This window comes from Sardina pilchardus, chromosome 19 (assembly GCF_963854185.1).
Source record: "Sardina pilchardus chromosome 19, fSarPil1.1, whole genome shotgun sequence".
Lineage (NCBI taxonomy): Eukaryota > Metazoa > Chordata > Actinopteri > Clupeiformes > Clupeidae > Sardina > Sardina pilchardus.
The window spans coordinates 31,343,832-31,488,010 of NC_085012.1; the positions used below are offsets into that span (position 1 = coordinate 31,343,832).

A 144,179-nucleotide genomic window follows, 5' to 3' on the forward strand; every position below is an offset into this window, starting at 1 on the left:
CCTAATCAGAATTATGGTGGAGGGGCTGTGCTATTGTGGGGCTGTTTTAATTCCCAAAGGTCTTGGGAACCTAATTAAGGTGCATGGCATCATGAACACCAAGAAAAACCTGAACATTTTCAAAGGAAATCAAACAATCTCTGCCAAGGCCCTAAAAGTTGGTCATGATTGGATCATTCATCAGGTCAATGAACCAAAACAAATGCACAGATCAAAACAAATATGGTTTACTGAACACAAAATCAAGCTTCAGACATTACCATAGCAGTCCCCTGATCTAAACTCCATAGAAAAACAGTGGGATGAGTCAACGAGAAGAATGCACAAGTGTGGACCTAGCAATCTGGACGATCTGGGGAGGTTTTGTAAAGATGAATGGTCTTAAATCCCTTACTTTGTATTCTCAATCTTTATAGGGTGTCAGAGAAGAATATTACATGCTGTTTTATTGACAAAGGGAGGTTTAAGAAGGTATTACAAGTAGGGGTGCCAATAATTGTGAGTGACGTGTTTTTATTAAAAACATTTATTTCTTTATGAAATTTTCCTTTTTCTCAGAATAAATTTGCTTCCCTTGCAGGGTATATTTTCCCTCATTGTTTTCATTGTGGGAGTACAATAAATCACCTAAAGATTATTTTTATACCTATTTTTAGTCAACTTTTACCAAGGGTGCCAATAATTCTGGAGGGTACTGTATGAGGACAACAGGTTTTTATTCAGAAAAATTAAGCACAAGGTAAAACAGAGCCTAAATGTAATGTGCTCATTGCACATACATAGTGTGGGAGAACCTGATGTTGACTCGGTTTGGTTGCTAAATTCACTTACATTAAAAAGTGTCTATCTACACAATTAATGATTCATGTAGGGTGAACGATAGATACAACAAGACTACAACAATACTCCTCTGTATTTTTATTCTTAAGTCTATTTCAGCGCCATCTGGGCCAGTTACATTAAGAAAACAAGAGTTCATAACACTAGCTTGATAAAGAAAAAATAACAAAGGAGTTTAACAGATGTTTTGAATTTTAATTTTAATTTTTCACTTACATAATTACACAAGTAAGCTATAAGCAAAATTAAAGGTGTGCAATGTGTGCTTCGTCTCATCTTTTTAAAGATTGGCGATTACAATTAATTTGGGCCACTTCTACTTAAAGCATATTATTATTACAAAACAAACCCACATTAATACCATGCCAATTATTGTGTCAGATGTAAGGAGTTGCAAAAGATTGAAGAGTTAAGTTTGTAAGGAATTTCCACTGCTAAGATGTGTGGCTTTTCGGTCCATGTGAAATGAGCTTTCTTTTTTCAGATCTTCTTCATCTGAGCCATAAGTTCCTCAAGACTGCAGTCTGTATCTCCCACCGTTGTAGCTGAAGAAGAAGCATTTCCACCCTGAAACAGCAACAGTAACTTGAATCTTAAGAACTCTGTATTGGCTGTTGAAACAAATGTACTTTGACCTGACTTTTTCTTGACCTACTATATTCTATACATGTTAAAGATTTTTTTTAAATGGATATTAATTTCAGGCTGTAAGACAAAAAAAGTAACTACTGTATTTCAAAGGGGTATGATGATTTTCTATAGGCACTGTATGTCAGACTCAAACCAGCCTTTCAAAATGGCCCTTTTGAGGTAGTCAAGGCTGCCATTAAGCTCCTTTTCTTTTCAAAATAATGAAAAAAATAAAAAATAAATGAAAATTAATAATAAATATATATAAAAAATGAAAAACTAAAATAACAGGGTTGGAAAAGTCTTCTTTGTAGATTGTCCTTTTGGTTTAATTACAGCCATCAATCTGTTTGGGTATGTCTCTATTAGCTTTGCACACCTAGATTGGGGAATATTTGCCCAATCTTCAAGTTCAAGTTTATTATAGCCATTTCAACAGTATGAAATACAATTGATAGGAATGTGTTTAGGTATGCTCACATATAAGACACATAATGACAACACAATAGCACAGGGGTAGCAACACTTAATACTGCCCAATCTTCCTTGCCGAATTGTTCAAATTCAGTCAAATTCTGTGGGGAATGGCGATGGACTGCTCTGGTCAAGTCAATCCACAGATTTTCTATAGGATTTAAGTCAGGGCTTTGACTTGGGCCACTCAAGGACATTCACCTTGGACTTAAATGTACTTCATACATTAACACTTGGAGGTCCGGGGCCTTTTCAGGCACTTTGAGGCAGTCAGCTATACCTTGAGATTTTTAAGTTTTTCCTCTAACTAAAAACATCTATGCACAAGTGGTTATATTCTAGAGGTCCTCCACAATAATCATATGGGAGTAAAGTGGATGTAATGAAATTACTTTTTTATTATAATTCAGTGTGAACACAACTATTTAAAAGATGATTTTCAAAGGTCAAAGTTCAAAGGTTATATCTCCCCTTTAGTAATACCAACCAGTAAAGTGTTTCATATAATTTTTATCGTTGATTTGCCTTTACAATGGGTATAGCTTGTAAGCATAGGGCAATCATGGAATGAGCAATACGGCCAAATGTCTGAGTAGTGCCAACCAAAAATGTGCCAAAATGGCCAGTAATAGGGTTCTGCTGCCAGACATCTCGTTTTGGGCTTCAAGTGCTACCAGGTGAGTTTAGATACCGGGATGAGATTCTGAGTCAGTGGCAATTCCATATCTCCAGAATATGGGACCAAATGCCATCCTCCAGGATGACAACGCTCGCCCCCATAGAGCTGGGATCATCAGAGAGTACCTCCAGAATTTGGGAGTGGAGAGGATGGAATGGCCTACCGTGACATGAGTCCAGACTCCAACCCAATTGAACACTTGTGGGATCAGCTTGGGCGTGCTGTACGTGCCAGAGTCACCAACAGAACCAGGTTGGCTGACTTAACAGATCCTTATCGACAGTGGCGGTTCTAGACTGAATTACTCCCCAGGCGAGATCCTCCACGAGCGCCCCCCGTGAGTGTTTTTTGACGCACTTTGCGTCAGTCGGGCTCATAGGGTTAAGCGCTCGTGCCGCCCCATACAAGATGTCGCCCCGGGCGACCGCCCGGTTCGCCCGTACCTAAAACCGCCACTGCTTATCGAGGAATGGAATGCCATCCCACAGCAGTATGTAGCCAGGTTGGTGACCAGCATGAAATGAAGGTGCCAAGCTGTTGTGGCTGCATATGGATCCTCTACACGCTACTGAGGACCCTGACACTGAGTATAAAATGAACGAATGTATGCCTAACATGTTTTGTTTTCCTCATTTCTGTGGGCGAGTGCAATCGTCAATGCTTGAAGTAACACAGGTGAATTCCAACAGCATAACAGGCCATTTTGGCACATTTTTCGTTGGCACTACTTACACGTTTGCTTGTGTTGCTCATTCCATGGGAGCCCAATGCTTACAAGCTGTACCTCATTGTAAAGGTGACTAATAAACGATGAAAATGACATAAAACTGTTTAGTGATTGGTATTATTAAAGTGGATATATAATGGGCCAAAGTCAAGTTTCCTTACTTTTTGTGAGCGGTTTATATCGAGCTAAGACTTTTGAAGTTTGAACTTTGAAAACGGTGTTGGCTCCATATAAGTAAAAAGAACATTCAAAAATGTTATGTAGTTTTACTACAAATTGGAAAAAGGTTAGACTAAATGCGTCACTTAGTGTGTGTCTCTTTCAAATGCAAATTAAGTTGAATGGGCCTTTTGAATGGGCCTGCTGCAGGTGAGAGGACTGAAATCCTAGGATTTTCTTTTATTGTTCTTACAAAGTACCATTGATACATTCTCTTTTGAAACATATACAGTGCCTATAGAAAGTCATCATACCCTTTTGAAATAGTTACTTTTTTTGTCTTACAGCCTGTAATCAAAACCCATTTTAAAAACAATCTTTTCCAGTTTATTTACAAATTTAGCTGCACAACATCAAAATAATGAAAAAAAAGTCAACCGTTCTGAAAATTAATAAAAAATTAAAAACTAGAATAACAGGGTTGGAAAAGTCATCATACCCCTGACTTAATACTTTGTAGAGCTTCCTTTTGCTTTCATTACATTCATCAATCTGTTTGGATATGTCTATTATAGCTTTGCACACCTAGATTGGGGAATATTTGCCCAATCTTCCGTGCAGAATTGTTAAAATCCAGTCAAATTCTGTAAGGAACGGCGATGGACTGCTCTCTTCAAGCCAATCCACAGATTTTCTATAGGATTTAAGTCAGGGCTCTGACTTTGCCACTCAAGGCTAGTCACCATCCTATACTTAAGCCACTGATTTGTTCTTTTGGCAGTATGTTTAGGATCATTGCCGTGTTGGAAGGCGAATGACCTGCCCATCTTTAGCTGTCTAGCAGAGGGACACAGGTTTTCCTCAAGAATTTGGGTGTACTTGGCAGCATCCATATCCCCTTCTATCCTGACCAATTGCCCAGTCCCTGCTGAAGAGAAACATCCCCACAACATAATGTTGCCCCAACCATGCTTCACACTAGGTATGGTGTGCACCATACAAAACACACCATACCTAGTGTGAAGTATGGTGGTGATAGTCCATAGACTATCATTAATTTTTTTTTACGATCTTAGGTCCAGTGGGCCGACCGGAAGGGGCGGTCACTTAGGTTCCCTTTGGTGGAATTGTTTTTAAATCAGGATGTGACGAAATATTACAGACATCTTTACAGAGGGTCGCGTTCGCACGGGATTAATATCACCTACGGTAATTTCTCCGGACCGTTTTACGGAAGGTAAATGTGGCTGTAAATTTCACCGACATACTCCGTTATGTTGACTGACATGGTGCGTCCGGACGGGACTTATTAAGAAACAGGAAGTTGGTGTTATAGGCAGAAAAAAGGTTATAAATTGGATGTAATTTGGCAGCTACAGGTGGAATTGCTTTTGCTAGCCAGAGACAGAGCTCTGGCCTAAGGTGTGGCTTCGGGACTCTATAGCGCCACCTAGCAGCACGTTATCTGTTGTGGTTGACACAAACATTCTCAAAAATGAATCAAATTTGGTGGACTTGTGTGTTATTCCTATGGCTAGTCAGAGACAGAGCTTTGGCTTAGGGCAGGGGTCGGCAACCCAAATGTTCAAAGAGCCATTTTGGACCAAAAAAACAAAAAACAAATCTGTCTGGAGCCGCAAAAAATGAATGCTGTATAGGGTGCTTTAAGTTCAACTTTGTGTAATCACCATCCGTGAACCATTGTTTTCCACGTTTTAATATCTCTCAGGTTGCAACAAAATTTCTCCAGAAGTAGGCTACTGCAATCGCACTTTTTCTCTCAGTCCCAACTGGGTAGTCGGCTGCAAATGTAGCATGCCTTCCCTGAAAATTTCTTTCTAAATGTATTTCTCTTTTTGTTGTTCGCCAACTTCTCATTACAAAGCAAACATGCAGGCAATCCTTCCGCAATGGCAATGAAAGCAAATGATTCGGTCCTGCCTTAAATTCTCTGATCTCATCGGCTATCTTAGCTCTTTTTCCCTTTGGGATCCATGGCATGGCCCATGCTGACACACCCGCCGGTTTGTTCGTTTGTTTGTGTGTGTGTGTGTGTGTGTGTGTGTGTGTGTGTGTGTGTGTGTGTGTGTGAGAGAGAGAGTGTGTGTGTGTGAGAGAGTGTGTGAGTGAGCTGGAGCAGTGTGTATGGGGATATTTTCTGTATGTTGAATGAATTTACTCTGGATACCCATTCATTTCCCATGGCAGTCACTTTTGATCGGGAACACCACAGGTGTAACAAGGTTGATTAAAACACTCAAAATTGAATGAAATAGGTGATGCCATGTTAAAGCCATACAGAGCTCCATTCTAAATCTGCTAAATTCCACAAACGGGCTCAATCGTCGAGATTTCGGTCTCAAACACTCGTTTTCATGCTAGGCAATACAGAAAACGGACTTAAAATGTAAAATACCGAAATATTCCTTTAAGCACTTTTCCAGCTACGCACTCTGGAGGGCTGGAATAAGGTCGAGCGCCACCACAAGGTGAAACGGCAGTTTGCTCATGTCGGCAGAAGGCCTAGTTCTAAATGCATGTAGGCAACACAGAATTTACAAATTTACATTACAGTATCAAATGTGATACTTATAAGCTGATACAGCTTACAGTGTCACACGGTGGCATATTTCACGCCATTAGCTTCACTGGCTTCATAGGCTACATTGTTAAATAGTGAAAATCCCGTTATAATCACCCACTTTCAGTATTGGAGCTTACCGATTATGCATCTTCAGTTTTAACTTGATGAGAAGTCATAATCCCATAGCATACTTCGTTCGAATCTGTCCGTTTCTTTCCAACTTCACCAAAGTCATCCATACATTTGCACTGTCTGCACTACAGTGGAACAGCATAGTTTATCCTCTCGTCTTTTAATTCGTTTGTAATGGAGATTGAACTCTTTATGCCAGTCTCTCTACTTTGTTCGAAGCTGCAGATGTCAGTCTACGTATGTCTTAGCATAGATAAATTGATATTATGCGAGGCAGCTGCCAGCGAAACCTTTTTGTCAACAGTGAGCTTTTGAATTATAAATCTACACACCTCTAGCACGTCTTGACTCTTTATAAACAAACGTCAAAGCAAAAGTGAAATTTCGTGAAGTAATTTCTTTGTTAAGCTATGTGATGACACACCATTTTACTGTAGGCAGTTCTTTATTCATTTCACCTTGCATACGTTTTCAAAATCAAAGACTGGTTGGTGTTCTTTCTGGATTTAAATGGCATTCAGAAGGTCAATGAGAAAGTCCACGTTCCACGTTTTCATATCAACCTAAATTAAGGAGGCGGTAGATAAGTCTGGTTCTTTTTTAAAATAAATTACGCCTCTTTCATAAGGCCGCCTTGATTTGGAATTTGCGCTATGTGGATGTGTCAGAAGCCGGGACGGCAGAATGCGCGTAAAACATAGGTGCGCAACAGACACGCGTAAAAAAAAGCTTACACGCTATTTACGCACGAAGGGGAGAATTCCCCCCTTAGTAAATCAATGGTCATATATTGTATACTTGAAGCAAAACATAAAATTGCTCTGACATGGAGATCTGTGTATAGGCCAAGTAAGCAAATGTGGGCTGAAGGTCTTTTGGAGGGAGGTGGTTTGTCTGGGTAGGTGTAGCTTATTGTCCTTTTTTGCTCATGTAATTCTTTTTTACTTTTCTCACTAATGTTAATTTCCAGATTTTATATTTACTTACTGCTGTCTTTGATGGTTGTCTGTTAATGTGCCTCTTTGTTCTTGTTGCTTTGTTTTGTATTTATGTGTTTGTTTGTTAATTAAGGAGAAAAAATCAATAAAGATATTTGACAAAAAAAAAAAGAAGAATAACATTCGTGAACCATTTTGTTTTGTTGTCAGCATAAAAACAAGCGCACCATCGGCCTATCCGCAAATTTCAAATAAAAGGTATGAATTGACCCAAAAACTACAATACAAGTGGCGCTTCGGACATAGGCCTAATTGTGCTTTTAAATGGAAGTTTGACACTGGCCTCATGACCTTATAAAACCATTAGTGACAACAAAACAAACCTAAACAAAACAGCCAGATGCCTCTTCATAAAATAACAGACTAGGTAGGCTACATAGGCTAATAAGACACCTTCATACACAATAACAAGTTTTATCGTGAGACTGTGTATTGTTTGGAGCAGCGTATCAGTATATATATTGCTATATTGAAAGCAGACAAGATGTTCAGCTTGCTTCGGGATTTAATTAACTTTTGGATTGTTTGATTATAGGCCATTGGTAAATGCAGACATTCCTACAACCTACTCACAAGTGCCACCTGATGGTTGTTTGGGTCAAAGTAGCTTCAACTTGGGAAAAATCTCACGTGAAACCGGCCAATTGAATGCAACGCCCACTGTACACATACATGCTTATCCAAAATTTTTTCAAATTTCATTTTCTTCACATATCTTTTTTTAAAATATATATTTTTTTGTCATATTTCTCTACAGTAAATGACATGTTCAGCAAGTAGTGAGCTATAAAACAGAAAAATTAAAGTGGAATATCCAGAACCTTTCAAAAGATGACACATTTAGTGATCAGTGTAAAAAAATGCAGGAATGTTTATAGAATTCACATTCTTTTTTTCACCAACAACATGAAAGTATGCATAAAAACAAATAATGAAGTCAGGAAAAATGGTTTAGATTTATTTGGTCTATAAGAATCCATGTATTTGTATATGAGCAAATGATACAGTCAATGATACAGAAGCTGGATCTACTACTTGCAGAGCAGCCAACAAAGCTTTAAAACAATTACACAACATAAACAATTTGGCCCAAGATCCCTGCAGAGACTTGATTTTCCAATAGCAATGGATACTAGGGAGGAAAGTGAACTCCATGTATGATCAATCCCAGAAACCTGTCAAACTCTTCTGGGGTCTTTACGTAACGTCCCATGCCCCTGCACTTTTTGCATATGATGGCCTTTAAGCACAAGCTCCCACCCCTTCCGGATGGTAAAAAATACATTATGTCTGAGTCAATAGCGTAAAAAACAAGTAAGAGTAAAAAACTACATAAAAAGTCTACTTCACGCAGTCTTCTAGTAGCAGTCTGTACCGCCCTACACACACGACCTAAATCTATACCTTCTTTCTCCACCCCCTCATGGTCTTTAGCATTGTGAATGCAAGCTCATCAGCAGTCAGCTGCCTCTTCCTCTTCAGCCTTGCAAGAAGGTCTGTGTAGGTCTGGTCATCCTCCATCTGAAACAACAGCAAAACCATACAAATGTAATACTTATTTAAGAAATAATAAATAAAATCACAAAACTACAGTCACACACAGGAAGAGGTAGCCTAAACTATTGAAGCATGAAGTCATTATATTACAAAAGGGCTTAGCTATTGTACTGTAAACACGTTGGGCTTTCTCCCATTAGATGTGTGAGGAACAATGGATCAATATGCATGTGAAGTTAAATGGTTATGTTATTAGGAAAAAAACACGATTATCTGACTCCATAAGAGGAATATTGTACCTCTAATAAATTACCAAATAACTAGTTTGTTAACTATGGCACACTAGACTTTAGAGAAATATGCAAACTGGCCAGGGAAATTAATCATTTGTTAGGCATTGAGCTTTTGAATGTAAGAGTAAAGTAATATCAGTAAACAAAGGAACAAAAGGAGAAAGTAAACTTAACCTCATAATAAACAGTAAACTTGAACTTAGACAAGTTACCAAGCTATAATGTTAATTACACCAGATAAAACAATGCATCAAATAAAGTAAGTAACAAACCATAAAGAAACAAAGAGATAAAGAGGAAAGGAAAGGAAAGAAAGAAAGAGAGAGAGAGAGAGAGAGAGAGAGAGAGAGAGGGAGGCCGAGAGGTCAGCATGACCTCTTGCCAGAGCAGAGAAAGAATAGAGCATGAATCGAAGAGTCAATAGAAGAGAATAGAAGAAGAGCAAGGTGAGAAACATCTCAACCTTTATCCTTCAAGCAGGTCACCCCGACTCTGTGGGTGTGGTGTGGGTGTGTCAATCACCTAAAGTTCTCCAGTATAGTTCTTATTCTACAACTATGTACAAATACATTATATCACAAGACCAAACATGAATGTATTACATTCACAACATACACTTTATAAGTATTTCAGAAGTTGTCAATTTGGCTTTCACTGTATGGATGGAGGAGGTGGCAACGGTTGCTTGATGGGGTGCCGGCCACAGCCAGCTAAAACAATAGCGAGCTTTCAAAAGCTCACAGACGTAAATTAACACCAAAAGGCATACCGGCATTGTCTGCTTCAAAGGAATTTAAAAAGCTGGTCTTACACTACCCTTAATCTGATTGTCTACTTTGCGAATTGTGATCTGTACTTTTCTTGATGCATTGTAATTAATTGCCAAAAGGCAATAATGACATTTCTGACAGAATGTCATTTTCCATCTTGTTTTCTATATCTACATATTGAAAGGAGTAGAATAGCTATCATATTTTCCAAGTCATGCCATCTCAGAAAATGTTAGGACAAGCATGTGTGATGTTTATGTAATTTACACAGAGGTTATCAAGCTAAATTAGTTCACTACAAGCTGCCTAGCGAGGTAACAACCTGAAGAAAGGCAGTAAGTTCATGACATTTCTGACAGAATTGGTGATTTCACATCATGTTTTCTATAACTACATATTGAGAGAAGTAAAAATATTCATTTTATTTTACGCCAGAGACAGTAGAAACGGAGCCCATGGATTTATTCAGCTTTGGTATGCTATACTTGCCATAACTTGCCAACATAATGCTTAGCCTACCTAATATGCAAATTTGTACTAGAAAAAGACTTACTTACATGTTATACTACCTGTAACAGGTTTTTAAATGAAATTGTGCAATGAAAGTAACTGACATCAAAAGCAGACAAGATTATTGCAAGCACTTTAGAGTAATGCAGCTAGCTAAAATTCACATACGATACACTAGTCCCGCTATGCCATAATGTTGACGCAGATGAGAAAGCATATTACTGTCAAATAACATGATTTTAGGACAACAAATTAAGATAACTAACATTATGTAAAAACACATCTTACCTCAGTTTAAACAGTTTCCAATTGAGGTAAACTCCAATGAAGTGCAGGTGATGCCCGGCTGTTCACGTCAAATGTACCAACTGAAGTGGCATTTCTTCATGATTCATCTTCAAGTATCCAAAACAAATTGTGCCACTAACCTCTGAACTAATCATATTACATTGAAGCATATGCTGTCAGCACTACGGGGAATCTTCAGAAGTCATTGGACAGCTGAGATATAAGGTCATTGTTTTAACAAAATTGGAATGGTTGGGCACAATAAAAACAATAAAAGACAACAATAAAAATAACAATTAAGATAGATAGACACTTTTCCTCTGAAGGGAAATTTTAGAGTTTTTGCAGTGTACACCTCTTGTTTACGGCTGATTACTCACCTCCACTGGAATAGTATAAGCTAAAGTAATGCCATCTGGCAAGGCAAGCTCAGGTCCAGATGCCACTTTTAGCTCGTCTTCAGTGATCTCAGACACTAACTCGATACCTGTCAGTGAGAAGACAGGGAAATCATCAAAAATAAAAGTGTGTAGTGATGTTAATAATTTTAACATCAAAAACGTCATTATCTCTGAAAAGATAATTCTGACTTAATTTAACACTTTTAATGCTGTGCTGCTTTTGGAAGCTTTGGCCCAGAGTGTCAGCAATCTAGATAATTGTTGAGGATTTTTGTAGAGCCACAGCGTATTCTATGTTGTAGCTATGGACACATATTATGGCTTGTTTGAAAGGTGAGACTTCAAGCTCTCAGAGGGTATAACCGTTTACTGGGCAGCCGTGGCCTACTGGTCAGGGCTTCGAGCTTGTAACCAGAGGGTTACCGGTTCGATTCCCGACTAGTCCACGGCTGAAGTGCCCTTAACTAGCCTACAGAAAATTGCAGATGATCAAGAGGGGCGTCTGAAGGAGCTAGAAGCTTCAGCAACGGCAACGTGTGACTCTGTGTCGGCTATTGAAGTCACCGTGTCTGAACTCCAAAGCCAAGTTCTTGAGAATAGATCCCGGAGAAATAACATCAGATTAGTGGGTGTCCCTGAAGACCAGGAGGGTGCTATGGTGACTGAATTCGTCTCCACTCTGTTACAAGAGGTGCTTAGGCTGGATGAGAAACCTTTGCTCGATCTTTGCAAGCTAAATCGAAGCCTAACCAACCTCCGAGACCTTTCATCGTCAGAGTACACTATTTCCATGTCCGCGAACTCATCCTCCGTCAGGCGCATCAATTACAATCTCTCTTCCTCAACGGACGAGCCATACACATCTTTCCGGATCTGACCGCCATGGAGGCGAAGAGGAGAGCAGCCTTTGGAGACGTGAGAAAGCGGCTAAGCGAGATAGAAGGCACTCGCTTTGGATTTTGTTTGCCTGCAAAGTTTCGGATCACTCTGCCTGGAGCAAAGGAGCGTGTGTTCACCGACCTGCAGCTGGCGTTGGACTATGTCATCTCCACAGTTCCCGACAAAGATGCTCATGAAAATGTTACAGCAGATTGACTATCTCTCTGGACTTTGACGGTAACATCTCATGTAGCCTACCATGGTTTTATTCTACGTTATGCTAGAGTAGCTGCTTTGTCTCATAGCTTGGTTTCACTCTCAGTGGTTAATATTTTCTGAAATATATCTTTTTCTCTTTAAGTGATGTTGAATGAATGTCTTATTCCACGTTCTTGCCTATGTGCTCTATCTGTTCATATTGTCAGATATCCGTCTCAGTTAATGCCCTTTGGCTTCTAGCTCTGTACTACCTGTTAGGCTAACCTATGGATCGGTCTCGGGACTTCAGTGGCTAACAATGCTCATAGTGTTGCTGGTAGACCTATAACTTTCGCTAGCTGGAATGTAAGAGGCCTTGGTAAGCCCACTAAACTTAACAAGGTTCTCTCTCATTTGGACAACTTGGGTGTTCAAATTGCTTTCATACAGGAAACTCATTTGAACGTTTCTGACCATGTTAAAATTCAGAGACGTTGGGTCTCTCAGTCATTCCATTCTACATTTAACAGTAAAGCCAGAGGGGTTGCTATTCTATTTCATCGTTCAGTCCCCTTCATTTCATCCTCTGTTATTGTTAAAGGGACTCTCTATGATACACCATTGATTTTGGCAAATATTTATGCCCCAAACCATGATGACGAGCAATTTTTTGTCAAGTTTTTCTCCTCACTGCCTAATATTGATTCACATCTAGTTATTATTGCTGGAGATTTGAATTGCTGCCTTCAAAATTTGGATACATCAGCCTCTAGGAAATTTGTGACTTCAAAATCTACTAAGACTATCACTGCATATTTAAATAATTATGGTCTAGTAGATGTATGGAGGCGTCTAAATCCCAATACACAAGGTTATTCTTTTTATTCCCCAGTTCATCACACACATTCGCGTATAGATTATTTCTTTATTGACTGTAAATTATTTCCTGTTGTTCAAAGCTGTAGTTACCATGCTAGAGTCACCTCTGATCATTCCCCTCTCTTAATGGTCATTAAGATGCCTCATAAATGTATCTCCCGCCCCCCATGGAGACTTAACACACTTTTCCTATCTGACTCTAACTTTGTTGAATTTATTTCACAACAGATTGACATCTTTATTGACACCGATGTAACTGATGATATTAATCACAGTTTACTGTGGGAGACTTTTAAAGCCTTTATGAGGGGCCAACTTGTATCTCGTGCGTCCTATGACAAACAGCTGCGATCATTCACTTTATCTAACCTTATGGACTGCATCCAACATCTAGAAACCCAGTATACTGACTCACCTTCACCTGATTTGTACAAAGAGATGCTCCTCCTTAAGTCAGAGTTTGAAAACCTTACCACAGTCAATGCAGAAGAAATTATTTTGAAGTCCAGACACACTTATTATGAATTTGGTGATAAGCCTAGCCGCTTTCTGGCACACCAACTTCGTAAATCTGCAGCTTCACGTAACATCTTAGAGATAAATACAAGTTCTGGGCTCATTCATGATCCTCAGGAAATTAATAATGCCTTTCAGAATTTTTATACATCTCTTTACACTTCTGAACACCAGCTCACTTCTGATGATTTAGCAAAGTTCTTTGATGCCCTTCCCCTACCAAACATTTTCTGAAGATGGAGTTAGAGATCTTGATAAACCCATTTCGTCCTCAGAGGTAGGGGAAGCCATTATGGCCATGCAGAGTGGAAAAAGTCCAGGACCTGATGGATTCCCTGTAGAGTTTTTCAAAAGATTTTCAGGCAAGCTTATTCCTCTTCTGCTTAATATGTTACACACTCTCTTGAATCTGGTATCCTCCCTAAAACATTACGTTCAGCCCAAATCTCCCTGTTACTAAAAAAGAACAAAGATCCTCACTGCTGTAGTTCCTATTGTCCTATTTCACTATTAAATGTGGATGACAAAATTCTAGCTAAAATTCTTGCCCGCCGCCTTGAAAAAATTCTACCTGACATAATTTCTGCTGACCAGACAGGCTTCATCAGGAATAGGTTTTCGTTTTTTTAATGTTAGACGTTTGTTAAACATCATCTATCATCCATCTGATTCTCCGATTCCAGAAATATTACTATCCTTAGACGCCGAGAAGGCCTTTGATAGGGTTGAATGGAGCTATCTTTTTTACACCCTTGAGATGTTTGGCTTTGGACAAAAGTTTATTTCTTGGATTAAGTTACTGCATTCTGCTCCACTTTCTTCAGTTCGCAATAATAACCTTTTTTGAGATTATTTTCAGGTAGGTCTAGTGTTGCTATGTTGCTAGTTATGACTAAATATCGTCGTCAACGAACTTTTTTCACGTGACGATAACGAGACGAGACGCAAGGTAAATGCTGGCCATGTGACGATGACTATAATTAAATGTAAAAGGCAATATCGTTGACGAATAAAAACGAGACTAAATGTGGTTTACAATAAACAATAAAAACCATGCTAACATGTCTCTTCATTTTCGAAGACCAGAAGGACAGGAATGTTATAACATTATTTTGTGTCGTTTAGTCGTGTTATTATTTTGCAGTATTTCTGTTTCCTGCGTCTCACTTCAGGGGCGCATCAGGTTGCATGGTCTGATTATCATACCAGAGGACCAGCGTTTCTCGCGTGGGCCTGTTGGTCATATCCGGTGCTTCTGTCACTCATCTGATAATATTTGATCATGTAGCAAAGGAGCGTATATGTATAGCCTATCGTTATCGCTAATAGAAGCTAAGAAATATAGGCTACGTTCAGTCCGTTCGATTGGCAACTCTCTCAGTTCAACTTTGCACTATGCTACTTATCTCACCTCCGCATGTAGATCTAATTCAGATGAAAATGTTAACAGGCAACTGCTGATTTGATTAGTGTGTAAGCTTCTGTCCAGCTGATGCTGGCGCTGTCATATAGCCTACAATAATAACATTATTCCACCGATCAGCAACGAAGTTCTAATCATAGACACATTTTTAATGGAACCTTGGCTTAGGCTATCTATTAGGTGCTATTAGCTATTAGCTATTAGGTGGTCTCTCCTCGGCTCTTTAAGGAGGTTTTCCCAACTATTGGACCTTCTTTTACTGCAGTTATAAATAGCAGCCTGTCATCGGGAGTGGTTCCTGTTAACTTTAAACATGCCGTTGTCCAACCCTTGTTAAAGAAACCTGGACTGGACTCCACTGTTTTGGCTAACTTAAGGCCTATTTCCAAATTGTCCTTCACTTCTAAAATCTTGGAAAAAATTGTCTATTCCCAGCTCATGGATTTCATAAATGAACAAAATATTAGTGAGACTTTCCAATCCGGTTTTAAAACATTACACAGCACCGAATCAGCACTTTTAAGAGTTTTTAATGACATCTTTTTAGCTACTGACTCTGGTCACTGTGTTGTACTTTTACTTTTGGATTTGACTGCAGCTTTTGATACAGTGGATCATGACATCCTGATTGCTCGTTTGGAGCAGTGGGTGGGCATAAGTGGTACACCACTAGAATGGTTCAGGTCCTACTTGTCCCAGCGAACTTTCTGTGTTGGCCTTGCTGACTCTGTGTCATCCACCGCTCCCCTGTCACAGGGGGTGCCACAGGGCTCTGTGCTTGGCCCTCTCTTATTTTCCCTCTATCTACTCCCACTTGGTTCAATTCTCAGGAAGCATGGTATCTCTTTTCATTGTTATGCAGATGACAGTCAGATCTATGTCCCCCTTAAAAAGGCAGACTCCTACAGTGTAAAGCCATTGCTAGAGTGTTTACATGACAACAGGATGACAGGATGACACGTCCAAAGACATGAAGCATTCTGGACTTTTGCTCTGGGGGCGCTGCTTCCGGGGGGCCTGGGCGGCGGGGCGGATCAGACTGTGTGTCCTGGTCGGGCCGTGGTGTGTGTTCGCGTGGTGTTGTGGTTGGGGTGGGGCTGGCGCGGGCCCCGTTCTCTCTGCTCGCGGATGGTGGTGGGGGGTGTCTGCGGATGGGTGGCGCCGCCTGTGGGCGGACTCTGGCTGGCCATGCTCAGCCGTGCTGCTCCGACGCGCGGTTCAGGGGTGGTGTGTGGGTTCGCCTGGGGGGGGGGCATTGGGGGGGGCATTGTGGGTGGGTGGATGTTGCGTGCGTGGTGGGTGGGTGGATGTTTTCATGCGTGGTGGACGATGTGCGGGATGCCTCTTCGGGTTTAACTGGGTAACCTATTCCTACGCACCTGTCCCCACAAAAGAGGTGTGTAAAAGCGTTTTGTAAACCCTCTATGGTATAACCATTTATATCACCATTGATATACTTATTAATACTTAATATGACTTACAGTAATACTAACACACTCTATTTCTCTTCCCTTTCCCCTATACCTCACCTGTGAGGTAAACCATTACCAGCCATCAACCATCTCTGTGCCTGTCCCTCATCACACCTGAAGTCACATCCCTCTGACTGCCCTACCATCGCCATTGCCTTCGCCATCCCTATGACTGCCCTAACATCGCCTGCTGTGGTTCCCTGCCCGAATCTTTGGCCCTCGGATCCCAGCGACCCATCACCTTCAGAAATAACTAATGGATTACTAATGGACAATTTATTCCCTACACTGGACTATTTGAACTTTCATTGTCATTGTAACTTTCAAACTACAAATGACTGTACTGTAACTGACCCAAGGCAGATGGGTTGGGCCCTTGAGTCGTGGGTCTGTCTGAGGTTTCTTCCTATATGTATCTCCAATTCTAGGGAGTTTTTCCTTGCCCCTGTTACTCATGGGCTCTCTTTGAATGTCTAACACTCTGTAAAGCGCCTTGAGACATGTGTAATGTATTGGCGCTCTATAAGCGACATTAAATTGAAATTAAGACCTGGATGTCCCTTAACTTTTTAAATTTTAATGAAAAGAAGACAGAAGTGATGGTCTTTAGTGGCACTTCTGTGACCCCCCTGGTTGATCTGGGCTACCTAGCACAGTATCGCAGGCCAATCGTTAAAAATCTGGGGGTAAAGGTGGACACTGACCTTAAATTTGACACCCAGATTAAAGCTGTGGTTAAGTCCAGCTTTTTTCAATTAAGGCAGCTGGCAAAAATTAAACCAGTCCTTCAGAGACAGGGACTTTGAAACAGTAATCCACGCCTTTGTGACCACCCGGCTGGATTACTGCAATGCACTTTATATGGGGGTTAGTGGGTCCTCCATTGCCCGTCTACAACTTGTCCAAAATGCTGCTGCTCGTCTCCTAACAAACACTAAAAAGTATGAGCATATAACACCCATTTTAGCCTCACTTCATTGGCTGCCTATTCATTTTAGGATTCATTTTAAAATTCTTTTGTTTGCATTTAAAGCCTTGAATGGCCTTGCCCCACTGTATCTCTCTGAGCTGCTACACCCTTACACTCCCAGCCGCTCTCTCAGGTCAGCTGACCAGCTGCTTTTGACTGTGCCTAAAACTAGGCTAAAACTCAGAGGAGAACGAGCTTTTGCTGTTGCAGCTCCAAAACTGTGGAATGTATTGCCACTCCACATCAGACAAGCCCCTTCACTACCTCTTTTTAAATCACTACTAAAAACCCACCTTTTTTCATTAGCTTTTAACACCAGGTAGCGTGTTTATTGTTGTGATGTATGTGTTGTGTGGGCAGTGGTCCTTATTTAATTACTTTTTTTATCTGATTTGTTTTTACTTGTTTTATCTCTTTTTTATTATTTGTGTTATTTTATTTTATTTTATAAAATTATACTTTTATCCTGTTTATTTTTTTCTACTGTTCTACTGTTGTCATTATTGTTGTGTTGTACAGCACTTTGGAAACCCTGTGTTTGTTTAAATTGTGCTATATAAATAAAGTGGATTGGATTGGATTGGATATCTAATGTTGTGTGAGAATTGCAAGAAAACTATTGAAAACAATTCCTTACCAACCACACAAGTGCGCGTGTGTCGTGTACGTCAGAGGGCACAATTTACACAGCAAAACATGTTTCTCTAACCAAATCTTATATGAAGATTAAAAAAAAAAAAACCTAGTTGGTATTGCTTTTAGCATAAAGACACCTAGCACTTTGCCATAAAATCATTTGACTTTTCATTTTTTTTTAATCTTTATTTTTTTGTTTTGGATTAAGAACACTTGGTTTTTGCAGTGTATCAAGGTAATAAGGTACCACACTCACCCCATTCATTGTCTTCATGCACCACTTCGTCTTTGACTTCTGCCACATCTTCCCTGGGTCTCTGTGCCTCATTTTTCTAATTGGAAATGCCTTTGTTAATTATTAATAAAATATATCAAGTCTTGTGTATCCTCAGATAATTACATAATCATCTGAAAAGTGAAATTAGGTGTGGCAAAAAACAATGAGAAATTTATTTATTATATTAAAAGTGCAGTCAGGGATTCTACACGATTTCAAGTCCATTGCATTTTTGTCGCATTCAGCAATCATCTCCTCACAACCATTAACAATTACATGATTAAGCTGTAAAACAAAACCTGGTCTCTGTAGGCAGACCAGGGTCCTGTACTACGAAGTGGGATTACTGGCTTAGCTGGGTAACTTCGAGAGTAAGTTGATCACGTGTATAAAGTTCCCTAAAAAGAGAAATATAAAATCATCATTTGAGAATAAATCTTCATGTCTTAATTAAAAAAAAAACGAGTAAAAATAAAACAGTTAAGTACACCAATTTTCTCTGGGATTGAAGAATGTATTGTAAATAAATAAATGTTTTCCTTATGCTAGGGGGAAGGAAGTATTTGACCCCCTATGTAACCCTATGGGAATTTAACACACAGGGTTAACATAGGGGCAGGCAGAATTTTATTTTTCAAGGCCAGCTATTTCATGGATCCAGGATATTATGCATCCTGATAAAGTTCCCTTGGTCGTTGGAATTAAAATAGTCCCACATCATCACATACCCTTCACCATAGCTGGAGATTGGCATGGTGCTTTTCCCAGTAGGCCTATTAGCCTGTTCACGATACATTCTTCAATCACAAAGAAAATTGGTGTCCTTGGCGGTTTGATTTTTACTAATTTTTTTAATTAAGGCATTAATTAATTAATTAATTAATTTGATATCTGTGAAAACATTAGGCTACAACAGCAATCTGACATTGAAATACAGTCCACCACTGCCGTAAAACCTGAACATCTGGGTGGCATTGCAACCATATAGGGAAACTTAACACACACAGGCTACTTTCACGATGGACTGCACTACAGTCCACCACTGCCGTCTATTTTGCGGTTCGGAATATATATCCTGTTGGGGTGGGGTAGGATAGGCTATACTGCCGCCTCCATTGCAGTGTAAATCCAACAAATTATGTCAATCTTTAAATCCACAAAGCTTGCAGGCAGTTAACGTTGATTGTACAGAATGCAATCTTGCCAATTCTCCAGCGATACCAACAGACCATGTAGCCTCACGGGTGTCTGTCAAGCTTTTACATGATCACAGCCAAACGTAGCTAAACGTATGGACAATGAACTCTTACCTTTATGGTCTACAAGTTATCCACAGTAGTCCAGTTATTTCCATCATCCATTCTTCTGGATATGACCTAGAGTAAGCTTGCCATATTCTTCTATCTATCACACAGGTCTGACTAAATTCAAAGGTTCACTCCAGAAACACTTTGTAGCCTAGGCTATAGCCGATGGACCTTGCCTAAAACTTGTGTGGCGATCAAACCTGACCCCCCTATAATAAAAGTGTTTACCATAAAAAAACATGGTGGAAACGGCCGTCGTCTATTTAAAGGGATAATCCGGAGTGAAATGCACTTAAGATCAATTTTTCGGACTATTGGGAGTACATACGTTGAGTTGACACCAAAATCATGTCATTCGGATGTATTTTGAGAAAGTTCGAGCTCACCGTTTTTAGCCAAAACTCGTTAGCCTGGAGGTGACTCGGGCATGTCATTTCGCCGCTACAAAACGCTATTTTTATACCTCTTCTACTGTTCCAAACAACACTACACTTACGTGGTAGTGAGTAGAGGGTCCCTAAAGACAAACCGAAGTATCCCCACGTCTTTATGTGGTCGGATAGAGAGTCCAGAATGAATTTAATCGAGTCAGTACCTTTCCGGAAATGTCGCTGTTGCAGCTAGCAACGTTTTCACAACACTTTACTAACATTTCCGGAAAGGTACGGACTCGATTAAATTCATTCTGGACTCTCTATCCGACCACATAAAGACGTGCTGATACTTCGGTTTGGCTTTAGGGAACCTCTACTCACTACCACGTAAGTGTAGTGTTGTTTGGAACAGTAGAAGAGGTATAAAAATAGCGTTTTGTAGCGGCGAAAGGACACGCCCCGGTCAATTCCAGGCTAACGAGTTTTGGCTAAAAACGGTGAGCGCGAACTTTCTCAAAATACATCCGAATGACATGATTTTGGTGTCAACTCAACGTATGTACTCCCAATAGTCCGAAAAATTGATCTAAAGTGCATTTCACTCCGGATTATCCCTTTAAGGCAGTCCAGGTAAAGGTGTCCCGCCCTCTCTCATCTCACGTTTCCTCTACCGGTGTCGGCTGTATGTTTGGTTCGCTGGCGTTTCCCTGCGAGTGCTGAACGTGCAGGCTTTGTCTGTGCGCTCGTGTGGGCCCATTGTGATCACCTAGCCTTAATAGGACTGTTTTATCATTGTTCGGCCACCAATAGCGGTAGCAGAGTTGTTGTTCTTAACTTGACTGGTTGTTTAGTCGTGCACTCCGTTTGGTGATCTCCTTGCATTTTGAACTGTTTTATCATTGTTCGCAGGAGACACGCAACGGAGTTGCAATAGGGCTCGGGATCATGACGTGAAAACTTCGCGGGCGCAGCCATATTGGCAGCTTCACTCCTAAGTTTACTATGGATTACTATGGATTTACTCCCGCCTATATTAGTGTGTTCCTGTTACTTAGTTTTTGCCTTCTTGGTCGTATGTTGCTGTGTAGTGGGGTGTAACAGCACCACCCATGATCGCAAGAGGAAAAGAATCGCTAATATTACATTTCTGCTTCTTGTCTTCTGCATCTGAATGAATGGATATTACGCTCGGTGCGCTACCAATATGGCGGCTATTCCTAGAATGCAAAGCTTGTTCCCGAGCCCTATTGCTGTTTGCACACCGAGCTCCGTGATTGCTGGCGATAAAGGACTGTTTTATCATTGTTCGGCCACCAATAGCGGTAGCAGAGTTGTTGATCTTAACTTGACTGGTTGTTTAGTCGTGCACTCCGTTCAGTGATCTCCTTGCATTATGAACTGTTTTATCATTGTTAGCAGGAGACACGCGACGGAGTTGCAATTGCTGTTTGCACATCGAGCTTCGTGATCGCTTTGCTTTTACGAACTGTCTTACCATTGTTCTGCAAGCGATCACGTTAGCAAAGGGCCGGTGTTTAGGGCTGCGCTTACGTCTTTTTCCTGTGCTTTGAAGCGCTGTTTGGTCGTGGACGGCGAGACTGTAATTTAGTTTAATATAGGCTATACCGGGGAGGGCTATTACTTTCATACTTTTCCTTTCTACATTTTTCTTTTCCTCTGGCGCCCGGGTTGCCTTTCAATTGTTAAACTGTACCTGAGAGCAAGTCACGTTTGTTGCGCCCTGGTTTTAGGGAGGGCTTTTCTTTTGCCCGGGACTTTGCTATTATTTGTTGTTTACTTTGTTTATTTAACCACACTGGAAAGCAGTTAGCTTGTTATTAGTAGCCTGTGTATTTGACCTGTTGCTGCATAGCTGAAGTATAACTAGCCTGTGTGCAGGGACGCTGTTTTGTGCTATTGTGGCCTTGAAGAAGTCGTTTTTTGGACTGAAGAACCTTTTTTGCGCTTTTTGGGACCTTTTGCGTTTTTGGGACCTTTTTGCATCTGCTTTTCTGTGTTTTACCGAGGCTACCACAGCTGCCCTCTAGTGAGGGGCCTGCTAGATATTATTGAGCTGCTGACTGCTTCTGGGTGTTTTTTGTTGTTTAATGTGTTATGCTTTGGTGATATAGGCACCATTCCTACTTCAGGCCTATAGGGGCAGTAGCATTGGAAATTGGGTTAATGTCAATTGAGAGATTAGAATGGAGGTGAAGGAGACAGGGCAAAGCATGGTGTGAAGATAGGAGCAACACCTTTTCTGACCGTAGCATAGGTTATTAGGATAACCTCAAGTACTTCATTTATAAGATTTAAAAGATACAATAATTTTGTTTTGGTAATAAGATGTGATTTACATTGGAATCTTCTTTTTTGTTGTTGGAATAAACCTTTTTTGATTTTTCGAAATAATTAAACGAGTCAGGAACCTTTTTGAACACACCAACTCTATAGGTGATGTACTGGACAATGCAACAGAATATATAATATACCATACAATACAGTACATCTTTTGAACTCCTGTTTGGAACTCATTTCTTTGTCAGTTTAGTATTGTTTATAAAAGCTTATTTAATTATAATTTCTGAATTTTAGTTTGCTTACTAGTTTACTCTGTCTGAGTGGTGGTAGCCCAACGACCGTTACCCTATTACCACTACACTTGCAACACTAGGCTTTAATCCTTACAAACCGTAATCAGCATTTTCTGGCATCCATACAAATCTAAATCAATAATGTTTTTAATAGCTCAAAATAGCGTTTTGAGAATTCACATGCAATGGTAATTCCTTCCATGGAATTACATTTTCTAGTTAAGAAATACCATTCTGAATAATGTTTTGGGGTTTAATTTCCACCTGCTGCCAAGTGCGTTTGGCACTGCCGTTAATTTAAATGTTCACAGGATTAGGCATACACTAAATCAGTCAATGGGGGCTAATTCAATTATCCTTATTAATATATATGGCCTGACTTGTATTGCATCTGTATGAGGACTTAAATGAACTCAAAAATGTATTTATTTCAACTAGTGCTGTCAAAAATATCGCGTTATTAACGCGTTAGCTCAAAACCATTTTAACAGCGTTTTTTTTTTATCGCGAGACGCTCTTTCTGACCTGTGACAAGTTTTTTCATAAACTGCTGTTGCCACGTTAGAAAAACTACAGGACCCGGCTGTAAACCAGAAGCAAAACAGTAAGCGCCCCCACAATGCCATTGTTTAGATGTCCAGCTGAAGATGTTAAAATGGAAGCTGCTAACAAACTAATGAATTGAAAGTTTAGTTTCAAAACATTGCCAGGGTCAGTTGATAACAGCAAAGTTATCTGCATGTACTGTCGATGTGTACTTAGTTACCATCGTAGCACGACTAATATTATTAGCCGCATTGAGAATTTGCACGAAACTCAGAAGTCTAAGGTAGAGCCAGCGTTGGGGCAGATGCAGTTGCGCTAACGGCAGATTGGCCTCCTGGACTCGATAATGAGAACTTTCTCGGGGTAACGTTAATGTGAGTGTATGTGTGTGTCTGTGTGCGACATCCCTCTGGCTCTTCTCTCCTTCCTACTACTGCATTATCTGTCTTGTGTCTGCGTGCGTGCGTGCGTGCGCGTTCATGCACATTCGGTGTGTGTGTGTGAGTGAGTGTGTGTGCATTCGTGCACATTCTGTGTGTGTGTGTGTGTGTGTGTGTGTGTGTGTGTGTGTGTGTGTGTGTGTGTGTGTGTGAGTGAGTGAGTGAGTGAGTGAGTGAGTGAGTGAGTCGGTGAGTGAGAAGAACTTTGTTTGATTTAGGCTTGAATTAGGCTACAACAATTAAGAGCTTTTTTATGTTATTACAGTATCTGAACTTCTACTATAGGAGGAGAGATGTTTGTTTCTTGCTCAGTGGTGCTGCCAGCATTGTGTCATCTGTCCCAATAGCCTACTTATTGTATTACAGTATTACTACAGACATGAATGGCTGTAACACTATACTGTCGTTTGCAATAAAAAAATTGCACAAAGCAATCCTATCCACTTTACTTTGATATGAGTATTAAAGGGGACATATTATGCAAAACACTCCAAACGTGAAAAAAAACCATCCACCCGTTTCCGTAGGTCAGTAGAAAGACTTTGGTGTCAAGAATAGTATGCTGTTGTGAGCCATTTGGATGGCTCCCTTATTGTGATGTCATACTAAGGGAATTTGCATAGACCAACCCTGGCACTATCATAGTATAGACCCTAAGATTGGTTAATAATTGTAAAAATAACAGACCCACGTGGGGACTGACCAATAGTATCGATTTGTGAAGAAATATGAAATTTACTAAATTTGGACTTACAAGGTTTCCGCCCGACGGCGACGATATGTGGTTGCATACCGGCTCTGTTTGCAGTCATTTTCACGTGTGAAACGAGCAGCGTGATTTTGTGCAAAGAACTTCATGAACATGTTTTGTATAGCCCATAGACCAATTCTAACTTGTTTAAAAAGAGGTATAATATATCCCCTTTAAAATGATAAATCAGGGGACATTTTGAACAGATAAAAAAGTGTGATTAATATGCGATTAATCGCAAGTTAACTAGGACATTCATGACATTAATCGCGATTACATTTTTTAATCGATTGACAGCACTAATTTCAACACATATCAGACATCACGCAAGCTATTAATCCTCCGTAATATAGGCTATTTGAGGAACATGAAATAAAACTTTACTTATGCATACATGTATATCCGATCTGCAATACGTTGCCAACAGCCTTGCCTTGCCTTGCTTATTTATTTGTGTCATACAGTGAGGTTTAAGGTTTTAATTCCTCGCAACTTTTTATAGCCTAATCATTGCGCATTCCTTATCCGTAAAATTAAAAGTGGTGAATTGCGCTACAACCCGCCCATTTTCTGTGAACGCGCACCAACTCAATGAGGTTAACCCTGGTTCAACAAATCTATGAAGGGAGTTCAACCTACCCAGATGTAACCCAGAGTTCCTTTGCTAAACCGGGGTTGACAAAACCTGGTTATCTTCATTGGTGTTAATCAGTACTACGACGCTGAGTTGTTGTTGATGTGTTGAACTGGGGTTTACCTCATCGGAGTTGGTGCGCATTCACATAAAATGGGCAGGTTGAAGCGCAAACCACCACTTTTAATGATGACGCGATCATGTTATTTTACAGATAAGGAATGTGCAATGATTATAAAAAGCTGTGAGGAATTGAAACCCACTCTACGACACAAATCAAATACGTCGGCAGCAAACAAAGCAAGACAAGGCTGTTGGCAACGTATTGCAGATCGGATATATGCATAAGTAAAGTTTTATTTCATGTTCCTCAAATAGCCTATGTGTTACGGAGGATTAATAGCTTGTGGATTGTCTGATGTGTTGACATAAATACATTTTGAGTCCTACAGATGCAACACAATTCATGCCATGTAGATTAATAAGGATAATTGAATGTTTAGCCCCATAGGACTGATTTAGTGTATGCCTAATCCTGTGAACATTTTAGATGCAACGGCAGTGCCGCTGGCAGCAGGAGAAAATGAAACTCAAAAACATTCAGAAGGTTTATATAGGCCTAGTTATAGCTTGCATTAATATTTCTTAATTATGAAAATATGTTATATTGCCTATGCTTATAGCCTCCACTTTGCCTCGATCAGCTGACAAATTAATTCCCTCGGACGCGAATGTGTATCTTTCATAGAGAATATTCTATATATGGAGAAAGATTCTGGCGGTCTTTAAAAACCCTCGCCTTGCGAAGAGAGCCGCTTACAATTTGCGATCCAATAATGGATCTTCCAGGTAGCCTACGTCGACATTGTGGGGTGGTACTTAGCCTATAAAGGGTGTGGTTAACAGCAAACCTCGGGTTAACCAAGAACATAACCTGCTCAGAGCAGGTTTGAGATGCAGCGTAAATTGCCATGGCAGCATACCTCGGTTAAAACCTATCCACCTTTAGTAAAACGGGGTAACCGGAAAGTTACTTCAACTTACTCTCGAAGTTAACCCCGCTTCGTAGTACAGGCCCCTGTTCTTCACCATCAAAACAAGTCACATGTACACACTGCAAAAACAGCCTATCTAAAACACTTGTAATTGTGCACCAAATTAAACAACATAACTTGCCATACATGCAGAGGGTGTCATAATGACCCTACACTTTTTGTGCAGTTTTGAACATGTCAACCAAAGATACCTGCGATTACAATGCCTCATTTTTTATTTTTCATTTCTGACTAGGTGGTGCTACACATTAAATGAGTGGTTATGGGATGGGTTGACATGGCCCCTAGGCCCTACGGTTCACGAGATATTCACAGAAAACTGTGTGCAGCCATCTACAGGCCAGTTGGTGTACATTCACTAAATGTACACATAAATTAATTTATTGTATATGAATACATGAATACCCCATTAATGGAGTTCCACGAAACTTGGCATGCATTCAGAGGGTGTCATAATGATCCAATGAACAACTCCAATTTCGTGCAGTTTTGACCATGTCAGCCAGTGATACCTAGGATTGCAACATCTCATTTTTGCTTTTTCATTTTTAACTAGGTGGCGCTATACATGGGGTGGGAATAGGGGGTCATAATGGGGCTATTACGTGCCAGAAGGCTCACCACACACCAGCTTGAGGTGGAGAGTGAAGGAACAAACAAATGAGCCAATTACACTGGGGGGTGATTAGCGGGCCTGACTGAATGAGCCAGTTTGGAAATTAAGCCAGGACACTGGAGAATCCCCTACTTTGCAATAAGTGCCATGGGATCTTTAATGACCACAGTGAGTCAAGACCTTGATTGCACAGTGCCTATGTAACTGCATTGGGGCATTGGGATCAACGTTTCCACATAGAACAAATAACTGGAGTATCTGGGATTACACAGGAGCATGCTAATTCAGATAAATGTTTCATCCCGTGTCTGAGATATGCAAACAAATGCCGAAATTGAATATTCCCTTGAATATTTCCCCCATAGGGTTACACTACATTATAAATCTATACACTTCCCTTAATCCAAACATTTGCTTTGTGCCTTACCTTATATTCCTGTTGTTGTCTTGTGCAGTGGACATCACTACAGTAAGGATTAGGTTTCATTGACATGGTGGGGAAGAAATCCTGCATAGCATTGTAACCTAGGTAGTGACTTACTGTCCCAAAACCAAGCAGGAACCTTTCAAAAAGGAGACATTAAGACAAGTGTACATAGATTGAGCTCTATTCATTCGCACGCACACATTTAATCAGAATGTCAGAACAACTTGTTTTGTATTCATATGATAATATTGCACTGCATGAACTGCTTCTAATAAAATCTAACCAAGTGTTATCAATCTTATATCAAGATAAGACATCTCTTCCTGAAAACAAGCAAACTTGTCTGCCAGTGCATTAAGTAAATTTGTCCTAAAAACAAGCAAATTTGCCTGCCAGTGAGTTGAATAAATTTGCCTTGATAAGACCTTAAATAAGTCAAACTCTTCTTAAATTAAGTCAAAATTATCTTTTGAGAGAGCGCTAGGCAAGTCTTTTCAGACTAAAAACAATACCAAAATAGATTTTTTGATCTTAATATTAGATTAATAACACTTGGTTATATTTCATTTTTTGCAGTGTGGCTTAGAGCTATATTTTAACTTACTTAAGAACATTTTGCACTAGCATCCCAGCAACCACACCCATGGTTGTAGGCAGGCTGGCTGCGCAGACACCATCTCTCTTCAATGTCTTCTCATCAATGTTTGCTGCCACAACTAATGGGGGAGCGCACTGCCATGAAAACAATAGCAAAGCTGTGATCAGAGTGTGAGCAGAGCTGTTGTAGGGTTCTAAACATGCGTCCACTTTCCTTGGCTGTAAGAGACATGAAAGTCAGACACATCATACAAAATGTGCATTAGACAATCTTAATCTGTCTTGAATTTAATTTGGCTGTCAGTGTGCAACTTTGTCTTGATAAAAAGTCTTAAAATAAGTCAAACTGTCAGAAAAGATTGTATGAGAAAGAGCAGTGAGGAAATATATCTTAACTATTTCTTAATTAGATTTACTAGCTAATATCAACTCCACAGCACTATCATAGAGATGAAAAGCCTGATCAGTTGGATACAGCGGCTATAACTCTTACATTACTATGTTTACCTTTATCTTATTTATTTACCTCCACCAAGGAGGTATAGGTTTTCATCGAGGACCGGCGTTTGTCTGTTTGTTTGTTTGTTTGTTTGTTTGTTTGTCTGTCTGTTTGTTAGCAAGATAACTCAAAAAGTGATGGATGGATTTCGCTGACATTTTTTTAGGGAATGTCTGGCATGACGCAAGGAAGAAACGATTCATTTTTGGGAGTGATCCGTAATTCCGTTGGGATTCCGGCGCCGTTTATGTTTCGCTTAGTGGTGTAATGGCATGGTATGGGCACGTGATGGCAATCAGAATAGTTCAGGTTCAAATGTATAACAACCTAGCAAGAACAATACAGGAGGAGGTCTGCGCTCTCGGAGTGCTTTTCTAGTTTATTCCATATATTTCTAATTGCATACTTGACCAATGACTGATGCCTGTACCCTTAACAGCTGCTATAATTCTTATATTACTAAGTTACTTTCTGTTATTTGTCCATATTTCTTTTCTTTTTTTTTTTAATATGATTTTTTTGGGCTTTTTATGCCTTTAATTGGACAGTAGTGCTGGGCGGTATACCGGTTCACACCGAATACCGGTGTATATTTTCGTTATGATATGAATTTTTAATATACCGCCATACCGGTGTATTTGATTGCACTGTCGGTGGAATGCTGCGTCGCGCGACATTGTTTCAGACGGGACCCTTTTCAATGTTGCGCCTCTGAACACGCATGGAAAAAGTAAACAGTGGAGGCTGTGGCACAAGACACCTCACGTTTTTCCCTTTAAATACGACGCTTAAGGCTTCATTTTTTCCTTTGATAAGAGATTTATTTACGGGTGTTACACAGAATACCTTAGATTGTTTCCCTAGTTAAAGAAAAGCGTTAGGACTTACTGCAAACTATACAGTTAAAATGTGTTCATAGATGGAAATTACGTACGTAATTAGGAAGAGTTTTAAGACTTACTGCAAAACAGGCCGTTTCTCCTGGGACAATCAACTGAATGTGGCCAGACACAGCGTTCTCACTAACACCTGATTCCATCCAGGTCTGACCTAATTCATTACATGCCTGGGTAAGTAGAGGAATATGAACAACTTCATATGCAAACAATGCATTGAATAAAAAAAATACTATGAGAAGATCATTAGGACATTCATCATGACATTAACAGTCCACTCACGGTATTGATGGCCATTCGAGCCTCAAAGTTATCCACACAACTCAGGACTAAATCTACAGGCTTGCCCACTTGAAGTCCCCCATGACTGAAAAACACATGATGACATTAGCACAGCTACACAATGTACACATGGCAATAGATAATAGGCTTGAATGCTATTCCTAATTAGGCAGGCTTTTCCATACCTTATGCGATCCATAAAATGTGTGAAATTGTCCACTGTGGTGATGTTGTAGTTGTGAATTTCAAATATGACATCTGGATTGATGTTCCTATACATATAAAAAAAAGAGTTCATCATTGATTCATGATTACCTACAGTTTCTTGGTGCATGGCAAGTCATATGTTGACAAATCCTTTACATTTTTGTCTGAACAGATTGACATGAACTTGTACAAAATATTTGGTAAATTTAATTTTTTACCATATTACCGGTCTGTAATATTTATGTCGACCATCGCTCAGATCACAAGTAGCTAACATGTTCAGTGCAGCTATGAGGACAAGATAGATACAGTGGGCAATGGTTGAGAATGGACGTTTTCCTGCGGCAATCCCGCAGAGATCCCGTAGGCGGTCAAGCCGAGTTTTTCAAGGCTACGGCAATGTACCTAAACAACCACCAGGTGGCGTACAATAGTCCCAAAAGTTCAACCCGAAGAATCAAGATTTAGATTAGGTAATGCATTTAAAGATCAATGTATGAGAAGGGGTTACAAGAGTGCATTTCCATCAATATAGTCGTCTCATTTAATCATTTAATCATTAAAATGAAGGTGATGGCTGGCGAAACTAATCAAGATGTTTCAATAAACCATTGTTGAAATGAATGAAAATGGTTTTAGAAAATAACCTATAGTAGGCCTATCCGGAGGAAATGGCCTTCAGTTCAACCTGAAAGACTCCATAGGCAACCTTTTGATTAATTCATTTAATGATTAATGTAAGAGAAGGGGTTACAAGACCGCATTTCGGTGAATAGGCTATAGTTGTCAGTTCAAGGCAAAGACCAGAAAAGATGGGCAAGATGGACAGTACATTTTGTATGCTACTTAGAAATGTTATTTATACTATTTTAAAACGGACACATGCATTCTGTGATTAGGAGCCTGACCCAACCGAACCGAAAGGAGTGATGGAAAATCTCGGCCCGACACCGGCCCACAGTTCGGGTTTGGGCAGAGAATCTAAGCTCTAAATGAATGGGTGGCTAGTTCTAATTCACTCCCCAAATTCACTTCTATTTATTTAATAGGCCTACAGTATGTTGAACATTTTTCGGCGAACAGCCGAAATGATCACAGACCTGGAACAAAGACGAAGCCTAACCTAATCTGTTTTCAAGTAGCCCAGGCCTAGTAGCCAGGATTTTATGCCACATGAGAGAGAGAGCAATAGGCTATGCTGAGCAGTAGTTCAAAATTATATGAAAGTAGCTTGTCTTCTGATGTTCTCAGTTTGCGAATTTTGTATGTTTGCGATGTCTGCTGAAAAGAGCTATATTTTTTTGTAAATTTGAATTTTACGTCTATGTGAATTTGTGGTTCAGCATTCACACGCACACTTTTTCACACTTACACGCACGCAGGCGAATTCGAGCATTCTGATACACGCTAGGGCTTTGACTTTTGCCCAAAAATCATATTCGAAGTTCGTTTGCTTATTAATATTAAAATTGGAATATATTCAAATATTTATTAATAATATTTTGACCATTAACTGTCTTCAGTAAGACCGATATTAGTATCACACTTAAGTTCTATATGTTCTCTCCACCAGAGGGCAGTGTATCAGTCAGTCAATACACTACATGCACGAAAGGCTGAATATGCGTGTGTTAAAATTGCGATTATTGAGCAAATATTCAGTGTCGGGAGTGAAAATGTAATGAGCAGAATATTACAGAAGATGCTGACGCAGTAAACGCTCCATCGGAAATACACAAGCTAGTTACATGATGTTTTCGGAAGAAAAACATAGTCACGACTGTTTCTTTATTAGGGCCCGAGCACCGAGGTGCGGCCACTGAAAGTGGCTGCACCGTAGGTGCAAGGCCCTATTGTTTTTGCTCAGATTATTATTATTATTATTATTATTATTATTATTATACTTCTATTCCTCTTACCCTTAACTTTTTTGCCCTTTTTCACTAACTTGGCATGCTCTAAAACTCTTGAAATTTGGCAGCTAGCTGTAGAATTGATGCCTCTACTGAGAGACAGACCTCTGGCCTAGGGTGTGGCTCAGGGACTCTATAGCGCCACCTAGCGCGCTGTCTGTTGTTGTTGACACATACATTCACGGAATTGAACCAAATTTGGTGGACATGTGTGTTGTATGAATCTGAACAAGTTTTACATTTAAACTATATAGTAAATATTAAAAGAATTTGAATTATATGAGATTTTCTGATTTTTGCACATCATGCATTTTGAAATACTTCTCCTAGACGGATTATCGAAATTATGTCATTTCATCAGTAAAATGATCTTGAGGGGTTGCCCAAGAGAAATTGCGACCAGATTTTTGAATTTCAAAAGTATATCGAAATGGCGAAGGTTTGAACCTAGGTGTCTTATAAAAGGAACAAAAAGTTGGTGTTATAGGCAGAAAACAGTGACTAATTTGGATGAAATTTAATGGAGTATTAGTTAGTGTGTTTGTAGTGACAGTCATATACAAGTTTTGATGTTGTTCAATGTGGTGTTGATTGTGTCACTCAATAGCACATTAATGATCGTAGTTGACACATAGTTTCACCTAAAATATTTTGAAGCAAGTATACGAATAGTCATATTCATATCAACCTATGCTGTAATTTTGACTTTAACCATGTTGACAGAAAGTGAGTTATTTGTTTATTTCAAATTTGCCCATGGTGGGCTTTTTGCTATCGCCCCCCTCTCTGCCCTTCTTTGTCTGTCTCTCAGCTGGAGGTCTCTCTCCTTCCCCTCTCTCCTGCAGCTCACACACGCACGCACTCTCTTATTAGCACATACACATTGACACACGCGCGGCTACACAGACACAGACACAGACACAGACACACACACACACACACACACACACACACACACACACACACACACACACACACACACACACACACACACACACACACACACACACACACACACACACACACACACACACACACACACACACACACACACACACACACACCCACCCACCCACCCTCCCTCCCTCCCTCCCTCCTTCCCTCTGGGCAGCTGTGGCCTACTGGTTAGGGCTTGGGGCTTGTAACTGGAGGGTTGCCTGTTCAATCCCCGACCAGTTCACCACTAAGGTGCCCTTGGGGAAGGCACCTAACCCCTCACTGCTCCCCCAGCACCGCTGGTTGGGCAGGCAGCTCACTGCTCTGGGTCAGTGTGTGATTCACCTCACTGTGTGTTCGCTGTGTGCTGTGTATGTTCACTAATTTGGTTAAATTGGGTTACATGCAGAGAAATGAATTTCCCTCACGGGATCAAAAAAGTATATATTCTATTCTATTGATCCATTTGTCTCCACCCCATCTGTCTGTGGGTCTCTCTCTCTCTCTCTCTCTCTCACAGCTGCATTGCTTCCCCTCCCCCGTTCTTTCCACACAGACAGACAGACAGACAGACAGACAGACAGACACACACACACACACACACACACACACACACACACACACACACACACACACACACACACACACACACACACACACACACACACACACACACACACACACACACACACACACACACACACACACACACACACACACACACACACACACACACACACACACACACACACACACACACACACACACACACACACACACACACACACACACACACACACACACACACACACACCCTCCTTCCCTCTGGGCAACCGTGGCCTACTGGTTAGGGGTTGGGGCTTGTAGCTGGAGGATTGCCGGTTCGATCCCTGACCAGTCCACAGCTGAAGTGCCCTTGAGCAAGGCACCTAACCCCTGACTGCTCCCTGAGTGCCGCTGGTTGGGCAGGCAGCTCACTGCTCTGATATAGTATATTACATAAAAGTATACAAAAGTATATTGAAATGGCGAAGGTTTGAATCTAGGTGTCTTGTAAAAGAAACAAAAAGTTGGTGTTATAGGTAGAAAACAGTGACTAATTTGGATGAAATTTGATGGAGTATTAGTTAGTGTGTTTGTAGTGACAGTCATGTGCAAAGTTTTGAATTTGGTGTTGTTTGTGTTTTTTAAAAGTGCATTAATGATTGTGGTGGACACAGCTTTAGCTAAAATATTTTGAAGCGAGTTGACGAATAATTATAATCATATCAACCTATGCTGCAATTTTGAAATTTTGACTTTAGCCATGTTCACAGTAAGTGAGTATTTAGGTTTATTTGTGTTTGCATGTGTCATATACTCCATCCATTTAGCTGAGCAGGAATAGGTGCTCTCTCTCTCAGCTGCATGTCTCTCTCGTCCCCTGCTAATTCTCTACACAGACTCACAGACACTCTCTCACCCCTCCCCCGTCATTCTCTCTCTCTCTCACGCACGCACGCGCGTGCGCACACAGACACACACAAACGCGCACACAAACGCACACACACACACACACACACACACACACACACACACACACACACACACACACACACACACACACACACACACACACACACACACACACTCCCTCCCTCCCTCCCTCCCTCCCTCCCTCCCTCTTTCCTCCCTCCCTCCTTCCCTCTGGGCAGCCGTGGCCTACTGGTTAGGGCTTGGGGCTTGTAACTGGAAGGTTGCCGGTTCAATCGCCAACCAGTCCACCACTAAAGTGCCCTTGAGCAAGGCACCTAACCCCTCACTGCTCCCCCAGCACCGCTGGTTGGGCAGGCAGCTCACTGCTCTGGGTCAGTGTGTGATTCACCTCACTGTGTGTTCACTGTGTGCTGTGTGTGTTCACTAATTTGGTTAAATTGGGTTACATGCAGAGAAATAAATTTCCCTCACGGGATCAAAAAAGTGTATATTCTATTCTATTGATCCATTTGTCTCTACCCCCTCTGTCTGTGTCTGTCTAGCGTTATTGCTATCGATAGTCAGAGATAGAGCTCTGGTCTAGGGTGTGGCTTAGGGACTCTATAGCGCTACCTAGCATATTGTCTGTTGTGGCTGACACATACATTCAGGAAAATTGACCAAATTTGGTGGGCATGTGTGTTGCTCATGCACATGCCCACCAACACGCACATGTTGCTTTGTTAGATTTCGAAATCTCACAGGTCTCCGCACCGCTGGTGCTCGGGCCCGCCATCGCCGCTTGCGGCTATATTTTTCATTTTATTATTATCCAGACAGGATTAAACACAAACAGTTATATCCGCTTCAAATTATTCTTCAAAAATAAATAAAAATAAGCCAGTCAGGCTAAGTACTGAAAAGAAAAAAAGAAATAAAGGTAGACCCTATAGCAGGGCTGTACGCTGCGAGCAGGTCGTCGCAAATGCGAGTAAATATATATTAGTGCGAGTTGAAAAAAAAAAATTGTCGCACACTTGCGAATACTGATTTCAACCCTTTCATTCGCATTTTGCTCCTAAAATGAATCAACACCAAGTGGATCAAAGTATAGTAGCCTACAATTTTCGCGCATCTGTATACACATTTCAGAGTTGACAGCTCTGGAGTTGACAACTCTTGCACCTGGCTGGACACTCACGCTTTCAGCATCAACCTCGCTGCTCTCACACACACACGTCAACTGTCACTCCAAATCCATTCTTCTTTTTCTTCAATCTGTTCGTTATCAGTTAGTGACTACATGTAGCGATTACCGGTGAAACGGTGAACTATGATACAAATGTTGACTATATTACCGTGTTCATTTAAAATGTTATTATTATCACAGTTGATAAACACGTTGTGGAAACCGTAGGCTATGTTAAATTCCTCCCAGCTTCACCCGAGCCTGCATTTGACATAGGCCTGGTAGACTTGAAACAAAAATGGTATCCTACTGATTCTGTCGTCTAAATGATGGATTTAACCACGATTCGGTGCTACACCTGCTTCAAAAAGGCGGAAAATTTTCATCGCAAATGTGCGCTGTATCATAGCCACTCTGCATCTTTGTAGGCTACGTTCGCATTAAATCCATTCCACTAACGTTATCAGGAGAATACCATAACGTTTTTTTAGCACTGGTTGTCACTCATTGGATATAACAGATAGCCTATACCAAACTCCAAGACAAGTTATGGTAAGTTAAGTAAGAGTAGGTTAAGCACCCAGCCAACATGACCAAGGAAAAAGTGAACGGGACAACTCAATGCCATGCCACGGTAGGCTACCTAAATCATAGAAGTTTACATTGCTGGACACTCGTCTTTTCTATTAGGCCTACACCAGAAATATCTGTCTTTACCTTTATTATTATTTTTTTAACATTCATGTTATTTAATGAAAACATGTATCCCTGAACTATGCGTGACTAGTATTTTCCTAATGAAACCGAATGAAACCTAATTATGTTCAGTACGGTACTTAAAGTGACAGACATTCAATTAGACCTACACACCACCACTGTAATATCATTAAAGACAAGTGTAATCAATATGAAGTATTCAAGATATTGCAAATGCGATATGCTATAAATTGTTAACAAAATGTATACAAATTCTGAATTCAAAATGAAATAGATACCAGACAAGCCATTTTCTGTGTGTGTGGAGGGTTTGAGCAGGATTGCCACTGCTGTGAATGATCTGTATCCTGCTTAAGGCATGAGGTTTTCAAGGAAATGTCTTAGTGCTCCTAAATTTTTCTCTGTGCTCCTAAATTTTTTCATTTAGGAGCACCTGTGCTCCTAATGAAAAATCTAAGCGTACAGCCCTGCCCTATAGGCTATTCAAAACAAGCACATCTCACGGCCAGTCATTACTGACACTGTTACGCGATATGACCACAATTACCAAAAACAAGGCACTTTGTAAACGTAACACCTCGAGAACACGTCGAGATACGGGCAATCAAACATGTAGCCTAGGACTAATTAGAACTCGTCGTCATTATGGGCTGGAGTTTTTTAAGTTGTTTGCCAAAAACACGAGGTGATTCACATGTTCTGGCTCTAGAGAAGAGTGTTGCTTTGTGACTATGTTCCCCACGGTGGAAAATACTTGTTCCGCCCTCACGGATGTCCCGCAAATTGCCAGGTAGCCGTGTGCCAGCTTAGCGAGATTGGGGTACTGAGGCTTCTCTCCTTCCACCAGGACAGCGGGTTGCTGTCAGACAGAGGTGGGAGCTCACTGTCGTAGGCCATCATTTCTCTTAGGAGCACATCTTCACTTGGTCTGGCTGTGAATAATGAATTAGTTTTGGTCAAGGTGTTGGCAGTTTTTACGCAATTTTTATATTTCCAATGTAGGTAAGAGTTTGAGTTATGAAAGGCACTCGATAATTTAAACGTTTTTAATGTATTGATAATAACATCATTATTACCTCCTGCCAAGTTTTGGCAATACACATCGCGAAAGAGGTCCCCCATCACGTTAAGTGCATTCTTTCCCTTGCACTGCTCCCTAGTCGTGGTGTTCTCATCTTGGCCTTCCTCTTTGCTTGTCTCCTCGCTGACCTCCGCAAGCTCCCTCTGAACCTTATCTCGCACTGCCTGTCGCGACTCTTGTTCTAAATTAACCAGTCGGTGAAAACGAGGGTCGAGGTAGCTGGCTGTGTTCAGAAGCAAGAATGCATCTTGGTCGGGGCCATATTGCGCCTTCAGATCAGTCAACATCATTGTTTTCATCTCTTTCACTCCTGCCGGGTCATCGGTGGAGGGCTTGAGTTGTGTCAGAAGCATATACTGCAGGGGGAGGACTGTGCTGTGGGGTAGTTTTCTGTTGACAGTGCCTGGGTGGCAACTTTGAAGGGCTTCAGCACATCTTTCACCTGTGGGACAAACACACAATTAATATAAACTTATCATAGCACCACTAACGTTAGATAGCAAGCTAACGCGCTATACTGCTAGCTAGTAATCGCAGTTCGGCTATGTGTCACTTGACCTGCACTTGTTGTTGCAAAAAACACACACAAACTTAGTTAAGCTAACGTTAACTAGCTTTATGTGTAACTACGTTTGCAAACAGTAATATTAACAACATTAGGGACAGAATATGTTTAGACCTAACAATATTTAGCCGACGTTACTGATACTGACCTTCTCCATCAGCGTCCACTCCACACTGGTGAGCTCCAGACGGCTGAGCTTGTTCTCCATCATCACCGCTGCAACCGGGGCTTGTTGATCAGCTGCCTGACAGATCATATCGTATGTACTATTCCAGCGGGTGGGGCAGTCGTTGATGAGCTGGACTGGTTTCAAGGAGCTTTTGCTTGGCCTCCAGGAGGTAGCTGTCTGTCCGGGAGTGCTTGAAATGCTGAGCTGCAGCCTTCAGGCGACTAACTGTTGTTGCAACGGAGCGCTGTGCAAGCCCTTTTCTCCCTGCTAAGTTAATTGTGTGAGCCATGCACGGGATATCAGTGATCCCCAAGTGCCTCGCTACAGCATTTCTGTAGTTTATCGCATTGTCTGTTGTGATGGCAAGCACAGACTTCTGCTCTACATTGTACTCTCGTAGAATACTGCCGATGCATGTGGAGACATTCGCTGCAGTGTGAAGTTTTAAGCTCTGACGTGTCCAGGACGACATTTCTCATCTCCCAGTCCTTGTCGATGAAATGGGCTGTGACCGTAACATACGACTCGATAGCCAAAGAACTCCACCCGTCATTGGTCAGTGCAAGTTTTTCACCATGAAGCATTTCCCTTATGCCACCTTTGGTTGTGTCGTACAGCTTAGTTATCTTACTATTCATGGTCCTGTAGCAGGGGATCTTGATTACGTTAATGGGCCTCATATCTTCGCAAATAAACCTTGTTAGCAAATCTGTAGCTCTATTTTGACGGACATAGGGTAGGCCTCGTGAAGGTAGATATATAGATAGATAGATAGATAGATAGATACTTTATTGATCCCTAAAAGGAAATTCAAGGTGATGGCATGGAGTCAATTCTGGCCTGCCTTGTCCCCGATCCCTCTCCCTCCTCCTGCTCCAGCTTGCCGGGATGTAGTGTTGACAGGTGGGCTCTCAAGTTGCTGGTTGTTGCGTGGTATATGAGTTTGGTCCTACATACAGTATTTTACATATAACTTTGTCCTTACTCGTGATTTTCCCCTCTTGCTTTGGGAACCCAAAGAAGTGCCACACGTTGCTTTTCAGATGGTCAGGAGTGTAGATTTTGACCTCCTTGTCAGGCGTACTCATCATTGGCGCGGCCATTGTTTTAAACAAAGTAAGTGCTAACCAGGGATGATAACGTCACCTACAGGAGCCCAGATGACCAATAATAACCTGGCTAATGAGCTCACGATTTTACTTCACCAGACGTGAAAAAAAAAAAAAACTTGGAATCTGAATTGAAAACAATATTTACAAGCAAACACATTAACAAAAATAATTTCCATACAGGTTTGAATATTAAAGGCTCCCTAAAATTTGTTCAAATTTCTTTTTTTGTTTTTAAATAATCGAATTATATTCAAATAACGAAGTTCGGAGTCAAAGCCCTAATACACGCATATGCGATCAAACATGATTGCGCATTCTTCCAGGAGTTGCCTAAACAGCCAGCCTAATAGAGTAGGCCTAGCCTACTAAAAGATGCGAGTTTGAACATTTGTACATGGCACCATTCCGATGCAGCAACCTTCAATTAAGCAGGTTTATTTCCTATTTCGGAAGATCTTTCCCCTCTTGTAATCTCGTTATCATTTTGAGATTTCATTTGTTTGAAAGGGAAGATTAAATTGTTAAACTGTTTTTTGTTAGGCATGTCCCGATCAGCCCCCGAGTCCGAGTCATTTGTTTTGAGTATTTGCCAATACAGAGTCCCGATCCGATTCTTCTACAGCACATTACAGGGCTCCAGACTTACTTTTTGCGTTGGTTGCACTGGTGCGCCTAGCTTGTTTTTTTTTAGTTCCACCAACACAAAATGTAGGTGCACCCACATTTTTCATTGCATTGCCTTTAATGCCAAAAGGTCACCTTTTATCGCTCTCCTTTCATATACAAACCTGCAAACCTGCACGTTTTTTTATGTATATATTACTATGTATATTATACACACACACATACACAAGCGCGCGCACACACACATGCAGGGGAGAGTACCTATTTGAACCCATGCTTAAGTTGACTAAAAAGAGGAATAGAAAATCATCTTCATGCCTTAATTCAAAAATCAAGGATTTTCTTCAAAAAATTAAGAATGTATCGTAAATAAATACATTCTCTTCCTTAAATACAGGGGGCATAAGTAGGCCTATTTTGACCCCTATGTCAATTCCCATAGGAGCAGGAGGGTTTTTTTTATATGCCTATGTTTTTATTTTTAAAGGCCAGCTATTTCATGGATCCAGGATACTATGCATCCTGATAAAGTTCCCTTGGCATTAAAATAGCCCCACATCATCACATACTCTTCACCATAGCTAGATATTGCATGGTGTTTTTTTCAGTTAGCCTATTAGCCTGTTTGATGCTCATTGAGCTCAATGCAAATCAATGCGCGTCCTGCTTTCTACAGAGGGTGCATTAAACGTTATTTGCACACCTATGACCTATATCCAATTTGTTGGCCGTATCACACTGGAATAGGCAATTCATTTGGCAAACTCGTTGTGAAGTTTAAATGAACGGTCACGTTGCATCCAAGCTGTAGACGTTCAGAACATGACATTGTCGCACATGACAGTGGTTGATTTTAGCTAGTTAGATGGCATATAGGCCAATTAAAATAGCGATGTTTCAAAACTAAGGTTCACAGAAAGGAGATAGAACTGACTGGCTTTTGGCCATAGCAATCGTCCATTTAGAACTAGTAACGGCAGTTTGTACTGCAAGTTTAGAAATTAGTTGATATGTGGTGGAAAGAAGTAGCCTAGTTCTACTAACAAGACAACACATTTTTAGCAATTTAAACCAAAGATTGTCTAGTTACACCGTCTCTGTTTAAACATACATCATCAGTGGAATAAGTGGGATAATGGACTCCACGGTGTTCGGTCCAAGAAATAAATGCACTTAGAAGGGGCCATTTTACCTCTACGTTCATATTTGTGAACCGAACGCGGTGTCGTCCCTGACAAAAATGACTTGCGCGATAGTCAGGCGTCTTATCCAAACGTGAACTTGGCGCTGTGTTCAAGATTCTGAAGCAAGTGCTAAGACTCCGATTGGCTCAGAGAAGTGTCAATTACAAGAATTAGCCAATAATGTTTCTCAATTCGAAGGGCAGCCTTCAACCCCCGCCCCCCCACCCCCCAAATAAAAACTCTCTGGTTCCGAGCGATTCACGTGAATGACCCAATTGACCAAGAAAACGGCGATTGTCGCTGAAAAGCGACAAGTTTAAGGTCTGCATATAATGTGAATAATTTTTTTTTACATAAGGCGTAGAAAAAGCTTGTCTTTATTTGAAACACAAAGGAATATAAGGAATATACATATTCTTTTTAAAGGCCAGCTATTTCATGGATCCAGGATATGCATCCTGATAAAGTTCCCTTAGCCTTTGAAATTAAAATAGCCCCACATCATCACATACCCTTCACCATAGCTAGAGATTGGCATGGTGCCTGCGGTTCGCACCAGTGACATTTCAGAATCTAAACGCCTATTCGGACGGGATTAGTTTTATGGGGTGACATGAGGTAATGTAATAATTACCAGGGAATTTAGTCCCGTCCGGATGCGCCATGTCAGTAAACATAACGGAGTATGTCGATGAAATTTACAGCCACTTTCACCTTCCGTAAAACGGTCCAGAGAAATTACCGTAGGTAATATTAATCCAGTGCATGCTGTGCAGCTTCTAATAAGACATTAGCTAGTTTGCCTAATAGCTTGATGTTGTTAGCCATTTCAAACTACTTAATGGCATAACATAAAGCTAACGTTCGCTAGTTTAAAACCAATTGTGTAGTGTTTGAAATCTGAAAATGTTGCACGCAACTGACGTAACATACAGTCAACTCCAAAAGTATTGGAACACATGCTTAAAGTTTAATATAAAATCATCTTTTGGAAATTGATCTTAATGCTTTAAATGAAAAAATTAGGAAATATTCAACCTTTAATGACATCAATTTTCTTTGGGAGTGGATAATGCATTGTAAATAAATAAATGTTTTCCTTAAAATATAGGGGGTCATAATTATTGGAACGCCCATGTTAAATTCCCATAGAGGATTTTTATTTTTATTTTTAAAGGCAAGTTATTTCATGGATCCAGGACACTATGCACCCTGATAAAATCCCCTTGGCCTTTGGAATTAAAATATCCCCACATCAACACTATACCTTCACCATACTAAGAGTTTGGCATGCTTAATGTCAGTTATTAGCTGTTAGCTGTTGAGCTCAATGCAATTCAAACCAGCGAATTAACTAACAGCTAATAACTGACATTGAGCATGCCAAACTCTTAGTTGGAGTTGTTGAATGTTTTCGAATTGTTTATTAAAATACTACAGTATAAGGAACATGGTATTGTTAACTGTATGCATTTACAGTATTCATTCAATAAAAGAATAATGAAAAATGTATTTTGCCAACTTTAATGCCACATCAAACAAAGAACCTGATGATTGATGTACCCTTACCATAAAGTGAACAAAAAAACAAATTTGACACACATCAGATATACACATTTGACACACGTACCATATTGTTGGATAAAAATATGTCACAGGAAACGGGTGGTGTTCGCGCCCGTCATCACTGCATGCAGCTATTTTATATTTTAGGATTTTTAAAAGCGTACCAACAACAATTTGCTATCTAAATATAAGATCAAAAAAACTTGATAAGATATAATTTTTTCAGAGTTATACAATGTTTAGGGGCATTACTTAAGCTAATAATCAACAATATACTTTCTTGGTCACATAATTGAGAGCCCATGTAATAGAAATGACACTGAATGCATAAACTTACCTAAGTGTGTGCTCAGCAGCTTTTACTTTACTGAAACCAGCTTGGTGTGGCTGGAAGAAGAGCCGGTTCATGTTTGCAAGCTCCACAGTGTCATAATCAAAAAGCAGCAACTGTCAGTAAAAGAGTAATAACAAACATATACCAAATCAAACACAAAATCAAGTTCCGCTGAAATGTTGCACTGCTAATAAAGTGTTATTCAGTCTGTATTTTTTGGGGTAGGGTAAACGTATCCATTAAGCCCAGGCGCCATTTAAGCCCCCTTGCAACTTCAGCAATTATTATTATTATTACATTGCATGTTAAATGCAATGTACTGTTATCACTGTTCTTCTTCTTCTTACAGTGGGTACGGGTTGAGAATGCACCTTCTCCCGCGGGACTCCCGAAGAGATCCCGCAGTGCGTCAAGCCGATTTTTTTCGAGGCTAAGGCAATGTACCCAAACAACCACCAGGTGGCAGAAAGTTTCAACTGCATTTAATGATGAAGACCGCATATCCGTCAATAGTCGACTCCTTAATCTCATTGAATCATTAAAATGAAGGTGATGACTGGCGAAATTATTCAAACGACACTTCAATGAACCATTGTTGAAATGAATGAAAATGGTTATAGAAATCGCCTACAGCCAGCGTTATAAGAAATATATAAGTAGCCTAATAGTTAAAGTCTTCTTCCGTATTAAACAGATAGCCTACGGGACGCTCTTTGTTCCGTAGGCTATTTTAACGAACTACTCAATGCACACACACTGGGTAAACTGGCGCGCTACAAACATTAAAATGTCAAATCATATTTATTTCTCTTTGTCGCCATGATATTGGGGGAAACGCGGAGAGGCGAGATGGTCAGTCCTCGTAAACTGGCGCGCTACAAACATTAATATGTCAAATCATATTTATTTCTCTTTGTCGCCATGGTATTGGGGGAAACGCAGAGAGGCGAGATGGTCAGTCCTCGTATTTTTTGTTTGCGTTTCGTTATAAGAAATATATAAGTAATAGTTAAAGTCTTCTTCTGTATTAAACAGATAGCCTACGGGACGCTCTTTGTTCCGTATTTTAAGGAACTACACAATGCACACACACTGGGTAAACTGGCGCGCTACAAACATTAAAATGTCAAATCATATTTATTTATCTTTGTCGCCATGATATTGGGGGAAACGCGGAGAGGCGAGATGGTCAATCCTCGTATTTTTTCTTCGCGTTTCGTTATAAGAAATAGGCCTATATAAGTAATAGCCTAGTTAAAGTCTTCTTCTATATTGAACAGATAGCCTACGGGACGCTCTTTGTTCCGTATTTTAAGGAACTACTCAATGCACACACACTGGGTAAACTGGCGCGCTACAAACATTAAAATGTCAACTCATATTTATTTCTCTTTGTCGCCTCCGTTGGCCCTCTCTGCCACATTCGACAACAGCATTCAAGTTCCTTTTCAGCACGAAGACGTGACTTTGCTTGCTGTTGGCCCAGAACAACATGCTCGGATTCACCAACAGAGTCGCGGCAACGTTGGTAGATACGGATGCCTGCTCTTCAGAGCCATCACCACAAAGGAGCACTACAGAGCCTGGTGCAAAACCACCAACTGGGATGGATCGAAGGGCATATATAAGTAATAGTTAAAGTCTTCTTCTGTATTAAACAGATAGCCTACGGGACGCTCTTTGTTCCGTATTTTAAGGAACTACACAATGCACACACACTGGGTAAACTGGCGCGCTACAAACATTAAAATGTCAAATCATATTTATTTATATTTGTCGCCATGATATTGGGGGAAACGCGGAGAGGCGAGATGGTCAATCCTCGTATTTTTTCTTCGCGTTTCGTTATAAGAAATATATAAGTAATAGTTAAAGTCTTCTTCTATATTGAACAGATAGCCTACGGGACGCTCTTTGTTCCGTATTTTAAGGAACTACTCAATGCACACACACTGGGTAAACTGGCGCGCTACAAACATTAAAATGTCAAATCATATTTATTTCTCTTTGTCGCCTCCGTTGGCCCTCTCTGCCACATTCGACAACAGCATTCAAGTTCCTTCTCAGCACGAAGACGTGACTTTGCTTGCTGTTGGCCCAGAACAACATGCTCGGATTCACCAACAGAGTCGCGGCAACGTTGGTAGATACGGATGCCTGCTCTTCAGAGCCATCACCACAAAGGAGCACTACAGAGCCTGGTGCAAAACCACCAACTGGGATGGATCGAAGGGCAAGCAAGCACTGCCACACAACGTCAAGACCTTTGTGTTGTCAACACTAAGCAGAAAGTTCCCTACGATGGGGAGAAGTGGCCGCAAGGACTGCATCGATAAGATCAACGAATGCCTTCGCAAGCCCCGAAACCCTGGCCATACATTTGCTTTCCTTTAATTCAATAAAACATTGTTTATCTGAAGAACTTTTCCGAGGTTGTCTTGTCTACCAAATCCTAAACTTAAATAGAGTAAACATTTTATCTTATGAAAAAACTCTTAGGGGGAACAGTTAGGCAGCCCTTCCTCCATTATCGTATTTATTAATTAATCAATTTATTAGAGGGGTCAAAAAAAACTCATAAAGTAGGCTAGACTAAATGTGTCACTTTAGTGATTGGCTCTTTCAAATGCAAATTAGGTGGATGGGATGGGATTGAATGGGCCTGCTGCAGGTGAGAGGACAAATCCTAAGAATTTATTGTTTTTAGAAAGTGCCATTATCATTGCCATATTCTCTTAAAACATAGGCTATATATTTGAAAACGAGTTGATTAAAGGCTTCTAATGGTGTTTCTATAATATGATAAAAGCAGAGATTGAGATGTGTGTTTGGAACAGTTTTTCAAATCCCCCGGGGGTATTTAGACTCCAGGGTGTTAAGCATTCACAACTGTCCCATCGCTAAATGCTCTCTTGTGTTGTGTGATCACACAAGTATACCTGTCGTAGTGTGCTTTTAATTTGATAGGCCTAATTATTATCTCCGCCAAGGATATAACAAAGTCTGATTTGCTATCCAGTAGCCTAATAATTAGGCTATGTGCCACGTCCGATTTCGCAAGTGGTGTAGTAGGCTACATTTAAAAATCGACAGCCGCCTGTGAGATTCAGTTCATGAAGAGCAATTGTCTTGTGCGATCATTCCCCCTCCCCCACACTCGTCTAACCAGTTCACTACATTATAGCCAGAGGGGTTACCAGGATGCAATCTTTGGGGGGGCATTTGGCTTACTTGGGGTGGCAACAAAAAAAGCACGATCTTTTAGCGCGTGGCCACTTGGCAGACTCACAGGGCCCATAGGCCCTAGACTAAACAATGTAGTCGTTGTTAAACCAGGTGAATAAATGTATGGGTTTCCCGATATCATTTGTAGTGGCGTTGTGACTGATACAACTCACATTCAATAGAATAATAGGTAGGCTATACAGAATCATAGATGATCTGTAGCCATTCTATCTATCAATCTGTCTATCTATCTATCATGCATCAGCCAGGAGACATAGTCAATGAAAAATACATAAGACTATTAGTGTGTCACAATTGTTTTGATACTGATAATAAGTTAAGAATTTTGATACTTTCTTGATTTGATTTGGGAGTCCCACCACACCAGTGGAGATCAAAGACATTACAAGGCATATTCTTCCCCCAACACACTCAGTGAAAAGGTGGCTTTGTTTGTATTTCAAACATTTTGAAATTCATATTAAGTTTACATTATGATAGGCTAGCCTATGCGTAATTAGTTATATTAAGTTGACTATTTCATATAGATTTTTTTTATTTTGACTCACATTTTACATGATTGTCATATTGATTTACATGTATCTTTAATGTCATTGAGTGCCTGTCACTTTAAGAGAACGTGAGAGTAATTAGGCTTCAGTAATGATATTCGGCTAGTCTAAAATAGGCATAATGCATAGAAATATGTGGAAGCAATGCGTTGATTCTATGTGGTTTAAATTAACGTTCAAAAAAACAAACAAGAAGAGCACAATATGCATGCAGTGATTATTGTGGGGTGCTATTACATACAGAGCGAAGTTGGAGACCTGTGTATGTGCAATTTAAAAGCTGGATTACTCGGGAATGGCTTATTGTACAAATTAATGCTTTATAGCCTCGTAGTTGGTAAGGTCTGCCATTTGTTTTGATATGGTTTGCCACGTGTAGGTTGAACGAAGAGCTTGAGATATTTTACCGAGGGTAATGTTGTGGAGATGGAATAAAAACGATTACATTTCATGTAAATTCAGGTTGATTTTCTCGCGAACTGTGTATTACAACAACTAGTGTTTAATATCATCGGAAAGCTAAGATCGTGCTCTGTCAGGTGATATGCATATGATATCGGTGTGATTAGAACTTCGTGAGCAATCCAATACAGAAGAATGGGTGTGCATTTGGCACTTTTCGCAGATAATGCGAATGTTAATGCAGCCCTTGCCTAAATTCATATTGATTTTCTCGCGAACCGTTTTTACAGCAACTAAGTTCTTAATACCATCAGAAAGCTAAGATCGTGCTCTGTCAACAAGTGACACTATATATTAGTATGACTAGAACTTCGTGAGTAATCCAACAGAGAAGTGGGTGTGCATTTTCCATTTGTCGCCCGTCGCAGATCATTTCTCTGGGGTGGCAGAGGTTATCTTTGGGGAGGCATTGCCTCCCCCAGCCTCCCCCTAGACACACCCCTGTAGCCTACCTATATGCGGCACTGAGGACTACACTTGAGCCCGACACTATGTCAATGTAAAAATGTGCCTGAGTGCGCGCTGATCCACGAATTAACATATTAACTTTTCTTTTCAGCAGACATCGCAATAAAAAGGATCCTTTTTAACAAATCAATGCGTTTTGGTTTAATGGTTTCCGGAGAGGTTCCTCGACTGGGTTTCGAACCCCGGTTGCTGGCGTACGACACCTATGCTTGAACCACTTGCGCCACAGCTGGATGTGAACTCCAACAAGCTTTATTCGGCAAATGTACTTGAAACGCCGATCAAAAGTTCTGACATGTTAAACTGACGTTAGTTATTAATTCACCACATGATAAAATGCTGTCATATAGCTTGACGCCCAGCAGCCTATGGTAGTCTATGCCTATCTCTGAATCAACATGAACATGCATACGATACATACGTTGCTAGAAACTTATTTTGCGGAGCTAGGCCTGCTAGTCGATGGTTACAATGAATTACCCTCACTGCCCTATCGCATATCTGACCATCCATTGTTACAATGTTACAAAATGCGCGATCTTCTCCATGCATGTAGCCTACGGTTATAAGTAAAGTGACAAGCATAGGCATGTATAAAAGAGATTTCTGTTAAATACATTTTATTTTCAGTCGTCAAAAGTGGTGGGGACAAAATCTGTGATAACAAGTGCTGGGTACATGTAGGCTACCCAGCGTCGCCGGTTAAAATGAACATGCCTCCGTTTTAAAATAGCCTACACATTTCTAAGTATTCCTAGCATGTAAATGTTGCCAAAATGTCCATCTTGTCCATCTCTTTCGTCTTCGCCTTGACGTTGACAATAATAGCCTATTCACGGAAATGCGGTCTTGTAACCGTAATGAATTCATGAATTAATCTAAGGTTGCCTTTCGAGTATTTCAGGTTGAATTGAAGGCTATTTCCTTCTGATACGCCTATATGTTTCTAAAACCATTTTCATTCATTTCAACAATGGTTTATTGAAACGTCGTTTGATTAATTTCGCCAGTCATCACTTTCATTTTAATGATTAAATGAGACGGATATGCGGGGCATTTCTCTCCCTCTCCATTGACCAAAACGTTGCTCTGGCATCTCTGCTGGACTGACTGAGTTATAGGCTACGTCGAGTGAGAGAGCTGTGAGATAGGCTGTAACTGCAACTGCAATCTAACATGCCGAGCGTCATGTCTCTTTTCTCCGCTTGTCACCAGCGCGGTGTCCTCGGGTTTTTCCATGAGCCGAACCTTCATATTATTAGGGCGGTCTATGTTGCCCCCTTGCGGTTGCAGTTTCCCCGATGCTTCGGGAGTCCCGATGTGCGGGAAAGAAAGGAGCATTCTCAACCCGTACCATCTGTATATCTTCCGACCAAAATCAACGGTTAATGACGCTAAAACCACTGAACCATTTCACGTCATTCAAACACTCCTACAAAGGTCTTGCAACGGAGATTTAACGATTGCATTTTTCACATTTGTAAACTTTATACTTTTTGAGATATTTACGATAAAAGAATTAAACACTCCCATAGAGTTAACATTGAGACCCTTTGGCGGCAAAGATTAATTGTTACGTCAGTACTCAGCTGTCAGTAATCAAGGATCTTTGATCCAGAGCCATGCCACCGCTGCGCTAAACCTGGCTAAACCTGAATGTTACGTCTACTCATTAAGCTGTAACAGCTGCTGTAAACCAGGACGTTATCGTCTTGTCTCCTGTTAGGCTACTCCTTACTTGATTTGTTTATATCGTTACAGTAACCGGTTTGCTCTCGGTAACGTTATCAACAGCTAAAGACAATCTAACCTAACGTCAACGTAAACTCTGTATTTAGCAAAGACAAGCAAGTTAGCCATCTCGACAGAGCAGCCTACACGACACCGATCTTCACCCAGCGTTTTAAGTGAAGTCCTACTAGTTGCACCATTTAGGTTGAAGCCTTCTTCTCACAGTCCTTTCTAGTGCAAACTAGGGGTGTCGCAATTTACCGGTATTATAATAACTGCGATGATAAAATTTGAAAATATGAATATCATATAAATATTGTATAAGCGATATTATCGTATATCGCTTTTCGGGCTTGTTGTTTCTCCAGCTCTCTCTCTCTCTCTCTCTCTCTCTCTCTCTCTCTCTCTCTCTCTCTCTCTCTCTCTCTCTCTCTCTCTCTCTCTCTCTCTCTCTCTCTCTCTCTCTCTCTCTCTCTCTCTCTCTCTCTCTCTCTCTCTCTCTCTCTCTCTCTCTCTCTCTCTCTCTCTCTCTCTCCAAAAAGTCACACATGCAGGTCGGTGTTTGTTGACATTTTTTCCTGCTCGCTCTGGTAGCCTACAGCTGCTAACTTATAGCGATATCAATCAACTTTTTCCCCAAGCCAAAAAGTGTCAATTGTAACTTGGTGATGATCAGATGATCATGTACCGTATTTTCCGCACTATAAGGCGCACTGGATTATAAGGCGCACTGTCAATGAATGGTCTATTTTCAAACTTTTTTCATATATAAAGCGCACCGGACTATAAGGTGCATTAAGCGAAACAAAACCGATAAGTCAGTCAGTCAAACTCTATCAAACACTTTCACAATAACATTTTGACAGAGCGCCGTGTATCACACAAAATCAATTCGAGGTCCTGAATTATTCCATATATAAGGCGCTCTGGATTATAAGGCGCACTGTCGTTTTTTGAGAAAATGAAAGGCTTTTAAGTGCGCCTTATAGTCCGGAAAATACGGTACATTAGTGCAGCGTTTCTCAAACTATGGGCCGCGCAAGGTGGAGACTGCTGGTCCGCGAGACATGGAGTTAAATTAGGACCAGTGCGTCACCTGATAATTTGCTGCGCAAATAATCAAGCAACCGCGGACCGACAGAAAAAGAAAGCAAACGTTTCTGCACTCAGGAGGAAATGCTGACTAATTCGATGTGATTAAACCAGCGTTTCTCAAACTGTGGGGCGCAGAGACATGCCAGGTGGGGCGCGAGCTGACGTGAAAAACGGGAGATTTTTTTTTTTAATCTGTAGCCTATGCCTTCCTTTATTGATAATTACGAGCATGCACCTCCATCTCACAAAACACACACAAACAAGTTAGGCGTAATATAGACTCTTGTATCATTGACCAGATGAAAATGTTAGTCTGTCCTGGAAACATAGTTCGAAAAAAAATGATTGACGTCGGCATTTTAATTGCAGCGGAAACAAAAAAAATGTCATGTTCGAGACGAGCGCAGTGAAATTGAAGGATATCTTGGCTATCTGTCCAACGACACATCGCTGTTTTGCGATCTCGAAGAACAACTGCTTGACAAACGGAAACACTCATGTTTTGTCTTGCAAGTGGACAAGGCCACTGACAGTAACAAAGGTGGTTTAGTTATTGCTTATGTCCGCTTACAGCGAGCGAAGATATTCTATTCTGCGAGTATGTCAAAAGTAGGGCCACTGCTGATGAGCTATTCAACATTCTCAACAATTAGTCTACCTGGCAGAACATGACATCAAATGGGAAATGTGAGAGACTTTGCTCAGATGGCGCACAGACGGTAAAATAGGCCTAAATGGTCTGCAGGCCGTGATAAAGAGGGTAGCGCCCGATGCGCAACGGACGGACTGTTTCATTCAGGGAAGCGCTCATGTCAAGGCCTGACCTGAATAAGATTTTGAACGAGGTTGTGAGATTGGTGAACCTTCATAACACAATGATAGGAGTTGGCCCTGTTTCTTTATTTTTGGAAATCAGATTTTTTTGAAGCAAGGATGGACACCTTGTCAATAACTGACATTATTGGTCATTGATTTAGATTTTTATTTTCTCTATTTTTGAAGTGATAATCTGTCGTCAAATGTTATTTGTTAGGCCTACTGATGTAGCCTATATTTAGCAACTGACATTATGTCAATAAATTTTACATTTTTGAGCTTGACCTACTACTATTTTAGAGCGATGATGGACAGGTGGGGCTCGAGAAAGCCCCCTTGATCAAAGTGGGGAATGAAAGAAAAAGTTTGAGAACCACTGGATTAAACAGACATAGGTCTAATATGCTTCCATAGGCCATTGAATGCTGGGCGTGTCCAAAAATACCACATTTTCAAAAAAACATTTTGAAAAAATGAGGCAGAACACCATCGCAATTTTTTGATGTGTTAAGAATAAACATCTAATCTTTCCAAAAAAATGTTTCATGTTGGTAGATGCTGTCATTTTTTTGCAATAGCATGTCAAAAATGGCACAAAATGGGTTTCATAAATTTTCAAGTTTCAATATCTTCCACACGGTTCACCACATCAGGACAGTTTTTTAGCACAATATACAGAGCATACATTGGAAGGTCTGTATTCAATATCAAGATTCTAGCTCAAACATGAAGCTTTCCACAGGCCTTCAAAAATGCTGCCACAGAGCAAAGAGTACAATTTTCAACCAAATTCAAGCACCACAAATACTTTGATATACCCAAGAAACACCCTTGGAAGTCCATATTCCTCAAGTCATGGTAGTGGATTTTAAGCCTGGAAAGTTTGAATGAGCTAGCTTAAACACTTTTATAGTATTAGCAATTTGAAAACGGCTCTTCAGAAAACGCTGCTTAAAAATGAAGGGGGGGAGTAGTTGCTAAAACATGTTTTGTGACAAAACTGATGGGAGTAGAAAGCCAATATTTGGGCCTACACCTATTAAGAAGTGTGTGAACAACCTTGATTTTTTCAGACAAATCTGTGACGGTCGAGTGGGGACATTTGTACGTTTGGTATGGAATGACCCATAGGCTACAATTAAGTGGTGGCGTTCATTGAATGCATACGTGTGTGCGTTTGCGTGACAGAAACTGAAACTACACGATAACGTAACGTTGGAAGCAAAGCTCCGCTTCAACCTGTCGGAAGGCTATTTAATTATTTAACATTTAATAGAACAACGTGGATTCTCGCAACTTCCATAAAAACAGAGAAGAGACTGTAGGCCTACAATACATTATTTAGCATTGAGTATTGCTTAGTCAAATTTGAATATAACATGGTCAGAAGATTGTAGCCAGTCTTTCATTTAAAGATCTCCAGATTTACGCCTATCTGCATGGCCGATTACCATAGACAAACGTTGGTATTGTGTTTCCTGAATCCTTACATTCAGGCATTCAAATGAAATTTCATTATAAACCATATCAATTTGTTCTCCATTTGCCTACCAGAGTATGATGCTTGCATGAGGGAAACATCCCAAAACAACAGCACCCATATAGTTGCTGTTGTTTTCAGAAGTATCTCATGCAACCATGCAAAGGCAATGAACTATTAAAATTATATCTTATAGTAAAGCATGCCTCTGATGTGCATATGTGCATGTGCATAGTTTTCACAAACTTCTTGTGAACAATTTTGACACTTTAAAACATCAGTTCTAGTCAGGTGATAAGAATTAGAAGGCTAGTTGTATTCTCTGCAAAGCAGGGTCTTCAGGAGTTTTCGAAGATGGAGAGGGATGTCCCTGCTCTAGTAGGAACTGGTAGCTCGTTCTTTTAAATAGTATGTTTAGCAGCCAGAATTTCAAAATGTTCATGCTCTATGTTTTGTCCAAATTATGTCTGTCTATCGTCCTTGCACTTGGAGAAAACGGGAATGTTTCATTTGTCCCGTGTTTCAATCGTCCCGGTTGTACCTACTCATTGAATCAAAAGCTTTACTTGAAGCCTAACAACCTAAAACATACCAGAAAATTGTGTCTAGCTCATCATTTTCTGTCTGGGGGAGAGCCCCTAGACCCCCCACTGACCTGTCCCACCCACTCTCAAAAAGCCTCCAATGCATTGACATCTTTTTGTCTTTTTTTTTTTTTACTATAGATATCGTGATAATATCGTTATCGTGATATTTTTTGACATGATAATCGTATTGTGAAATTTTGATATCGCGACACCCCTAGTACAAACTGCATTGCTATTATTTTCACGTTTGTTTGTTAGCAAGCTAGTCGTTTCACCTATAGGGACTTGCCAGCCAGGCGATCATTTAAAGCTTTCGGTATCATTCACAAATTAAAAACTTTTGTTAACAGCTCATTGTACATTCCTATTAGGACAATCACACACCTGGAAACACTTCGAAGAATATACTAGCTCATCCTGTTCAGGGTTCATACGTTTTTAAAAAACCTGGAAAAGTTATGGAATTTGAAAATGCCAATTTCCAGGCCTGGAAAACAAAAACACCCCAAAAGTTTTGGAAAAGTCATGGAAATTTGCTTCATCCAATTCAACTCAGAAATATATCTCATTTGGGCAGGTCATGTCTCACACTTGCGTCACAACCGATTGGTAAATTTTTACGTTTTGAGAGGATTCCTTCTAGGTAACCATCCCGTTATCTCACGCTTCATATCTATTATTAATGTAGCACTAGTTGATTTGAGGTTTTGAGAAATAGACATGGAAATTTGTGAAGAAATCATGGAAAAGTCATGGAAAAGTCATGGAAATTCTCTGGTGGAAATGTGTATGAACCCTGTGTAATATGTGTAGCCTACATAATATCCTACTGTAAGCTAACGTTACATTTGCTAGATATCCTGTTGCTGCATCATCGTTGATTGGCGCTGTTTGAGATTGTATTCCGTATTCCAATGGTGTCTAGGTCTATAGCCTATGGCCTACTTTTAACCTGCATTAGTGTAGATATGAAGGCTATGTAAGCTATCCTACCCGTTCTATGTCTATGATCCTACCAGTCGTTTCACTGTAGGCTACTAAAGTCAGCTCTTGCAACTCGTTTGAAGTTGGCAACTTCATTTCAGTCTTTTAAATTCTAATAAATGAAGAGTTATTTTCCAAAATATAGCCTATATCCACAATGTTGATGCATTTTCATAAATCACTTTTTAAATGTGACTTTCCAAGTAATTTCAGTGGAATTGTAATTGGGTAATTGTTATTTATCTATTCTTCTGTGTAGTCTAGTTGTCTTTTTAACTATAGGCCTAATACAATGTTTTACACAGTCAGCAACCTTTTTGCATTTACATGCAATGGTAATGAAACGGAGATTTGTTCTATTATTTTTCACATTTGTGAACTTTATACTTTTTGAGATATTTACAATAAAAGAGTTAAAAAAAATCCCATAGACTTAACGTTGAGACGCTTTGGCGGCAGAAATGGATTGTTACGTAGTGCTCATTAAGCTACAGCTGTAGCAAAGAATCCTTCATCCTCCATCTGCTCCGCTTTAACCCTCTCTGGCTGTAAACACTAGTGACTAGAAGAAGCAATCTAACGTTGATACCATGCCACGGAACGTTATCGTCTTCGTCTTGTCTCCTGCAGGAGCCCACTCCTATCTTGCTTCGTTACAGTAACCGGTTAGCTCTAGGTGACGTTGGGAACACCTAATAGTTAGACCATAGTTAGACAATCAAACCCTAACGTAAGCACTATATTTAGCTAACGACAATCAAATTTAACGTTAGCTTATAGCCACGCCAGTCTTAACTCAGCGTCCAACCTGATAGACATGCCAGTTGTACCATTTAGGTTTAAGCCTTCTTCTCACAGTCGTTTGTACAGTACAAGCTACATTGTTATCATTCTCATCATTGCCATCATGTTTGTTGTTAGCAAGCTAGCTCACGTTATATTTGCTATATCATTTCCTCAGCCTACCTGTTGCTGCATAGCATCATTCATTTCACTGTAGGTGAACTTCAGTAGGCCTAAACAAAGTGTCAGCGCTTGCAACTCGTTTGAAGTTGGCAACTTTATTTCAGTCTATTATTTTAATAAATGAAGAGTTATTTTCCAAAATACTATCCACAATTTTAATGCATTTTCATGAATCACTTTTTAAATGTGGGTTTCCAAGTAATTTCAGTGGAACTGTAATTGGGTTATTGTTATTCATCTATTCTTATTGTGTCATACAGTATGTTGTCTTTTTAACTAATACAATGTTTTACACAGCAACCTTTTTACATTTACATGCAATGGTAATTCCTTCCATGGAATTACATTTTCTAGTTATTATTATTATTATTTAAAGAGGAGGTTGTCTTGTGCTAGTCATTATTGTATTCAATCTAGCCATTTCTTAGTTACATGTCACATACAGTACTTGTACTCTTTCAAAACATTAACAGGTTAATGCAGTGTTTCCCACACATAGACAAATTTGTGGCGGTGCGCCACAGATTCAGCACTGGCCGCCACATATTGCGTTTCGTTATTTTATTTATTTATTTATTTTGCGCTATTGAAACGCTCTTGAAAAACGCGCAGCATTCGTTAAGCTGAATTTCCTTTCCTTGCGCTTCCTCTCTGTCACTCACGCGTCTGTCTCTCATACACACATACAGGCACACACACAGCCCATCCCCTCCGTGCACACCGCGTCTATCTCCATGAAAACCAACAAGGTCATCCCTGGAAGCGTGATCGGTGGTCGCACTGATGAACCTGACGCTGCTCGGGTAGAAGCATAAAGTTCTCCCGCAACTTTTGTAGACTATGCGTGCAACTAAATTACCAAACAGTAGAAGTAAACTCATTCGCCCTTGGCCGGCTCTCGTGCGCGCTCAATGGACACCCGCCATCGACATGCATATTTAATCCAAATAAAACATTCACAATCGTGAACGCATTGACGCACAGAACTAGCTAAATTACTGTCAAATTCGGTTAGCATCATTAGTAGGCTATGCTGCAGGCATTTGATTAAAACTCTTGCATTCAAGTTGACTGACCATCTCAATACCAATATGTTCAACTCCAAGACTTAAAAGGGTCTGTCCCAAGGAGAAAAAGTATTAGCTTACCTTGAAACTTAAACACATGTGGGGAAACTGAACAGTCCAACCAGTAAAGTATGATGAGCTTAGTCTGCTACTTTGTTTACAATATTTTGAGGCTTCAACCAGACAGCTGAATTTAAGAAGTGGAGTTGTAATATGAATAGTAGGCTATAATCTGCATAAAGTTTGCTGAAATGTCAGTATATAGAATGTAAATAATTACATAATGTGTGTGTTTCAAATAAAGACAAGCTTTACATCTTGTTAAAAACATAATTTACATTATATGAAAGGAGAGCGATAAAAAGGCGATGCAATGAAAATATGGGTCATCTTGTCATAATTATCAGTGTGAACACACTGATGCAATCAAATTAGGCATTGTTCAAATGAACGCAAATTGGAACACAGTTCGTGACTGAAAGGGGTTTGCCATTTATAGGGTATGCAGTACAACAAAATTGGCAGTTATTGCCATATCATTTTAACATAAATGTACTCATGAAGAGTATGCAGCAGTTGATGCATGTGTAGGATTGTGCTGATACAGAGCCGAACAGAAGAATCTCTCAAATTAATTGAATTCAGATGGAAAAAATAAATAATAATAATACTAAAATACTAACACCATTTATTTGCAAATATTTATAGAATAAATGGTGGCAAAGATAAATAAAAGATGATGCATGCAACAAGAATCATGCATCAACGGTATAATGTTATCAGAGTGAGGAGAAACTACAAGGCTACAAGCCTAATATACAAGGCTTTAATTTATTTTCCTTACCTTTCCAATGCCACACCTTGTTAGCATTTCAGCAGTGACACTACCGACACCTCCAACTCCGACCACAGCAACAGCATACGAGCGTATTTTCTGGTGAAAAAATGTAAACTACTGCATGAAACAATCCTGGCCCACCTCACATTACCCGACACATTTTTCTTTGGCCACTATCTCTATGCCATCATTAAATATATGTGGTCCATAGAATGTAATTTCTGTATTATTCAACGGACCTCTGATACTGGACCCAAACCATTTCAGTTTTATACATGTAGAGACACAATGCAAAAACTGCTTATCTAGTAAAATCTAACTAAGCGTCAAGCTAGCAATAGTTAAAACAATCTACAGTTGAACTTAGGAGGAATAACAGTGAAAACTCTGTGTTGAAGACAACAACAAAAACTAGAAAACAATTCCAAGGAATTACCAGTGCATAAAAATATTATTTAAAATACAGCTGCAAGCGGCGATGGCGGGCCCGAGCACCTGCGGTGCGGACCCGTGACATTTCGGAATCTAAGAAAGCAACAAGTACATCAGGGCTATTCAATTAGTTTGTAATAGGGGCCAGTTCATGAAAAGTATCACAACTGAGGGGCCGGAGAAATACCGCTTGAAATATGAGTAATTACGTACAAATGTAGATACAATAAACTACAACAGCACAAATATGGGTGTTCAAATGTTGCATTTTGTAAATGCATAATATCAGAGCCCGTCCCTTATTAGACATTCTCTGATAATATCGTTTTTTGGTGGTTATTTGTGTTTTGGGAATATTTCTGCCACAGGCCCAGACTACCACAGTGGTAGGCCAACATTGGGAAGGTGACACTGGATCTATATTGCTAATATGTTGCATTTTGTAAAAGCATAATTATTTTGTGGTTATTTTGTTGTATTTGTGTTTTGGGAATATTTCTGCCACAGGCCCAGACTACCACAGTGGTAGGCATTGGGAAGGTGACACTGGATCTGCATTGCTATGGCTAATATGAAATCTGTGATAACATTAACAGCAATGGAATCTGAGCTTTGCGCAGTAACTGCTAGGTCCATACAATTTCCAATGGGCACAAACAGGTTTCAAACAGTGTTTAAATGAATTAAATGTGCGTAATCGGTCGCATATGTAACTCTTCTCAACATACATTTAACGTTCCCACCATTTAAATTGGATGAACGTGTTCACAGATCAATGTTACTTACAGTGGACTTGACATCAAGGCGATGGATGTGTATTAGTTTCACACTGAAACTATTTCCATGGTGCAACCCGTTAAAATGTTAGTAGCTTATAATACTCCAACGTAGTGGCAATTTACGTTGAAACTAAGCTAAGATGGAACTTATGTTCAACTCGGTCAAAACGTTACGTGCAATTGGCTGAGGTGCAGTGGCTGCAGGACTTCAGAGCGAGTGAGAGCATGCAACAGAACTGATGCCACCAAAGTTTAACTTTTAAACCGACTCCTATTTGCTCCAATAGCTACATTACGAGTGGCGAATGTTTTCGCGAGGATCTGCTTGACTGGAGAGGCACACTACCGGTGAGATTTCATGCACCGAAAATGCTTCATGCTTTGAGGAAAAAAGCTTGGATTTGGCGCACGTCAACATGTTGGTGACGCTGCGTAAAAACGAAGCAAGGCACCTCTTTGTATAATATCCAGTAACAAAGTAGCCTACAGCGGCAACGCACCACACAGAACATTATTTCTAGGCGCTACTCGCAGTGTAGCCTATCACTGCACCTCCATTAGCGTGTTTTCCACCAGCTATTTACGTCTCTACCGATCATGAAGATTTGCTCATATATAACATCAGCCAACACTTCAAGGGCCACTACAAAGTATCTCGGGGGCCGGATCCGGCCCGCGGGCCGCTAATTGAAGAGCCCTGAAGTACATGTTGGTGGGCATGTTCATGAGCAACACACATGCCCACCAAATTTGGTTAATTTTCATCAATGTATGTGTCAACCACAACAGACAACAGGCTAGGTGGCGCTATAGAGTCCCTAAGCCACACCCTAGGCCAGAGCTCTGTCTCTGACTAGCGGCAGCAATAGGCGCGTTCAAGATGGATGCGCAGCACAAAAACTGCGCAGCACAAGATGCACGTGGTTAAAAATCTGTCCACGATGGTCTAGATGGGTGTGTTTTCGACTCGGCAGTCGGTATCACATGGCCTCAACTTATCTTGTAACTTGTAACAATTTGAGTTATGATTATGATTATGAATTTTGCACATCACGTATTTTGAAACACTCCTCCTAGACGGTTTATCGAAATCATGTCATACAAGCACTAAAATGATCTTGAGGGGTTGCCCGAGAGGAATTGCGACCAGATTTTTGAATTTTTGAAGTATATTGAAATGGCGAAGGTTTGAATTATGGCGTTTTATTAAGAAACGGGAAATTGGTGTTATAGGCAGAAAAAAGGTTATGAATTGGATGTAATTTGGCAGCTACATGTGGAATTGCTTCTGCTGGTCAGAGACAGAGCTCTGGCCTATGGTGTGGCTTTGGGACTCTATAACGCCACCTAGCAACATGTTATCTGTTGTGGTTGACACAAGCATTCATGAAAATGAACCAAATTTGGTGGACTTGTGTGTTACTGCTATTACTAGTCAGAGACAGAGCTTTGGCCTAGGGTGTGGCTTAGGAATTCTATAGCGCCACCTAGCACATTATCTGTTGTGGTTGACACATACATTGATGAAAATGAACAAAATTTGGTGTGCTTGTGTGTTATTGCTATCGCTAGTCAGAGACAGAGCTCTGGCCTAAGGTGTGGCTTCGGGACTCTATAGCGCCACCTAGCAGCATGTTATCTGTTGTGGTTGACACAAACATTCACGAAAATGAACCAAATTTGGTGGACTTGTGTGTTATTGCTATGGCTAGTCAGAGACAGAGCTTTGGCCTAGGGTGTGGCGTAGGGACTCTATAACGCCACCTAGCGCATTGTCTGTTGTGGTTGACACAAACATTCACAAAAATGAACCAAGTGTGTTTTGCTATAGCTATTCAGAGACAGAGCTCTGGCCGAGGGTGTGGCTTAGGGACACTATAGCGCCACCTAGTGTGTTACCTATTGTGGTTGACATATACATTCACAAAAATGAATCAAATTTGGTGAGCTTGTGTGTTATTACTGCCGCAAGTCAGAAACAGAGCTCTGGCCTAGGGTGTGGCTCAGGGACTCTATAGCGCCACCTAGCGCATTGTCTGTTGTGGTTGATACATTCACCAAAATTAACCACATTTGGTGGGCATGTTTGTTATTGCTACCGCTAGGCAGAGACAGAGCTCTGGCCGAAGGTGTGGCTTAGGGACTCTATAGCACCACCTATTGTGTTACCTGTTGTGGTTGACATGTACATGCACGAAAATTAATCAAATTTGGTGAGATTGTTTGTTTTAACTGCCGCTTGTCAGAAACAGAGCTCTGGCCTAGGGTGTGGCTCAGGGACTCTATAGCGCCACCTAGAGCATTGTCTGTTGTGGTTGATACATTCACCAAAATTAACCACATTTGGTGGGCATGTTTGTTATTGCTACCACTAGGCAGGGATAGAGCTCTGGCCTAGGGTGCGGCTTAGGGACTCTATAGCGCCACCTAGCATGTTGTCTATTATGGTTGACACATACATTCACGACAATTAGGTAGGCTTGTGTGTTATTCCTGCCGCTAGTCAGAGACAGAGCTCTGGCCTAGGGTGTGGTTAAGGGACTCTACAGCGCCACCTAGCCTATTGTCTGTTGTGGTTGACACATACATTGATGAAAATTAACCAAATTTGGTGGGCATGTGTGTTGCTCATGCACATGCCCACCAACAAGTAGGTGTTGCTTTGTTAGATTCCAAAATGTCACGGGTCCGCACCGTAGGTGCTCGGGCCCGCCATCGCCGCTTGCGGCTATATTTACTTTTTACTACTGCACTGTCTACCTGTTTACATTGATTGACTACATTGCACTGTCTACCTGTTTACATTGACTACATTGCATTGTTTATCAGTTTACATTTACTCCTACACTGTTTCACCCTTGCACCGCTTACACCCAATACTGTATTGTATATATGTCTGCACAACTGCTTCTTTGCACTTCTGGTTGGATGTCAACTGCATTTCATTGGCACTGTTCTCTGCCATAAAGTTGAATCTAATCTAATCGGCCTCCAACATATCATCATGGTCGTCATAAAACACAATATCCAGTGGGATAAATACTTTTTATAGACACTATCGTACTATGTCGTATCAATTATTTATATAATCTGTTGATGTAGAAGAAAACTGTTTTAATGATTGCTTGTATGCAAGTGTATGCTAAAATGACAATAAACAATCATGCTTCTTGAAATGTGTCCATTGGGTTTTTTTATAGATCATTTTACAAATTTTTGACAAAATGTTTCACTCAACTGAATGCTTCCCTTTTCCAATCAACTCTTATTTCAAAGGCTTGGCTACCAAGTCAGTACAGGTATCATGTCTGCTACATTGATGATACTACTGAGTCATTGGGAGACCATGTATCATTCGATGCTACTGTACAACTCAATGTTGGCACTCCTGAACATGCCCAGGAGTGACTAACTAAGCTCAAGGTGTCATCGGGGGTGACATGGAGGGTCGATGTCACTCGACCTAGGCTGGGACGCCGTGTGCTTTTAAAGGTAAGAGTCAAAAAGAATCTAAAAGTAAATTGCCATAAAGCCTTCCTCTACAGTTTTTGCCCGTTGCTTGAACACTATTGACCCATGCTCAGACTAAAGAAACAGAACTTGAAACTTTGTTGACCATACCTCAAACGCGAATCAATACCTTAAACAAAAGTGCTGCTTTGCACTAGTTGCAATTCTGCAACACACCTGCTCCTTCACGCAACACACTTGGTCCTGCATACTACACTCTATTTCATACATAAGACACTTTATCTAAATGAAATCTCAGGGTGCTGTGTGGAAAACACACGTATTCAAAATACAAAACACATCGGGTAATTGTGGGCAGTGCAGCAATGTGCAATGAACAATATTGGAGGTACATTTTCTGAAAATGTACCTCCTGAAAATGTGCCTTCTGAATAAACAGTCAAAATCAAAGGCTGCTGTGTTTTATATACAGTAGACTAGTGTGTTCCCCCTGATCGGAAAGTGTATGCATATGATTCAAGTGTGTGTCATTCTGTCATCAGAGTTACATTTTGACAAAGGATTGTTAAGTTTTGATAGCAGAGTTTAGGTACTGATAGTAGAGTTTCAATTTGGTATATTCCGCAGTGTTGTACCATGTTAACTTGTGTGTAGAGTTTTGGCACAATGAGCAAAGTTTTGCAAAATGTGTTCAAAAACTGTAATGTAACAGTTTTACATATTTGTTCAGGCAAGTTACAAGTGTCAGCATAGGGTGAACATAAAGGCCGCAAACAGCAGGAAAAACAGCTGTCCAGGAAAAATGCATGTCCTGTTGAAGTCTGCTAGCACAATGAGCAAGTGAGTGCATTGACCCAGTAATTCATGATGTTAGTGTGTCTCAGAAGCATATTCAGTAGTGCTTTCTTATATATATATGTCATAGGACCAAAGACCTGCACATGCCCGAATTCCCTTTTGAAGTCCGTATCTCAAACATGCATAACCACAACTTGTATGTTGCGGATGCTCTCCGTCACAGAGATGTGGGGGAAAGGTGCAGGAGACCCTAATAGGGCTTTTTGAAAATGGCCACAGCCCCACATCTGCACTTGCTGTGGTAAAACATGATCTCCAGATGGAGCATGGAGAGAGATTTTTGTATGCCTCTGCGAACAGGGAGATTTGTCCGGACCTCCCTTATGTACAAAGGTTGGTATAACATCTGGACACATTGTACTAAGTAGTAAGGCTCCTTGCAGTGACATGCAATGATGAGGTTGTGGGGGTCAGCGGTTAAAGCGTAAGTTTGGCGGAAAATGAAAATAAAGCTACATACTGAATGAAAATACATCAACTAAGCCGTGGAGGAAGTAATTTTCGCTCATCACGCAGTACAGAGCTAGCACTGGCAGGACCTACAGCCCAAAATCGCAAGCAGTGGGTTAGCATGGGGCTTTCAGCCATGCACTTTCAAAATCGCATTTTTAAACCACTAACATTGCTCAAAACAGCGGCAAACCTCGTCAGCAGCTTGCTCTAGGTGTAGGCTGTAAACTTTGGAATAGTCTGTATACACGTAGAATCAGTTCGAGACCGCAACCCAGTCTGAAGCACAGAAATGTCACGCGAGATCTCACACGAGAGCTCATGGACTTTCCTTCGTGAGGAACTGGAAGGGGTTAGTGTTCATAACAGTCTTCTTTTATAAACGTCGGGTTTGTGAGCCAAGTTGTTGGTGGTTCATTTTATGTGTAGACACCTAGAGCAAGCTTCTGACGAGGTTTGGCGCTGTTTTGAGCAATGTTAGTGGTTTAAAAATGCGATTTTGACTACCCGTAGGAATAGCTCCCATGCTTCCGTGTGAGATTTCGCGAGACATTTCTGTGATTCAGACGGGGTTGCGGTCTCAAATTGATTCCACGTGTATACAGACTATTCCAAAGTTTACAGACTGATTGGTGCTTCGTTTTATGTGTAGACACCTAGAGCAAGCTGCTGACGAGGTTTGCCGCTGTTTTGAGCAATGTTAGTGGTTTAAAAATGCGATTTTGAAAGCGCATGGCTGAAAGCCCAATGCTGACCCACTGTTTGCGATTTTGGGCTGTAGGTCCTGCCAGTGCTAGCTCTGTACTGTGTGATGAGCGAAAATTACTTCCTCCACGGCTTAGTTGATGTATTTTCATTCAGAAAATAGCTTTATTTTCATTTTCCGCCAAACTTACGCTTTAAAGGGATAGTTCGGGTTTTAAGACACAAAGTTATATGGGTTCCCTGTCAGCAACGTTGTGCATCAGCACTGACTTACCCCGCAACAGCGTCCTGTGAGCCGAGATCCAGCCGGTTTTTGAGAGTAAAAAGAAAGTAGTCCGGCAAGTTTCTGGGGTCACGAAAGTAAAGTGTTTTTCTTCTCAAAACCATATGCGTTCAAAAGAGTGATATATTTGCACCACAAAAACGTTGTCCAGGAAAAATTCAAACCTCTTAATCACTTACTTATTTTTCGCGATTCCTATCACTGCGCGCTACTGACAGCTGGACAACGTTTTGGTGGTGCAAATATATCACTCTGTTGAACGCATATGGTTTTGAGAAGAAAAACACTTTACTTTTGTGACCCCAGAAACTTGCCGGACTACTTTCTTCAGCATCAAAAACGATCAAAAACCGGCTGGATCTCGGCTCACAGGACGCTGTCGGGGGGTAAGTCAGTGCTGATGCACAACGTTGCTGACAGGGAACCCATATAACTTCGTGTCTTAAAACCCGAACTATCCCTTTAAGGTTTCGTAGGGTCACAAACAAATGCAATGTCTTAATTTGTGTTGTATGGCATTTGTAACCTTTATAGCGATTAACTGAGTTCAATAAAGAAGTTTAAACCCCTTTGGTGTTGAAAGCAGCTGAAATTCTGAAGTTACCGCACATAAAAAGAAGATTCCATTGATAGCAAAACTGCCTTTATTATATGTACTTACACCTTCAACCCTTATTGTTCAGACTACACTACTTATGTTACATTAACAATTAAAACATACTATTCTAATGTTCAATGAATGTCTTTTCTAGACTTTTTCACAAGGTGTGTAGGGCAGAGTATGGGGCACAAGTTGGCCCTACCATGTTGGAGGCTCTGCAGCGACGGGTTGAGAGCTATAATGACAAGTGTGAGGAGTCCTGTGCCATAATGGAAACGTCTTCCAAAGGCACTCCACTTGTCGTTATATGCTCTCCCCTTATGAAAAGAGTGCATCGATTGAAGCACAGTGGGGAGCTGTGCTTCATGGACTACTCGGGGAACATGGACCGGGAGAGCTGCAGAGTGAGTGGCATTCTCCTCTGCCAGTCAGAGGATGAGGAGACCGTTTTTGAAGGCCTGGAGCTTTTAAAAAGAATTGCCAGTGAAGGAGCATTTGCTGGCAGGGGACAGGCAGGACCCCAGGTCTTTGTGACCGATGACTGCCGAGCAGAGAGGGGAGCTCTGAGACGGGTCTACCCTGGTGCCACACTTCTCCTTTGCTCCTTCCATCTCCTCCAAGCTGTCTGGAGGTGGTTGTGGAGTAAGGAGAGTGGGATCGAGAAAGGGGACAGACAGACTCTGTTTTCGATGGTGAAAAACATGCTCTACTCGAGAAATGTGGAGGAGGTTGACACCATCTACACTCATGCGAGGGAACACCCGGTTGCAGTCAGGTTAGTGCTGAGACTCAGAGATCAGAGAGTTGATGTGATTAGATACTTTGAGTGTTGATATTTTCTTTGATATGCTTGTAATTCTTCTAATTCTTGTACTGTAAATGTAGTGATATGTTCTGTGTTTTTTTTTATTTTTTTAAAAACAATCAAAGGTATGAAAAATATAAGAGCTACATAAGCAAGCTCTACAACCGGAGGGAGTGTTGTGCCCTCAGCTACCGTGGCCATTTATTTACAAGAGGCCACAACACCAACAATTTTGCTGAGGCAGCAATGCGTGTCCTGAAGGACAACATTTTACAGCGGACCAAGGCCTTTAACTTGCCTCAGCTTTTCGACATTCTAACTTCACGGTTAGAGACGTACTACAACGGGAGGATTGTGGACGTTGCCCTTGGACGTTGGGAGTCTTTCAAGAGAAAGCTGTTTCTCCCCCTGTTGGCAGGCCAAATTACGGCCTTGCAAATTCAACAGGTAAAGGACATCATCAACGGCCAATGGTTGTTATCCTACACAGGAATGTTTGTTATGCATGTATGCATTAAAAAGTGTTGTGTTCTGTTGTGTTGTAGATTGAGGAGAAAAAAAATTACAGTGAGGGGGTCCACGGACACATATCATGTAGACATGGAGCTGGAGCTCTACTCATGCCTTATAGGGCAGACAGGTGCGCCTTGCAAACACCAGGCTGCAGTGGCCAAGACATTTAATTGTCTTTCCAAATACTTTCTCCCTTCAACAGCTGAGTCAAGGGCAGAGCTGTTAAAATTAACTTCAGGAGGTAAAGGCAATGATCATAACTGTTTTTTACTACTCTCACAGCTGCTATATGTTCAACATGTGTAAATTACACTGTAACTTACTGTACTGTAATCTTTTATAGAAGCAGTCTCCTTAGAGTTTTTGCTACCCCTGATGTTACCATCACAGTCACCCAAGGGTAAGTAATTGTGATTCAGACATCATATAGTCACCAAACATGTCTCTTGTGGAGGACATGTTTGACGACCTCAAGAGCCAAAGCCAGGACCCAACATTTGCTGCAGGGTTGATGGCAATGGCAAAGCAGTACCAACAGCTGAAGGCCAATCCCTCCAAACTGCTCTCAGCCCTGCACACCTTTGGGAAGACAGGCAGTCTGGCAAGCAGGAGAGCTGCCATGTTAAGATGAGCTGCCAGGCGTCAAGGCCCCATGATTGGCTGCCAGCCCACTTTTGTGGCGAGAAGAAAGGGGGGTACAGGCTCAAGGAGGCGCCAATCAGCTGGGCGCCCTAAGAGCCACAGCTTGAGCATGTCAGTGGCATCAAACATCTCTCATGCTAAAAAGCACTGATTAGTGCCCCCACCCTTCCAGAGGCAGGACATTGGTTTGACAGTGCCCCTCTGTCTCTCAACCTAGAGGCAGGACTCTACTCCCACCTCCCTAGAGGCAGGACTCTACCCCCCACCTTCCCACACCTCACCTCCCCAGAGGCAGGACTCTACCCCCACCTCCCTAGAGGCAGGACTCTACCCCCCACCTTCCCACACCTCACCTCCCCAGAGGCAGGACTCTACCCCCACCTCTCTAGAGGCAGGACTCTACCCCCCACCTTCCCACACCTCACCTCCCCAGAGGCAGGACTCTACCCCCACCTCCCTAGAGGCAGGACTCTACCTCCCACCTTCCCACACCTCACCTCCCTAGAGGCAGGACTCTACCCCCCACCTTCCCACACCTCACCTCCCCAGAGGCAGGACTCTACCCCCCACCTTCCCCAGAGGCAGGACTCCCGCATATTTTTTTCATTTCCCGCACCTTAATGATTCTAATGCGGTAGATTCCCGCACACCTAAGTGCCCATAATAAACTCTCCAGGCCACCGCGGCTCGTGAATGTCATTGAAGTGAATGGACAAAGGGAGGACGATCCAATGAACCAATCAGTGGAGCTGATTGTGTTGCTAATGTCCAATCAGAAATGCAGGTTAACTGTACATATCAGAAGTTGTCATGCCGCAGGAAAATCGAGCATGTGGATCGAAAATGAACTGAATTAACTTAATCATTTCAGTTGCTTAGTTGTTAATAAATCAAACATTTTATTGAGCATCCAACTTCGTGTCACTCACTGGACTTCCAAACAGGGTCAGAACGGCAGAAAGACGTATTCGAAACTTCAATGGTAGCAGGCAGCTAGCTAGGGTAAGTCAGTTAACTTAGCAAAGGAGAGAGCAATGAAATTATATGTTGCCTCTTACCTAGCAAATGAACGAACATCTGAACGAAGACATTTCTGTAACTATTTCGGTCTAATTTAGTTGAAAACGAATTTAAGTAATTTTAACAAGATTAACTAACAAGGTTTGAATTGTAACTAGCTGAACGTCATGTTGCTGTTTTACACACTATCAAGCTTTCATGAAAACGTGAGCCTCCATACTGTATTAGGGGCTGTTGTCTTTTATTTTTTAGACTAGCCTACATGTCATGTCTCCGTCTGTTATTGTTTTGGGTTAGATCATGATTGTACAACTGGTTTGGGGGCATCAAAGTAGAGCCTGAATCCTTTGCTTTAGAAGTTTGACACTTCTACCCAGCTGCTAACAAACGGCTAAAAACGTTCTACTCAGAAACTCCAGGACCCATATAAAAATAAAAGTCGTAGCACATTTTCAGTGCATGCATTATGTCTTGCAGTAGAGGGGTATAAAACAGCACAGGGTACTAAAAGTATACTAACAAGCTGGGGTACAAATAATTTTATTTATTAATTCCAGTTTGCTTACTTTGGCATTACATCATATCCATAACCATAATGTGGGTTTAACATCTTCCCTCTCTGAGAGACCACCCCCGCGCGCACACCTTCCTCAGTTAATTCTAAAACCACCAAATTCCGTGAGTTCAACATTGGGATTGGGCCATTGAATATTTCCAGTTACGACCCCCGGAGCCACCGCTATTGTTTTCTGATTCTTTTTGTTACTCCCGCCTCTGCATTAACCCCTGATGTTAATGCTTTGTACAACCCCCTTTTGCTAATAAAACAGCATCTAATCTTGTCTTATAATGTTTCACAAGATTAGAGAAAACAGGAAGAGGGATCTTCAACCATTCCTCTTTGCACAAAATCTCCAAATCATCCAACGACCTGGGTTCTCTCCTCTGCACTCTCCTCTTCAACTCACCCCACAGGTTTTCAATGGGGTTGAGGTCTGGGAACTGAGATGGCCATGGTAGGAGCTTGATACGGTGTCTGGTGAACCATTTCTGTGTAGACTTGGCCATATGTTTAGGGTCATTATCTTGCTGAAAGACCCAGTGATCTTCAGCTTTCGGGCAGAGGCCACCAGATTTTGATTTAAAATGTCCTGGTATTTCAAAGCATTCATCATGCCATGCACCCTAACAAGGTTCCCAGGCCCTTTGGAAGAGAAACAGGCCCACAGCATCACCAATCCTCCCCCATACTTCACAGTGGGCATGAGGTGCTGTTTCGTTACACCAGACCCACTTAGAGTGTTTGTTGCCAAAAAGCTCTAACTTTGTCTCATCTGACCAAAGCACACGGTCCCAGTTGAAGGCCCAGTACCACTCCAGACGTTTGTGCTTATGATTTTGAGTGAGAAAGGTTTTTTTCCCTGCATGCCTCCCAAACAACTTGTTGGCATGTAGATAGCGCCTGATTGTTGTTTTGGAGACTTTGTGACCCCAAGATGCAACCATTTGATGCAATTCTGCATGCGCAAGAGCTGCGCAAGTGGAAAGCTGCTAGGCGACGGCTCGAGAGGCTTTACAAAAGATCTGGTCTCACTGTCCATCGCGAAGCCTACAGACACCATATCAAGAGCTACAAAGAGACTCTCTCCCGGACAAAAACGCTCTACTACTGCACACTTATCAATAACCAACAAAGGCATCCGAAAATGCTTTTCTCTACCATCAACCGCCTTCTAGACCCCCCCAGACACCCCACAACCCTCTGATGCTGCCGACCTCTGCTCCAGGTTCCTGGACTTTTTCCATCAAAAAGTGGACTCCATCCACCAGCAGCTCCAGATGTCTACCACCTCCCAGCTGGCCACACTAGAGCGTCAGGATATGAATCATCCATCTGCCTGCCCACCATGTCACAGCTTTTCCACCTTCTCCCTGGCAGATGCTGACCAAGTCCTCAACCTTGTTTCCAAAGCCAGGCCCTCAACTAGTAGCCTGGATCCACTGCCCACGACCTTAGTGAAGGCCTGTCTCCCCACCCTCTGCCCATTGGTGGAGACTATCATTAACACCTCACTCAGCACTGGCGTAGTCCCCCAAGTTTCAAGTTGGCGGCTGTTATACCAACAATCAAAAAGCCTGGTTTGGACCCAGATGACCCCAACAACTACAGCCCGATCTCCAACCTTCCATTCTTGAGTAAGATCCTGGAGAAAGCAGCTCCAACACCACATGTCCCACCATGAGCTTTTTGAACCACTCCAATCTGGCTTCCGACCCCATCATAGCACAGAGACTGCGCTCATCAAGATCACCAATGACCTTCTGATGGCTGCAGATAATGGCCTCGTCACCATCCTTGTCCTTCTGGACCTCTCTGCAGCCTTTGACACGGTCTCCCACACCATCCTCCTCTCCCGTCTCTCTGAACACATCGGCCTCACTGGCACGGCTCTCGCATGGTTTCAGTCCCACCTCTCAAATAGGAAACAATTCATCACTCTAAAAGGTTTCAAGTCCATCACAGCAGCAGTTAACCACGGTGTCCCCCAGGGGTCTGTCCTCGGCCCAATTCTCTTCACCATCTACATGCTCCCCCTTGGACAGATAATCCGTAAACATGGACTCAGCTTTCACTGCTATGCGGACGACACCCAGTTGTACATCAGCACGAAACCCTCTTCCCAGCTTCCACCCCTGCAACTCAACAACTGCCTGCAGGAAATTAAAAACTGGATGACCTCTAACCTCCTGAAACTAAACAGCAGCAAAACAGAGCTCATGGTGGTGGCTCCAGCACCACTGCTTAAGAAGGTTGGAGATCTTGCCCTGGTCATAGATGCCTGTTCCACCTCCCTATCACCAGAGGCGCGGAATCTGGGTGTTATCATCGACCCCACCCTCTCATTCCGGTCTTACATCAAGAACATCACCAAATCTGCCTTCTTCCACTTGCGCAACATCTCAAGACTCCGGCCATCACTATCCGACTCAGTTACTGAGACTGAGACTCATCCACTCATTCATCACCTCCCGCCTGGAGTACTGTAATGGTGTTCTGTCTGGGCTGCCTAGTAAGGCCCTTGACAGATTGCAGTACGTCCAGAACTCAGCTGCCAGGGTGCTAACTCACACCAAGCCCTGGCAGCACATCACCCCCATACTCAAGAAACTCCACTGGCTCCCTGTCAAAGCACGCATCACATACAAAATCCTCCTCCTCACGTACAAATCACTACACTCACTTGCACCCAAGTACATTACTGATCTCCTCCACCCCTACTCCCAATCACGGTCCCTGCGCTCCACAGGCAAGGATCTACTCACCATTCCCCGCACCAGACTAAAGACCATTGGTGATAGGGCCTTCTGTGTAACTGCCCCTACCCTATGGAACAACCTACCATCGCCCATCCGTTCTGCCACCTCCCTGTCAATGTTCAAAAAGCACCTGAAAACACACCTCTTCTCTCTGACCTACCCCTCTTAGCCCCCCACCCCCTCCCACCCTCCCCACTCCTACTCTTGTTAAGCGACCTTGAGTATCTTGAAAGGCGCTATATAAATGTAATTTATTATTAATATTATTATTATTATTATTATTATTATTATTAATTCTGTAACAGTGAGTTTTGGAGATTTTTTTATTTCTCTTACCATCTTCCTCACTGTGCGTGGTGGCAAAATAAACTTGCGTCCTCTTCCAGGCTTGTTTACCTCTGTTCTAGTTGTTTTAAAGGTATACTATGCAGGATTGGCGATTTCATCGCCGGTTTCGCTTTCACTTTTCATTTTCGCTCGTTTTATGCTTGCGTATTTCTCTGCAGAGCTTCCCCTACAGCTTTAGCGTGTATATTTGACAAAACTCCTCAATCGGTCAGTCTGCCGTGCCTTTTCATGAGACTTTACATGACACTTCCTGGAGTAGAGCATGGGTGCGTGCCCGGTGTCTCCTGAAGTTGCAAGTGTGGTTTTACCGCTACAGACCACTAGAGCAGCCAAAAAATACACCGTTCGACCGGTAATGACCCATTTAATCATATATCCTCCTGAGACCCTGGATGTAAATTTGAATGCATTTTTCATTTCACTCAATTATTTTGGCTAAGTAGGGCTTCATAAAAATACAAAAAAAATTTCACCTCTGTACATCAAGTAGTTTTTGAGAAAAACAATGTCCTCGTATGAGGACATTGGGTCTCTATTACCATAAAATACAATGAGATTGCCAATCCAGAAAGAATGTGAATATTCATGTGTGTACTCCAAGTGCCTAAGATTCAACTATTAAGAAAACAGTTTGTTTTTATTGAACAGAAATGTCCTGTTATTAATTTGGTTAAGTTTAGTGTTTATTTGTTAATGTTAGTTGTGCGTATGGGTCACACCCATGCGGAGAGAAGTCTATCCACAATCAATTGAAGCGAAACAGTTCTGCTCTATTTGTTTCTTATTTGTTTATTTATTTATTTTTGTAATTCCTTCAATGGATTTATTTATTCAGGCTACTCTATTATGTCTATGTCCACACTTTGACTTCCATTATTGCTTTACAGTAGTTTTATATGGCCAATGAACGACAATTTTCAATGTAATATGTAGCCTAAAAATGAAATTATGCGTACATTTCAGTCCCGATGTCCTCATATGAGGACATGAAAGTTAAACACGTCCTGGTCTGTTTGCAATGATCGAAATGGGGGAAACTTGATGCCATATCATACTACAACTGTTCATAAACATATCCACGATATTCCGCAGCCAACAATGGGGGTCGCCATGACACCGAAACGGTTTTCTATTTCCGGCGAAGCTGCATTGTATCTGTTTTAACGTGACGGTTTACGGTGCTTAACATATCATAACGCATATAAAAGTAAACTTTTCTATTTTATATCGGTTATATATGATGTAGTATATACATGCTGAGGGCAGAATTGTCAACATTTCGAAAGAAATCTAAGTTGAGGCATAATCTAGTTCGCTACGGAGAACGCACATGTTAACAGAATGAAAGGAAGTTGAAAACCGTATCGTAACCATCGCAACGATACATATTTCCGGGTTAAGGAATAAGGTGGATACAAAAAAAAAAAATGTCATAATGTTCACTGGCACGTTACCATGACGATAGTTCTCACGCGTATGCCGGTAAAGCGTGGAGGTGGATATCGACGCCATATTGCTTTTTCCCAAAACATTGTATTGTGTGTCTGATAACACTAGAGGGTAAAATAAAGTGTCCACATATGAGGACAACAGGTTTTTATTCAGAAAAAGTAAGCACAAGGTAAAGCAGAGCCTAAATGTAATGTCCTCATATGAGGACGCAGGGTCTCAGGAGGATATAACAGTGTGGAACAAATTGATTAACTGAAAAACGTTGAATAGTATACCTTTAAACTTCTTAACGATTCCTCTGACCATATGGGCAGGTGTGCGAGTGGCTATTTTCTTATAGCCATTGCCTTACTTGTGAAGGTCGAAACACATCTGCCTTACTTGAACAGTGTGTTCCTTTGTCTTTCCCATGTTGAAGAGAAATGGCCTCTGTGTCACGTCACGTCATATTGAAAGCCCAGGGAAACAGGATGTTAAGAATTACTAATTAAATGTTCCTACAGACTCTGATTGACTTTGTAAACTACTGTAGAAATGACAGAAATGACAGAAATACTTTAATTACATTTATTTCCTAGGAATTGTTCCAATAATTGTGGAACAGGTGATTTTATGAAGAATAATTATTTCTCAGTCAGGGATTTTTTTCCCACCTTAAAATTGAGTTGAAGGTATTTTTTTTTTTTTTTTACAATTTTCAGTGTGACAGTATGCTTCTACAATAAAAAAAAATATTTATTTTAAGGCTTTTAACGCATCTTAACCAGGGGTGCCAATAATTGTGGAGGACGCTGTATATATTATTTTAAATGACTATTTATTGAAATTTAAAAATATTATTACCATTAAATTGCATACATATTACCATAACATTACCCACTCATTACCGATCTATAATGTAAAGTGTTACCCATAATTTTATATCCATAAAAATGATTGAAAATACATCTATGCTTATCCATGAAGGCTGTCAATTTTTTTGAAGGATGCAAACTTGAGGGAAATTAACACTTTTCTAGGGTGAAAATATGACACCCAGCCAAACGTGTGTGCTGAAAGAAGTGTCAAACTAGCAACCTCTGAGGCATGTGTAGGGATGTAACGATTACCGGTGTGACGGTAAACCATGATAAAAATGTTGACGATAACAATTACCGTGTTCATTTCGAATATCATTATTATCACGGTTGATACTACGGTGTGGTAACCCCGTGTTTAATTCCTCCCAGCTTCATCCGAGCCTGCTTTTGACACAAGCTGAAGGCTTGAACTATGAAAGAAAACTTTACCTTACTAATTCTGTTGTCTAATTGATGGATTTAACCATGATTCGGATAAGGCTACACCTGCTTTTAAAGGGCGCAACATTTTCACCCCAAAACGTGTGCTGTATCATGTAGCCTCTCTGCGTCTTTTTTATGTAGGCCTACACGTTCACATTAAATCTAGGCTATTCCACTAACGTTATCAGGGGAATGCCGTTAAGTTTTATGTTGAGCGCTGGGTGTCACTCATTGGATATAACAGATATACCAAACTCCAAATCATAAGTTAAGCTATAAGCAGCCAACATTTCCAACCAAGGAAAAAGTGAGCACAATGCCACGGTAACCTACATACAGTAGGCTATGGAATTTAGTTCATTTAGGCCTACTGTAGTGTTTAGTTCAATTTCCGAAAAAAGCTAACTTTTACATCTTGAGAGAGTTCCATCAAGGTAACTATCCCGTTAGCTCACGCGTCATGTCTATCATTAATGTACAGTAGCCTAGTGCTCACCAAAATCATAGAAGTTAACATTGCAAGACACTTATCTTTTCTATGATCCCAGCAATATTTTCTTTGACTTGTTAATTTTTTGAACATTCATTTTATTTAATGAAAACGGATATCCTTGAACTATGCGTGAGTCGTGACTACTTTCCTAAATGAAGGTAATATAATTAGCCTACTTCACGTATCTCTTAAAGTGACAGGCTATAAGTAATTATGCAGATCCTAACATATTCTAAACTATTAGCAAAATATATAAAGTTTATGAATTCAAAATATGCAATAGAAACAAGACAAGCCATTTTCTGTGTGTGTGGAGGGTTGAGCAGAGACTAGGATTGCCACTGCTGTGATTGATCGGTATCCTGCTGAAGGCAATAAGGGTTTGCCTATATTTTTAATGTAATAAACACTGTCACACTTTTTTAAACTAAAATATTTCAGCTTGTCTACACCCATCAGCGCTTTCTTAACATATTGTACACACAATTTTTAAAACCGCGATAATACCGAAAACCGCAGTGTTTCCCACACAGACTAATTTGTGGCGGTGCGCCACAGATTCAGCACCGGCCGCCTCATATTGCGAAGCGTTATTCTTTTTTTTTTTTTTATTTATTTTTTAACGCTATTGAAAAACACGCAGCATTCGTTAAACTGAATTTCCTTTCCCTGCTCTCCCTCTCTGTCAATCACGCATCTGTCTCTCATACACACAAACACACGCACGCACTAACACACACAGCCCCTCCCTTCCGCACACCACGTCTGTCTCCATGAAAACCAACTATATCATCCCTGGAAGCGTGGTCGCACTGATGCACATGACGCTGCTCGGGTGAAGCATAAAGTTCTTCCGCAACCTTTGTAGACTATGCGTGCAACTTTTCCAAACAGTAGAAGTAAACTCGTTCTCCTTGGCCCGCTCTCGTGCGCGCTTAACACTAGAAGCGCCGCGCCGTTCTGACCCACTTATACCTAGAAGCGCCGCGCCCCGGTCATTTGACCGCTTTGACGACCTACTAGAAGCGCCGTGCTGTTGTGAACTACTTAAAGCGCGGCGAGGCGGTCAAATGACCGCTGAGTCCTTAGACTGGGAGGCTTTTACTTACACATAATGATCGCTAGATGGCGCTTCGTGCACGAATGAAATCGTTTGGTCATAAATTCAGTTTGCACTAAGCCATGTGTCATTCGTGTCAGACCGTGTTGTTGATAATCTGTGGTTGTTTGTTTCATTATGACATACAGCACGTTTGAGTTATCTGTTCATGTATTTGTGTTGATTTGTGTTGTTTGAGGTAAAAACGTTGGAAGAGTTCTTGAACAAACCTTAAGCAAACTTGACTTTCAACTAAAATGCTCTAAAAGTGAATGTGGCTAGTTCTAATTCACTCCCCAAATTCACTTCTATTAATTTAATAGGTTCGCGCCGCCGAAAATGATCGGACCTAGTCACCTGGAACAAAGAGCCTAACAGTCTGGTTTCAATTACACAGTAGCCAGGATTTCATGCCGCATTTTACAGGCTACCGTGGCTACTTTCTAAAACAACTTTCATTCATTTAGGGAGAAGCATAGGGTCTAGGCTAGCTACCTCGGAGGGAGGGAGATAGAGAGAGCTATGCTGAGCAGGCATAGGCGTGAGAAGTAGCATAGGCCTAATTTAAAATAATGAGTGAATGATATTCTCCGTTTTGCGAATGTGTAGGCTATGTTTGAGATGTCTGCTGAAAAAAAGCTATAGGCCTGTTTCTACAGGCTTCAGGACCCAAGGGTTGTTGGTTCGATTCCCAACCTATTCATGACGGAAGTCCTTTTGAACAAGGCATCAATAAAAAAGGCTATATTCTATTCTTTTCTATTCACATAACTACACGCACGCTGGCGAATTCGAACATTCTGAAACGCGCATATGAAACATTGCGCATTCTTCCACGAGTTGCCTAAACAGTCAGCCTACAGACTAGTAGGCAGGGACAGATAGATGGGGTGGGGGTGGGGAGGCAGTTAATTGTCCATTGCCTCGGTGATGTCTGTAGCCTAGCCTAGACGAGTGTATGGGGGAGGGGGGATGATCGGTTTCAAATAGGCTGCAATGGATAGTGTTATGTATAGACTCCGAAGCCATTTGCTTTGAGAACGGCTGGCTGATGAAGTTGTTGGCTGGCTAGCTGGCTCAGCCAAAACCTTAATGCAGCCGGGCAGATGACGTGACGCCTGATTTTTCTGTAATCTATTGAAAATAGTTATTAAGATGTGCTTTTTGTCTAAAAAAATGTATGTCAGTGAAGCAGATTACAATATTTTATTTTCTAATTACAGTGCATGAAAATGCACTGTACTGTTATTCCAAGTCTTCTTATTACAGTGCATGAAAATGCACTGTACTGTTCTTCCTCGGTCTTCTTCTTATTATTATTACAGTGCATGAAAATGCACTGTACTGTTCTTCCTATTCTTCTTATTATTACAGTGCATGAAAATGCACTGTACTGTTCTTCCTATTCTTCTTATTATTACAGTGCATGAAAATGCACTGTACTGTTCTTCCTATTCTTCTTCTTATTACAGTGCATGAAAATGCACTGTACTGTTCTTCCTAGGCTTCTTCAACTTTTTATTATTATAGTGCATGAAAATGCACTATACTGTTATTCCAAGTCTTCTTATTACAGTGCATGAAAATGCACTGTACTGTTCTTCCTAGTCTTCTTCAACTTCTTATTATTCTTCTTCTAACGTACGCAATTCAGCCTCAACGGCTTAACGTAGAAACTCCATTCAAACTATGTCGCGTAGGTCTTACTTACGCGATGTGGGCTTTGTATTTTTTAACTTTGTAACTTTTATACTTTTTAAACTATTAGTTAAAAACTATTACAATTTCCCCCATAGACTTAACATTGCTCATTATGACATCACGGCAGCAATTAGAATCTTACTCCAGCTGGTCAGCCACCTGGGTACCAACTGTCAGTTTCTCTCAGGCTTTACAATCTCTCTGAAGACTACATATTCTGTTCCCCTGTATCCTCTGCGCACAACAGTATCAAAATAAGTCCTCCTAATTCCATCCAACTTTATATCCATTCATTCTTCAAACCATTCACTCATCCACCCATTCTAAACAGTCTGCCTATCAACATCAATTAGACGCTCTACATTCAACTTTTAAACAATCTACTCTGTCTCAGGCTGGCTCTCTTAAGACTAGCCAGTTAAATTGATTACACCTGTATCTGTATCCACTACTCTCAGTAGAGAGCTGTCTCTCCATTCTACAAGAATATAAGGCACATTCCATCCAACATTCTATCCATTCATTTTCTTCAGACCATTCACTCATCCACCCATTAAACTGTCTATCAACATCTATTAAACAATCTGTCTATCAACATCCATTAAACTCTCTGTCTATCAACATTAATTAGACTATCTACATTCAACTTTTAAATTATTTACTCTGTCTCAGACTAGCCAGTTAAATTGATTACACCTGTATCAACTACTCTCAGAGAGCTGTATCAGTGTCTCTCTTAACAAGAATATAAGGCACATTCCATCCAACCTTCTATCCATTCATCTTCTTCAGACCATTCACTCATCCACCCATTAAACTGTCAATCAATATCTATTAAACAATCTGCCTATCAACATCCATTAAACATTCTGTCTATCAACATTAATTAGACTATCTACATACAACTTTTAAAGTATTTACTGTGGGTCCCTCTCAAGCAGCGTTTATATGTCCTCCCTCGCTCCTCGATCCTCAATGATCTACATAAAGAAAGATAGAAGAAGGGCTAGACTATCCCATTGTTGCCGCTCCATCATTCTTTATGTAGATCAGTGAGGAGCGAGAGAGGACGCGTAAACGCTATATGAGAGGCACCTTCTGTCTAAGGCTTTAAGCATACAATCTCATTAAGACTACAGATCCTGTTTCACTACTTCCTCTGTCCACAACTGTTTCAAAATAAAGGTCCTCACTGCAATAATACATTATTAAATCATTTAACCACTGAAACTACTCAACTATTGAACTGTTCAACCATTCCAACTGTCAGTTATCATCCACTATGCCTCCAGTCAACTACATAAAACCTCCATGTACCTAGCAACCAACATAGCAACCATTAAAATTAAGTCTTTATGACCGTTTCCATAGCAACCAACATGATTATACTGCAGTAACTTCTTGTTTCCTGATAGTGGCCACCATGGATACCCTAGCAACAAATGTTTCAAAATAAAAGTCCTCACTAGCAAGTTAGCATGGTTAGCATAGTTAGCATTGTTAGCATAGTTAGCATTTTTAGCATAACTGCAAAAAATCATCAACTAAGTTAGCTAATCAACCTGGTTAGCATTGTTAGCAAATTTAGCATAGTTAGCATTTTTAGCATTACTGCTAGAAATCATCGGTTAAGTTAGCTAACCAACCTGGTTAGCATTGTTAGTAAAGTTAGCATTGCTAGCATAATAAGCATTTTTAGCGTAACTGCTAGAAATCATTAGCTAAGTTAGCTAATCAACATTTTAACATGAATAGAAATCATTAGTTAAGTTAGAACTGGAATGTTATCTTTAAACTGTCTACCTTCACACTATCAACTCTCTGTAAACTATGCAACCACCATGTTTACCCTAGCTACACCTTAGTAACCATATCTACATTATCTATCTATTTTTGCATTTTCATGCACTGGTAATTCCTTGGAATTGCATTTCTAGTTATTAAACTTCTTCTTCTAACGCAGCCAATTCAGCTTCAACCGTTTAACGTAGAAGCTTCATTCAAACGTTGTTGCGTAGGTCTTGCTTATGCCATGCCTGCTTTGTATTTTTCAACTTTGTAACTTTTATACTTTTTAAACTATTAGTTAAAAACTATTACAATTTCCCCCATAGACTTAACATTGCTCATTATGACATCACGGCAGCAATTAGAATCTTAGGCCAGGTGGCCGGCCACCTGGGCACCAACTGTCAGTTTCTCTGGATTTAAGCATACAGTCTCTCAGAAGACTACACATATCCTGTTAAACTGTTTCCTCTGTCCACAACTGTTTCAAAATAAAAGTCCTCAATGCACTAATACACTATTAAAGCATTTAACCATTGAAACTACTCAACTATTGAACTGTTCAACCATTCCAACTGTCAGTTATCATCTACTATGCCTCCAGTCAACTACATGAAACCTCCATGTACCTAGCAACCAACATAGCAACCATTAAAATGAAGTGTTTATGACCGTTTCCATAGCAACCAACATGATTATACTGCAGTAACTTCTTGTTTCTTGATAGTGGCCACCATGGATACCCTAGCAACAAATGTTTCAAAATAAAAGTCCTCACTAGCAAGTTAGCTAGTTAGCATGGTTAGCATAGTTAGCATTGTTAGCATTTTTAGCATAACTGCAAAAAATCATCAACTAAGTTAGCTAATCAACCTGGTTAGCATTGTTAGCAAATTTAGCATTGTTAGCATAGTTAGCATTTTTAGCATTACTGCTAGAAATCATCGGTTAAGTTAGCTAATCAACCTGGTTAGCATTGTTAGTAAAGTTAGCATTGCTAGCATAATTAGCATTTTTAGCGTAACTGCTAGAAATCATTAGCTAAGTTAGCTAATCAACATTTTAATATGAATAGAAATCATTAGTTAAGTTAGAACTGGAATGTTTCAGCTTTAAACTGTCTACCTTCACACTATCAACTCTCTGTAAACTACGCAACCACCATGTTTACCCTAGCTACACCTTAGTAACCATATCTACATTATCTATCTTTTTTTGCATTTTCATGCACTGGTAATTCCTTGGAATTGCATTTCTAGTTATTATTAAACTTCTTCTTCTAACGCAGCCAATTCAGCTTCAACCGTTTAACGTAGAAACTTCATTCAAACGTTGTTGCGTAGGTCTTGCTTATGCCATGCCTGCTTTATATTTTTCAACTTTGTAACTTTTATACTTTTTAAACTATTAGTTAAAAACTATTACAATTTCCCCCATAGACTTAACATTGCTCATTATGACATCACGGCAGCAATTAGAATCTTACTCCAGCTGGTCAGCCACCTGGGCACCAACTGTCAGTTTCTCTCAGGCTTTACAATATCCCTGAAGACTACATATTCTGTTCCCCTGTATCCTCTGCGCACAACAGTATCAAAATAAGTCCTCCTAATTCCATCCAACTTTATATCCATTCATCTTCTTCAAACCATTCACTCATCCACCCATTCTAAACAGTCTGCCTATCAACATCAATTAGACGCTCTACATTCAACTTTTAAACAATCTACTCTGTCTCAGGCTGGCTCTCTTAAGACTAGCCAGTTAAATTGATTACACCTGTATCTGTATCCACTACTCTCAGTAGAGAGCTGTCTCTCCATTCTACAAGAATATAAGGTACATTCCATCCAACATTCTATCCATTCATTTTCTTCAGACCATTCACTCATCCACCCATTAAACTGTCTATCAACATTTATTAAACAACCTGTCTATCAACATCCATTAAACTCTCTGTCTATCAACATTAATTAGACTATCTACATTCAACTTTTAAATTATTTACTCTGTCTCAGGCTTTAAGAGTACACTGTGGCTCTCTTAAGACTAGCCAGTTAAATTGATTACACCTGTATCAACTACTCTCAGATAGCTGTATCAGTGTCTCTCTTAACAAGAATATAAGGCACATTCCATCCAACCTTCTATCCATTCATCTTCTTCAGACCATTCACTCATCCACCCATTAAACTGTCAATCAATATCTATTAAACAATCTGCCTATCAACATCCATTAAACATTCTGTCTATCAACATTAATTAGACTATCTACATACAACTTTTAAAGTATTTACTGTGGGTCCCTCTCAAGCAGCGTTTATATGTCCTCCCTCGCTCCTCGATCCTCAATGATCTACATAAAGAAAGATAGAAGAAGGGCTAGACTATCCCATTGTTGCCGCTCCATCATTCTTTATGTAGATCAGTGAGGAGCGAGAGAGGACGCGTAAACGCTATATGAGAGGCACCTTCTGTCTCAGGCTTTAAGCATACAATCTCATTAAGACTACATATCCTGTTTCCTCTGTCCAAAACTGTTTCAAAATAAAAGTCCTCACTGCAATAATACACTATTAAATCATTTAACCATTGAAACTACTCAACTATTTAACTGTTCAACCATTCCAACTGTCAGTTATCATCAACTATGCCTCCAGTCAACTACATGAAACCTCCATGTACCTAGCAACCAACATAGCAACCATTGAAATTAAGCGTTTATGACCGTTTCCATAGCAACCAACATGATTATACTGCAGTAACTTCTTGTTTCCTGATAGTGGCCACCATGGATACCCTAGCAACAAATGTTTCAAAATAAAAGTCCTCACTAGCAAGTTAGCTAGTTACCATGGTTAGCATAGTTAGCATTGTTAGCATAGTTAGCATTTTTAGCATAACTGCTAGAAATGATTAGCTAAGTTAGCTAATCAACCTGGTTAGCATTGTTAGCAATTTTAGCATTGTTAGCATTTTTAGCATTATTGCTAGAAATCATCAGTTAAGTAAGCTAAACAACCTGGTTAGCCTTGTTACCATAGTAAGCATTGCTAGCATAGTTAGCATTTTTAACATAACTGCTAGAAATCATTAGCTAAGTTAGCTAATCAACCTGGTTAGCACTGTGAGCATAGTTAGCATAGTTAACATTTTTACCATAACTGCATGAAATCAGTAGCTAAGTTAACAATCAACCTGGTTATCATAGTTACCATAGTTATCATTTTAACAGGAATAGAAATCATAAGTTAAGTTAGAAGTGGAATGTTTCAGCTTTAAACTGTCTACCTTCACACTATCAACTCTCTGTAAACTATGCAACCACCATGTTTACCCTAGCTACACCTTTGTAACCATATCTACATTATCTATCTATTTTTGCATTTTCATGCACTGGTAATTCCTTGGAATTGCATTTCTAGTTCTTCTTCTAACGCACGCAATTCAGCTTGAACCGTTTAACGTACAAACTTCATTCAAACTTTGTTGCGTAGGTCTTGCTTATGCCATGTGTGCTTTGTATTTTTCAACTTTGTAACTTTTATACTTTTTAAACTATTAGTTAAAAACTATTACAATTCCCCCCATAGACTTAACATTGCTCTTTATGACATCACGGCAGCAATTAGAATCTTACGCCAGGTGGCCGGCCACCTGGGCACCAACTGTCAGTTTCTCTGGCTTTAAGCATACAGTCTCTCAGAAGACTACATATCCTTTTAACTGTTTTCTCTGTCCACAACTGTTTCAAAATAAAAGTGCTCACTGCAATAATACACTATTAAATCATTTAACCATTGAAACTACTCAACTATTGAACTGTTCAACCATTCCAACTGTCAGTTATCATCCACTATGCCTCCAGTCAACTACATGAAACCTCCATGTACCTAGCAACCAACATAGCAACCATTAAAATTAAGTGTTTATGACCATTTCCATAGCAACCAACATGATTATACTGCAGTAACTTCTTGTTTCCTGATAGTGGCCACCATGGATACCCTAGCAACAAATGTTTCAAAATAAAAGTCCTCACTAGCAAGTTAGCTAGTTAGCATGGTTAGCATATATCATTGTTAGCATTTTTTAGCATAACTGCAAAAAATCATCAACTAAGTTAGCTAATCAACCTGGTTAGCATTGTTAGCAAATTTAGCATTGTTAGCATAGTTAGCATTTTTAACATTACTGCTAGAAATCATCGGTTAAGTTAGCTAATCAACCTGGTTAGCATTGTTAGCAAATTTAGCATTGTTAGCATAGTTAGCATTTTTAACATTACTGCTAGAAATCATCGGTTAAGTTAGCTAATCAACCTGGTTAACATTGTTAATAAAGTTAGCATTGCTAGCATAATTAGCATTTTTAGCGTAACTGCTAGAAATCATTAGCCAAGTTAGCTAATCAACATTTTAACATGAATAGAAATCATTAGTTAAGTTAGAACTGGAATGTTTAATCTTTAAACTGTCTACCTTCACACTATCAACTCTCTGTAAACTATGCAACCACCATGTTTACCCTACCTACACCTTAGTAACCATATCTACATTATCTATCTATTTTTGCATTTTCATGCACTGGTAATTCCTTGGAATTGCATTTCTAGTTATTATAGTGCATGAAAATGCACTATACTGTTATTCCAAGTCTTCTTATTATTACAGTGCATGAAAATGCACTGTACTGTTCTTCCTCGGTCTTCTTCTTCTTCTTCTTATTATTATTCTTCTTCTAACGCACGCAATTCAGCTTCAACCGTTTAACGTAGAAACTTCATTCAAACGTTGTTGCGTAGGTCTTGCTTATGCCATGCCTGCTTTGTATTTTTCAACTTTGTAACTTTTATACTTTTTAAACTATTAGTTAAAAACTATTACAATTTCCCCCATAGACTTAACATTGCTCATTATGACATCACGGCAGCAATTAGAATCTTAGGCCAGGTGGCCGGCCACCTGCAGCCAACTGTCAGTTTCTCTGGCTTTAAGCATACAGTCTCTCAGAAGACTACATATCCTGTTAACTGTTTACTCTGTCCACAACTGTTTCAAAATAAAAGTCCTCACTGCAATAATACACTATTAAATCATTTAACCATTGAAACTACTCAACTATTGAACTGTTCAACCATTCCAACTGTCAGTTATCATCCACTATGCCTCCAGTCAACTACATGAAACCTCCATGTACCTAGCAACCAACATAGCAACCATTAAAATTAAGCGTTTATGACCGTTTCCATAGCAACCAACATGATTATACTGCAGTAACTTCTAGTTTCCTGATAGTGGCCACCATGGATACCCTAGCAACAAATGTTTCAAAATAAAAGTCCTCACTAGCAAGTTAGCTAGTTAGCATGGTTAGCATTGTTAGCATAGTTAGCATTTTTAGCATAACTGCAAAAAATCATCAACTAAGTTAGCTAATCAACCTGGTTAGCATTGTTAGCAAATTTAGCATTGTTAGCATAGTTAGCATTTTTAGCATTGCTGCTAGAAAGCATTGGTTAAGTTAGCTAATCAACCTGGTTAGCATTGTTAGTAAAGTTAGCATTGCTAGCATAATTAGCATTTTTAACGTAACTGCTAGAAATCATTAGCTAAGTTAGCTAATCAACATTTTAACATGAATAGAAATCATTAGTTAAGTTAGAACTGGAATGTTTCATCTTTAAACAGTCTACCTTCACACTATCAACTCTCTGTAAACTATGCAACCACCATGTTTACCCTAGCTACACCTTAGTAACCATATCTACATTATCTATCTATTTCTGCATTTTCATGCACTGGTAATTCCTTGGAATTGCATTTCTAGTTAAACTTCTTCTTCTAACGCAGCCAATTCAGCTTCAACCGTTTAACGTAGAAACTTCATTCAAATGTTGTTGCGTAGGTCTTGCTTATGCCATGCCTGCTTTGTATTTTTCAACTTTGTAACTTTTATACTTTTTAAACTATTAGTTAAAAACTATTACAATTTCCCCCATAGACTTAACATTGCTCATTATGACATCACGGCAGCAATTAGAATCTTAGGCCAGGTGGCCGGCCACCTGGGCACCAACTGTCAGTTTCTCTGGCTTTAAGCATACAGTCTCTCAGAAGACTACATATCCTGTTAACTGTTTCCTCTGTCCACAACTGTTTCAAAATAAAAGTCCTCACTGCAATATTACACTATTAAATCATTTAACCATTGAAACTACTCAACTATTGAACTGTTCAACCATTCCAACTGTCAGTTATCATCCACTATGCCTCCAGTCAACTACATGAAACCTCCATGTACCTAGCAACCAACATAGCAACCATTAAAATTAAGCGTTTATGACCGTTTCCATAGCAACCAACATGATTATACTGCAGTAACTTCTTGTTTCCTGATAGTGGCCACCATGGATACCCTAGCAACAAATGTTTCAAAATAAAAGTCCTCACTAGCAAGTTAGCTAGTTAGCATGGTTAGCATAGTTAGCATTGTTAACATAGTTAGCATTTTTAGCATAACTGCAAAAAATCATCAACTAAGTTAGCTAATCAACCTGGTTAGCATTGTTAGCAAATTTAGCATTGTTAACATAGTTAGCATTTTTAGCATTGCTGCTAGAAATCATTGGTTAAGTTAGCTAATCAACCTGGTTAGCATTGTTAGTAAAGTTAGCATTGCTAGCATAATTAACATTTTTAGCGTAACTGCTAGAAATCATTAGCTAAGTTAGCTAATCAACATTTTAACATGAATAGAAATCATTAGTTAAGTTAGAACTGGAATGTTTCATCTTTAAACAGTCTACCTTCACACTATCAACTCTCTGTAAACTATGCAACCACCATGTTTACCCTAGCTACACCTTAGTAACCATATCTACATTATCTATCTATTTCTGCATTTCATGCACTGGTAATTCCTTGGAATTGCATTTCTAGTTATTAAACTTCTTCTTCTAACGCTCGCAATTCAGCTTCAACCGTTTAACGTAGAAACTTCATTCAAACTTTGTTGCGTAGGTCTTGCTTATGCCATATGTGCTTTATATTTTTCAACTTTGTAACTTTTATACTTTTTAAACTATTAGTTAAAAACTATCACCATTTCCCCCATAGACTTAACATTGCTCATTATGACATCACGGCAGCAATTAGAATGTTACCCCAGCTGGTCAGCCACCTGGGCACCAACTGTCAGTTTCTCTCAGGCTCCTCTCTGAAGACTACATATTCTGTTCCCCTGTATCCTCTGCGCACAACAGTATCAAAATAAGTCCTCCTAATTCCATCCAACTTTATATCCATTCATCTTCTTCAAACCATTCACTCATCCACCCATTCTAAACAGTCTGCCTATCAACAACATCAATTAGACGCTCTACATTGAACTTTTAAACAATCTACTCTGTCTCAGGCTGGCTCTCTTAAGACTAGCCAGTTAAATTGATTACACCTGTATCTGTATCCACTACTCTCAGTAGAGAGCTGTGTCTCTCCATTCTACAAGAATATAAGGCACATTCCATCCAACATTCTATCCATTCATCTTCTTCAGACCATTCACTCATCCACCCATTAAACTGTCTATCAACATCTATTAAACAATCTGTCTATCAACATCCATTAAACTCTCTGTCTATCAACATTAATTAGACTATCTACATTCAACTTTTAAATTATTTACTCTGTCTCAGGCTTTAAGATACTATGGCTCTCTTAAGACTAGCCAGTTAAATTGATTACACCTGTGTCAACTACTCTCAGAGAGCTGTATCAGTGTCTCTCTTAACAAGAATATAAGGCACATTCCATCCAACCTTCTATCCATTCATCTTCTTCAGACCATTCACTCATCCACCCATTAAACTGTCAATCAATATCTATTAAACAATCTGCCTATCAACATCCATTAAACATTCTATCTATCAACATTAATTAGACTATCTACATACAACTTTTAAAGTATTTACTGTGGGTCCCTCTCAAGCAGCGTTTATATGTCCTCCCTCGATCCTCGATCCTCAATGATCTACATAAAGAAAGATAGAAGAAGGGCTAGACTATCCCATTGTTGCCGCTCCATCATTCTTTATGTAGATCAGTGAGGAGCGAGAGAGGACGCGTAAACGCTATGAGAAGCACCTTCTGTCTCAGGCTTTAAGCATACAATCTCATTAAGACTACAGATCCTGTTTCACTACTTCCTCTGTCCACAACTGTTTCAAAATAAAGGTCCTCACTGCAATAATACACTATTAAATCATTTAACCATTGAAACTACTCAACTATTGAACTGTTCAACCATTCCAACTGTCAGTTATCATCCACTATGCCTCCAGTCAACTACATGAAACCTCCATGTACCTAGCAACCAACATAGCAACCATTAAAAAGTGTTTATGACCGTTTCCATAGCAACCAACATGATTATACTGCAGTAACTTCTTGTTTCCTGATAGTGGCCACCATGGATACCCTAGCAACAAATGTTTCAAAATAAAAGTCCTCACTAGCAAGTTAGCTAGTTACCATGGTTAGCATAGTTAGCATTGTTAGCATAGTTAGCATTTTTAGCATAACTGCAAAAAATCATCAACTAAGTTAGCTAATTAACCTGGTTAGCATTGTTAGCAAATTTAGCATTGTTAGCATAGTTAGCATTTTTAGCATTACTGCTAGAAATCATCGGTTAAGTTAGCTAATCAACCTGGTTAGCATTGTTAGCATTGCTAGCATAGTAAGCATTTTTAGCGTAACTGCTAGAAATCATTAGCTAAGTTAGCTAATCAACATTTTAACATGAATAGAAATCATTAGTTAAGTTAGAACTGGAACGTTTCATCTTTAAACTGTCTACCTTCACACTATCAACTCTCTGTAAACTATGCAACCACCATGTTTACCCTAGCTACACCTTAGTAACCATATCTACATTATCTATCTATTTTTGCATTTTCATGCACTGGTAATTCCTTGGAATTGCATTTCTAGTTATTATTAAACTTCTTCTTCTAACGCTCGCAATTCAGCTTCAACCGTTTAACGTAGAAACTTCATTCAAACTTTGTTGCGTAGGTCTTGCTTATGCCATATGTGCTTTGTATTTTTCAACTTTGTAACTTTTATACTTTTTAAACTATTAGTTAAAAACTATCACCATTTCCCCCATAGACTTAACATTGCTCATTATGACATCACGGCAGCAATTAGAATGTTACCCCAGCTGGTCAGCCACCTGGGCACCAACTGTCAGTTTCTCTCAGGCTCCTCTCTGAAGACTACATATTCTGTTCCCCTGTATCCTCTGCGCACAACAGTATCAAAATAAGTCCTCCTAATTCCATCCAACTTTATATCCATTCATCTTCTTCAAACCATTCACTCATCCACCCATTCTAAACAGTCTGCCTATCAACAACATCAATTAGACGCTCTACATTGAACTTTTAAACAATCTACTCTGTCTCAGGCTGGCTCTCTTAAGACTAGCCAGTTAAATTGATTACACCTGTATCTGTATCCACTACTCTCAGTAGAGAGCTGTGTCTCTCCATTCTACAAGAATATAAGGCACATTCCATCCAACATTCTATCCATTCATCTTCTTCAGACCATTCACTCATCCACCCATTAAACTGTCTATCAACATCTATTAAACAATCTGTCTATCAACATCCATTAAACTCTCTGTCTATCAACATTAATTAGACTATCTACATTCAACTTTTAAATTATTTACTGTCTCAGGCTTTAAGAGTACACGCTGGCTCTCTTAAGACTAGCCAGTTAAATCGATTACACCTGTGTCAACTACTCTCAGAGAGCTGTATCAGTGTCTCTCTTAACAAGAATATAAGGCACATTCCATCCAACCTTCTATCCATTCATCTTCTTCAGACCATTCACTCATCCACCCATTAAACTGTCAATCAATATCTATTAAACAATCTGCCTATCAACATCCATTAAACATTCTGTCTATCAACATTAATTAGACTATATACAACTTTTAAAGTATTTACTGTGGGTCCCTCTCAAGCAGTGTTTATATGTCCTCCCTCGCTCCTCGATCCTCAATGATCTACATAAAGAAAGATAGAAGAAGGGCTAGACTATCCCATTGTTGCCGCTCCATCATTCTTTATGTAGATCAGTGAGGAGCGAGAGAGGACGCGTAAACGCTATATATGAGAGGCACCTTCTGTCTCAGGCTTTAAGCATACAATCTCATTAAGACTACAGATCCTGTTTCACTACTTCCTCTGTCCACAACTGTTTCAAAATAAAGGTCCTCACTGCAATAATACACTATTAAATCATTTAACCACTGAAACTACTCAACTATTGAACTGTTCAACCATTCCAACTGTCAGTTATCATCCACTATGCCTCCAGTCAACTACATGAAACCTCCATGTACCTAGCAACCAACATAGCAACCATTAAAATTAAGTGTTTATGACCGTTTCCATAGCAACCAACATGATTATACTGCAGTAACTTCTTGTTTCCTGATAGTGGCCACCATGGATACCCTAGCAACAAATGTTTCAAAATAAAAGTCCTCACTAGCAAGTTAGCTAGTTAGCATGGTTAGCATAGTTAGCATTGTTAGCATTTTTAGCATAACTGCAAAAAATCATAAACTAAGTAAGCTAATCAACCTGGTTAGCATTGTTAGCAAATTTAGCATTGTTAGCATAGTTAGCATTTTTAGCATTACTGCTAGGAATCATCGGTTAAGTTAGCTAATCAACCTGGTTAGCATTTTTAGTAAAGTTAGCATTGCTAGCATAATAAGCATTTTTAGCGTAACTGCTAGAAATCATTAGCTAAGTTAGCTAATCAACATTTTAACATGAATAGAAATCATTAGTTAAGTTAGAACTGGAACGTTTCATCTTTAAACTGTCTACCTTCACACTATCAACTCTCTGTAAACTATGCAACCACCATGTCTACCCTAGCTACACCTTAGTAACCATATCTACATTATCTATCTATTTTTGCATTTTCATGCACTGGTAATTCCTTGGAATTGCATTTCTAGTTCTTCTTCTAACGCACGCAATTCAGCTTCAACCGCTTAACGTAGAAACTCCATTCAAATTTTGTCGCGTAGGTCTTACTTACGCGATGTGGGCTTTGTATTTTTCAACTTTGTAACTTTTATACTTTTTAAACTATTAGTTAAAAACTATTACAATTTCCCCCATAGACTTAACATTGCTCATTATGACATCACGGCAGCAATTAGAATCTTACGCCAGGTGGCCGGCCACCTGGGCACCAACTGTCAGTTTCTCTGGCTTTAAGCATACAGTCTTTCAGAAGACTACACATATCCTGTTAAACTGTTTCCTCTGTCCACAACTGTTTCAAAATAAAAGTCCTCAATGCAATAATACACTATTAAATCATTTAACCATTGAAACTACTCAACTATTGAACTGTTCAACCATTCCAACTGTCAGTTATCATCCACTATGCCTCCAGTCAACTACATGAAACCTCCATGTACCTAGCAACCAACATAGCAACCATTAAAATTAAGTGTTTATGACCGTTTCCATAGCAACCAACATGATTATACTGCAGTAACTTCTTGTTTCTTGATAGTGGCCACCTTGGATACCCTAGCAACAAATGTTTCAAAATAAAAGTCCTCACTAGCAAGTTAGCTAGTTAGCATGGTTAGCATAGTTAGCATTGTTAGCATAGGTAGCATTTTTAGCATAACTGCAAAAAATCATCAACTAAGTTAGCTAATCAACCTGGTTAGCATTATTAGCAAATTTAGCATTGTTAGCATAGTTAGCATTTTTAGCATTACTGCTAGAAATCATCGGTTAAGTTAGCTAATCAACCTGGTTAGCATTGTTAATAAAGTTAGCGTTGCTAGCATAATTAGCATTTTTAGCGTAACTGCTAGAAATCATTACCTAAGTTAGCTAATCAACATTTTAACATGAATAGAAATCATTAGTTAAGTTAGAGCTGGAATGTTTCATCTTTAAACTGTCTACCTTCACACTATCAACTCTCTGTAAACTATGCAACCACCATGTTTACCCTGGCTACACCTTAGTAACCATATCTACATTATCTATCTATTTTTGCATTTTCATGCACTGGTAATTCTTCTAACGCAGCCAATTCAGCTTCAACCGTTTAACGTAGAAACTTCATTCAAACGTTGTTGCGTAGGTCTTGCTTATGCCATGCCTGCTTTGTATTTTTTAACTTTGTAACTTTTATACTTTTTAAACTATTACTTAAAAACTATTACCATTTCCCCCATAGACTTAACATTGCTCATTATGACATCACGGCAGCAATTAGAATCTTACGCCAGGTGGCTGGCCACCTGGGCACCAACTGTCAGTTTCTCTGGCTTTAAGCATACAGTCTCTCAGAAGACTACATATCCTGTTAACTGTTTCCTCTGTCCACAACTGTTTCAAAATAAAAGTCCTCACTGCAATAATACACTATTAAATTATTTAACCATTGAAACTACTCAACTATTGAACTGTTCAACTTCCGACTGTCAGTTATCATCCACTATGCCTCCAGTCAACTACATGAAACCTCCATGTACCTAGCAACCAACATAGCAACCATTCAAATTAAGTGTTTATGACCGTTTCCATAGCAACCAACATGATTATACTGCAGTAACTTCTTGTTTCTTGATAGTGGCCACCATGGATACCCTAGCAACAAATGTTTCAAAATAAAAGTCCTCACTAGCAAGTTAGCTAGTTAGCATGGTTAGCATAGTTAGCGCAGTTAGCATTTTTAGCATTACTGCAAAAAATCATCAACTAAGTTAGCTAATCAACCTGGTTAGCATTATTAGCAAATTTAGCATTGTTAGCATTTTTAGCATTACTGCTAGAAATCATCGGTTAAGTTACCTAATCAACCTGGTTAGCATTGTTAGTAAAGTTATCATTGCTAGCATAATTAGCATTTTTAGCGTAACTGCTAGAAATCATTACCTAAGTTAGCTAATCAACATTTTAACATGAATAGAAATCATTAGTTAAGTTAGAGCTGGAATGTTTCATCTTTAAACTGTCTACCTTCACACTATCAACTCTCTGTAAACTATGCAACCACCATGTTTACCCTAGCTACACCTTAGCAACCATATCTACATTATCTATCTATTTTTGCATTTTCATGCACTGGTAATTCCTTGGAATTGCATTTCTAGTTTTATTTTGGGATGAAAATTTTGTTTTATTTTCTCCATACTTTAAGGTGAATATGAAAATGTCCTGCGGTGTGACCGTAACATTAGTGAAGCATGAAGCATAAACATTCATAAAATGAGCCAAAAACATCTAGAGCAATTTATATATATTTCGGCATTATTTTGAACATATTTACTTCATAAATGTAATGTTTAAAGAAGTACAAAACGTATACAATAATGTTTACAACAAATTCAATTTCGTAACAAAAATGCTGTCCTGCGGCGTGACATGGTAAATCAGGTTTTTCTACAGAAAATTGCATGGACAACTATATGGGTCTTTGGGTCAAGCCCCCTATCAACCACCTCTCCAGATATTTGAGAGTGCTGAGAACGTTTCAGGTGAGTGTTAATCTCCCTCGAATTCCACAAATTTCATTATTTCTGTCAGTCTATGAATGTGTCCATTTTTGTAGTCCTGTGGTGTGACAGTTTTATTTTGAGGAAATATAAACTTTTTTATAAAAAAAATCACGAATTAAAGTTTAAAATAATATATGTATTCAGTTAACATAATGCCCAAGATCAGTCATGTGTAGAAAGGATTCAAAATGGCCACAATGGTGTAAATGTCCTGCAGTGTGACAGTCATGTCCTGTAGTGTGACAAATATGTCAGATATGTTGCTAGATCCTTGTCTGTGGTTTTTAAAATGTATGATGCATGAGGTATTTGTCTCCTTGTGACATGATTGTTTATTGAATATAGAATGTCAACAATGACTGGTAATTGGTTTTAAAGTATGTTTTATGCAATTTTTTTATAGGAATGAGGACAAGGACAAGGAAGAACCGGTAAATGTTATACCAGGATGAAGCGGCATGGACAGAGGAATGCTTTTCAGGCCACAGAGAAAGAATATGGCATTTACTACTCTCAAAGTGATAATTTGGGTGATTTCAGAGCCTGAGGCCTATAGTAGAATCGCAAAAGTAGCTAATCTGAACTGACTAGTATTCAACAAATACCTTTACTATTTCTCCTAAAAATATGTCCTAAATAAAATTTCTCTTAAAATATATATTTTCAATGGCTTGTTTATGACTTTCCTGCATTGTAAAGGATGTAACACTACCATTAACAACCAAAACCATCCATTGTCAAGCTTTAAACTAAGTGTAATGTTTCATTGTAATCACATTAAATTGCCTCTTCTATATCTTCATGCAGATTCATTTGAAAAAAAAAACATTGCAAAGATACTCCATCAAAGATACTCCATCTGTTATGCATTCCATGACCAGTATTTGCTATGTAGCCTGTCGCCTTTCTTATTTATTTATTTATCTCTCGTCCTTCATGGTACTCATGCGGCACATGCCCTCTCACCAGCACAGAGGCGTCACTCATCAGACAATCACTGTAGTCACTGCAAGCAATATTGTGCACAAGAAACTATGTCTGCTATAGCAATGGAGCTCTTATATTAGGAGTTGTCATTATTCCTTCCTAAAAGTTGGTCTCAACAGGTTTTAGCTTTCAAGAGAAAATCCTTCTTCTTGACCATTGTTGTCGTTTTCTGTTTGTCTTTTAAAGTAATTGCGCCGTCACTAACTTGTACAACAAGGACAAAATAGCTGCATCTAAACATCTAGCTTTTCTACCAGCCAACTCAAACACACTTAGGTGGATGACAAGGTCTGTTGCTCATCTGTCCATCATCGTATAATCGACATCAACAATTTGATTGACCCAAACACTGGTTCGGGCATACAGACTTCTCAATGTGGCATCCCCAGATGAAATTTCCCAAATTCAAACTTTGTGGGTAGGGTAAATCTGGGTTAGTTTCATGAAACATGAGGTATTTAGATTTTACTGAGAAGCATTAATGAGATTTTATACATTTTGCATAAAGACAAAAATTTAAATGAATCTCCTACTTTATGGCACCAATATAATGTGATAGAAGTGACACCTCTTAAAGGATGACTACTCAACATGTCTTGTTCATGCTTTTTGTTCAAATGAATGTACTGAGAAACAATATTTGAAGGAGATGTTATATATTTGGACTCAATTTAAGATAGAAATGCAAATAGATTTCTTTGTTAAAGGCACATTTTACAAATAATCTTTATACTGAATCTGATATCGTCCTGTGGTGTGACGCCATGTCCTGTGGCGTGACATCACTTAAAATACAATTAAATTACTTTTATAAGGGTTCAGTAACTCTAATAATAACATGCCTTTCTCAACACTGCATAATATAACTATCAAAAGAAAAACTAACTTTTTCATCAAAGATTTTTCATTTTACAAAATATTTCCACTAGAGTGGGCAATAAAAGAGGGTACAAGTAACGAATGGAATTGAAAAACAGCTGTTAAAAATGACCATATGCAGAATTTTAATGATAATTCCTAAATAGGGATTCTTTAACTTTAATTAAAGCTGAATAATATATTTGAAATCGATTATATATATTATTTAACTTTACCGTTGAGTAATGTCACACCGCAGGACAATTTCTATGTGGGGCTGAGTGAAAAGCTTAAAAAAATAGTAAAAGGAGAAGAAATATCTATCGAACAATAACAGTTACATGAAATTCAACATTTGAACATTACAATTTTATGTAATTCTCAGGAAAATTAGAACTTTTTTTTTTAAAAATGCGGTTTCACCCTTATTTGTCATCTGCCCAGCCACCAAAGTTTTCATGACTGATAATGGCTTTAGTTGCCACTTCATGTCTACAGATGTGTATATTGTATTAGATATCAACACACAATGTTATTGTATTGTTTTGGACAACGTTCTGCACGTTTCACTTCAATGTAGACTGCATGCGTTCATTGCGTTGTGAACGCGCAGCAATCTCTGGAAAGGAAACGGTGGAAGTCGCAGCAGTAGCCTATAGCCTATCACGCTCAATGCTGTAAATCCATCTGTTCCAGAATATTTGGTTCATATCATCAATCTTTGGTTTTGGTGTTTGTGCAACCGGGCCCTGACGATTTAACAAAAGTCTGAGTAACGTAGGAATTAGGAAAGTATGTAGGCCTAAGGTGAGATCAAAATCAGGCTAGAAGTAGGCTAGTTCTACTTTGTTTCCTTCTTTTCCCCATGTCATTTTCATTGGTGGTCAACTCACTGTGAGTCCTGTGTATCGTAGCAACGAGCACAATACTGATGTGGTGTGTCCAGTGGGAAAATCTCATGCAGGCCTAGTTTCTAAGCTATCGTTTATTTTTTCGCGTGTCACTATGATATAATTATTTTTAGATGCAAAAAGTCTAACTGGCTTAGTCAAAGTTTGTCAGATGGCGGCAGAAAATGATTGGCTGGCGAAATGTTTTTTCGTTAATGGTAGGCCTAAACATATTGTGATTCATCCGTTTATTTCAGATAGGTTGTTATTAAAAACCATTAACAAAAAATAATTGTTCATCGACGTTGAAAAACGGTCAGAAAATTCGATCGATAATCCTGTATTTAGCTCCTGCCAGGATGTGAACACGGGTCTCCGGCGTTGCAGACAGGAGTGCTAACACTGCGCCACTTGACAGTATACAAAGGTTGTGTTAGGATAGGTGTTTGACTTGACGTAACTCAGTCTGTCCAGCAAATATGTAAGAAAATGCTTATACATTAGCATAGATATAGTCTGAGCTTTAAAAGATAGCCTACAAACAGAAGATAAGATATACAACTATGAATGTACGTAGGCATACGCGCCCTACGTACATAAATAGGCTACGACGAAAATATGTTTTACACATGTAGGCCTGTCGCAACGTTTTCAAAACAAACTCGCATTTTACCACTGTAAATCGCCTCCATAGACTATGCCATGTAAATGAAAAATAGTTATTAAAATAAAGCACATATATAATACATATTGCACATATAAACGATATGTTTTATGGTAAAATATTATTCTCATGCCCGACTGACAGGAAATCCTTGCGACATCTGCTGTGAGAAAAGAGAATAGCAGCCTGGACAAAAATGGCCGAACGCGAGACAACAAAGTGTTGTCACATAAGTGAGCGCAAAATAGCTCTAAACTAGCTCATGGATTAAAGTGAAAAAAAATCATCTGACTGAAAATTTTTCCTCAAAAAAAAAAAAAAAAAGAAATTGACACACGCAAGTGATACAAATCAAAGGGCCTACGTAAAATATAGGGCCATACAGACTAATTGTACCCTCCGTTTACAAGTAACACATTTTAAAGTAGGTCTAGCTATTCAACACTGCAGACTGTTGCTTATTAAGAGTGCTCCCAGGGCCGGCCATAGCCCAATTCCCCCAGGGGCTGGGGGAGAAAATTGGGGAGATTAGGGCCAGCATTATGCCTAAAATACATGTATGTCTCCAAAACATTCCTCATCTGTTATCAGACATGCATGAAAACAATTTAAACTCACAGCCATAGGTTATTTACCGTCAGATAGGCCTATGTTATTGAAGATTTAGAATAATTGATTTGAAATGTAATATGCTAAAGAATTCTGATGTTTTCTGATGTCAGGATATAATTTGGTGTAACTTTACTTAGTGTGATTAGGCCCTAGGTGACATGTTGTTTAATTAGGTGCATGTCACTTTAAGACGTTTTAGTTTTTGGGTAAGAACGTGATGCACGGCATGAATGTTCCATGGTTTTTCTGACCATGTTGGTCATGTCAATTATATGAGTATGAACTGTGCTGTTTGTTACAATACACATTCAAAAACATTAACTGGAAGACAAGACGTTTTTATAAGAACACGCGTCAGTAATAGGACTCCTATTAGATAAGTTTCGTAAAATGGAAACGGACCTACGACTTTCTCTTTGAAGAAGACAAATTAGGCAAACTTTAGGCTATAGACATAGCCTAAGCTACTGGATCCTTTTGAATTGTATAAGTTAACCTTGTTGGCTTATTATAATTATTTTTAGAGAAATTAGCAGTTAAACTAAACAGTAGGATAGCCTAATAGTGGCATGGCGCAGACACACACTTTCCCGTAGTCTGTCTCTGCGTTTCGGGCGCACCCGACTCTATTAATATTAATAATGACCGAAAGTAGGCTATAGCCATGTTCTTTTTAACAATTCATCTTTACGCTCCCCAACACTGCCGACCTCTAAGTAGCCTAATTTGATGAGATCGGGGAACTACACAGCAAGTGCGGACAAGAAGTCATCGCAAACAATGCAGACCTTTGCGCAGCTAGTGCGTGGATGTCTGTCCTGATGCTGTTCTATAGCCTACAATTACAACTGGCGAAACAACTGTTTATTTTAATTTTACTTTTATGGAGAACAATTAGCCCAAATCATAGACTATTTAAACTGAAAAAACAACAGCTTTCCTGAACTTCTGCATAGCTTGTTTAACCTATACAAAAGCCTAATAGGCTGCGGCTCCAATGTAGGCTATAAATCAGGACTGTTCTTTCATCTGTTTCAATAGGCCTTTCTTTCGTTTATTATTGTATCATTATGTTTATGATGATGATGATTATTATTATTAGTAGTAGTAGTAATAGTAGTAGCAGCCTAATAGTGGTAGTAGAAGTAGCAGCCTAATGCTCATCAACGCAGGTGCACCAACGCACTTATTTATTTATTTATTTATTTTGCGCATTGACATAGCGCCTCCGGTTGACGGAAATCCGTCGTAGCGACGGAAAACTTTAATCCATGCTAGCTTGTACCGGTGTGCTTTTGATCATGTAAAAATTCTGGGTGACAAAACACGCGTATTTAGGAAAAGTCGTGAACGTAGGGTCCTGGAATTTAATCGAGTGAAAAGATTTTTTTTTTTTTGTAATCGCTGCGGTCAAATGACCGCAGCCCGGCAGTTCTAGGTATATCTAGGTCAAACCCACACGGCGCTTCTAGGAATACGCGTCAGCGGTCAAATGACCGGCGCTTGGCGCTTCTAGTGTTAATGGACACCCGCCCTCGACATGCACATTTAATCTAGATAAAACATTCACAATCGTGAACGCAATGACGCACAGAAGACGACTAGCTAAATTACTGTTAGATCCGTTTAGCATCATTAGTAGGCTATGCTGCAGACATTTGATTAAAACTCTTGCATTCAAGTTGACTGACCATCTCAATACAAATGTTTTTCAACTCCAAGACTTAAAGGGGCCTGTCCCAAGGAGAAAAAGTATTAGCTTACCTGAACAGAAACTGAGGGGTATTCCACGAACGGAGGTTTTTACAAACACAGAGTTAACGCTGAACTCTAGGTTGATTGACCCTGAGCCGACTAAACCAGAGTTGTCGGTTCCACCGCGCCGGTTATGAATTAGTTTAATCAACACGGGGTTGGTTAACACTGGGTTGTGCGCGTACACGCCAAACCTATAAAGACGTGATGTATGGAGCATGGAAATCCTGATCAAAAGGGCGAAACAGGCTAGCTGCCACTAGGGGCATCTAGGCGAGAAACGGGCCACATGTTTCTCAGAACTCGAACGCAGGCTATAATAAATTAGAAAAAGTTTTAAAAAGTAACACCAAATTAAGCCTCTGTCATTCAGAGAAACCCTGTTAGAGGATCGCTGACTGCGTGAATGCATACGTTTCATGACAAAAGCACGTTCCTAAATATCTGAACTATGAATCTATTCGTCAGTTAAGTTTTCTTAGCATTCCTACCACATAACCTGTTATTTTATAAAGATGTAGGCTACTCCGATGGGCCCAAGCGATCATCTGATCAAGTAAAGATGAAACACTACGATTCATGGTAATAATTGTATTATTTTTCCACATACATTTCTACATCTCTTTGCGCGGAATGGCTATATTGTGGAGGACGGCGCATGCAACAATTACGCAAGCCTGTTCGGACACACTCTTATACTATACGTAGGCATTGAAATATGGACTTCAATATCCCAAATGTGTTTTCAATCGCTGGTTCTGCTGTATGCCAGGTTAAATGTTGCCTGTGGTCCAGGAGCGGGATTAGGGTAGCCTACAGGGTGATGAGCGTCGGGAGGCATGGATACCATCGATCCCCAAGGAGCTACCCATCGAATTGCGCTGCGACCAAATACAAACTTTTAGCTATCTTGCACAAGCACAACAATTATAAGGTCTATGATATGTTCATAATGCAACACAGTCTGTTGAAATGTATAGCTCAAATTACATCCTGCATCGTAGACCAAACCAGGCAATTGTGCCTCCACATAAGTAATCATATACTAAGCATCATAGGCTATATCCTCTTGGCTAATGATAAAATCGACAGCGATTAACAAACCATCTCGAAGATATGAAATGGCCAATATAGGCTGCGTATACCTAAACATTTGTGATAGCCTTTCCTGTTAATCGGCCTCATATATGGCTGGGGCCTATAGGCACTTGTGCCATCAATGCACCCAATGACATAATATTGTAACCGAATGGTATCATAGTGATACCCATATGAAAAGTCAACAGCAAGGACAATTTCTGTGCCACTTGGGGACATTTAAAGCATTAGTGACCTGTGAGTTGGTGAAACTCCATTTTAATGACCCTCGTGAGTTGTGGCCAGGAAAGCGAAGTCGCGCACTAACCGCTCCAGCGCAAGACAGACTGTAGCCTACGCACTGATTGGCAGACCGTAGCTTTCCCTATGCTCAGCATCTCAAATACTGTACATAAAACTACACGTCGCAAATAAACGGAGAGCTATGCAAATAGTTTTCAGTTAACTGAGGCCAGGTTCACGACTGGTAGCCTAACGTAGGGCTGGAGAAGGCTATTTAAATATATTAAAGATTAACGTAAAAAACGATATCGCTTCAGCCAAAATTCATCGAGATGTCGAGCCGTGGTCTTATCAAACTCTCTCAGTGAATTGCACAAATTATTGTCGCTCCGATGTCAATAGGCCTCTCATCAATAGGGCATGCCATTGCGAACACGAGAAAGCTGCGGAAATCGCAGGTTCAAAAACCGGGTTATCTTTCAAACTTAACCTGCTTAAAACCTGCTCCGACCAGGTTAGGTTCAGAGCATATGTTTCTATAGTAACTAACATACTGTGTTTATTTTGGAACGGAAAACCTAGAGTTACCGCAGACCCTGGGTTAAAGGTCCCAGAGAATGGATGAATTGAGTATTGCACTGTGTTCTCTGATGTTAAAATAGTATATATATTCAACTTTGATTTAAAAAAATAAACTCAATTGCAATTTTACAAGACTAATTAAAACCATATATTTAGGCTGGGTATTGAAATGGTCTGTTTGACTAAATGGCGCCCTCTTTGGCAACCCCAATTGAACTTCAATGGCTTTGCGAGGTCTGACATCACAAGCAAGCAGTTTTGCTGAATCGCCCGTTTTTTAGTGTCTATTTCTAAGTTCAAGATTTCCATATGAAGGAGGGCACAACCATGCCTCATGTTCATGATAGCTCTTTGTTTATGCACAACCTCTCATAATTCATGAAAACCAAGAAAAAAATTATTTCCATTCTCTGGGACCTTTAACTTACCCGGTTTTGTGATAAAACCGGCTTTGTGGAATACCCCTCTGAACAGTCCAACCAGTAGAATATGATAAACTTAGCCTGCTACTTTGTTTACAATATTTTGAGGCTTCAACCAGACAGACAGCTGAATTTAAGAGGTGGAGTTATAATATGAATAGTAGGCCTAGGCCATAATCTGCATAAAGATTGCTGTTATGAATATCAGAAATGTCAGTATATAGAATGTAGGCCTATAATAGAGTAATTATTCATAATTACACAATGTGTGTGTGTTTCAAATAAAGACAAGCTTTACATCTTGTTAAAAAATCATTCACATTATACAGTATGACAGGAGAGCGATAAAATATGTGTGCCCCCCCCCCCAGACCAAGACGGGCCGACCACCACACATTGCCTTCTAATCTGTGGGAAACACTGAACCGTGATAATTTTGGTCACTATAACCGTGGGGTTAAATTTTCATACCGTTACATCCCTAGGCATGTGACAATTATTTTGCATTTCCATTGGTTAGTATTGAGTTAAAGTGGTATTTACTTATTTAAGGGATGCCTCATTTTATTACCAACACCGTACCATAGAGGGTTAAAGTGTAACTTCACCCCATAACTCCACCCACTTCACATTTCTGAAAAAGGCTTTCAAAATGGGCAGGACGTTCTGAAATTTGGAAGGTAGTGCAGCACTACCATGGTGATTCAACCATGGTGATTTCGTGTCAATCTGGAAATGAGTGCTGCAGACATGGCTTATCACAGGTAGGCTAATCAGGGCAGCAGGTGTTGGGGCATTCCTAATTTGTAACGACCCGGTGACATAGTCTTGACAGAAAAGTGCAGGACTATGTCAGCATTCCAATAGCATTTTGGACCAAAATGCCATGGCATGTTTCAACCTGTAGAGGGCGCGGAGAGCTATATCTCCAATACAAAATCATACAAAATGTTACTTTTCTCGAGAAACACGATTTTTGTCAATATTAACCCTGGTAATAGTGTAGGTCACCACTTATGAGTAATTTCAATCAATCAACAGCTCAAAAAACATTTTAGGGTGCAGTTACACTTTAAGTATATAGGTCAGATGTAGAGAATGGCTTTCACTGTTCACTGAAGTGTGTGTGTGCGTGCGCGTGTGTGTGTAAGTGTGACATGCAAGAACCTATGTCCCCTAACCTATGTCTCTCTTGCACAATTTGAAAAAAAAAACACCCCCAAAGGTTGACATAATTTTTCTAATTTTGCAAAGTATCACTAGTAATGATGATACTTTGCAAGTAATCCCCTGCAAAGTATCATAGTTTGTCACCTAAGTACAAATCAATACAATTTGTATTACAAGTAGCCTACTTATGTTACTATAAAGGGGTACTTATGTTTAGTCACATTCTGAACCTTTCTGGACCTGAATTGAATTCAATAGCAAAGGAACAGCATAAATGATGACATGCATTGTACTACATGATTAACATCACTGTTTGTTAGGCTATCTGATTTGTCTGCGTTAGTCACGCTGTATGTTATATGCTTGCTAATAACATACGATTAAGCACCTTCTAAAGAGCGCAGGACAATGACACATTCAGCCAACAGTGGAATAATGCTACTTTACATAGTAAACAAGTAGCTGTTGCTCACCTCGTAATCTTCAACAATGCCCATACGTTTCAAAGCCATAAGACGACTGAAATGCAAGCAACACAATTTAAATTGTACAGGTGATCAAAAACAGTTGAAATAATCCAGCGACGACTTCATAAATTCATTTAGACAGCGAAGACGTGTTAAATCAAAGATGCAGCCAAAATTAGCGCTACCTGTATGGATTTGAGTCCACAACTTCTGCGCTCATCTGGTCGATTTTAGGTCGAGAACATGCCTGTTCTGTGTCGTCGTAAGATTTCTGCTTACATTTAATCAGTTCATTTTCGAGTTCACGAACTCGGAGCTTGAGTTCTTCGACAGTCGACATCGCAACCATACGATGATCTGTTTCGACCTCACTCTGACCGTCACTACGGTCTAAAAAGGAATGATCACCTTCGTTCTGCCTATCACCGAGACCATATGTCAAAATAGTCATGTCCATGACCTCCGGAAGCAGAACGACTTGCGTTAATAAATAGCAGAGAATGCTCCCGGGTCAGTCTCCTATCCCTGAACGCCTCAGAATGGTCCGAGCGACAAGGATAGTGACGGTCATCCCTCGGTCTCACAGATCCATAGTTACATTCGTAACCTACGTTTTCCACTGTCTTTTCAGGGACTGTCTGTAATATGAAAGAGCGTCTGTCAAATAATTGTACACGTTAGCGCTAAACTATGAAGTCATTGTCGCGCGTATGACGTGGCGTTTTCTTATTTGATCGTGACGTTATGGGAAGTAGATAGGGCCAAATGGTGCTATCAGAAGGCTCGTTCACTGATGTACATGCGAAAAAAGCAACAGAAAAAGATCAGATAGACATTGACATCAAATACAGTAAGGCGGAGGTAAAAAGCATTGTTAAGAATAGGATCACTCATAAGTGGCAGCATATGGGACAATGGATGCACAGGGAGACACTTAGAATACAAGGGAAAGTGGGAAAAGGCAGACACACCAGGTCCAGGTGGGAGGAGAGTGCACTGACAAGAATGAGACTGGGTCACACAAAACTTAACAGCACATTATTTCTAATGAAAAAACATGATAGTGGTCTCTGTAAGTATTGCCAGAGTCAAACACCAGAAACCGTAGAGCATATTTATTCTTCATTGCAATACATATCATCAAGCAAGGCAGAGATTGAGTGATCAGCTGGTAGTAAGGCTACATAATGTGTCTGATCTGAAGACATTATTGTAGTATCTCAGGGGAAATTTTTGTTTTTTTACTTTCTTTTTTGAAAGATACAAACCTCCTGAAAAGAATATAAAATCTATGTTTTGGTTCTAATTTGTTTTGTTTTTGTTTGTTTTGTTTGTTTTATTTATTTGTTTATTTGGGTTATACTAATGCATAGACAAAGATCCCTGAATATCTTGAATATCTCTGTAGTAGAGTAGTGAATCCTGTTCCGTACTCCAGTCAAGTGGTGGCGGTAATGCAAAAAGAAAAGGTGCCAACTGCCAATAAAACCAGAAGAAGAAGAAGAAGGCTCGTTCACGATGAGCTGTGCTGATTTAAGCAAGGGGGCAGGCATATTCCCGGAAGTAGAAACACGAAATGAGCTGGTGATCAACACTCTGCTAACTCCCTTGGACGGCCATAGACTTTCAGATTTTTGCGATCCCATAACTTCATGTAACATGTGCCCTTTGTCTCCCTTATAGCTTCTGTGTATTCTATATAGGGTATCGAAGTCAAAATTAATTCACTGTTTCCCCGTATATTACGTTGGTTTCCCGTAAAGAAGTATTTTAGCATGTCGGTTGTAGGGAAGCTAACGTTCGACGTCACATTTCCCGTAATGTCTGGATCAGAAGCTCAGTGTTGGCTGTTGTTAGAGCTATGTGTTAGTCCAGCCTGCACGAAAACCATGACGGAAAGTCATTCACAAAATCAGTGAAAAAGCGTATAGCCCACGGTAGCCTACTGTTTGATAGGGTAAAGCATTACCTATAGGCAAGACAACATAATATTAATATTAAAAACGAACGTTGGAAAAGAAGACTCAAACTTTTTTCTCCTCCATTAATGTTTTGAAGATGATCATGTGTGGTAGTTTTCAACATGAACACGACTTGATATCTTCTACTCTGCTTGATATGTAATGAATGTTCAACGTAATAAATACATACATAAATAAATGTTTAACTTTAATGACTGATCACTGTTTATTTATTACTAGAGCTTAATAAATAGTAATAAGTGATAACAAATTCAGTAGTGTGTTGCCTCCACTGCGGAAATACTGCACTTACCTTTAATCTCTTAATGCAGATGGAGATTCTTGCCAAATTTTGAACAAATTTTGAACGATTTGTTTTTATACAATAACAGTCATTATGCCAAGTTCCACGGGCAGCACAATGATCACTCAGGGCTTAAATTAAAGACACATGACATGGGCCAAGATATAGATTTACCTTCAGGATTTTATTTACTTCATGAAGTTTCTTTTTCACAACATCATATACAAAAATAAAAGTTGCCTATTGTTTTTGAGGTTTACTGTAGAGTTTACAGTATGTGCAGGTCATGCATTTCCTGATTCATCATGGTCTTGGGAGGTACTGCACAACGTTTGGAGCAGACATATAGATGTATGTACTGTAGGTGCTACACAGCAATTCCTAATAGGTGCATTTAGGCATTCTCAAGTGTCCAAAACCTCTCAAAACTCCAAAAAACAAAAATGTGTCTGTCACTATTTATCTGTGTGTGTTGCTTTGATATTGTGTCACAGTACAGACACCCAGATAGCAATAGGTCAGTGGCCCACTGGCGGCCCACCAGCGGCAGAGTTGGCGGTCCAACGGCGGTACCCACCAGTGGCCCGCTGGAGTTTTGCTCATCGGTTCTCTAGCGGTCCACCGGCGGCTCAGAAGCGGCTCCAGATAAAGGGCCACCCTTTTGCCGCTTACTACCCACCAGCTTCTAATTGGCCTTATTTATGGCCTTAATAATTAAAATGATGTACTAAAATATAGCAATAATACATTCTAACACTTTCCATTTGCCCTCAATCAGAACAATTTACAATTATTTACAGGGCTTACCAAAGTTACCAAATTTACTAAGGTGAAGACAGTGCCTGCTGATGAGAAACCTATAAATGTATTCTGTAATTTAATAATCCAATATAAAAACATTTATCCTCAGCAACTATCACACAGACTCACCACATAGTATTAGGTTCAATACATTTTGTTTATTTATTTCTTTTACATGCTTTATTTCTTCTACATGCTTAAACAATTTATTAAAATTATTTTTAATAATGATATTAATATGCAACACACTCTTCAGGTGTAGGGACTTAAAAGCCACCTTTCCTGCTGCACCAGTCTAATTAATTTGGAGCGCCAGGGACCTCCTCAAAGCCCGCCCCAGCATCCTCTTAACAGCATCTCGGTGGTTTTCCCTCCCAAGTATGTTCACCTGAAATACAAAGACCAAAATTACAATGGCATAACTTCCAGTCAAACATCTTAGCTGTTTTCAGCTTAAGCTGTTTTGCTATTTCATGCACAACCATCAAATACAGAGGGTATATATGATGACAAAAAGTGACAACATGTCATGTATCAAGCACACAACGCTCCACTTGGGAATGAGATTCAAGTTTAACAACACTCAAGGAGTTGAATAACCTGGCTCTCAATATATGATGTCTGTTCCCCAAAAATGTAGTGGGGAAGGGAAAAGAGATGTGAAATGCGACAGTTGTTTCAGATAACAATGGCTACTCACATGGTCTCACTTCTCGACACCCATTCCGTGATTTGAATAGTATTTTTGAATCAGTGAGTAAGTCCACATTAAAGCAAGGCAGAGCCACATTCATTACGAGAGCCAGGCTAGGACTTTTATGCCTACAATAATCACATGGCAAAACACTTAAAAAACAGACATACCAGTTGATTTTTCAGGTCCGCATCGGATGCAAGCCGCCTCTCCAACTCGTCCAGGTCCTCAACATTACTCAATGGCCTGTTGTTGTCCTCCACGAGGCCAAGATCCGCCACACCACCACCACCTAGCTTCTGCAGCATAGATGTGTTCACAGCCACCTGCTGCTTTACCCCAGCTCCTCCTCAATTGTTCGGAAGTGCTGCAGAACAAGTCTGTAAAAATCTATGAATCAAAAGGAATAGATTGGAATTGGCATGACACAAAAAGTAAAGATGCAAAGAAGTTGTGACAGACATTCATGGCTTGTTTCTCCCTTGATATTGGTGCCAGATTAATGAAAATGCAGTTCTACCTTGCTGGGGTGTTATTGGCAGCGTTGTGAGCGAATTTGACGGAGGTGTAGGTCTGACTGGTAAACTCTGTTGAACAGATTAGAAATGAAAAGGCGTATTTAGTGAGATGATTACTGCAATGGCAGGGTTCATACAAAAAAATTGAGCTGAATTTACTACCTTTTCACTACCATCAACATGTTTTCTACTACAAAAGCAAAAGGTGAAGAGTAATGTAATGCAATACCTTTCCAAAACACAATAACACATTTAAGAACAGGATTTAACAATGAACCAAGCTACTGGCATTTGAACAGGGGTGTGTAGGCTGTCAATAGGCACTGTATTATGTATTTACCGGCATGGCTGGAGTTGATGAAGCTTGCTGGGTGGTGGTGCTGGCAAAGGTGTAGTGGTCTGACTGGTAAACTCTGTTGAACAGATTGGATATGAAAAGACGTGTTTAGTGAGATGATTACTGCAATGGTATGACACCTGGCACATGCTAACTAGCGCCTAAAGTACAAACACTTCTAAAGGATATTTCCACTTAATTTTCAGACAAACCAAGCAAGGGACCACATTTACAGACTCTACAAATACTAACCATGATATCCATGTTTTATTTAAATGACTTGAAAGAGATCGTCAGGTATAAATGCACCATACAGTAGTGGTCAGTTCATTCATTCAGATGCTGTTACATGCTAACTAGCGCCTAAAGTACAAACACTTCTAAAGGATATTTCTACTTAATTCTCAGACAAACCAGGCTAGGGACCACATGTACAGACCCTATAAATACTAACCATGATGTCCGTTTTTTATTCAAATGTCTTGAAAGAGATCGTCAGGTATAAATGCACCATGCTAGTGTGGCCAGTTCATTCATTCACATGCTGTTACATGCTAACTGGCGCCTAGAGTACAAACACTACTAAAGGATATAACCAGGGGTCAAAATTAACTTTTTGAAATGTGAATATCTACCAGCCAGAGACAGATGAACTGGTGAAATCCACCAGCCATTCAATAGGAAATATGCATTTTCTGTCTGAAATCTACCAGCCAACTTCAACATTTACCAGCATTTGGCTGGTGGCTGGTGCTAATTTTGAGTCCTGGATATAACACTTCTAATAATTTACAATCTACTGATAAATACTGATAAATACTGACGGTCGACATTACGATTGACGTTAGTGAAACTATAATGAACAGTAAAAAGTTAGCCTGTCTGCCTCTAACGGTTTTCTTTTGCTATCCACTTCAGACTTTAGCCATAGCTAGACTTTAGCGAGTCTAACGCTTTATTAATCTATTCGATGTAGGTTTTTAAAAACGTGATCATCGACTTAACAGTACAGAAATACCATTTTGCAAGAAATGACGGATTCAGACAAAGACTAAAAATATGTTTAAAAAAGAATCAGATTGTACTTACAAGATCCAAGAAATCGCAGTCAGTCGAGGTCGAATGGCAAAATATCTGTATGAACATCTATCAGACGAGTTAAGGCCCATTCATGCTCAACGTGTGGCAATTTACGTCCGTATTTTGTACGCACGTTCTATCCGGTGGTGTATTCATACCTCCGTCCGTATTTTACGTGTGAATGCATAGCGCCCCCACTTTTTCGTGTGGTATTCGTGTGGTAGTGCTCGGTATTGCAACGTTTCATCCGTTTCATCCGTAATCATAAGCCCCTCAATTTCGTGTCAAAGTACGGACGAAATCAACGGAATGAACGTTTGAAACACTCCACACGTATCCGTATCCGTATTTTACGTTGAGCATGAATGGGGCTTTACAGCAATGTTCAGGGCGGCCAACGTCACAAAATGAGTTTGAGTCTGCGCAGTACGATGAACAGGAAACGATTTTTTGTTTCAGCCCCCTCTCATTGAGAACGACGGAGTCTGTTTGTCCATTTCTTTTAGGTCTATGGATTTAAGCCCGGCGCCCACCGGACACGCCGTTCAGCGGTGTTCGCCGGTCTGGGCTTGACCAGAGCCCATTTATGGAGAGCCGGTCTACTCGCAATTTACTCCATTGTACCTGCATTGTACCTGCAGTTCCAGTTGCAGTTCCACTGGGGGCGATCACAAGCAAGTGATCAAACAATGGGGGTCTATGGGGCTAGACGGCTCAATTGGTCTGTTTCACCTGATTGTCATTAAAAAATCGAAGATTGGATTTTAGTTTCTGCAAGCTCAATATGGGTTATAGGTTGAAAGTTGAATGACAATTACTTATGGCCCTTTGGTTTCTCACAGGCTTGGTCGTTGTTGCCCATAACACACCTATAATAACACCCTAATGAATGACGTCATTGACACGTTTGAAAGGCTTTTTAGAGCAATTAAGGGACTTCATAGTTCCAATTTGTTGGCCATATCACATTTGAATATTAATTCGCCAAACTTGTTGTGAAGTTTAAATGCACTGTCACGTTACATACAAGCTGTAAAATACAGACGTTCAGATCATAGTAACGTTTAGCTTATGACAGAGGTGTCATTTCGCTAGTTAGGTGGCAGTAGGCTAAGAAAAATAGCAATCTTTCAAAGTTAACTTCAGAACAAGTTTGGCAAATTAATATTCAAATGTGATACGGCCAACAAATTGGAACTACTTCATAGCCGTGCGTATATCTAAAGTTAATGCACACCTTATAGAACGCAGGACAATGGGGAATTCAACCGAGCAGTGGAATAAATAGATTAAGGGCGCTTTCAGACCTGGCTATTTGAATCGGAACAGGGAGCGTTTCCCCCAAAGATCGGTTCGATTGGGTAGGCTATACACTAATCCAGCGAAACACGGAAGTAACACAAAACCGCCATTACTGCGTGCCTGGCTGCTAAGAAATTAGCTCGTTGGTTCCATAGGCGGCTGTTGCAGAAGTTAGCTGTCATTAATACACGTCTTAATACCTTATGGTGTTAATAAATTACCTTCATTGGTAAGTTTTGGTACAGTCTGACATCATTGATCCAATGTTCCCCTTCACCTGACATTTTCATTCATTAGCAGTCCTCTCGTTAGACATTCTCTGACAGGATGCTTTCATTGAAAAGCACAGACAAGTGTCACTCGTCACACTCGCAGGCACGCAGTAATGGCGATATTCAAGATGGCAGCGCCCATAAAGTTCGCGCTGGATTAGTGTATATGTGAAAGCAGCAATCGCACTCTGTTCCGGAACAAAACAAATGGGCCGAGACCGCCTAGAGCAGGTGGTCTCGGCTCGTTTCCAATCGAAGTCGAGAGCGGTTCGTATGTAGTGAGAAAGCAATCGGGACGTGTAGCGGAACAACTCTCCCGTGTTTGCAATTGTTGTACACATTGTAACATTTTTGTATTGTATTTTGTTGCCTTTGTATGCCTCAATAAACCACCATGATACGTTTTCAAGCCATTCAAAATATGCCCAAAAGCTCACCCAGATAAATGTAATGCATTTGGAATAAAAGCAGTAAACAGTTTGCTGACAGCTATTTGGTAGGCTGTGTGCTAACCTGTTGGCTAACTTGCTAAACCATATGATGATAATAATAATATTAATAATAATAACTGTTAACAATCTGTGCTGAGCTGGGATAGTTGATGCTCGTGAATAGAATTAGGCTGCGTTTTCCAGAATACAATATAAAAAAAAACCTGTTAAACTGAGCAAATTGCATTAACGCAAACAGCCAAAGAGCGTAATCAGCTAGCATACCTACGGTATATAACTTGACTTTCGCTACCTACCAAGATGGCAAACAGGGGTCTGACCTGGAGCTCCGAAGAGGTTACGCATTTAATCGACATCTGGGCCGATGAGGCGATATCCTCTATGCTGGATAGCACACACAAAAACAGTGTTGTTTTTAAAGTCTTCAGCGATCGCCTACAAGACTGTGGCTTCAACCGCTCTGTGGACCAGTGCAGGGCTAAAGTTAAAAAACTTAGGCAGCTTTATATTAAAACTAAAGACCGCCTCAATAGAAGTGGGAGCTCTGGGGAGGAAAGGGACAGGTTCCCATGGTACGAGGACCTGGACAAATTCCTCGGTACCAAGCCGGTTGTTCAGCCCGTGGATGTGGTAGAGTCCACCGGAGGGGATGACAGCCTGGTAACCAACGCCAGTTCCACAACCAGTGATGAAGGTAGGTCGGCTAGCAGTCCTAGATGTGTGTCATTGTAATTATAAAATGAAGAGCGTCCTCTGTTGGTGGAAATTAATAAAACGTTTTTTTTTAATACAAAGTTTTTTTTTAATACAACGTTTTTTTCCCCCTTTGCTTAAAAGAGATTGATCCTGTGTCAGTCGACAATGAAGCTGCACCAAGGCCTACCAGGCCTACTGAGGGAGGTCGGCTCGCCATCCCTGGCTCCCAGGCCAGAAAAAGGAAGGCCAACAGAAGCGAGGAGCTACAGCAATGGCAGACTGAACAAAGACAATTTGAGAGACATGATGGAATATGAGAGACATGATGGAAGCAGACAGAGAACATCAGGCAGAGGAGACTGCTTCTCTTGAAAACCTCATGAAGGCTCAACAGGAGGCTGAGGAGAGGCGCTTTTTGGCCATGCAAGCCCAACAACAGGCTACAAACCATATGTTCATGCAGCTTATGAATGGTCTCATCGGAGCTTTACAGCCACAACCCCAGTACCCCTTCCCCATGCCGACTCCACCACCCCTGGCACCAAGGCCTTCTCAGTCCTCTACCCAAACCGGTGATGACAGAGGAGGAATTTCTTCCATCTTGCACAATATAAGAGAACAGCAGTTCTTTTAAAATGTATTGTTTAATTGCTGTAACGTTTTTTTTTTTTTTTTTAATTGCTTGTTAAGAATGCAATAATAATAACAATACTAACAACAATATATTATTAATAATATATCATACTATATTATAATATGAATTGTTATTATTATAATATATTATAATATTCATAATAATATTAACACATGACCTATAGTTACAGCAGTATTACATATATATTATAATATATTATAGTTACTAAACCTATAACCTATAAACTATAACCTAACAGACACACACATATATATATATATATATATATATATATATATATATATATTGTATATATAATAATAATATAACAACAACAATAAATCACAACATTTGTTATAAATCACAACAGTTGTTATCCGTCTTTTCTTTAGAAAGCCATTTAGATTCTTGAAAAATACTGACAGAGAGCATGTCTGATCTCACTGGCCCTTCCATTATCCTGCTGATATCCCAATCTTTCATTTTCTTCATCTCCTGGTTCCTGCTCAGTCACTTCATTGTCTCTAGCCAGAAATGTCTCTTTTTGCATTTCACAGAAGTTGTGTAGGACACAGCAAGCTGATACTATTTGGCTGATGAATGTAATATGTGACTCGTTCAATTTACTCAGATACCTCCAACGTCATTTAAGGCGCCCAAAGCCACGCTCTACTGTCATTCTAGCTTGACTGAGGCGATGGTTGAAGTTGACTTGTTCCGGTGTTACTCCTCTACCCTCACTGTATGGCTTCATTACCCAAGAGAGTAGAGGATAAGCCGAATCACCAAGAATCAACAACGGCACCTCCACTCCCTCAAACTCTTCCGATAGCCTTGGCAGGAGTGTGCCTCTCTCACCTCTGTCATAGAGAGACGAGAGTGCAAAGACACGAGCATCTTGCACTTTTCCAGGCCGCCCAACATTAATGTCCCAGAACCTCAATCTGTTACCCCCTGTCAAATGATAGAATAGTGACCCTTCCTGTTAAAGTAGTCTGCTGGTGTGTCGGGCGGAGCTCTGATGTGTATATGAGTGCCATCTATAGCACCAACAGCCTGAGGGAATCCTTTGTCCCGGAAGCCTTGCGCCATCAACCTAAACTCTACCACAGATGGTGTTTTAATATATTTAGGTTTCATGACCACATTAATGGCAGTCACTACTTCCTGAGTTACAGCACAACATGTTGACAAGCCAACACCAAATAAATGAGAGATGGAGCGGTACTCCAATGTGGTTGCCAGTCTCCAGATGCAGATAGCCACCCGAACCTCTACTGGAACTGGCTTTCTGTATTTGGTGTTGTCACGTGTCAACCACGGCCGGAGGGTATCACATAAAAGCATGAAGGTGTCTCTTCGCATCCGGAAATTCTGCAACCAGTTTTTGTCGGTCCATGTAGAGAGGATGTGTGGCCACCAAGCATTGGTACGTGGATATACCCATATGTCTCTGTAAGGAAAGAAAAAGATATTGACTTATATATGGTAGGGCAGTCATAGGGATGACGATGGCAAAGGCACTCAGGGGGATGGGACTTCAGGTGTGATGAGGGCCAGACACAAAGATGGCTAATGACTGGTAGTGGTTCACCTCACAGGTGAGGTATAGGGGAAAGGGAAGAGAAATAAAGTGGGTTAGTATTACTATAAGTCATGATGGTTGGTATTAATAAATATATAAATGGGGATATAAATTATTATACTATAATCCGGTACTGTGGTGGGCTCTGAAGCCAGATTGGTACAGTTCTTGAATTTTGTTCATTTGTAAGAAGGCACCAATTTGTTTGGATACTATTTTTTCAAGCATTTTTTACATAAAAGGTAGATTAGATATAGGCCTATAGTTAGCTAGGATGTTTAATGTTTGATGTTTTATGTTTGATTTTCCCATTTAAAACGTTTCTCCTCTCAAGTTAGAAAGTGCAATAAGACCAACTGAAAATGAAATCTGGTGTTTTTCTAGGCTGATTTGACATGGAACTACACTCTCATCTGGCGTAATAATCAAGGCAACTTGCAAACGTACCATAGGCGCAGTGATATCGTACGCAGCATCTGAAAATAGTCCCCATAGACAACAAGCAGTAGTAGTGCCAGTAGTTTGCAAGTTGCCTTGATTATTACGCCAGATGAGAGTGTAGTTCCATGTAAAACTAGATGTACCGCAAAGCGATACACAATATGACCGCCGCTCAGTCCTGCACATTCTCTCCGCAAATATCAATCACGCTTGTGTTTCCATCGCCTACTCCATCCCTACTGCAACTTTTATGTATGTAAATGAGTGTGTGCATGTGTGCGCTTGCTTTTGTGTATGAGTGCTTCTCTGTCTAGTGTGAGTGTGTGTCTGCTTGTGTGTGTGTTTAATGTGTCTCTGAGTATATGTTCACTGTGTTCTCTGCCGTCACTGTCACTCCAATATCAGATAACACACACACACACACACACACACACTCACATGCGCGCGTGTGCACACACACACACACACACACACACACACAAACACACATACACAGGCACACACTCACACACACACACTCGCACACACACACACACACACACACACAAACACACATACACAGGCACACACTCACACACACACACTCGCACACACACACACACGCACACACACACACACAAACACACACACAAACACACACACACAGGCACACCCAGAGAGAAAGAGAGAACACACACAGAATACACACAGATAACACAGACACAGAGAGAGAGAGAGAGAGAGAGAGAGAGAGAGAGAGAAAGAAAGAGAACACACACAGAACATGCACATACACACATATACACACATGCAAACACACAGATGGGCACACAGAAACGCACCCACACACTATAGTACATCACACACACACTCACTTCTCAGCTCCGGTGGTCTCACAAAATGTACTCAAAGATGTGTGTGTGCATGTGTGTGTGTGTGTGTGTGTGTAGGTGTGTGTGTGTGTGTGTGTAAGGGTGTATGTGTGCATGCGTGTGGGCGTGTTTGTGCATGTGTTTGTATAATGTTTTATGTACATGTGTGTATGTAGTGGTGCGTGTGTGTGTGTGTGTGTGTATTTATGTGTGTGTGTGTGTGTGTGTGTGTGTGTGTGTGTGTGTGTGTGTGTGTGTGTGTGTTCCTGCATGTTTGTTGCACCCATAGCAACCATTCTCTTTTAAAACATATTTGGAAACTAGTTGATTAAAGGTTTCTAATGGTGTCACTTATATGTTTCTAGGACAAAAACTAGCAGAGATTGAGATGTTTGGAACAGTTTTTGAAATCCCCAGGGGGGGATTTAGACTACAGATAATACCACCATCTACTGGCCGATGGGTATACAGTCCTGAATGTACACATAAATCCATTTATTTTATAGCCCCCCATGGATGAAATTCCACAAAACTTGGCATACTCCCAGAGGGTGTCAGGTTAATCATACACATGAAATTTGGTGCAGTTCATAACATCTCATCTGAAGATAGGACACTGACTGGATCTGCTCCCAGCTACTTCAGTTCTTTAATCACGATGTACATTCCCAACCGCCCATTGCGATCTTCTGAGGAGCGTCTGTTATGTCGACCAACCATACATGCTAGGTCAAATTGTAGATCCTATTCTTCAGTGGTTCCGTGTTGGTGGAATGAGTTGCCCAGTGCTCTCCGTTCCAGCAACAGCTTTGGATCTTTTAAGAGGGGTCTTAAGGCATATTTATTTAATATGCACTTAGTCCTTTGAGTTTGTGATGTGTTATGGTTTGTATAATAGTATTGTTTTGTTATAATTTGTCTATTGATAGAATTTGAAATTTATTTTGCTATTGTCCTTAAATTTAGCAATACCATGCTTTAGTTATTATTATTATATATAATTAACTGAGTGACTTATTTGATTGCTATTCTCATTTCACTGTTTTATTTCTCATTAGGTTAGTGCTTAAAATGATTGTTTTACTGATAATATTACTATTCTCCCTAGTTTGTAATTGTTCACTGTTAATTTAATTTGTATTGTTATTTATTTGTATGTCGCTTTGGACAAAGGCGTCTGCTAAATAACCATAGCCATAGCCATAGCCATAAGATAGGGGCAATTAAAGCAATATTACATTGCATTTTCAATTTTTACGATGGGGGGGCAAATCACAAATGACTGGTTATAAGCTAAGTTGATGCAAGCTCTAGAGAACAACATACAGTGGGTACGGGTTGAGAATGCACCTTCTCCCGCGGGACTCCCGAAGAGATCCCGCAGTGCGTCAAGCCGATTTTTTTCGAGGCTAAGGCAATGTACCCAAACAACCACCAGGTGGCAGAAAGTTTCAACTGCATTTAATGATGAAGACCGCATATCCGTCAATAGTCGACTCCTTAATCTCACTGAATCATTAAAATGAAGGTGATGACTGGCGAAATTATTCAAACGACACTTCAATGAACCATTGTTGAAATGAATGAAAATGGTTATAGAAATCGCCTACAGCCAGCGTTATAAGAAATATATAAGTAATAGTTAAAGTCTTCTTCCGTATTAAACAGATAGCCTACGGGACGCTCTTTGTTCCGTAGGCTATTTTAAGGAACTACTCAATGCACACACACTGGGTAAACTGGCGCGCTACAAACATTAAAATGTCAAATCATATTTATTTCTCTTTGTCGCCATGATATTGGGGGAAACGCGGAGAGGCGAGATGGTCAGTCCTCGTATTTGTTCTTCGCGTTTCGTTATAAGAAATATATAAGTAATAGTTAAAGTCTTCTTCTGTATTAAACAGATAGCCTACGGGACGCTCTTTGTTCCGTATTTTAAGGAACTGCTCAATTCACACACACTGGGTAAACTGGCGCGCTACAAACATTAAAATGTCAAATCATATTTATTTCTCTTTGTCGCCATGATATTGGGGGAAACGCGGAGAGGCGAGATGGTCAGTCCTCGTATTTTTTCTTCGCGTTTCGTTATAAGAAATATATAAGTAATAGTTAAAGTCTTCTTCCGTATTAAACAGATAGCCTACGGGACGCTCTTTGTTCCGTAGGCTATTTTAAGGAACTACTCAATGCTCACACACTGGGTAAACTGGCGCGCTACAAACATTAAAATGTCAAATCATATTTATTTCTCTTTGTCGCCATGATATTGGGGGAAACGCGGAGAGGCGAGATGGTCAGTCCTCGTATTTGTTCTTCGCGTTTCGTTATAAGAAATATATAAGTAATAGTTAAAGTCTTCTTCTGTATTAAACAGATAGCCTACGGGACGCTCTTTGTTCCGTATTTTAAGGAACTACTCAATGCACACACACTGGGTAAACTGGCGCGCTACAAACATTAAAATGTCAAATCATATGTATTTCTCTTTGTCGCCATGATATTGGGGGAAACGCGGAGAGGCGAGATGGTCAGTCCTCGTATTTTTTCTTCGCGTTTCGTTATAAGAAATATATAAGTAATAGTTAAAGTCTTCTTCTGTATTGAACAGATAGCCTACGGGACGCTCTTTGTTCCGTATTTTAAGGAACTACTCAATGCACACACACTGGGTAAACTGGCGCGCTACAAACATTAAAATGTCAAATCATATTTATTTCTTTGTCGCCATGGTAGGCCTATTGGGGGAAACGCGGAGAGGCGAGATGGTCAGTCCTCGTATTTTTTCTTCGCGTTTCGTCATAAGAATATATAAGTAATAGTTAAAGTCTTCTTCTGTATTCTCTGCCACATTCGACAACAGCATTCAAGTTCCTTCTCAGCACGATGACGTGACTTTGCTTGCTGTTGGCCCAGATTAGAACAACATGCTCGAATTCACCAACAGAGTCGCGGCAACGTTGGTAGATACCAGTGATGCGCGGGTACGTGTCTGAACGCCCCGCCCCGCCCCGCCGTTTACAACTAACCCGACCGCAACTCGGACCGCAAAAAAAAAATATTGAAATACAGGACCCGACCCGCTTACTGTAAAAAGTAGCCTAGTCTAACTTAGTCGTAGCGTCATTGAGCTATGCAAAATTGGTATCTCATATGCATGTAAAACAATAATATAGCCTATATTGCCTAATTATATATAGCCTATAATTGCTCAGAATTTGGGAAACATGCATTTAGTCTACCTTTTTTTTGTTCCGTGTCAGCATTCATCCAAAAATGTGGCTGTTTGACTCAACATTGAACATAATTAGCCTAGGATTTTCCTATACAAATTCTGTTTCAGCCGTTCCTCACATGAATGCCTTGAAGCTCTCCCAAGCATGAAATGCAGGCATAGAATATTATTAAGAAACTCTTTATTAACGTCTTCATCAATGGACCAAAAGTCCATTGCTCCGCGATTATAAATTGCAGCGATATGAAACCTTTATTGCACGACGTGGGGAAGAGCAGACGTGGGGCTTTCCAACGAGCCACTAGGCCTATAAGTTGCGCAAGGACGCACATATTGCATGCTCATACCAATTGTAGGCTATATGCCTTGATGACATTAAATTAAGAAATATTTCCTGATTTGGGAAACTTTTAGTTTATTTTTCTTTCCATAATACCATTCGATCTTGCTGGAAATTATCAGACTTGAGAAACACGCATTGCATCGGCAACTTCGCTGCTCAGTAGACGATTCTGCCACTTTCTGTAGAGGCCAGCAGTTCGAGATAAAAGCTGCAGATCATAGACAGAGAAAGCATATGCTCTGAGAACAGAACACAACTGCATGTCAAGTGTAGCCGAGGGTCTGTCTACGCAGAAACAACAAGTGCATTTCTACATGTTCGTGACAAAATGTGGGGGATAGAATCGCGTTTCAGTGGGAATGCTGCAACTTATGTCTTTTTCTTCTAAAGACAATTATGTACGATATAAATGACAATTTATTTTTTTTACCGACCCGACCAAACATGACCCGCATATCATTAAAAATATTTTTTCTTGACCCATAACCGCGGGTGACCGCGGTCGCCCGCTCGATTTGGATCAGCCCGCGCATCACTGGTAGATACGGATGCCTGCTCTTCAGAGCCATCACCACAAAGGAGCACTAGAGCCTGGTGCAAAACCACCAACTGGGATGGATCGAAGGGCAAGCAAGCACTGCCACACAACGTCAAGACCTTTGTCAACACTAAGCAGAAAGTTTCCTACGATGGGGAGAAGTGGGCGCAAGGACTGCATCGATAAGATCAACGAATGCCTTCGCAAGCCCCGAAACCCTGGCGATACATTTTCTTTCCTTTAATTCAATAAAACATTGTTTATCTGAAGAACTTTTCCGAGGTTGTCTTGTCTACCAAATCCTAAACTTAAATAGAGTAAACATTTTATCTTATGAAAAAACTCTTAGGGGGAACAGTTAGGCAGCCCTTCCTCCATTATCGTAGTAGGACTATAGGCAATTTATTAGAGGGGTCAAAAAAAACTAATAAAGTAGGCTAGACTAAATGTGTCACTTTAGTGATTGGCTCTTTCAAATGCAAATTAGGTGGATGGGCTTTTGAATGGGCCTGCTGCAGGTGAGAGGACAAATCCTACGAATTTATTGTTTTTAGAAAGTGCCATTATCATTGCCATATTCTCTTAAAACATAGGCTATATATTTGAAAACGAGTTGATTAAAGGCTTCTAATGGTGTCTCTATAATATGATAAAAGCAGAGATTGAGATGTGTGTTTGGAACAGTTTTTCAAATCCCCCGGGGGTATTTAGACTCCAGGGTGTTAAGCACTCATTCACAACTGTCCCATCGCTAAATGCTCTCTTGTGTTGCGTGATCACACAAGTATACCTGTCGTAGTGTGCTTTTAATTTGATATGCCTAATTATTATCTCCGCCAAGGATATAGGATGAACAAAGTCTATGGATTTGCTATCCAGTAGCCTAATAATTAGGCTATGTGCCACGTCCGATTTCGCAAGTGGTGTAGTAGGCTACATTTAAAAACAGACAGCCGCCTGTGAGATCCATTTCATGAAGAGCATTATTGTCTTGTGCGATCATTCCCCCTCCCCCACACTCGTCTAACCAGTTCACTACATTATAGCCTATAGCCTATGCGGCACTGAGGACGACACTTGAGCCCGACAGTCAATGTAAAAATGTGTGTGAGTGCGCGCTGAACCACGAATTAACATATTAACTTTTCTTTTCAGCAGACATCGCAAACATAAAAAGAATCTCAAAACAGGAAATCTTTCATTTCTTTTAATAAATCGATTCATTTTGTTTTGACGGGTTCCGGAGAGGTTCTTCGACTGGGTTTCGAACCCCGGTCGCTGGCGTACGATACCTATGCTTCAACCACATGCGCCACAACTGGATGTGAATTTCGAGAGGCTTTATTCGGCATATGTAGGCCTACTTGAACGTCGCCGTAGCCTACTTGAACGTCGCCGGTTAAAATGAACAAGCCTCCGTTTTAAAATAGCTTAGGCCTACACATTTCTAAGTATTCCTAGCATGTACATGTTGCCAAAATGTCCATCTTGTCCATCTCTTTCGTCTTCGCCTTGACGTTGACAATAATAGCCTATTCACGGAAATACGGTCTTGTAACCGTAGCCTAATGAATTCATGAATTAATCTAAGGTTGCCTTTCGAGTAGCCTATTTCAGGTTGAATTGAAGGCTATTTCCTTCTGATAGGCCTATAGGTTTCTAAAACCATTTTCATTCATTTCAACAATGGTTTATTGAAACGTCGTTTGATTAATTTCGCCAGTCATCACTTTCATTTTAAGGATATAGGATGAACAAAGTCTATGGATTTGCTATCCAGTAGCCTAATAATTAGACTATGTGCCACGTCCGATTTCGCAAGTGGTGTAGTAGGCTACATTTAAAAACAGACAGCCGCCTGTGAGATCCATTTCTCGAAGAGCATTATTGTCTTGTGCGATCATTCCCCCTCCCCCACACTCGTCTAACCAGGTCACTACATTATAGCCTATATGCGGCACTGAGGACGACACGACACTTGAGCCCGACACTATGTCAATGTAAAAATGTGTGTGAGTGCGCGCTGAACCACGAATTAACATATTAACTTTTCTTTTCAGCAGACATCGCAAACATAAAAAGAATCTCAAAACAGGAAGTCTTTCGTTTATTTTAATAAATCGATGTATTTTCTTTTGATGGGTTCCGGAGAGGTTCTTCGACTAGGTTTCGAACTCCGGTCGCTGGCATACGATACCAATGCATCAACCACTTGCGCCACAGCTGGATGTGAACTTCATTAGGCTTTATTCGGGAAATGTACTTGAAACGTCGCCGGTTAAAATGAACAAGCCTCCGTTTTAAAATAGCTTACACATTTCTAAGTATTCCTAGCATGTAAATGTTGCCAAAATGTCCATCTTGTCCATCTCTTTCGTCTTCGCCTTGACGTTGACAATAATAGCCTATTCACGGAAATGCGGTCTTGTAACCGTAATGAATTCATGAATTAATCTAAGGTTGCCTTTCGAGTAGCCTATTTCAGGTTGAATTGAAGGAAATAGTCCTTCTGATAGGCCTATAGGTTTCTAAAACCATTTTCATTCATTTCAACAATGGTTTATTGAAACGTCGTTTGATTAATTTCGCCAATCACTTTCATTTTAATGATTAAATGAGACGGATATGCGGAGCATTTCTCTCCCTCTCCGTTGACCAAAACGTTGCTCTGGCATCTCTGCTGGACTGACTGAGTTATAGGCTACGTCGAGTGAGAGAGCTGTGAGGTAGGCTGTAAACATTCGAAAACTCGGGCGGTCTATGTTGCCCCCTTGCGGTTGCAGTTTTCCCGATGCTTCGGGAGTCCCGATGTGCGGGAATGAAAGGAGCATTCTCAACCCGTACCATCTGTACCATAAACATTTTGTCATCCTCGGTGCCACGGTTCAGGTAGTTATGTAGGAAAAACTGTCATTTTTGGGCTTCGGGCGGGGGCAGCGCGGGGGTGGAGTGACCCCCGGGGACGAAACGAAAATTTTCCATAGAACTCTACGGGGGCTACATGCCCACCAAGTTTCATGCGCTCCGGTGTTACGGTGTCCCGGGAATCGTTGACGAAAAATGACGGGAAAAAAGAAAAAAAAAAAAAAAAAAAAAAACTTTGACAACAACTATATGACCGCTTCACTAGCTACGCTAGCGGCGGTCATAATTAGCCTAGAAAAACGCCAGGTTTCATTCTCAGTTGGTCCCCACCACTTTCTAACTTGAGGAGACACGTTCTAAATGGGAGAATTACCAGATATCTTAGGTCGCGGATGGTGGTGGGGGGTTATTTGTGGATGGGTGGCGTCGCCTGTGGGTGGATTCTGATCGGGGTGTTCGGCCGTGCTGCTTGGGCACGCGGTTCAGATGTGGTGTGTGGGTTCGCCTGGGGGGGGGGGGGGGGGGGGCATTGGGGGGTGCATTGTGGGTGGGTGGATGTTGCGTGCGTGGTGGGTGGGTGGATGTTTGCATGCGTGGTGGACGATGTGCAGGATTCTCTTTTCGGGTTTAACTGGGTAACCTATTCCGACGCACCTGTCCCCACAAAAGAGGTGTGTAAAAGCGTTTTGTAAACCCTCTATAGTATAATCATTTATATCACCATTGATATACTTATTAATACCAACCATCATGACTTACAGTAATACTAACACACTCTATTTCTCTTCCCTTTCCCCTATACCTCACCTGTGAGGTAAACCATTACCAGCCATCAACCATCTCTGTGCCTGTCCCTCATCACACCTGAAGTCACATCCCTCTGACTGCCCTACCATCGCCATTGCCATCGCCTTCCCTATGACTGCCCTACCATCGCCTGCTGTGGTTCCCTGCCCGAATCCTTGGCCCACGCATCCTAGCGACCCATCACTTTCCGAAATAACTAATGGATTACTAATGGACAATTTATTCCCTACACTGGACTATTTGAACTTTCATTGTCATTGTAACTTTTAAACTACAAATGACTTTACTGTAACTGACCCCAGGCAGATGGGTTGGGCCCTTGAGTCGTGGATCTGTCTGAGGTTTCTTCCTATATGTATCTTCAATTCTAGGGAGTTTTTCCTTGCCCCTGTTACTCATGGGCTCTCTTTTAACACTCTGTAAAGCACCATGAGACATGTGTAATGTTTTTGAGCTCTATAAGTGAAATTAAATTGAAAATTGAAATTGTGTAGTAAAATATTGTGATCAACAGTGTCAAATGCTGCGTTAAGGTCCAGTAGCACTAGGACTGATGTTTTACCAGAATCTGTGTTGAGACGTATGTCATTGAAAAACGTAGGGCTCGTTTACACGTATCTAGATATTTGAACAAACGCATACATTTGTATGCGTTTGGGCCTTTCGTTTGCACGTAGACGGAGTTCTAACCCCCCCCCCCAAACGGATATCTTTACAAACGCACTCCAAAGTAAAGATGTATCAAAACGATGACGCGTTCGATTGTGTCGTGTATCAATTCCATTTCACGTGTGTGCAGCATCATGCTACACACCAGTCTGATATAGTGCGATTCAAGTATTTTGCATACTATTTTGTGCTCACCTCACGCAGATTCACGCAGCGACTGCCTGTTGACTACTAAGTGAATTAATTAATAGAGTTGTTTATGTAGCCAAGTAAGTCTCCCCTGTGACACCAGCAACTAACTGGCGCCAAGCAACATAACGTAACCGTAACCAGCATGCCAGCAAATCAACATATGCGTACTCTATGGATTATAACATGTTGGATTAAGTCATTCATTTCCAAACCTAGAGGATTTTACAAGTATTAATATAAGGTAGGCTGTGTGTTTGCTATTCTGGCTGCTGTGCATGATTAATTAAAGTGTCTGAGAAGTAGCAACTAGCAAGTTATAAATTGATATAAGTTTTGTCTATGGGTTTGCTACTCAGTTTTGCCATGACAGAGTAATAATGCAGTTTGCATTGAAACGCGCTGTGTTTGCTCTGCTACCTTTCTGCTAACACTTTATACAGTCCCCTCTTGACCTTTTCAGTTTTATGGCCTTATGTGCAAACTAAAACTCGCTGGGACATGGCATGACATTGTCCGTGAACACTATTAGCAACTGGATACTCCTACCGCACTTAGCCTAGCCAACATCACGGCAGTATACACTAATCCAGCGCAAACTTTATGGGCGCTGCCATGTTGAATATCGCCATTACTGCGTGCCTGCAAGTGTGACAAGTGACACTTGCCTGTGCTTTTCAATGAAAGCATCCTGTCAAAGAATGTCTAACAAGAGATCCCGCTCATTAAAAAAAATGTCAGGTGAAAGGGAACATTGGATCAATGATGTCAGACTGTGCCAAAACTTACCAATGAAGGTAATTTATTAACAACATAAGGTATTAAGACGTGTATTAATGACAGCTAACCTCTGCAACAGCCGCCTATGAAACCAACCGGCTAATTTCTTAGCAGCCAGTCACGCAGTAATGGCGGTTTTGTGTTACTTCCGTGTTTCGCTGGATTAGTGTATAGCTATAGGCTATTCCTTTATTAAAATGTATGAATTAAATTATTATTGATTGGATGTAAGATCGCAGGATATGTGGACACAAGGCATTCTGAGCCACCTGTTCACTAAGCCTATGTGTGGAGACGTAACCTAATCTTTTTGTTTTGTTGTTGGCATTTTGACCCAAATCACAATACAGCTCTGATGTTTCTTACAGGGTGTGTTCTTCTAACATCCAGCGCATAGCCTACTGTCATTATTGATGTGGGTGTAAATGCTGGTGTTGAAATAAAGTTTTGATTTTTTTTAAGCCACGTTGCCCTTTACTTCGTTTTTCAGCGTAGCCTTCCGTAGATTTTAAATTTACCCCAGAAAGTCTCTCGGATATTTTCGGAACTTTGACTGGGATGCTGTTGGCCTGGCATGCAACGCTGATTTGCACACAGACAGTAGCCGACCATCCCAGCTAACAATTTCTGGTTAGGAGAACGTTTTTAGAACGTTTTTTTCTTGGTTAGGGGAACGTTGCCTGAAAGTTGCGAAGGTTGCCCCATGGTTCCCCAGGAAAGTTTTCCTGACGAAAATACAACGTTTTTTTCTGGTTATTTATTTTGGTTAGCAGAACGTTCTCCTACCCTTTAGGGAACGTTACGTTCCCCTAACCTCCCAGCAACAATTAACGTTTAGGGGGAAAAAATATTAGATTTATCGTGACATGCGATTAGTTCCGCTATTCATACTCGCCGTCTGCGACGACGTGTGTGTGCATAGAGGCAGCGTCATTGATGAGACAGGCAATGTCAATTCATTATTTTTACACTTACCACGTGAGCTGCTTGCTGAACTGCGACGAATACGATCCGCTACTCCTTACAAGTGTCAGCTAAATGTTTAAATCCGGCCTATGTCTAATACTTTCTTGTCTACGGTGTCTTTTTCCCCATAGGCTAAATTAAGTCAGATCGGTTGTTCAAAACATCAGCAGGGCAGGCTAGCCTAAGATTAAATGTCCCAACCACGTTTCAAAATTAAATGTATTGCATCGTATTCCATTAAAAGTCCTCGGTTCAGAACTATAATGGATTTTTGGTTTAATTTGTTTTAAAGGGATATTCCGCCATTTTTGGAAATACGCTCATTTTCCACCTCCCCTCGAGCAAAACAATCGATATTTACCTTGCTCCCGTTCATCCAGCCATTCTGTGAGTCTGGCGACACAACTTTTAGCTTCAGCCTAGCATAGATCATTGAATCGGATTAGACCATTAGCTTCTCGCCTGCTAGCTTCATGTTTAAAAGTGACTAAGATTTCTGGTAATTTTCCCATTTAAAACTTGTCTCCTCTTAAGTTAGAAAGTGCAATAAGACCAACTGAAAATGAAACCTGGCGTTTTTCTAGGCTGATTTGACATGGAACTACACCCTCGTCTGGCGTAATAATCAAGGCAACTTGCAGACCTACCATAGGCGCAGTGATATCGTACGCAGCATCTGAAAATAGTCCCCATAGACAACAAGCAGTAGTAGTGCCAGTAGTTTGCAAGTTGCCTTGATTATTACGCCAGATGAGAGTGTAGTTCCATGTCAAATCAGCCTAGAAAAACGCCAGGTTTCACTTTCAGTTGGTCTTATTGCACTTTCTAACTTGAGAGGAGACAAGTTTTAAATGGGAAAATTACCAGAAATCTTAGTCACTTTTAAACATGAAGCTAGCAGGCGAGAAGCTAATGGTCTAATCCGATTTAATGATCTATGCTAGGCTGAAGCTAAAAGTTGTATCGCCAGACTCACAGAATGGCTGGATGAACGGGAACAAGGTAAATATCGATTGTTTTGCTCGAGGGGAGGTGGAAAATGAGCGTATTTCCAAAAATGGCGGAATATCCCTTTAAATTGGGACTGGGAATTGTGGGATCCCAGCTAACAATTTCTGGTTAGAAGAACGTTTTTTTCTTGGTTAGGGGAACGTTGCCTGAAAGTTGCGAAAGTTGCCCCATGGTTCCCCAGGAAAGTTACATACGAAAATACAACGTTTTTTTCTGGTTATTTATTTTGGTTAACAGAATGTTCTCCTATCCTTTAGGGAACATTATATTGGTTGCATTAACGTTCCCCTAACCTCCGAGCAACAAAGTGTAAAGAGGAAAAAAATATGTAGATTTATCGTGACATCCAGACATGGCTCCGCTGTACACTCGCCGTCTGCGACGATAGGCTATCTGTGACCTGGGAGAGCGAACGTCTCTGATGATTAAGGCAATGACAATTCACTACACGTATATTCTTTCACTTACCATTAGCTGCTCGCTGAACTGCGACGAATACGGCCCGATAATTTACGTGTGTGTCAGCTAAATGTTTAAATGCGGTTCTAGGTCTAATACTTTGTTGTCTACGGTGTCTTTTTTCCTATAATAAACGATTAGTTAGATAGTCCAAGAGCATTAGCTCAAAATAGGGTCAAACCCGGAACAAATTAGTAACAAGCTGAATTTTTCAGGATATGTTCAGAATACCTTTAGGAATAACATACTAAAAGTCCCCGTGAATCCCCCTTGTGCTCTCTGAGATATTCAAGATGGCGTCCAAAATGGCCGCTATTTGGAGATTTTTCCGCATCTCAGGCTTAAAACCTAATACAAATGCAATTAAAAGGTCAAAATATATGTTTTTTAGGGTAAGTAAGTCAAGTTCATCATTAGTTTTTTTGAATGGAGACATTTCATAATAATACAGTTACCTCCATAAGTAGGCTATTGGAACACATGCTAAAGTTGACTGTATAAAATCGTCTTTTGGAAATTGATCTTAATGCCTTAAATGGAAAAAAATGAGGATATATCCAACCTTTAAGGACATCAATTTTGTTTGTGAATAAGTATCATAATAGTTTTATTTCAGCTATTAGCTGGTTTCATTCTCATTGAGCTCAATGCAATTCAAACCAGCTAATAGGCTAACTGAAATAAAACCATGCTAATCTCTTGGTATGGTGAAGGGTAGGCTACCGGTATGTGATGATGTGGGGTTATTTTAATTCCAAAGGCCAAGGGGACCTACCGTCTGTTTTAATCAGTGATGTTGCTTGTCGCCGTACGGCGCCTTGGGCGGTTCCAAAAGACGATTACAGTCAACTTTAGCATGTGTTCCAATACGGAGGTAAATGTATTATTATAAAATGTCTCCATTCAATAAACTAATGATGAAATTGACTTACTTGCCCTATAAAACATATATTTTGACCTTTTAATTGCATTTGTATTAGTTTTTAAGCCTGAAATACAGAAAATATCTCCAAATTATGGCCAATTACGGCCATTTTGGACGCCATCTTGAATATCTCAGAGAGCACAAGGGGGATTCACGGGGACTTTTAGTATGTTATTCCTAAAGGTATTCTGAACATATCCTGAAAAATTCAGCTTGTTACTAATTTGTTCCAGGTTTGACCCTATTACTACTGGACTAAGATCAAAACATCAGCAGAGCAGGCGCTAGCCTAACACACTGTTTCAAAATTCAAAACTGGCTGCTTTTATTGCATCGTATGCCATTAAGGGTCCTCGGTTCAGAATTATGATGGATTTTGGTTTGTTTTGTTTTAAATTGGGACTGGGAATTGTAGGATAGGCTGAGTGAACAACACAGTAAACATAAGCCCCTTTCACATTCAGAAACGATACATTAGCGTTTAAGAAATAGCGGGTTCAGGGGATTTCGCAATGTGAAAGGTAGACGTGTTCTGGTCCCGGGGTTGTCTGAAGCCGGTTTCAGAGGCGAGTTATGGGAGGCGTTGCCTAGCAGCACGTCACACGCAATTTGGGAGTGAACAATGACGTTAAGCATGCCTTGGACCTCGGAGATAAGCTGATAAACACAACTGTCATGCTAGTTCTACGTGGTTTAGCTTCCAAATGATGGCGGGCCACTTGTTATGTTATTTGAATGCCAAATGAGGTCCTTTTGTCTGTCGAAGTCATATTTCAGTGTGCTGAGTCCTGAACAACTTCTGCTCTGACAGTTAGCTCGTTGGCTAGTTAGCTATCATTAGGCAAACTTTCTAAAAAGACGTGCTGCTAGCAGCAGACGGTTTTGGTAACCTAGCAACAATAAACACTTTACCGAAGTGCTGAGAAAAGGAGGTTCAGGGAACTCAGCATAAAAAACGTGATTGTTGGACACACATATATCTATGGACACAGCAGCTAAAGTTATCCTAGTCTCTTGTGTGTTTCCTGTATTTTAACCTCCTGCCTGGCCAAATACGTCATCAGTCACACACCCCTAATAGCGGGGTTGACCTCTGTTCCTTTCATATTCAACACGGCTCGGCTCTGATACTACCCCCCGAGACGGGTTGGATTGCCGAGGCGGGTTGACTCCCCACCCCGTGTCGTCAATGTGAAAGGAACAGCCTTAACGTTAAATTCGGCTGATTTAGCGTTAAATTCGGTGAATGTGAAAGGGGCTATAGGCTATAACTTGGACTAGGCCTACGTGTTAAAACAATTCTCCCCCAGGAACATTGTGCTGTTCAAGATGCAGTCTCAACATTTGAGAAAGAATTCGTTGGAGTCCTCATCATCATATTTTCATAACAAAAGCTTTAAAAACATGAATGCATTTCAGGTGCCACTCTAATCGATAATGGATTAATCCAACACTATTCGTCAGATGTGCAGTTAGCATGAAATCGTTGTGTGCCTGCCTGGTACTATGGCTAGCTCTTCCACCCCGTTTACCCTGTGCAGTGTTTTAAGCCTGTTGGACTTAATGGAACAAGTGCATGGAGAACGATGTGAAGAATGTGATCGATGCCATACAGCCAGTAGCCTACGTGAGTAACTTTATCTCTGTGTTATCCAAATGTCTTAAAGTTAGCGAGGTTGAGTCTGCTGGTATCCGCCGTTCATTCCGACATACCAGCACTCCGACATTGACGTCCAATTGTCGTAGTGGAGGCATGTCTCTTTATGGGAAAAAGTCCCACCACCCCGACATTTTTTTTTTTTCATGGTCGCAGTGGCGGTATTTAACTTTTTTTTCAAACAACGTGCCATTCCGACATGAGGTAATTAATAGGCTATTAATGTCATAACTATATCCAATTGTGTGCAATAATAAAGATTCACATTTAAAATGCCATTGTGAAGACTTCTTGATATGGTTAGGCTATGTGTCTGTTGCGTGCGCGACTCGAGGAAGTGAGAGTTGTTCTGTACATGGCAAGTTGTCATAATTCGCGGACTAAGTGGAGCTAAATTAAGTTATTATTTTGCTGTCACTTCGTCTGTTTTATGGCCTAGAAGGTTGTATTTGGTATCTGTGTGGATAGCTCTAGCTCTCCTCTTTTATCTGACATGCAAGCCATATCTTTTTGACCACGGTTTCACAAGTAGCCTAAATCAAACGAAAGTAGCGGTAGCCGAAACTATATGACATTCTTATTTGTTTGTCACTTCGTCTGTTTGTATAACACAAAAGGATCGATGTGTTTGGTATCGATGGAAAGCTCTGTTTCTCCTCTTTCATTTGATATGCGTGTCATTGTCATATACTGAATTACCATATAGTAATGTGGGAACATATTATTTGTTGCACTCAGGGATCTGTTTTATGTAACACACCGGAAGACTATGCTTCAGTTCATGAGTTTGATAAGTAAAGAACACATACACGTTGGAAACGGTCTCGGAGTGATTTAATTCGTTCGGTTAAGTTAATATGAGGAACGACATTACATGGAAGTGGCCTGTTTAAGATCCCCGTGGCTATATCCCACAACATGGGTGGCATCCCGTAACATAAACCCCTTATCCCACAACACATCAGCTGACTAGTCTAGTACACCTATATAATGCGTAACCGTCAACTATCTTATGACAACAGGCTGCTAAACCACCTTACCCTACAGCAGAGACACTTATATAGAGAATGGGAACGGAAGTCAGCGGCGCAATGCATTCTGGGACAAAAGGGGCGTTTTCCTCCATTTGATGAGGCCGCGGCGCGAATTATAAACAAGAAACCTATGGTAATTCGAACAAGATCGGCTAGCCAAAACAGTAACACAGATGTAAACATTTAGGCTACTATGCTAAAAACTAGTAGTAGAAGTAGTAATGGACCGTACAGAGACAAGCTCCTGCCGGACGCGAGGAAACGTTATATAGAAAAGATGTCTTTGATCGGTAGCATGGATCCCTATGACAGACCGTCTGGAGAGTGGACGTGAGACCCTGAAAGTGATACAAAGACACTCCGTTGTTGATTTTTTTTACCTGACGATCGTAGGCACGGACGTTACATCCAACAACACAACAGGTTCGTCCCATGATGTGTGAAAAACAGTGTTAGAAACATCTAGTTAGCAATATTTTACGATGTTTACAATGATACAGCATTGGCAGCAGCGTACAAGTGGCCTCACTTATGTATCCCAGACGCCACCGCGGCGCAACCGCGAAATGTTCGACACGTCACATTCCCATTCTCTATATGAAAAAGACTTTGCCTACAGTCACACACGCTACAAGAGACAGCGACAACTCCACCAACTTGCCGTTGAGTGGGGAGGTGATTCGCGAGTGATTGACGGCTAACGATTGCTACGTGCTAGGTGGCTGAGCGATAGCTCGTGCATACCTTCAGATATATTTTTTGGTTACAAAACCTGGCTTTTTGGATTTTAAAGTTCATATTTCTCACTAGAAGTAGCAAAATATAAGGCAACAAACCCTGAACTTACTTGTTAGTACAGAAATACTGCCTTCGATTAGTTAGCTCCGCCATCTTGGATAAAAATTTCAACTTTACTTTCAAACAAGGAACGTCACGTTGCCTTCACTCCGATTGGCAGTCGCTTTGTCGCTTCGCTCAACATTTGCATAAAATAGCCTGCTTGTCTATTTTAGCCCCGCCTTGCTCGCGACAGCGGCAGGCTTGTCGCTTGTCTCTGGCAAAAGTCTACTCCCATTGAAAATGAACGGCAGGCTGTCGCTTTGTCGCTGTCTCTTGTAGCGTGTGTGACTGCAGGGTTAGCCGTAGGCTACATTTCCCCCTTGCATGAACGTAACACAAGCATATCCGAGCCGCGCTACAATATTGTGTCACATCGAGCTAGCAAGTCTAGCTAGCCACAAACAATAGTGCATACCAGACTGTATAGAACAGGTGCATACTGCATAGGCTACTAATGACACTTTTACGGTCAGTGAATAGCACCGAGTGAAAATCAATGTTTGCTTTATATCTAGTGACAGTGGTGATGTCGTCAGTTTGGATAAGTAGAGTAAATTTAGTCAGAAGATCTAGAAATATCAAACGGAGGAGCAGAGAACTTGACAGACAGCTGCACCGCTGTTTTGAGAATGACAGTAGTGTCATGAGACTTCGCCGCCTATGTTGTTGTACGTCACTGTTCAACTTCACACCCAGTTCTTACATGTTTACGCCTACACCGAGGCGGCTTTGGAATATCGCGCCTCTTGTACTCACTGACCTAGCCGGGGAATGGCCGGTTAAACCTAGCCGCGGATGAGGCGGCGTTCAGTCAGTTAACGGCTACAGATATATAATGAAAAACACACGGCTACATAGGACCATTACATTCAAAATATATATATTAATAGTCTGCAGTATGGTGTACATTTTAGGACATCCTCAGACTCAGGTGTCAGACTCAGAAAAACAACCGTCATCTTCAGACAAAACTGTCTCAGCGTCAGAAAAAACTTGTCATCCTCAGACAAAACAATGTCAGCGTCAGAAAAACCTTATCATCCTCAGACAAAACTGTGTCAGAGTCAGGAAAACCTCTGTCAGAGTCAGACAAAAAAGTCTCGGGTGAAAAGTTGTCAGAGTCAGGTCTCGGAAAAAAAGAGTCAGACAAAAAAGTCTCGGGTGAAAAATTGTCAGAGTCAGGTCTCAGAAAAAATGCTGTCGGAAAAAAAGAGTCAGACAAAAAAGTCTCGGGTGAAAAGTTGTCAGAGTCAGGTCTCGGAAAAAAAGAGTCAGACAAAAAAGTCTCGGGTGAAAAATTGTCAGAGTCAGGTCTCAGAAAAAATGCTGTCGGAAAAAAAGAGTCAGACAAAAAAGTCTCGGGTGAAAAGTTCTCAGAGTCAGGTCTCGGAAAAAAAGAGTCAGACAAAAAAGTCTCGGGTGAAAAGTTCTCAGAGTCAGGTCTCGGAAAAAAAGAGTCAGACAAAAAAGTCTCGGGTGAAAAGTTCTCAGAGTCAGGTCTCGGAAAAAAAGAGTCAGACAAAAAAGTCTCGGGTGAAAAGTTCTCAGAGTCAGGTCTCGGAAAAAAAGAGTCAGACAAAAAAGTCTCGGGTGAAAAGTTCTCAGAGTCAGGTCTCGGAAAAAAAGGGTCAGACAAAAAAGTCTCGGGTGAAAAATTGTCAGAGTCAGGCCTCAGAAAAAATGCTGTCGGAAAAAAAGTCAGACAAAAAAGTCTCGGGTGAAAAGTTCTCAGAGTCAGGTCTCAGAAAAAAAGAGTTAGACAAAAAAGTCTCGGGTGGAAAGTTCTCAGAGTCAGAAGCTGAAAAATATCATGCGTCATCACGACATTACACGTCATCAAAATGCGACCGCGGCTGTAGACTACTGTGAGAGCGGGGCAAAGAAGCAAGGAAAAGACGATGATACAACAGAACGGTGAGTTTATACATTTATTTTGTTAGTGGCATGTTGGCGCTTGGTTAGATGTAGAAATTACAAGAAAAGATAAAAAGTGATCCAATGTTATAGACATTTTTTGCCAATAATGTTAATATTTGAGTTTTAACTTCGGATAGCTAACCTTTGCTAGCTTGAATTGCAGACTTAAAGTATGCATTTCATGTAACCTAATTAACTTCATGTTTAATTAACTTGATTTTTAGGGGAAAGAAATGGATAAAGTTAAACAATACGATAAACTGAAAAATGAACTAGAAAATGGTAAGTTTTGGGGTATTTACGATATACTGAGGCTGGCAGGCATTTGATAGCAGTACATTAGACTAGAGCAATGTAAGCTATTTTGCAGATATACAGTAACACATGGCATGGCAATGATAGCAAAGGTAGATTTTTCAGATTAGCAGCTAAGGTAACTTAATCTTATAGCAATATTATCATGCTCCCCCAGCGGACCTCTTACTAGACCGTTGAAGGTGTTGAAAGCATTTCAAAGTTCGAGGGGTAACGTTACCTTAACGCTACAGTTGTAATATTTAATTTGTAAGTAATTGTAACACTGCCCTATTCCCTAAAGCTCTGTCCGGTCCACTGATAATTATTATTTAGACATTAGTGGTCCGTCTCACAACGCACTTCTTTGTAGTAGAACATTAGCATGCAGTCTGCAGATCATCACATTGACTAGGACTTAGTATAATCTTAAAGCCATTTACAGGGAGCTGTATATACACATATAATATGTGCTATACCGAATGTGAATTTCTAAAAGACCTTCATTCATTTTCTCATATTGTATTTGTAGGGGAGCTGACTCAAAAAGGGTTTGACTCTAAAGTCAAAAAACTCCTGATGGCAGATGACATGGGTAGGCTTCACTGTATTGTTCCATGACTTATTGACTTTTAAATTAGACAAATTTCAAAATTCAACAGGAGATTTCCTTATTAAATAAAGAAATTTAACACAATGACTGCATAATAACACAGGGAATTGAAAAATGACTGACAGTAATTAATTATATTCACTGACATTGACTACTCATTGCTTACCATAATCATCATAACACCAGCCTTTCATTTTATAGGGGAGACTCAAGGGAGTCAGGATGCCAGGTTTTTGAGTAAGCAAAGCCCCTATCATGCACATTTACAGTAATAAACATGTTAGCTATAGCAATAGCTTGGCTTGGAACAATTGTTCACAGAAATGTGTACCTACAGGTGCAGCAGAGACTTTTGGCAAAGCCAAAATGCTGATGAAAGGTGCTGAAAAAATTAAAAAAAAGCAGTACCCTCTCGCTACTCCGAGGGCTGATAAGTCCTCGGTAATTAAGGTTTGTGTCAACTACAAGGGCAGGTTTCACAGACAAAACAATACACATGCAGTGCTTTTAATTACAATTGTCTTTGTAAAGCATCTTGGTTGATATACAACTGTCATGTCATCATGGAATAAAACGACCCCAGTTGAAGCCTTACATCAGGCAAGAATGGGAACTGGTCTCCTCGCTTACCTAACATGTGGAGGCAACACAGTGATAAACAAACCCCTGTCCCAACCATATTTAAGAGTTTTTGCAGGCATCACATTCACCATTTCATTTTGTTTCAATAATTGGACATTGACCGGGACAACATGGAGGTGGACAGCCCCTAAACTAATATAATTATTTGCAAATCATAGCATTATGTTTTCATTTACATGCTGTCCCATTTTTTTTTTTTTTTTTAATTGTAATTGTAATTGATTGTTTATTTGTCTTAATGTTAGGTGAGAATTGCACCCATGGAGTGGAAACCAAGAACCAAAACAAGGTCGGGGCGCTACAAAAAAATGATTTTGGAGGAAACCCCATCACGGGTGATACTTGCGGGGAGCGAAACTTATGCTGATCTGCTGTCAATAGGACAGCAGAAGTTCTGGCCTGATTCCCCCGACAGTGAATACACCCTTTGCCTTCCTGATGGCAGCAAGTGGGGCAAGGACGAGTTCGAAAGTGAGCATTGAACTGTGGCCGAGATGACCATGCTATGGAAGAGAACGTTGTATGTAGGCCGAAAAGAATTAGGTAAATGGTTAAAATGGTTTTCTCTAGTCTTTTTAGGCGGTTTCTAAGCTAGAATTTTTTTGTCACATACAGCCTCCTGTGTACGGCCCAGGCTCCATTAACTGCGTCAAAAACAGCCTGGTCCAGCCTGGACCATTAAACATAACGCACTGTTAATCACCGTAAAACGTCAACATAAGTGATGTCACCCAACCGTGTCTAGAGAACGTTTAATATGGTGATAATTATTTTGATGTGAATGTTGATCATTTTGTAGTTTGATACTTTTGCTCATTTTGTCTATATTACAGAAGTCATCTTTGTTGACGACCAGACGTCATCGTCTTCAATATTAGGTATGTTTAACTGCATGTCTGTCGACACTAAATGATAGAGGGAACTTTTTGAGGAAGTACTATATGTGTGCCAATGTATTTGGACTATTATTCAGTCTGATATGTTTTATGTTTTAGATGAGAGCGCTAAATCAGATGTGTTTGGACATTTTGCCAATGAGGTAATTACAGTGCATGGTACCATTGAGCGATGCTTTTATAATGACGAGAAAATGGATCTGCTAAAGGAATCTGCTTGCACGTGTGTTCCTGGCTCTTGAAGGGAATGGGAGATGTCAATGTTATTGGTTTAAGTTCTATTATTAACAGCCCAGTCGTTCGCTTCAGACTATTCCATTTAGAATGTATATAAAACCTTTCATTAAGAAAATAATTGTAATTATTTGTTTTGTGGCGTTAGTTCCAAGGAGATGATGCAGACTTCATAGCCTTGGACTTGGCAATGGCAACCGAGTACATACATGTGCAGAGGGTCATCCACCAGGACTTGAAGCCGGCAAATGTCATGGTGAGTTATGTAACATTTAATTTAAACAATCTACTGAAACGATTGCAATTATATTAAACACTTTTTTTTCTTCTCTATACGTTACAGGTTCAACAACAGTCAAGGCGTGCCATCCTTACAGACTGGGGGTTGGCAAACATCAAGGACACTGTGTTGCTTCGTCAAGGAAGCAAGTTCAACGCCCAAGCGGTAGGGCCTGTTGGCGGGACGTACCTTTACATGGCGCCTGTGTGCTCAATTTTGAGGAGGCTTCCTGCCAGACAGATATGTGGTCCCTAGGGGCCACATATCTGGAGCTTTTCACTGGGTCACTGGCATGGAATATCAAAAAACAACGGGAGTTGAATATACTGATGGCAGCCAAAGCCCCACCTCATGGTCTCGCTCACCTTGGAGAAAGGTACCATTTTCTGCATGCATTAATGGATTATGTCCCCAATTCAAGACCCACTGCATCCACAGTAGTTCACATACTCAAGTCTGAGCTCGGCTTAGACTTGGAGAAGCGGTACGGTTACAAGTGGTAGCATAAAGGTTTGGTATTTGATTATTATTGTATTTTGATGACTTGTTTGTTTCCATTTTAAATTGGAAGATAAATGCTGTCAGTGTGAAAGTGTTTTCCTGATTGTTTTAGTACAGTACAGGATCTGTCTACACCAGAAATCATAGTTTAAACTAGAAATGCAATTCCCGAGGAATTACACGAGGGGATGCAATCTGTTGGGTAGACTTTTATTTTGACACAGGAAACACTTCAATAGGATGTGTAGTTCAGGGAGAGAGAGAGATGCTTAAAGGCAAACATTCTAAAGTGGAACTCTGTTCTAGAATCTTTGATTAAAAGTGACAGTTGGATTCACAGGGCAGTGTTCTAACTAGACTGGGAACTGAGAGTTCTGGCTCATTATGACATCACATTCTCCATTAAAGTCTATGGGGGGAAAATACACTTTTAATTACAAATATCTCAAAAAGTATAAACTTCTCAAAAATGTCAAATAGATTGTCTAGTAGATATTTGGAAGATCTACAGAACGGTGTTTCAACCATGTTTGTACGTTAAGCGGTTCGGGCTGAATAGCGCGCACAAAAAGGTAAAAAGAATAATAATAATTATTATAATAATAAGAAGCGACCGGATTTCAATAGAGGGGATGCATCCCCTCTAATAATTAAAAGAATTCCAATTTGTTCTATATGGATGCATTGTCCTGTGTGTGTTCAATAATGTCCAGCAGTAATGCCTCTGCAAAAAAATCCACTTTAATGAAGAGCATGTCAATCTTGCAACAGAATCCACTTTAATAAAGAGCATGTCATAATTGATTACAACCCAGACCCCTTTATTTACTCTCTATCCCTCAACAGAATTTCATATAATTCGTTTGCCTCAGCAAATGTACAGGGTGTTTACAGCCTGTATTGTATCATCAAATTTGTAATATTCTCAACTAATTTAAGGTAAGCAGCAAAGCAACCATTTAGGGTGTGCGGAAAACCGCTGTTGATTAAAATGGCCCCACACAGTTCCCGAAACTCTTGGTTTGCGACCTGTAAGTGTTCATCTTCTTCACTGACATGCATTTGTAGTGAATAGTCGAGAAGGTCATCATCAACTGGGCACAGCATATTAGCAAAGCCTGTAGGGGAGAAAAAGGCAAATGGTGGTCTTTCAGAACATTTTCTTCAGAGTGAGGAAAAATAATTGGGCATTAATGGTGAGTATGCATTCATAGAAGAGTATTAAATAATCAACCAAATGTTCTAATAGATAGATAGATAACTTTATTGATCCCCAAGGGGAAATTCAAGATAATACCAGGAGGTGGGGAGTCGAACATGACATCTGGCTTCCCGAATGGACCTGGAGCGTGCCGTTGTTTTCTGATGTCGTGCGTGTTCCAAACTGTTCGTTCACGGTTTAAGTCTTCCTGAAGCAATGGCAGATGTGTATACTGCAAGCAATTTCTATTGAAAAAGAAATGGACAAAATATATATATTGAGCTCAATGCCATCTAATAGGCTAACTGAAATAAAACCATTGCATTCTCTAGGTATGGTGAAGGGTATGTGATGAGGGGCTATTTTAATTTCAAAGGCCAAATCGGGGGGCATAGGATGCTGGATCCATGAAATAACTGCCATTTAAAAAATAAACAAAATCTGCCTGCCTCTGGGAATTTTAACACAGGGTTAGCATATTGGTTCCAATACTTATGACCCCTGTATTTTAAGGAAAACATGTATGTATGTATGTATGTATGTATGTATGTATGTATGTATGTATGTATGTATGTATGTATGTATGTATGTATGTATGTATGTATGTATGTATGTATGTATGTATGTATGTATGTATGTATGTATGTATGTATGTATGTATGTATTTATTTATTTATTTATTTATTTATTTATTTTGCATTGTTCATTCACAAAGAAAATTGATGCCCTTAAAGGTTGGATATTCCTCAGGTTTGTTTTGTATTTAAAGCATTAAGATCCATTTCCAAAAGATGATTCCTCTTTAAAGTCAACTTAAATATGTGCTCCAATACTTATGGAGGTAACTGTATAAGCTATTTTCATTTGAAAGAAGCTTTGGCCTACATGTGTACAGGGTTGTCCAGTTTGAGGATGCCAGACTCCATCATGCCCTGCATGTGATAAGAAAAGAACATAAGGTTACTCATTTTGCCATTAAGTGAGTTTAAGGTAAGACATTATAAATGAACATGATCAGAGGAAAACTTTAGAGTGGAAACCTGTAAATTAACTTACATTTCAGCAATTATGTTAACAAAAGGTTAGACAACTGAACACGTTAAACACCAATTTCAGAGGTGTTAGATTTATTGTGCTGTAGGTAGGAATTTCCCCACAATAGGCAATCAAAAACTTGCGTGGTCCAAAAACATGCACTCCTAAATTATACATTAATGGCTGTAGACATAGGTAAGATCACTTCAAAATGGCTTTAACCCTTGACAATTGGTTTTAAACTCTCAAATAGTTTCATAACTGCAACAATGAAATCATTCTTCGGTTACTGGGTTTAAATGCAGTTAATAAAATATACTGTAGGTATATTTGAGGTCAGTCATCAGCGCAGCCATTGATTGTGTTGAGTGCACTGCTCTATCTGTCATCATATAAAGCACCTTGCCAGCTTGAATTGCAGAGCAAACTAACTTTTTCTAATAGGTTCGTCTGGGTTGTCCTAGGCTAATAGTACCTCAAATCTTGTCAGCCACTTCTTGATCCACGTCCGCTTCAATATGCTATTGAAGGATTCGGCTCTCTAAACAGAACAATAATGAAAAACATTCTCAACACGGTTGATATACATTCCCCAAAAAAGAAAAAACCTGGGACGTTGTGTAAAATACTAATAACAACTGAATGTGATAAAATACTGAACAAATGTTGAATGCCATATTTAGTTGGAAAAGCGACCTAGACAAAATATAAATCTTGAAAAATACAGATGACATTTGGTGTATATATACTTCTTCAATTTTGATGCTGGCAACATGTTTTAAACAAGGGTTGGGACAGTGGTATGTTTACCACTGTGATGCTTCACCTCTTCATTTAAAAACTTGCCTGGTTGTGAACTGATGTGCCCATCCTGAAACATTGCCATGCCTGGTCCCCAAGTTGTCGTACAGATGGTACGGGTTGAGAATGCTCCTTTCTTTCCCGCACATCGGGACTCCCGAAGCATCGGGACTTTAATTAAAACTGCAACCGCAAGGGGGCAACATAAGACCGCCTTAATAAAATGAAGGTTCGGCTCATACCGGAAAACACGGAAAAACCCGAAGACACCGCGCTGGTGACAAGCGGAGAAAAGAGACATCACGCTCGGCATGTCAGATTGCAGTTTCAGAGTTTTCGAATGTTTTACAGCGTACCTCACAGCTGGCTCTCTCACTCGACGTAGCCTATAACTCAGTCAGTCCAGCAGAGATGCCAGAGCAACGTTTTGGTCAATGGAGAGGGAGAGAAATGCTCCGCATATCCGTCTCATTTAATCATTAAAATGAAGGTGATGACTGGCGAAATTATAATCAAACGACGTTTCAATAAACCATTGTTGAAATGAATGAAAATGGTTTTAGAAGCCTTCAATTCAACCTGAAAGACTCGATATAGGCAACCTTAGATTAATTCATTAATTCATTACGGTTACAAGACCGCATTTCCGTGAATAGGCTATTATTGTCAAGTCGAAGACGAAAGAGATGGACAAGATGGACATTTAGGCTACATTTATGCTAGGAATACTTAGAAATGTGTAGGCCTATAGGCTATTTTAAAACGGAGGCATGTTCATTTTAACCGGCGACGCTGGGTAGCTTACCCAGCACTTTATCACAGATTTTGTCCCCACCACTTTTGACAACTGAAAATAAAATGTATTTAACAGAAATATCTTTAATAGGCCTACATGCCTATCATGTCACTTTACTTATAACCGTAGGCTACATGCATGGAGAAGATCGCGCATTTTGTAACATTGTAACAATGGATGGTCAGATATGCGATAGGGCAGTGAGGGTGATTCATTGTAACCATCGACTATAGTAGGCCTAGCTCCGCAAAAGAAGTTTCTAGCAACTTAGAATATATGGATCTCGTTATGCATGTTCATGTTGATTCAGAGATAGACATAGACTACCGTGGGCTACTGTGCGTCAATATAACAGCATTTTATCATGTGGTGAATTAATGACTAACGTCAGTTTAACATGTCAGAACTTTTGATCGGCGTTTCAAGTGCATGCCGCGAATAAATGAACTCGACTGACTGAATCCTTTATATTTCTTGGTTAAGTGCGAAGAGATTGACACTCGAACTGTGGCGTAACTGGTTGAGGCATCTTAATCATACGTCAGCGACCGGGGTTCAAAACTTACTCTACGCACCTCCGGAACCCATTAAGACAAGAGGCATTATTTTATTAAAAAGTTTTGCGATTTTTTTATGATTGCGATGTCTGCTGAAAAGAAAAGTTAATATGTGAATTCGTGGTTCAGCACACACACACACACACACACACACACACACACACACACACACACATTTTTACATTTACAGAATAGGGCTCGGGCACACGCCTTGCATTCTAGGAATATCGCCGCCATTTGGTAGCGCACTGAACGTAATATCCATTCATTCAGATGCACAAGACAAGAAGCAGAAATATAGTAGCGATTTATTCTTTTCCTCTTGCGATCGTGGGTTGCACTGTTACACCCCACTACACAGCAACATACTACCAAGAAGGCAAAAACTTAGTAACAGGAACACACTAAAAAGGCGGGAGTAAATCCATAGTAATCCATAGTAAACTAAGGAGTGAAGCTGCCAATGTGGCTGTGCCCGCGAAGTTTTGATGTCATGATCCCGAGCCCTATGTCAGGAAGTGTCTGTCGAGAGAGAGAGTGGGGAGGGAGGCAATCGTCCTCAATGCCGCATATAGGTAGGCTATAATGTCTAGTGAACTGGTTAGACAAGTGTGGGGGAGGGGGAATGATCGCACAAGACAATTGCTCTTCATGAAATGGGTAGTCTCACAGACGTTTGTCGATGTTTAAACGTAGCCTACTACATCACTTGCGAAATCGGACGTGGCACATAGAATTATTAGGCTACTGGATTTAATATAGCATAGACTTTGTTCATCCTATATTAGCCTATATTAAAATGTAATGTGCTGCGGGGAAGCATTGGGGAAATCAGTTTAAGTTGTCCTGTAACAATTTGCCTCTTATTATAATCAAGAGTATGCAGCCACTACGCACATAATAGGTTACGGGCGGATGCGAGCAACCCCATGCAAAAGAAGGCATTAAGTTAACGGACTGAAGGCCTGTTTACATGTCAAACATGCATTAAATCTAAGAAACGAAAAACACAAATATCATGTATTGTGTCGTAAACAGTTAATGACTTCGTGGCCACTATGCGCAACTGCATCGCGCAGTGAGCTGAAGGATAGGAGGACCGACACTTATTAACACAAAGCTTTGTAAAGCACTAACAACCACCCCTCAAAGTTCATTGTCCATAAGTCCAAACAATAAGTATAAAAATCCGACAATCCAAAACGATAACGAGATCTCCCAGAAACGAAAAACAAGTTTGTTGAGTAGCCTAGTCCTTCCAACAATCTCAGCTTGTGCGTTTGTTAGATACAAGGCATTCTGTCCTGCTGTATTCCAATGAGAAAAATTCATCCACAAGGTAGGCTAAGGGTCACGGTAATGCAGCATGCAGGAATCTATATACGCACAAAACGAATGAATGGGTTATCGGCCAAAACGAATGAATGGGTTGGGAGAGTCGTCCGGCTGTGTCAGCAGACTGCAGTCGGTCTCGAGGGGTTAAATAGCGCACGTACTTGAATTTTAATCTGAAGAAGACCACACGAAAATAAAATCAAATAAAAAAAGAAGGATTTCAAGTGTGCAAACCTTTTTCCATTTTTTTATGATTTAGCCTACTCTTGCTCTGCACCTTGACCGGGGATGTGCACAAACTTTTTTACTACACTTGAATTTTAAACCAACTCTTCTCTAGCCTATATCCTATAACCATACTTTAATAATCAGATGTTATGCTCATTTTTGTAGGCTACACCTCACCGGCAAGCACGCACGCAAATGCTGCTTTTGCACATCTACAATATTGGCCAGGCTATATAGAATAGGCTTTTAGGGCTGTATTTTGCCTTCGTGCAACTTTAGTTGTGCTCAATCTAAATTATTGTCAGTAAGGATAGGTCATATTACCAAATGGCGAACCTCGAAAATTATTTAGGATATAGAGCCGTGTCCATTACGCATGCAGTTATTTTTTAGGCTATTGTTTTATTTAAGTTTTTTTGTCTACCATGGCAAACATAGTTGAAACGTTCGCTCTAAACTTATGTATTTCCAATCGGCTTTCACAAAACCGATGAGGTCCAGATCTCAGTGGCCTCATAGCTGCCTACAGCCATGCATAGTAAGCCTAATGATAGCCTAATAATTATGACATTAATAGCCTATTAATGACCTCATGTCGGAATGGCACGTTGTTTGAAAAAAAAAAAAGTTAAATAGGCCTAGGCCTACCGCCGAGTGGGGATATGTCGGAATGAACAGCGGATACCAGCTGGGTTGTAAAACATTACTGTATTCGTTGATCTTATCGATGCAGTCCTTGCGGCCACTTCTCCCCATCGTAGGAAACTTTCTGTTTAGTGTTGACAACACAAAGGCCTTCACGTTGTGTGGCAGTGCTTGCTTGCCCTTCGATCCATCCCAGTTGGTGGTTTTGCACCTGTCCCTGAGTTATAGTCTAGCAGCTATATGAGTAAGCGCTTATGCTCTAACCGCATAATAAAAGAAGCACCTGCAGCAGTGCTTATGGCAAGGCTATTAACACCTGTCACTGAGCTATGGACAAGCAGTTATGCTCGAAAATTATCATAATAACAGACACACCTAATTGTATGGCTCTATGTTTAAACACATCAAATTAGCAAGCATTTCCGCAGCAACGTTTGCTTTCTTTTTCAGCAAATTATCAGATCACCGGACCTAATTTCTCTCCATGTCTCGCGGACCAGCAGCAGTCTCCACGTTTCGCGGCCCATTTGAGAAACGCTGCATTAAAGTGTCATTAGGTTGTATATGTTTAGTGATTTCTTTGTGTGTTTTTCATTGTAGTGTGTGTGCATTGAGTAGTTCCTTAAAATACGGAACAAAGAGCGTCCCATAGGCTATCTGTTCAAAACGGAAGAAGACTAACTATTAGGCTACTTATATATTTCTTATAACGAAACGCGAAGAAAAAATACGAGGACTGACCATCTCGTTTCTCCGCGTTTGCCCCAATACCATGGCGACAAAGAGAAATAAATATGATTTGACATTTAAGCTGATTGCTGACAAATTTGCCACACAATTCGGGAGAAGCAGCGGACAGGAGCGCCCCAACAAGCAAGCACTTCTAGCCCAAATTAACATGGCAACGTTGCCTATGACTAAAGTGTCTAAGTAGGCTAGTCCTACTAATATTACATTTGATTGGTAGCATGTTTGTAGCGCGCCAGTTTACCCATCCCCTACATCAAAACAGCTTAGAATCAATCAAAGAATCAGCTGTGTCGGCGTTAGGCTGTAGGCGATTTTCTATAACCATTTTCATTCATTTCAACAATGGTTCATTGAAACGTCGTTTGAATAATTTCGCCAGTCATCACCTTCATTGTAATGATTAAATGAGATTAAGGAGTCGACTATTGACGGATATGCGGTCTTCATCATTTTGAAATGCGGGATGAAACTTTCTGCCACCTGGTGGTTGTTTGGGTACATTGCCTTAGCCTCGAAAAAAATCGGCTTGACGGCCTTCGGGATCTCTTCGGGAGTCCCGCGGGAGAAGGTGCATTCTCAACCCGTACCCACTGTACGTGAAATGCCGTCTGCATTTCACCAACAAGAAGGTTCTCCTTTCCCCTGTCACTCCGGATCAATCGGGGACATCCTTAGCATATAAAAATATATTTTTTGTGAGTATTTTTGTGACCTCAAAAGCTTTCGCCAGACTCAATACCTCCAGCAGACATTACATACCTCCCAGTTCCACAACAACGTCAAAGTAGTATCTTGCCACAAATCTTTGCTTGCGGTTTGAAGTGCCAACCTTCAGCCACAGAACCCTGCGAGAAAACCTGAGAGAGAAAAAAAGATATGCACACATCCATGCACATAAGAAAAGCCAGCTCCGACAGAATGTTGCCCATAGTAACCAGCTTTACCATACTCTTACAATAGCACTATATTTGAGTCTCACCTTATATAATACTTTGAAGTCACAAGTGTCATGGCAGATGTGAAATAAAGTTATAATTGTAATGTACCTTATGACACAGCACAAGCAATAGTTGTGTACAATTCACCTACCCATCAATGCATAGATGTACCCACATCCCAAAGAACTTCAGCTTATCATTACCTGCAAGACAAAATATAGGGTTGTCTGTAATGCATACTATACTGTAGTTGCATTTTAAAATGTAAACATTTGAT

General features: G+C 40.3%; 1 protein-coding gene and 3 long non-coding RNA genes across 6 annotated transcripts; all 4 read right to left on the reverse strand.

Annotated features, from left to right (window-relative positions):
* Nucleotides 1-903: 903 nt before the first annotated feature.
* On the reverse strand, nt 904-102,673 carry uba5 (ubiquitin-like modifier activating enzyme 5). Of its 2 annotated transcripts, XM_062520994.1 has the most exons (13): nt 102,602-102,673; nt 102,176-102,344; nt 101,997-102,042; nt 56,600-56,689; nt 42,306-42,415; nt 29,436-29,522; nt 29,251-29,335; nt 29,034-29,138; nt 27,581-27,708; nt 26,977-27,112; nt 18,212-18,287; nt 10,962-11,068; nt 904-1,407 (listed from the first exon to the last, which is right to left on the reverse strand). In XM_062520994.1, the coding sequence occupies exons 2-13, from the start codon at nt 102,337-102,339 to the stop codon at nt 1,321-1,323; spliced, it is 1,221 nt and encodes a 406-aa protein (XP_062376978.1). In that variant the 5' UTR covers nt 102,340-102,344; nt 102,602-102,673; the 3' UTR covers nt 904-1,320. The 2 variants fall into 2 exon arrangements, with proteins under 2 accessions (XP_062376978.1, XP_062376979.1); XM_062520995.1 differs by lacking the exon at nt 56,600-56,689.
* Nucleotides 8,169-10,950, reverse strand: LOC134065889 (uncharacterized). Its single transcript, XR_009936338.1, has 2 exons — nt 10,582-10,950; nt 8,169-8,744 (listed from the first exon to the last, which is right to left on the reverse strand). It is a non-coding gene; the product is annotated as an uncharacterized LOC134065889 (long non-coding RNA).
* On the reverse strand, nt 34,006-39,291 carry LOC134065997 (uncharacterized). The gene is made up of 3 exons (XR_009936348.1): nt 37,462-39,291; nt 36,744-37,190; nt 34,006-36,599 (listed from the first exon to the last, which is right to left on the reverse strand). It is a non-coding gene; the product is annotated as an uncharacterized LOC134065997 (long non-coding RNA).
* A 2,678-nt stretch (nt 102,674-105,351) lies between the features above and the next one.
* LOC134066012 (uncharacterized) lies at nt 105,352-107,761 on the reverse strand. 2 transcript variants are annotated; one of them, XR_009936353.1, is made up of 4 exons: nt 106,609-107,195; nt 106,271-106,337; nt 105,921-106,140; nt 105,352-105,444 (listed from the first exon to the last, which is right to left on the reverse strand). It is a non-coding gene; the product is annotated as an uncharacterized LOC134066012 (long non-coding RNA). The 2 variants fall into 2 exon arrangements; XR_009936354.1 differs by lacking the exon at nt 105,352-105,444 and adding an exon at nt 107,695-107,761 and having other exon boundaries at nt 105,668-106,140; nt 106,609-106,681.
* Nucleotides 107,762-144,179: the final 36,418 nt, after the last annotated feature.

Excerpts from the sequence above, each read along its gene's own strand:
- uba5 (XM_062520994.1), bottom strand. The coding sequence starts at position 102,339 with ATGGTTGCGATGTCGACTGTCGAAGAACTCAAGCTCCGAGTTCGTGAA. Across the intron at positions 102,043-102,175 it reads GTGGACTCAAATCCATACAG|TCGTCTTATGGCTTTGAAAC; the intron begins GTAGCGCTAATT and ends CTTGCATTTCAG. Across the intron at positions 56,690-101,996 it reads GCATTGTTGAAGATTACGAG|AAAATACGCTCGTATGCTGT; the intron begins GTGAGCAACAGC and ends TTTTTTCACCAG.